Below are 144,179 nucleotides of genomic sequence, written 5' to 3'. Positions count from 1 at the left end.
TTTGTTAGCTTGCACTCCAATGACCCAAATATTACAATATTTTATAACAAACACTAATTTTACAGTAATAACTTGCATGTGATGTCTATATCTATACTATCCATACTATTATATAAAATCACACAATTCATTTGGTATGAACTCATGTATTTTCATTACTAGATCGTCCCTATGCAACTGCCTGAGATTTTGATTTCAAATTTTAAAAGTTGATAACTTCTTCCAATTTCCCCACCCCCCCCCCCCCCCCCGCCCCACATCTACATTCACCTGTTCATAGCACACTCATCGAATATATACATTTTTTGTGTGTGTATATATATTCCATATTCTTATCAATAATCGTTTTCGATATTCATGTTTTGACAGAACAACTTTACTACCTTCCTCTAGGGTGCTTTGCTATATGAAGGCAGTGCATTAATCTTCCTTGATAAGGCCGTGTTTGGACTCTAAATTAACACTTTGGAATGTCTAAATAACTACTTGTGGTTTATCTACTCATCTACAGTTTAATGAACAATAATTTCAAGTCTGTGTTGTTAGTTTGTGAGCAGAACTCCTTTATGGAAATGTTTTAGCCCTAGTGGTTTGTAACCATGTAAACTAAAATTACTTGTTTTTGAATTTACAAACAATACAACTTTTGGAGGATGACCTCACAGAGTTAAAAAAATATGTGGCAAGTCGTGACACGGATTATTTCTTTCACTCTGTTTTATCATTTGTCACATGTCTTTCTTCTTTGTCTCTGTACCAAAATCAAACTTTAACAAACCATAGAATCGAAGATGGTTTACAAGAAAAGGGCCAGAAGATCTTCAACTGACTATGCAAATAGTGTATAGGATATGAATTTGTTTGATTTTTTTCCCCATCAAACCTAAAACTGGTTTCAAATTTCAAACAAAAATTGGGAAACCCAATTAATATTTCAAATATTATACCTTAGGTCTTCATTGTGTGAGAAGACCAACATACTTTCCTCGAGAGACAAGTATATGAAAATGATGTTTAATATACACGATGGTGCAATTAATATTTTAAGTGTGTTTATATCAAATTAGTGTAGAACAATAGTGCAAACATAAAGTTAAGTTGGGTTTGGTTCGGCTCGATATATCCAACCTAAAATGAACGGGAAAGTTTACAAATCACGGGTTCTGTTTCGATGATCCGAATTGTTGAATGTGTAGATTTCGTCGAGTAATTTACCCCTACAAAAAATCACATTGATCGGATATCGATAGTCTCTTGATTAAAACACATTTTTGTCAATGGTAAATATGATTTTAAAAATAAAAATTTGTTCCGATCAAGGGAATACCGATATCCAATCAATGTGATTTTTTGCAAGATAAAGTACTCGACGAGTTTTACATATTAAACGGTTTGAATCATCAAAACGGAACCTATGGTAAACTTCATGGGCCCAACAGTATGCTATAGTATAAAAAGTAGATTGGAGAGAAGTCCCAACCTAAAACAACCTAGGGCACCACAAACCGTTCATTTTGTGAACCTCTCTTATCATTCATTGAAAAAAAAATTTATTCATCCGATGATCATAACATTTTTATCGCATTTGATTCCAAAAAATATATGACACATACATGTTTGGTTCCAGAAAATTGAATCCACTTTTCAAAAAATTAAATTTTTTTCCGTATTTTTTTGTTTTAGTGATTTTTTCTAACACTTAAAAAGTATAATATTTGTGGGGAAAAAAAACTTAAAAAAATTCACCAAATATTAAAAAAATTAAAAATTCAATATATTTTCGTATTTTCTTGTATTCAATAAATTTTTTAAAGATTTTTGTGTCATTTTTTTTTACTTTTTAAGTATATTAATTGATCTAAAATTTTTTAAAAAATGGTTAAAATATTTTAAAAAATTATTAAAAATATAAAAATACGAATTGAAAACTTAGAAAAATATTTTTTTAAATTCAAAATCAAACAAAATATATTTTTTAAAATATACCATTTATTTTGTTAAAAACAAATATAATAAAATAAAAATATATAATTATTAAAATTACTTAAAAAATTTATAAATAATATATATTTTTAAAAAATTATAAAATAAATAATTCAAATTATTGAGAGGGCACCCATTTGGACCTCGAGTTTCGAATTCTTAAAACTTGCATAGGATTCGAATCCAACCCGACCCATTTCCTCGTCGTTATAAACCCTATGGCATAAGCTCTCTGCACACAGTCAATGAATCAATGGAGTCGCCGCCATGAGAAACGGAGAGAACTTGAATCTGTAGAAGTTGGTCCAGATCGTCCCGGCTCCTCCCATCTTCCTCGCTCGTTTTCGGCTGTAGCCAAGGATTTTTGCGTAATCATTTTCCTTTTCTTTCACTTTCTCGCCAACCAAACAGAATATCCGAGTTTTTCTTTTTTCCTTTTTTTTTTTTTTTTGGTTTGGCGGGGACGTTGTGTGTACTATGCGAGAGTCCTTGGCTAACAGAAGATCGAGAAATGAAGATGAGAAGTGTTTTAGGCGCGAACTGAATTGACTTCTTCAGCCACATGTTCTCTCACTTCTCTTGCATATATACCCTTTCGATTCTCTGAATATCGAACTGTCAGGTAAATTTTAGTATTTTTTTTTTTTTTTAAATCTTGCCATGAATTGAGTTTTTTTTGCAGCTGAAGATTTTGATTCTGATCTATGGTAATGGCACTTTATATTGTTTTGCTTTGATTTGATTTTAGAATTGGATGACAAAGAGTATGCAATTCAAGAGAAAATCATGCATGTTGCTAAATTGTTTGAAGCTTATTACTGAATTGTCGTAATAAGGGATGAAAAGGAATTACATCAAATTGTTTGCTTATCCCTGATTTTTTCTGAAAACTGAAAAAAAAAAATTCCCCCCGTGTTTTTTGGTTTTTAAGGAATTTTTAAATATTTTATGCAATTTTTTTTTTTTTTAATACACTTAAAAATATAATATTTGTACGGCGACGATACACACACCACAAATAACTTCAAAAAAAAATTATAACTAAATACAAAAAAGGGTTATAACCAAAGATCGTAAAATAATATCATAATTAAAAAAAAAAAATTGGTCATAACTTAAAAAAATAAAAAGATGTAACGAATGTTGCATATAGTATGTAAGGACATCTACAACAGTACATTTTGAGTAAAAATTTAAGTAAAAATTCTTTTTGATATCTAAGGTGTCGTTTGGTAACACTTACGTTTTCACTTTTCTGTTTATATTTACAAAAATTTTAAAAACTCAAATAAAAACTTGTTTGATAAAATTTTTGATTTATAAATCAGTGGTCTCAGTTTATAAATTTGACCAAAAAATGAAAACACAAAAAATGTGTTTCCATTTTGAGTTTTCAGTTTTTTTTTTATCACCCAACATTAGCCACCATTTTCCACCACCGTCTTCCGCTATCACCACCCACCCTCCACCACCACCTGCCACCACCACTCACCACCCACCTGCTACCACCAGCCACGACCAGCCACGACCAGCCTGCCACCCACTCGCCACCACCACCTGCCACCACCACTCACCACCCACCTGCTACCACCAGCCACGACCAGCCACCACCCACCTGCGACCCACTCGCCACCACCACCCACCCCTTGCCGCCGCCGCCACCACCACCACCACCACCACCACCCGCCTGTCATCCACCCACCACCTGCCAGTACCATTCACTACCCGCCACCACCACCACCTGCCACTTACTTGCCACCACCACTCACCACCCACCTGCCACCACCAGCCACCCACCTGCCACCACCACCCACCACTCACTACCACCACCACCACCACCCACTTGCTACCACTTACCACCGGCCACCGTCACCCACCCACCCACCACCACCACCCGCCACCCACCTGTCACTACCACCTACCACCCACCACCACCATCACCACCACCCACTCGCTACCACCCACCATCCGCCACCACCCGCCACCACCCGCCATCCGCCACCCACTTGCTACGACCACCTACCACCCGCCGCCGCCACCACCACCACCACCCGCCACCGTCACCCACCCACTCGCCATCACCCACTACCACCAGCCATCCGCCACCACCACCACCACTACCACCCACTCGCTACCACCCACCACCGTTACCCACCCACCCACCTACCACCACCACCCGCCACCTATCTGCCACCCGCCATCGGCCACTCACCACCTGCCACCCGCCACCTACCACCACCCGCCATCCGCCACCCACCTGCCACCACCACCCACCAACCGCCACCACCACCTCCCACTTATTACCACCAGCCACCACTACCAGCTACCCACCACCCACCGTCACCACTTTCTACCACCGTCTTCCGCCGCCACTTGCCACCACTTGCCATTTCTCACTCTTTTTTATATTTTAAATTTTTTTTAAATATTTTATCAATTACCAAACGCGTTTGTAGTTTATGTTTTTCTAAAAATAAACAAAAAATAAACAAAAACCAGTTTATAAAATTTTTGTAAATATAATCTGAAAACGTAAACGTTACCAAACACACCCTAAGTGTTCCGACGGAGAGTTTTGTAACTTCATTAAACCACTAGTCAACCGGTCAATATAATTTTTTCACATATTTTTGCCTTGCTTCATTAAACCACCAGTCAACCGGTCAATATAATTTTTTTACATATTTTTGCCTTGAGGTGATTATTCGGGGACATTCAGGCGACATCCGGCAGTGAAAATTTAACGGTAATGAATAATGATTTAATGAAAGGCACATTGATCGTCCGTTTGATAAAATAAAAGTAAAATCTTAAATTTGATAATGGATTTGATGAACCGTTGGAAGAGAAAAAAAGTAACTTTTTTCATCAAATTTAAATTTGATGAATCATTGAAGATGGTCTAAGTGTGCATAATAGAATTCTCCTTAAAAAATTCATCAAATAAAAAAAAATAATGAAAATTCTGTATATTTTTATATTTTATTGTATTCAATAAATTTTAGAAATATTTTGTATAAATTTTATATGTTTTTTTTATATCAAGATTAAGGGATCTAAAAAGTTTTTAAAAAAAACGATTAAATTATTTTAAAAATCACTAAAAATACAAAAATACAAAACAGTGTAAACTTTTATATCAAGGGGTAACTGAGCTTGACTTGCTCCATTATGGGAACTATGATTGAATGATTAGGTTGAGCCAATCTCAAATGCCCAACACTTCAAATCTTTTGAATTTCGTACGTTTAATGGATCAAGATAGTGCGTCATCTTGCAGGTTTTACTTCATTGTGCTTTGATTCTTTATGTGGATGTGTTATGATAACTGGGTTAAAATGACGACTTATATCACAAATATAATTTTTAGATTCAAAGGTGAAAAGCAGTTTTCTAGACAAAAAAAAAAGAAGGATCTAATAAAAGGAAAGCACAATATTTTCTTCTACAAGGCCAATGTTGAAACATAGAGCACTATGATTAATGCATGTTCTCTTGCATTTGCTTATGATTCAATGAGTACTTGGCCTATGAGGGGAGACTGACTATAGTCAGATTATCAGAAATCAGATCTTATCCCCTCCCCAAATGAGTGTGTTAAATGTGTTGTTAGTTGTGTCTGTAGTAAAAGGTTTGCTAACACACAAATTTGGAGAGTTCATCAGTGATGCTCTTAGATGATTCATAGTTGTGGGAATATTTGGTTTGCATCAAGACTTTGAGCTTATACCAAAATTTCTGGTGGGCTATTCCCCCCCAAAAATGCTGCGTTAAATGTGTTTTTAGTTGTGTCTGCAGTAAAAGGTTTGCTAACACACAAATTTGGAGAGCTCATCGGAGATGCTCTTAGATGATTCATAGTTGTGGGAATATTTGGTTTGCATCAAGACTTTGAGCTTATACCAAAATTTCTGGTGGGCTATTTAGCAGATCAGGAACATGGTATTTTTTTTAAGGTGAGTTTTTCTTGCCATCAAGAGTTATTGAAGAAGTCGAATGTCACCTAAATTGGTCTAGGCACATGGACTAAGCCCTTATTTGCGACAGTGAGTGCACTGAGTGGAACCTGAAAGAATGAATTGTGTATTGAATCCCCCCTACAAAGATGGATAGCAATCTAATCAATTTGGGTTTTGTTTTTATATGATTGAACTCATGATAATTTTACTATGCGATTCTTATTATGGATGGTGCATCTAAACCAACTGGGGCTAACTCAATACACTCGTTAGGAGGCTATATCTTCAAAGCTAGTTATTTCTTTGCCATTATGGGTCTCTTCTTATATTGATATGGTTGTTGGTGTTGGGTTTGCGGGTACTTCTTGTTGAACTTTGTTACATAATTGATTATCCAGTTTGCTGTAATTCTCATGATATTTGTTAAAGTGCTAAGACTGAATTCTTGCTTTGTGTTTATGTGATAACATTGGCAGTAATGGATTCCTAAAATTGCTGCACTCATTTATGTACTTACTCTATTATCTCTTTATTTTATCCTTACGAGCAAATAATTTCTCTCAGAGTATTAATAGCTTTCAAAAATTATGTACAATTGTTGTTGCATAGAATAAAGATCTTGAATTTGAGCTGCGGTGCTTATCAAATATAGTTGTGTTTACTTGATTTCACCAAGTTTTATTCGTAGAGAAATCATAGGCATAACGACAAGGACAGATCTCAGTGCATACAACTCTGAGACAAAGATGCATTATTTAAAGAATATTATGCACATATTAAGACATGCGAATGCTGAGTCAGAGACTCCCCCCATCATGATCACACACCCCGGTTGTTAGCTTTTTCATCCCACTCTATAAGGCCTCTTTATGGTATGTAATCACAATTATCATAGTTGTCACGACTCCATTCCGCCCCTAGTAGAATGGTGTCATGATGGCCAGTAATCCGAGATTACCAAAGGCCAACTTACAAAGTCACACACAATCAGAGTATACATATGGGGTTTACATGTGCGGAAGCAATAAATTTAAATCTAAATAGTCTATAAGAGTTGTGCATGGATCAAATGGAATGACATACATAATACGGTTTTACAACTTGAATACTAATGAATTAAAACTAAATATTACATCGTGACCAAAAGGCTTCTAAGCCAACACATACAAAAAACACATGATACGAAGCTAAGAAGCATAATCTTCAAGATGCTAGCAAAACATGAATCCAAAAATATCTTGCAAATAATCATCTAGGCGTCACCGCCTTCTTGCTCTTCACCTACATATATATAAGGAGAAAGTGAGCTTGGATATTCAGTGAATAATATTAGTAATAAAGGTTTAAATAAATGATATCCAAGATCTTTATCAAACAATACATATCATAGCTTGTACAAATCAAGAGATGAACCAAGTTCATCTATCTAGTCTTTCAAAACTTTAAGGGATACTTATTAGCATTAATATAATACAAGGGATGACATTCCGGACAAATCCACGCGGAAAATCGCCGGTGGCAAAACAAAGGAGATATCTCAAACAAACGCGCTAGTTGCATTATAGTCCCCTAGCACTAAGGACTTTCCAAGACAAACGCGCTAGTTGCATTATAGTCCCCTAGCACTAAGGACTTTTCAAGAATGTCATCAAAACAAGATAATACTTGATACAAAACTAGTGATAATCATTCATGCTTGATCAAATATTTTTTCAAAACAAAGCAAAGCTTTATCAAAATTTTATAACATAACTTTATTAAAAATACCACTCACATAGCTCTTCGGGTGTGGGGATTTTAAGAAAGAATCCAAGGCCTACAAGTACATAATAAATTTCATTGAATGCATTTCAAGACGACAAGAAGAGATGCTCAAAGATAGATATGAAATGCATTCCTAAAACAAGCTTTACATGAGTGCAAATGATTTCGGCATTCCCTCAAAGCTAAGTCAAGCGAGAGCAAAACATGCTAAGGGTTAAAACACTGTCTTTTCATCTCAGGAAAACATGCTGGGTACCAACCAGGTCTTGGCCGAGGTCCCACACCTCTTGGCCGAGGTATGGTCCCGATGACCACATTCAGGGAGATGGAGTCTGGAAATTCTGGGTTTCTTTTTGAAGAACATGAAGAACATGAACATAAAGGACATGAATGCTAAAATCTTAACTTGTTTATTCAAAATCTGAGATTTCATGAGATGAGTTCGAAAACATGGACCTGGGTACCCATACTTGAAGATCTTATGAAAACAAACACAAGAAACATAGATCTTGATACAAACTTTCAGATCAAAACATGGTTTTATTTCAAGAACACAAGAATATCATTTTCTCTTTCTAAAACAAACTTTAAATCAATGCATGGCTCATGAATAATGCTAGATCATGCAATGTGATTAGATGAACATGGAGAACAACAAGAGCATATCAAGATTCTAACCTCAAAACTCGGATCTAACAGCTCAAGGTGTGAAGATCAAGCTTGGAAATCTATTCTCACTCTAAGAACTCTTCTTCCTCTCTTCCTAGAGCTTCTCTTTCTTCCTAGAACAAAGATGTGACAAAAAATATGTTTTCTCTACTGCCGGCTGACTTAACCCTCTGCTGGGACACGTGACAACGGCTAGTTGGCTCTCCTCAAAAGGTGACTGACTGACAAGACAAGAGCATGACAAAGTGTATACAACAAGCAAGGTGACATGGGCACTCCGGCAGGTAATGATCTCGGATTATGACAAAGGCTTCGGCAAGTAAGGTCTCAATGATCTCGGCTAGGAAGGATAACACTTGGCCCAGTTGTGCCACACCTCGGCCTAGATATGCCACACCTCGGTCAAGGTCATTCCAGTCCCGAAACAAGATCACTGGGTGCAAGGTTCAAGGATGTCGGATGCCTAGATGATAACATCTCGGCTTAGATGATGACATCTCGGCCAAGACGCCAGGGTGAAGATGGAGGCTAACCAAAGTGGTTCCAAGATGGTCCTAGGTGTAAGAGGTTCAAAGGTGCGACCTAGGCTTAAGATAACCTCGGCCTAACACACGCAAGTAAGGAACAAAGCATGCAAACAACACTTAGATAAAACAAATCAAAGTCTGCAAAAAAATGCAAGCTTAATCAAGACAAAGATCATGCAAATGCATGCAAGCATGACTAAGACAAGGTGAGGGTTGTTACAATAGTGTTGTATTTTTAAGCTTTTGCTTAACTATATAACAAATGTAGCCAGATGTCATGATAGATGTAAAATGTGTTGGTTTGCTATAGTTATGTGAAATACAATTTATTTTGAACTAAGCTTGTGCCTCTACTGCTGTAACTAGGCAAGGTAACTTTTCAGACATGAGCTTTGTAATCATAATTTTTGTGTGGTGATTAATTTCAATTTGCGTCATAATATAGCTCTGTTGTGGTGGCCACAAAGGCTACAGAAAATTGACAAATTGAGCAAGTTGTTGAAGAAGTTTTGATTTATTTTGAATATGCGCTTGAAGTTTTGTACGATTCTGTATCATAACCGAGGAGTTTTTGGACCTTTGATGAGCTTTGTAATTTGTTGGAGATGTTGCTTTGTACAATAAATAAAGAGCTTCCCATTTTTATTTCATGAAACAAAATAAATAGACACTGCTGTTGGTGGTTTTTAGCTCCTAATAGTAAATGATGCTTCTGTGATAGCTGCATTTTTCTTAGCTATTTTACCTGAAGAATTACAAAATATTTGATTGCTTTAAAAATATCTGTAAAGCTATGAACTCTTCAAGGGGGTGGATTGCTTTAATATTTTGTAATTTCTTTCTGGTAATGCTAGGAATACCAAGGTTGCGTTTGATTGAGTTTTAGAAATATAATTTGAGAATAGAGTTGTATTTTGAGTTTGTAAGCTTTGAAATTATGATTTGAGTGTAGAAAATTTGTTTGGTTATGTGTTTTGAAAAGAGTGTTGAATTGAGTTTTAAGTTAAGTGTTGAATTGAGTTTTGAAAGTTTGATGTGACATGTGAAATAAGAAAAGAGTTTTCAAAACTTAATTCAAAAAATTATAATTCATAATCAAGTACACAACTCAATACTCTATTAAAATTTCTAATCAACAGTCATAACTAAACTTTTTTTAAAATTCAATTCAAAAAATTAATTATTAATAAAAAAATAACACTCTTAACCAAACTCTTTTTAAAATTCAATTGAAAAAATTAATTATTAACAAAAAATAAGAGTCATAACCAAATTCTTTTTCAAATTCAATTTAAAAAATTAATTATTAACAAAAAATTTCAATTAAAACTTTTTTTTATTGAAAATATTATAAACAAAATAATTTGAAGGTCACAATAAATATTTAATTACTGATCATATCGAACTTATAATTGTATATTTGATTCGAATTATGTTTTTTCAATATTTTTCAGTTAAAATATTTTTATATTTTTAATAATTACTGTCACAAATCATTTGCTAGTTATTATATTGCTATTTTCAAATAAATGGCCTCAAAATTTATCAGTATTATATATATTGGGACTCAAAAAAAAATTAGAATATCATTTCATTAGTAGCTACACAATTTACCACACGCAATTTAATATTGTTAGAATTTTTTCATTTGCTACATTTCATCAATTTCGTGGGAAATCATAAACCTATTTCCATTGTGGGAAACCCGTGAATCCTATGTACCTTCAGTAGGTATATTATTGTGCCTGATGACTGAACCAACCCCGTGAATACTCTTAACCAAATCCTATGTACCTATGTACCTACAAACCTGTCCTAGACAGTCATGGCCCCTCCTACAAGTCATCTTCAGCGCCTTAGTTCTGATAAAAGCAAAAAAAAAACAAAACATGATGCTATAGTAAAGCTTTTTGGAATGTTGTTTGGCTGAGGCTACAATAGCCTCATAACCTGACTTCAAAACACCTAACAACTTCATTACTTCAATACAACTAGCAATTTCTTCACCATCATCATTTATCTTCACCATTGAATAGTGTCAATACAACCACTACTAACCTGAAACGTACAATCAACTCCTCCACCAGGTACCTCAATGAATTTCACAAATTCAGTCCGCTACTTACCTCAATAAATTTTAGAAATCCAGTCTATATATTTACAAATCTTGATCGTGTAAAACAAGAAGAGATGAAGAGTTTTCATTTTGTTCAAAGGTTCACAACAGCACCCGAATCCAAATTCAGTCCACCACCTTCTACAATTAATTTCACAAATTCAATCAATATATTTACAACTCATATCCGTGTAAAAGAAGAAGAGAAGAAGAGCTTTGATCAAGTTCAGAGCTTCACAACTTTGGCAGAGCTTCACAACAACAGAATTCATCACAGAACCGGTCAGCCAAGCGGTCAACCGAGGGGTCTTCCGGCAAATCAACCGGCTCCACCATTTCACACCTTTCAGCAAGGCTCAACCTAAGGCTTCATTTTGGCTATCCTGTTGCTTACCTTCTGCACACCATTTCCTCACAACAACAGCCGAAACCTTCCATACATTTTGCTTACCTTTTGCTATCATTTTGCTTACCTTCAGAAGTCATGCCTAGAACAAAAAGAGCAAGACCAGAACATGGTGAAACATCTAACCCTCCACCACACCAACAACAGCAACAACAGGCTTATCCAATTATTGATTTTTTCACTTACAATCATAAAGAAGCTTTTAAACAATTTTGCAACCGACCAATTGTCATCGAGAGAAGGGTAAATCTCCCTCGTCAATATGATCCTCTTTTGGTGAACAAACTTGAGACGATAGGGTGGTTAAATTTAATCAATTTACCACAAAAGGTATATCCACGTCTTGTGTATTTATTTTATGTTCACTTGAGACCTACTAAGGGAGAAGTTAAAGAGAATAGCCTGACATCTTATGTCAAAGGTAAAATAATCACATTGAACAGCCACACTTTGGCACAAATTATTAGAGTTGAGCCAGGGGATTTCCAAACCCATTTTCAAAGTGAGTCTGACCTGGTTAGCATTGTTGGTGATGTAAGTGAAGTTTACACTACAATTTGTGAGAAGCGATTTACCGGTAGTAATTTTAAAGCAAGACATTTGAAACCCTACCTTCGTATTCTCCATCAATTCATAGTAAAAAATGGCAAGCGATTCCTCCACACTGATATGCATCTTTTCAATATTGACAAGGCCATTTTGAAGTAAGGCGTCTTTCAATGAAATGAAGGTTAGGGGCATCTACTCGCATGATGTCCATCATTGCTTCAGGGTGGCCACTTAATAAACTGAAGATGTAATCATCACCTTTAAATGAACAAGTTCGTTGCGGTCATCTTGTGGTTGACGCATTGATATGTTCATTCATAGAAGCAATCACCAAAAAGTCCATAAGATCTTCCATAACCTCATCCTCTTCTGATGAGCTTATCATTGCATTGTTTTGTGTATCAGATGACATTGTGTTTTGGCTACATAACAATAGAAGCACAATTATTCTGACTTATTACAAAGAGGATAAGTAATATCGTTATTGATGAATATGAAATTACCCTCTGTAATAAATTAGTTGGCCTTAGTCATATAAGTATTGATTTTAATTGATATATACATTCAATGTATACATGTTAACATTTGTTCGTCTTGTCTAACATGTTGATAAAGAAAACAGGATAGGTAGAAATTTGAATGGGAAATAAATGGGACAGAAGTTGAAAACATTGAAAAAACTGGATAGGTATAAATAGAAACTGGATAGAAATAAATGAGAGATAGTCATTATATGCAGTGTTTTTTTCCTGACAAGAGGATGACAGAAGTAGAAAACATAAACATACTAACAAGGACAAAAAAAAATCAGAAGACATGAATGAAATAGAAAAAATAAAAGACTAACTCATAAGAGCATGTATCAGAACCATTGAAAAAACCGCAAACCCCACCAAAGACACAGCTTCACAGTTGACTATAAAGCTATGATCATTGGCAGGCACATATACGCAGGAGTGCGCATAAAAAACCTCTGCCAATCCTTATCTTTGAATAGTGTCAATGCCTTAACATATTGCACTGGTGGTACATCTCCCAACTAAAGTAGGGCATATTGACATGTGTCAAGAAGATAGTCATCACTACATGCTCTAACAGCCTCCGTGTCTATTGATCGTGCACAGGACTGTTCCATCTTTGCCGATACATAGGCAGTGAAAGCCATGCAAATATCATCAAAGTCACTTGACCGTGACTTTTTGGAACAATCACTGTCACTCTAGCTATGGCCCCTCCTCTTCCTTTTGCCCTTACCTGTTTTTATGTACTCATCTCCACACAAATTAATAGGAATAGCATTAGCTGCATTGCTACCTCCAGCTCCAAGCAACCAAAATTTGTTAAGCATATCGTCCTCTTCATCGGAGTTAGGGGCCCCTATGTGGATGCACGAGCCAAGGCCCCTGTAACACAGCAGTGTTCAACAATGTCAGCCATTTCGTGAAAATACTCAAATCCTTTAGTCCTGAATTTCTTTACATTTTTTGACCAATAAATGTAAGTAATATGGAACAGGTTAACATGATACCTTATCCCAAAATTCATTAGGTGCAATAACCGTGCCTACAATCGGATCTCATCCAAGACCAGTTTGTGCCTGAAGTCGCTTGAAGTTAAGTAATCAGCTTTGAGTCATTGATATTTTTTTCTGACCTGTTTTGGTGTGTATCGGAACCCATACGTATTTTGCAACTAGGTCCAATGCCTCGGTATCCAAACGGTACTACGGTCTTTTAATTGGTTTTTTTGCACCTCGTCTCTCAACATGTTAATAAGTTGTAACTCAATTCTGAAGCTCTATATTTTTGTGTCTTAATTATCATCTGAATTGTTGGTATCCATCTAACACATAATTTATATTAAACTAAGCCTAGGCAAGAAATTGAAAAATAGAACACCTTCTGCAACTTCTCCATAACTCCTAACAAACTTGTTTCCATTGAACCTCATTCACCACAAAAAAAAAAAAAGGCAAGAGAATCACATGAAATATGATAAATGAAAATTAATCACAACAAAACTGTGCTGGGAAATAGAAATTTAAATATGATAAATGAAGATTAATCACAACAAAACTTCAAGAGTACTAAGAAATCAAAATTTAAACATTCTTATAAGGAAGCAGAAGAAGAGCAAAAGAAGAAACCAAATGTAGAACAAGCAGTTGAACCAAAAAAGGTGGCGGTCGACTGATCGAAAGTCCAAGTGGACGACCGGCCAGAAGTCCTGGTAAACGACCGGCTCAGCTAATTTTCGCCCAGATCAGAGGGAACCCATTACACTTCTCAATTATTCTACAACAGATCGACTGAATGACATACATACCACATTAGCAGTAATTGAATAATTGTCACCTTTGACAAAGTGGGTACAGCTGATTGATCTGCGTTGCTTCAGACGCCCTCTGATTCGAGAAAAGGCTTCACAACTTTGACCTAAAACAAACACATTTCAAAAGCAAGTATAGAATTAATTAGTTGCAGAACCCATATATATTTATATACATAAATTTATGAACATTATACCTCTTTTCTATCATTGTTTCGTTGCTTGGAGGGTGAATCGACCACAATGCACAAACTGACCGTCACTTGATTTATGGGAGCTCGTCGATGCCAATTTATGGGTTGAAAGGAATCGGTTCGCAGGCATTGTTTGGATTTGAAGGTCAGAGACTCGTTCAAAGAGAGAATGAAGTAATTTCAGAGCTGCAGTTCCTGTGAAGCATCACCTTTGCTCTTCTTTGGCACGTGAACTTTCAGAATAGAGAAGAAGAATCTGAGCATATGTACGAACGGATGAGAGTTTTGGCTTGCAAACTGTTGCCAAACGTGGAACAGAAGTGTATTTTGAAAATTGTGGTGGAATTAATTTTTGAATACTCTATCCAAACAGAGGGTGCAGGAGAAGGGGTGGAATCATATTTCAGAAGCTTGTCTAAACACACAACCAAATTTTTTACCAAATAAATGACCAAATACTTCACATAGGTGTGGGGTCCACACTTTTATAGACCCCACACCCATGTGAGATATTTGGTCATTCATTTGCTAAAAAATTTAACTCAATGTTTTAAAAATCATACTTATCTGCTAGTTCAATTGATTAACCTTTCGATAAGTCTAGATTTCTATCTTTGTAAATCACCAAATCCATAAGCAAGGTTGACAGAATTTGTCATATGAGTTATACATTATGTTTTCCTTGCCTAATTATTAACCTTGATTTTTTATTAAAATTTTACTTTAATCATTACACTATATCATTAAAATCTCAATTTGATTCTTCCAATTACAATTTTCATCAATAAATAGACGAAAATGTGATATTATAATTTGACTTAAAATATAAAAAATTGATTATTACAATTGAAATAGGAAGATCAAATCTTAAAAATAACGAAACTTATAAAAGTCATATATATTTTTTACATTTTATTTTATATTTTTATTTGTATTAAAATTTTACTTTATTATAATTATTTTTTTATCAATCGCATTATTAATAATAATTTGAACGAAATTGCGATATTATAATTTGACTTAAAAATGAAGGGCAGAGTTTAATTTTTTTTTTTTTCTAAAAAGGAAGAAAATCACAAATAAAATTCGAGAGTTTGACCCTCATAATAAAATTAATTTTAAAATTTAAATTTTTTGATTTATTTTTAAGCTATATCATTAATTAATTTCATTAAATAAAATCAACGGATAAAGAGTATTATAATTATTAAACAAAAAATTTACTTATAAATCTCATCTTGAGGAATGATGATCCATTTAGTCCTGAGAATTTTCTTATAAACCAATTAGTCTCAATGATTTTGGAAATGTAGATTTAATATATTATTTAAAAATTAAATTTACAGTTATACCCTTATTTATATCATGTTTCATTCTCTTTTTTTATTTTGTGTTAAAAAGGTAAGATATAGAATCTATGAGAATCAAATTTGGAATAAATTTTTATATGAAAATCTTTTTTATTTAGAAAACATTTAAAAAGAAGTACAAATATGACTTGAAATATGAGAGGATGTGGGATTTTTAAAACATTTCAAAAGGAGTACAAAAACTCCTTAGTAAGTTTTGGACAAATGTATAATGTCAAATTGTAACATTCCAATGTAACACTCAAACATAATACTTCAAAAAAAAAAATTAGTGTACTTCCAAACGTAACACTCCAATATAACATTCTAAAAAAACTCCTTAGTGCAAAACTTTAATGTAACACACAAAAAAAAAAAAAATCTTAGTGTATTTTTTCCAAACGTAACAATCCAATGTAACACTCCCAAAAAAAAAAAGATGTGAGATTCTTCAAACTATTCCAAAATGAGTATAAAAATTCTTTAATAACCTTTAGACAGATGTATAATTTCAAACTGTGAGTATTTCGTTTAGAAAAAATACGCTAAGAAGTTTTTTAGTGTTTTTGTGTGTGTTACATTGGAGTATGTTACATTGAAGTGTTACATCTGGAAATACATTGATTGGAGTGTTACGTTTAGAAAAAGTGCACTAAAGAGTTTTTTTGAAGTGTTATGTTGTTACGTTTAGGAAAAGTACAATAAAGAATTTTTTAATGTATTGCATTGAACGTGTTACGTTGTTGAATTATTATATTAGAGTGTTACATTTTTTTTCGTAATATGGGATTTGTTCCAAAAAGAGGGAAAATTCAAAACCTCTATAGTGCGGATTGCCTAAATGTGTAATTTTACATTTAAGAGAAACCCACTTTTATCCCTAAAAAATTAAACCCAAACATGAAAATGACTAACCTTTTGTGTGACTTTTACTTTAATAGGACCTTTAGATTCATTAAAAGAAAAAAGAAAAGAAAAAAAAGAGAATTAAAAAGTTTACAAGATCACATTTTGTAATTTATTGGTACTTCACATTTATTAAACTCAATTTAAGGTGTACACAAAATGTCTAAAATAATATTTTTTTCGTCAATTTTACTTAATTGAAATAGATTGAAAATTATAAATTTAACGTTTAGAATGGCAAAATAAAAAAATCATAATTTATTCTTTTGGTAACAAAATCATAATTTATTTTTTAAGAGCGTCTCCAATCCCTCGTCAGATCTTTCATCAAATTTAAATTTGATGAAAAACTAATGAAAACAATGCCCTAACATTTTTATCAGTTTGGTATCAAATTGAAGATGCCTTAACTTTTTATCAAATTGAGTATACTTGTAACCTTTCATTAAATTACTGTAGATAGCCATTAATGCAGAGTACTGGACGACCAGCCGATTGTGGGCAGTTGTCTCTCCAGACATCCACTTCTTTGCAATTTACATTGAGAAGCTTACACTGGCCGATTGACCGATCGAACTTCCTTCCAGTTGTTCTCCAGATCGATCGGTGATTTGATGAAAATTTAAAATTCTCTATTAGGGCATCTCCAACGGTTCACCATTTTTTTCATCAAATCTGAGTTTAAAAAAAAAAAGGACTAGTTTCTCAATCTGATATTAGCCGCTCCAATAGTGCACTGTAGCTTTCATCAAAAGACAGTGGACGTCCGAAGGGAGACGGTTAACTGGACAAGGAAAATGAATTTTTTCCTTCCCCCACTTTTGTTTCCTAATCTCATTTCTTTTTCCCTCTATTAAATATTTTTCATTTTTTTTGCCTCCAATAATGATTTTCTTTCAAAAACTGATATAAACACATTAACCCATGTATCATATAAACTAGAAAAGAGGTACGTTATATCTGGAACCAACCATAACTGAAAGTAGAGCATAATGAGTTCCTCAAATTCTTACGTGTTCACTTCATTTTCATCATCTTCTTCTTCCTCATCCTCTAATGATAAGTCTGATGATAATAAAATTGTTAAACTTTTGGGTGTTTATGAGATAAATAATGTTAGTATGATTCAGATTCTGCAATCAAATGATCGATTAAAGAAAAGAGGTGGTTTCGTTGTAGGACATAATTACATACGCCGTGATAGATGGAAGGGTCATGAACGATTGTTTGTAGATTATTTTGCAGCAAATCCAGGTTATTCACCTGCAACATTTCAAAGATGTTTTAGAATGCGTCGTCCTCTGTATCTACGAATTTTGAATGCCATTAAAGCACACGATCTATATTTTGTTCAAAAAAAAGATGCAGCTCATATCCTTAGATTGTCTCCACTGTAAAAGATGACTACAGCAATGAGAATACTGTCATATGGAGTGGCAGCAGATGCAGTTGATGATTATGTGCGTATTGGGAAAAGCACAACAATTGAAAGTTTGCAACACTTTTGTAATTCAATAATTGAAATCTTTGGACCCGAATACCTAAGATCTCCAACAACAACTGATATTGCTTGATTACTTGCTATTGGGTAGATTCATGGGTTTCCGAGTATGTTGGAAAGTTTAGATTGCATACATTAGGAGTGGAAAAATTGTCCAACAGCATAACAAGGTCAATACATAGGCCATCAGAAAAAGCCAACCATTATTCTTGAAACAGTAGCTTCTTATGACTTGTGGATTTGGCATGCATTTTTTGGAATTCCTGGATCACACAATGACTTGATGAATGTGTTGGATCGATCATCCTTATTTTCTGATATTGTCCAAGGTAAAGCTTCACCTATCCATTACACTAATAGACACACTTATAATATAGATTATTACCTTGCTGATAATATATACCCTCACTGGGCAACACTGGTTCAGACAATCTCTTCTCCCCAATGAGTAAAGAACCAACATTTGCAATGATACAAGAGTCAACAAGGAATGATGTAGAGCGGGCATTCAGAGTGTTCCAATCCTCGATTTGCAATTATAGGTGGTGCCGTACATTTTTGGGATCCCAAAATGCTTGGTAACATAATGAAGAATTGCGTTATATTGCACAATATAATTGTCGAAGGTGAGAGAGATGAGCATCTTGATTTCAATTATGAAATTTCATCAACCAACTAACAAGTAGTACTTTCGTGTAGGAATAACAATGACTTCCAATCATTTATGTCCTGTCAATTAAGTAGTAGAGATAAGAATGCATATCATGCCCTCTGCAACGATTTAATAGAACATATATGACATTTTCATGGTGAAAACTAACTTCACCACGTGGACAAGAACATGAACTTTTGGTTGGTTTTTTCGATTATGAGGTGATTACGCAAGGAAAGCTGTCAGTATTTGTTGTTGCTCTTAAACTTCATGTACAGACATTATTATTTTTGTTAGTCAAATACTGTTAGTGTTTGTTGTTAGTGCTCTTCACAATGTACACATCAGTTTTTGCTAGTATTTTTGATCCGTTAACTTTGTCATTATCGAAAATAGTGTGAATTTGTTACCAATGTACTGATGTCACAATTTATTGATGTTGTGTTCTGATATGACTTTGGACTACTAATATGGATGCCTATAACATATACATTACTTTAGTGCATAACTACTTTTCAAAATTCAGTATCTACATTTATTAAATTACAAATAACTCATGATTGTTATATATATCCACCATTTATTAAATTCCAAATGAATGCATAAGACTTCACAAATGAATTACAAAAATGAGTTTGACCTACTAAATATTATTGGCAATATAAGTGAAGTATATACTACTATAGCTCGACTTTTTCGCGCCCCCTTTCAGAAGTCGAAATAAGCCCTACAGTATCAAACTCCCGCGATTCTGAATCTGATTCCACAAGTGCAATGTGAAATAAATGAACACCAAAGAGTCCAAATTCGGCGAATCTTTTGGAAAATCGATTTTGAATCAAATTGCCAAAAAATGACTGCTTTGTCGAGACAGAGTCGCCACCTAAATGTTTTATTTTGGAAAAAATTAGGAAACCCATGACTCGTGCCAAAGGCCACATGTCCGTCATCACCAAGATTGTCTCGGCTTGCGAACTTAGGTACGAGAGAGGAAGGTCATGAATTGAGTACCCCCGCTCGCCCGATCAAAGATCGGCCTCTACTAATCATGATATGAATCTTATTTTGCATTATATGTTCTTGTTCCGGTTAGTAATCTAGCATTACTATGCGATGCGCACATACAAGTATAAACTAACTTGCAAAAGTTGGAACACTTGAGTCATGTTTGTTTTCTGAAAAGAGTTTGAATTTGCCACTTGAAAAGTGGGCTTAAATGTACATGGCTCAAATTATTCCAATTCAAGCAATTAGCCTTTATCCATAGGCATACAAACAAGTATATCAATTAAGCACTTAGCCTCATGGTAAGTGTACGGGGAAGAAATAATTCTCCTCGTATAATCCTGTTGACTAAGTCCATGCTCCTCCGCACGATGTCGCTTTGTCACCTGAAAACACAAACGTGAGCTAGCCGGCGGGTGTGTGCCGGAAACCTCTCCGATGCCTAAGTCAGAAAACTTGACAAATAGACAAAGCTCAATGTATTCAGGAAGCAAAATTGTATGTTGTGTTATGTTACCTCCTCCAAGGTGATGCTTGTGAGCTTTTATAGGTTTCGAGTGGCCCAATCGTAGTAGAACTTTTATTCCTCCATGCGGAGTCCTCCTAGGATTCATTCTTCTAAAGGATAATGCTTATCATTTTACACCCCCCCACTGCTTAAACCAAGTGGGATGGTTTTTACCGCGGCCGAACTACCATTTGACCGAAGTAAACTGGCTAAGCTGAGCCACAACTTTTACTCCTCATCTCGGCTCTCCCCTGTATGAACCATGATATATTGGGACCGAGCTACCGAGTAGCAAGGTCTTGACCGATCTATCCAGAATACGTCATGACCGGACTAACTCGGAGACCGGACTAACTCCAAGTCGTCCAAACTGAAGTAGCTTTACAATTCTTGAGCCGAAGTAACTTCATCTTTTTTGGCCGGAGTAACTTCTCGGCCCATTTTACCCAATCCGTCGTACTTTGGGTCATAAAATCTATCTCATAGCTCGGCCCAATTTTCTCCAAAAATTACCCTCTCAATTGCCCCTTAATTCCATCTGCACAGCATGATTGGGATTACCTAGTGACCAGCCGAGCTAACGTTTTTAAGCCTTTCCAGCCGAACTAAAAAACCTCCTTTAGCCTCTCTAGCCGAGCTTGCTTTACTCCGGGTTCCGCTTGTCCGGTCAAAACGTCTCTTCAATCACTAACTGTAACGCTTCACTTTCCAATGACACGTGGCAGGCTCTGATAGGCTGTGAGCAGCTGTCACGCCGCCCTCGTACCACGAAAATTTTGAACAGTTCCCGCTTTTTTTTCCCTCTCTCCCTTTTCACAAAACAGCCCTTTCATCTTTGGATCAATCACCTATTTTATTCATCTTCTCTCTTCGTGCCTCTGCTTTTCCAACTACCAAGCTTGTGTTCTTCATTTGCTGCCACTGTTTTCGTCTCCAGCTCTCCCTTCTTCAATCTGGTAAACAGATCCATCTTCCCTGTTCTGTTTGTTTTTTGCATTTGTTCTATGCGTTTTGTTTACTGTATTTTTGCAAAACATTTTCTTCCATTTCTGCTTCGCTTCTGTACTTCCTTGAAAAAACATTTAGTAGAACTTATGCGCGTAAGACCAATTCTGTAGAAAATTAGTCTTGAATCCAAAATCAAGTAGCAACCGAACTAGGATACTGTTTGTCCTATATAGGTAGATCACTTTAGATAATAACCGAACTAGAACTCCAGAAATCAGTAGTTTCAGTAGGTTATCAACTCCTGAATAACTCTAGCCGAGATAAGCCCACCGAATGAAGTTTGACTTTAATAAATAAGGAATCCTCGGTCTTCAACCGAGCTAAGCCTTTGGGGCTAAGCCAGCTTTCCTAGTTTCTAAACCAAGCTCAGAAAGCTGTCCCTAGAGGCTTAACCGAAGTAACAAAACTCATAGTTCAACCGATTTAGGCCTTTGGGGCTGAACCAGCTTTCTTAGTTTTTTAGACCGAACTCAGAAAGCTGCCCCTAGACGATGAACCGGTCTAACAAAATTGTTTCTAAAGCCAGTATGCCGAGATGCCTGCCAAGATTTAGCTAATAAGAACCTTGCTCAAAACCGAGCTACCAAGCACTTTGGTTGAACCGAGATAGAACCTGTCCATAAAGCCGAAGTAGGACTCTTTTACCTCGCTTTTAATTTGTAGCACGGTCCAATGATCTGTGCTTAACCCCTGTGTTTTCTACTTTGCAGACTTAGGTTGCCCAGGCACTCCTGCGTGCGCTCAACCGAGCTACTGAGCACAATTTTTGCACCGACATAACTTATTCTTAAATTATACGATAGATAGGGAAGTATAGATACTTAGTAAATACTCCGGGCGGCCTAGCCGAATTCAGGAAAGACTACCAAATACCTGATGACGTCCATCTGGTCTTGGCCGAAAAAGACGTCATTCCCTGGGACAATGAAGGCTTCGTCCCATTCACCCTTTTATCCATTATAGAAACCGGACTACAGTTTCCAGTCCAGCCATTGATTTGCGAGTTCCTTAGGCAAACCAGACTATGCCCAACCCAACTATCTACTAACTCTTACCGCATCATTATGGGAATAGCCGAACTGAATCGTCAAGCCAGACTAAACCTTGGCCTGGCCAAAATCTTCCATCAATATTCCATTGGCTCAAAAGAGGATGGATGGGTATATTACCTTAGAATACGTCGCCGCCGAGAGAAGATAATAAAATATACACCGGACAAAGACTTAAACGACGACGATTTTTTCTGGGTCTCTGGGAACTTTGAGGATTTTCAAGCCCAAATTCCTGGCTGACCTATAAATTGGAAAAAATGAGAGCTCGGTAATTTAACTTCGGTCTTCTTCCTTGCATTTTTTTACTTCGGCTTTTTAATGTTTCAGCCGGACTAACAGTTGTCTTTTCTCGCAGATTTTGCCCACCTTCACTCTTAATACAGTTATCCAAACCTTGTAACTTTGCGAGCCGCACTACGATATCCTGAACGTAGTTGGGCCAAATTGCTGCAATTCGAGCCGACCTACCGATTCAGCGGTCGCCGGAAAGCCAGAGTAACTAACTTTCTTCTTGAAGACGACCCAGAACCGGACCCATCCTTGCCCGAGATTAGGCTGATCCCACTGACAACTGAAGAAGACATGGCAAAAAAGAACAGAGTCAGGGCTCTTTTAACCGAGACAATCAGGCCCGAAGTAACGCCACCCAGCCAATCGCAGCCTGCTGTTGTGGCCCTCCCTTCTCAACAGTCGTCCTCTTCCCGCCGAACCAAGCGCGCCCGGACTGCCGATGCCGAACAAATTTTGGTTGATGAAGAACCTGCTCTTCCACCGAGCTTGCCACTGAGCCCGCAACCGGAACCTTCTGACCGAACTACCGATAACTAGGCCCCAAAACTTACCTTCAATGACCGAGACATCCAAGATACAAACTCGGTTGTTGCTGAGAAAGACCCCCAGTTGGCCTTCAATCTGGCCAAGAGTGTGCGTCTCCCCAAAGACATGGAGCACCACCAAAAACAGTTAAACACCGAACTGAAGGCCATCCAGTCTTCGACTAAATCCATGATTCTGGTAAGCAACTTCGGCCGTTTTTCTGTCTACTTTCTTTTTTCAACTTCTACTTCGGCTAAAGGGAAATCTTTTGCTTTGTTAGGCCATTCAGAAAAACCAAATCACTCATCGAAAAGTGCTGGAGCTTAGGAAAGTAACAAGGCAAGCCGTGGCAGAAGCTGAAGCAAAAGCAACCGAGCTAGAGGAGGCCAGAAAACAAATGGCCGAGCTACAAGGTGAGATCGGCAGACTGACCGGACTGGTTAGTTCGGCCGAAGCCGAAAAGCAGAAGGCTGCCATTGCTCTGAAGGACAAGTACTTGCGCGAGCTGGTAAAGCTTGAAAAGAAGAAAGACGCCGAGATAAACCAGCTGAAAGAGAGCGCCAAAGGAGCCGAAAAGAAAGGCTTTAAGAAGGCAGAGGATATATATGTCAAACAGTGTGAGGCCGCCAAGGATCTGTTCTTTAAGTGCGGCTGGAGGGGAGCCGTTGAGAAGCTCGGTCATGATCCACAGACCGAGGTTTTCGACCCTCCAGCCTACTTTATACCGAACTCTCTCGTGGAATATGTAAATGCCATGCAACAGTAGTTTCTTAAAGGCTCAGATACTGATGAAGACTCTGCCTCTGATGGCATTCCGGTTGTCAACATAGACCAATCAGTTCAGCTGGAACCCACGGTGGAAGACTTGACTGTTAAACAACCAGCTGAGACCGTGGTTCTGACCGAAACTGCCCATGCGACCGAGAATGAGCTCCCGCCTGATGCCGGTCTTCATGCTAATGCTGATGCTGCTTTTGACGTCGAAATTGAAGATCTTTTTTCTTGATTTTGCACTTTTTCTCTTTTTTGTTCTTTCATCTTTGTAACCGGGCTATGCCCCTCTGTACTTGCTTTTTAATGAATGGAAATTTTGTTTCAACTCTTATTCCGGTTTTGATGTGTGCTTGCACTTGTAATGTCTTCTATTGTTCCAACAGTTATTCCGGTTTTAAATGGATAAACTATGCTTATCAGCCAACCACTCCTTAGCCGACATAATTACTTCGGCTGAGGAGTATGATGAGTTGGTTTTGTAGCCAACCACTCTTCAGCCATAAACATACTTCGGCTGAAGAGTTTCAAGAGTTGGTTTATTCCAGCCAACCACTCTTCAGCCGTACTCACACTTCGGCTGAGGAGTACAAAGAGTTGGTTTAATCCAGCCAACCATTCTTCAGCCATCCCCGTACTTCGGCTGAGGAGTACTAAGAGTTGGTTTATTCCAGCCAACCACTCTTCAGCCATATTCATACTTCGGCTGAGGAGTACAAAGAGTTGGTTTAATCCAGCCAACCATTCTTCAGCCATACTCATACTTCGGCTGAGGAGTACAAAGAGTTTGGTTTATTCCAGCCAACCTCTAAGTTAGTTTTTTCCAGCTAACTTAGAACATTGTTTGGTTATTCCGACCAAATGTCCTGCAACCTGGATCCTTATCCTGGGCTTAGGAAGGATGTTGGTTTATTCCAGCCAATCATTCTTCAGCCATCCCCATACTTCGGCTGAAGAGTACTAAGAGTTGGTTTATTCTAGCCAACCTCTAAGTTAGTTTTTTCCAGCTAACTTAGAACATTATTTGGTTATTCCGACCAAACGTCCTGCAGCCTGGATCCTTATCCTGGGCTTAGGAAGGGTGTTGGTTTATTCCAGCCAACCTTTAAGTTAGTTTTTTCCAGCTAACTTAGAACATTGTTTGGTTATTCCGACCAAACGTCCTGCAGCCTGGATCCTTATCCTGGGCTTAGGAAGGGTGTTGGTTTATTCTAGCCAACCTCTAAGTTAGTTTTTTCCAGCTAACTTAGAATATTGTTTGGTTATTCCGACCAAACGTCCTGCAGCCTGGATCCTTATCCTGGGCTTAGGAAGGGTGTTGGTTTATTCCAGCCAACCTCTAATTTAGTTTTTTCCATCTAACTTAGAACATTGTTTGGTTATTCCGACCAAACGTCCTGCAGCCTGGATCCTTATTCTGGGCTTAGGAAAGGTGTTGGTTTATTCCAGCCAACCTCTAAGTTAGTTTTTTCCAGCTAACTTAGAACATTGTTTGGTTATTCCGACCAAACGTCCTGCAGCCTGGATCCTTATCCTGGGCTTAGGAAGGGTGTTGGTTTATTCCAACCAACCTCTAAGTTAGTTTTTTTCAGCTAACTTAGAATATTGTTTGGTTATTTCGACCAAACGTCCTGCAGCCTGGATCCTTATCCTGGGCTTAGGAAGGGTGTTGGTTTATTCCAGCCAACCTCTAAGTTAGTTTTTTCCAGCTAACTTAGAATAAAAGGTTTGCAATATTCATATCTTCACTAAAACTAACTTTTACAAAGAACAACTCATGCCGACAAAGAATTGATTGTTTTATTGAGGAAAGAGAAAATTACATATATTTGAAAGAGAAAAAGCTAAAAATAAAACAACTTGAGATTGGTCGTGTTCCATGGCCTAGGGATTGCTTTGACGTCCTTGTCTTCTAGGTGGTATGCCCCTTTGCCTGCTAACCCGACCACTTTGTAAGGACCTTCCCAGTTTGGCCCTAACTTGCTATCTCCTGGTACCAAGGTGTTTCTCATTACTTTGCGCAGTATCCAATCGCCGATCTTGAATTGTCTTGGATGCACCTTTTTGTTGTATTTTCTAATCAACTCTCGTTGGTATGAAGCAATGTGAACCAGTGCTTTTTCTCTTCTTTCTTCTGCAAGGTCGAGTTCCAATGTTATGGCTTCTCTATTTAAGTCTGGATCAAAATTTTCGCTTCGAATTGTGGGGAGGCCAACTTCCAGTGGGATTACTGCTTCTATTCCATAGGCTAAGGAGAATGGTGTCTCTCCTGTTGATCGTCGAGGTGTGGTGCGGTAAGCCCATAAAACATGAGGAAGTTCGTCCGCCCACTTGCCTTTTGCCTTCTCTAGTCTTTTCTTAAGTCCATCCAAGACGACTTTATTTGATGCTTCTGCTTGGCCATTCGCTTGAGGATATGCCGGTGTAGAATTGTAGAACTCTATCTTGTATTCTTCACAAAAGCTTCTGAAGATTCTGCCGTCGAACTGAGTGCCATTGTCTGAGATTAGGGCTTTTGGTATGCCAAACCGAGTGATGATATTCTGCCAAACGAACTTCTTCACATCTTTTTCTTTGATTGATGCCAATGCTTCTGCTTCCACCCACTTTGTGAAGTAGTCTGTTGCTGCGATAAAGAACTTCCTGTTACCGGGTGCTGTTGGAAGCGGTCCTACTATGTCCAAGCCCCACATTGCGAAAGGCCATGGGCTGGTCAATGGTAGGAGTTCTCTTGCTGGTTGATGAATTTGGTGTGCGAATTTTTGGCATTTCTCACACTTCTTTACATATTTCTCTAAGTCTGCTTGCATGTATGGCCACCAGTAACCTTGTGAAATGGCCCTGTAAACTAGCGATTTTCTGCCTTGATGGCTTCCACATACCCCTTCATGTATCTCGTACAAGAAAGCTTCTGCTTTGCTAGGATGTACGCACTTTAGGTAGGGTCCTGAGAATGACTTCTTGTATAATGCTAAGGATGGGAAGAGCCAAAATCGCTGCGATTTCGCTCTTATTCTGTTGGCTTCTTTTTTCTCTTCTGGTAGGATGCCGTCTCTTAAGAACAGGATGATGGGATCCATCCAAGAGGGGCCTAGTTCTGTGCAACATACCTCTTCTGCTTCAGGGTCTTCTATACTTGGTCTAGGTAGGTAGTCGATTAGTAGTGGATGAGGTATGGAGGAATCTGCCATTGAGGCGAAGCCTGCTAGTTCGTCTGCTCTGCCGTTTTCCTCCCTGCCGATTTGCTCTATCCTCACTACTTCAAATTTCTTGATTTCTGTTCTGACCAACTCTTGATACTTGGCCATCCTATCATCCTTTGCTTCATAGTCACCAGAAATTTGATTTACCACCAGCTGTGAGTCGCTGTAAACCATTAGTTCGGTGGCCTTCATGTAGTATGCTGATTTGAGTCCTGCGAGAAGCGTTTCATACTCCGCTTCGTTGTTTGATGCTGGGAAACCAAGGTTGATTGCTTGCTCAACAACCAGGCCGTCTGGGGAGATGAGGACTATGCCAAGCCCTGCACCATGCCGGTTGGATGCTCCATCCACAAAGAGCTTCCACATCTCTCCAACGAACAACTTCCAGCACGTGGAGGGGTCAGATGATGTCGTGGGGTCAAGAATGGTGTTTTCTTCAAGGTCCATGCTTGCTGTTTGCCCCTCGCCATCTGATTGTACTGTTGGTGAGCCTTGGTTTGTTTCTTCCTTGTTGTCCTTAGTCTGGTCTGCCTTGGAGTTTGACTGAGTACCTTCTACTAGGGGTTACGCTATTCCGGCGTCAACTTCCGTCCCTAGTTCGGTTGTGTCAGTTAGGTCGACTGGGCAGATATGATGACTTCCAGGAGTAAACTCTGCGACGAAGTCTGCCAAAGATTGGGCTTTTATTGCGGTCCTAGGTTGGAACTTGATGTCGAATTGTCCCAACTCTACTGCCCACTTCAAAATTCGCCCAGAAAAGTTCGCCCTCTCAAACAAAGCTTTTAGTGGAAAAGCCGTGCGCTAACTGCGTGCTGAGAGACTGCCAGATACAAGAAGAGTTCTTCACCAGGTACTGGGGTAACGAGCAGTGGTGGGGAAGACATATACTCCTTCAAGCTTTCCAGAGCTTGGTCGCATTCTTCATCCCACTCAAACTTGGTTTTTAAGGCATGAAAAAATGGTCGTAGTCTGTCTGACGACCTGCTTATGAACCGGTTGAGTGCAGCTGCCATGTCGGTGAGATGCTGCACTTCTTTTACTGAGTTTGGTCTCTCCAAATCTTGGATTGCCTTGATTTGAGAGGGGTCTGCCTCTATACCTCGGTTGGTCACGAGGAAGCCCAGGAATTTTCCAGATCCTACTCCGAATACACATTTGGACGCATTGAGGCACAACTTGTGCTTCTTCAGGATCTGGAACATCTCGCCTAGGTCCTTAAGATGGTCATTCTCATCCTTGCTTTTGACCACCATGTCGTCGATGTAAGCTTCCATTGTTCTGCCTAACAATGGTTCAAACATCTTGGTGACCATCCGTTGGAATGTTGCCCCTGCGTTCTTCAGGCCAAAGGGCATGACCTTGTAACAGTATAATCCTCTTGGAGTTGTAAAAGATGTGACCTCCTGGTCTGGTTCATGCATGGCGATTTGGTGATAGCCTCTATATGCATCCAGAAAGCTAAGTCGGTTGTGCCCCGCCGTTAGGTCCACTAGTTGATCTATCCGCGGTAGAGGAAAGCTGTCTTTTGGGCATGCCTTGTTGACTGTTTTGTAGTCGACACAGACTCGCCATTTGCCATTTTTCTTTGGCACTACGACTGTGTTAGAGATCCATCTTGGGTAGTACATTTCTCTAATTGCTCCTGCCTCCAGCAGGTTGCCTACTTCTTCTGCCACTATTTCGGCGTGGTGGAGTGCCGATCTGCGTGTGCGCTGAATGACTGGTCTGGCGGATGGGTGGACATTGAGTTGGTGACTGATGAAGTTTGGATCAATGCCTGGCATGTCGTAGGGCGTCCAAGCAAACACTTCGATGTTGGAGGTCAAGAATTCCAAGACCTCTAGTCTCTCAGTGCTGGACAACGATGAGCCAAGCAATAAGAACTTATCTGGGTTCTTCTCATCTATTTTTACCTCCACCAAGTCCTCCACCGCTTTTTGATCAGCCTCTTTGCCGACGTCCGCGAATAATTCATTGCTTTCAAGTTCCTCCACCGAATGAACGTATCCTTTGGCAGCGCGGCTGCCGTTTACCGTGACGAAACATTGCTTTGACATGATCTGATCTCCATAAACTTCTTCAATTATTCCGGTGTCATTGGGGAACCGCATTACCTGGTGGTAGGATGACGCCACCGAACGCATGGTGTGCAGCCATGTTCTGCCCAAGATGATGTTGTAAGTGGAGGGGACCTTCAATACCCAGAACTCCACTTGTTTTATTACGCTTCCTGCTCTGACTGGAAGAATTATTTTGCCGACGGGCCACTCTGGCATGGAGTTGAATCCAATTAGGGGAGAGACTGCAGGCGCCAAGTCTTTGTCTTGTAGCTTCAGTTGTTTAAATGTGTCGTAGTACATGATCTCACATGAACTACCCTGGTCAATCAGAATCCGCTTGACGTCAAAATCCTTGACTCGGAGAGTGACGACCAGAGCATCATTGTGAGGACAGTATATTCGATCCAAGTCCTTATCCGAAAAGGACATGACGTTTGTTGCCTCTGTCTTTCCCTTCTTAATGGCAGGTTGGGCACTTGACACCTCTCTAAAGTGCTCAGCCTTCTTGATTGATCCCCTGAGCTCGCATACACGCTCAGGTTCAAAGACTCCATGTATTACATTGATAATGCCTTGAGGTGGGGCGTTGATTGGCATTCCGTTGGGGTTATTGTGATCTTAGAGGGCTGGCTGCGTCCCTCCTTCAATGTATTTGTCCAAGTGGCCCGCTGCCACTAACTCTTCCAGGTGTTGTCTCAATGGTGTGCAATTCTCCGTGCGGTGTCCCTTTTCATTGTGGAAGGTGCACCGCGATCTTTCGTCATAGTCCTTCTAGGCTTCTCCTAGCTTGGCTGGCCACTTGACGAAAGGCTCATCTCTTATTTCGCTAAGAATCCGATATATCGGTTTCTTGAACACCGTGGTTATGGTAGTGCGGATTCTCAACCATCTTTTATCCGGGTCTTCTCCGTTATCTCGTCTGCCACGCCCGTTTTTTCTTTGACGATCTACTGTATTGACCTTCGCTGAGGTCTTCTTTTCTGGTACTGCGGTCGCACTAGATTTTGCTTTTGCTCGTGCGCCATCCTCTTCTACCCTGATGTGCTGATACACTCTTTCCATCAGGGCTTCCATAGTGAGGGGTGGCGCCATGGTGATCGAGTCCCTCAGTCTGTTCCCAACTGGAAGGCCTCTTTTATACTGTGCAATGGCGAGATTGGTAGGGCAGTCCCCAATCTGATTGAATGTCTCCCAGTAGCGACTGTTGTAGGATCTTAGGGTCTCTTTATCGCCCATGTCGATGGAGAGTAGTTGGTCGATCTCCACCGGGGTTTTAGTGTTCGTTCGGAACCTTGTTACGAACGCTTCTGCCAATTGCGCCCAAGAGGCTATGTTGCCCTCAGGAAGTCTCTCGAACCAAGTCAAGCCTAGGTCGCCAAGACTTGATGGGAAGAGTATGCACATCAAGGCCTCGTTTCGCCTGTATACAGCCATGACTTGGCGAAAGTGGCTCAAGTGTGAGTACGGGTCCGTCTTCCCTTCATATGTGGTGAATTTCGGCTGAAGGAAGCCTGATGGTAGCGGCGCGTTTTCGATCGCTGGAACAAACGACGAAGTTTGTAATCTTGCCAATGCTTTGTCCGTTGGTTCGTAGGCTGGGCGCAGTATTGGCATCCCAACCTCGACGCTTCCGTGCGTTCGAGGAGCCAACCGTTGTAAGGCAGAAACTCTGTGCGGGTCCCGCGCCCTGGCGTCCTCCTTGCATCGTGCTTTCTCTTTGAGCACGGTTCGTAAGTCGGATGATCTGGGTAATTCCGTCTGTCTAGATCTAGTTTGATGCGAATAAGAGGGCCAGTATGTGCTTCCTTCAGTGTATGATCTTTCAGACTTCGTCCTCTCAGACCTGGAGTGACGATTTCTGGAAGACCATGATTGAGTATCGCCTATCCTGAGGCTTCTAGTCTCTCCTTGTGAGGGTGTAGTATTCCTACTACGATTTTCTGAGTGGCGAGGAGGCGTCTTGTTTTTGCGCCCCTCTCCTGTCGCCATTTTTTTTTTCTTCATCTGGCGTTTCAAGGCCTCCATGTCCGCTGCCATCTTTCTTATCAATTCATTTTGTTCTTTCACGCGGTCTTCCAGAGCTTGAGGGTCAATCCTCCGTCTTTGCCTGTCTGGACTTTGTGAATGAGAGCGATGGGGGCTGTTATTCCGCCTTCCCCTAGCATCCCTCCTGGAGGTATGTCGTTGGGGCTCCAAGTCCACCATGGGAGGGACAGAAGGTAATCCTTCACGCCTTGCGCCCCTATCTGGAGTTAGTCCGTCGACGGCGGACTGCGGCAATTCTTCAATGTGTGCCATTGATTGTAAAGGGAAAAAGCTTTAATCAAGAGGTTTTGTTCTGTCTGTATTTCCCACAGATGGCGCCAATTGTACGGGAAAGAAATAATTCTCCTCGTATAATCCTGTTGACTAAGTCCACGCTCCTCCGTACGATGTCGCTTTGTCACCTGAAAACACAAACGTGAGCTAGCCGGCGGGTGTGTGCCGGAAACCTCTCTGATGCCTAAGTCAGAAAACTTGACAAATAGACAAAGCTCAATGTATTCAGGAAGCAAAATTGTATGTTGTGTTATGTTACCTCCTCCAAGGTGATGCTTGTGAGCTTTTATAGGTTTCGAGTGGCCCAATCCTGGTAGAACTTTTATTCCTCCATGCAGAGTCCTCCTAGGATTCATTCTTCTAAAGGATAATGCTCATCCTTTTACACCCCCCCTCACTGCTTAAACCAAGTGGGATGGTTTTTACCGCGGCCGAACTACCATTTGACCGAAGTAAACTGGCTAAGCTGAGCCACAAGGTAGGCCGAACTATCCTTAGTTCGGCCCTTCCTTTTACTCCTCATCTCGGCTCTCCCCTGTATGAACCATGATATATTGGGACCGAGCTACCGAGTAGCAAGGTCTTGACCGATCTATCCAGAATACGTCATGACCGGACTAACTCGGAGACCGAACTAACTCCAAGTCGTCCAAACCGAAGTAGCTTTATAATTCTTGAGCCGAAGTAACTTCATCTTTTTTGGCCGGAGTAACTTTATTTCTCTTGGGCCGGAGTACCTTCTCGGCCCATTTTACCCAGTCTGTCGTACTTTGGGTCATAAAATCCATCTCATAGCTCGGCCCAATTTTCTCCAAAAATTACCCTCTCAGTAAGCATGCAGACATGGCAACAATCACACTCATGCAATATGCTAAAACAAGTAAAGGCTCACCTCGTACTCTAAGCCAAAAAGACATAAGAGAGTTAGAAAAAATACACGATTCCTAACTATGCCAGATGACTAATGCAACATATGCAATATGCAATCTAAAATAGGCTCGGCTACTTAACATGGCATATGAATCAATTGATAGCATGTGGTTTAAGCACGTATTCAAATAAGTATTAAACTAACAATGCAGTTGGAATGATGAACCAAGCCTCAGTGCATGCAATACAAGTGGATGCAAACATGAAAAATGTTAATTTAAACGTGATGTCCCTATACTAACCATCATAAGCAGTTAAATAAAAGGGAGAAAGACGTGGGGTTGGAAGACATACACATTATTACAGCATTATGCTCTCACAAAGGAGAATCTGAATGAATAAATAAACTAGCTAACTATTTAAGCTAAGCTAATTAAGTAACTATTACAAACTAAATGAAATAAATTAACTCACAACTAATTAACTACTTTAGCTAATTAAATAATTACAATACAAGTATAATTAAAAGAAGTAAGTAAGCTAAACAACTAATTACTCCACCTCAGGAAGCAAGGAATGTTCATGCGCATGCTCAATTTCCATCCGAAAAACCACTATTTTGCTTCTAGAGAGCCTTTGTTGCACAATAGAACACATACATTGTTGCCCACTTCCATAATGGCTCTACTCCGCCAAAGGAACACACTGCTGAATTTTGCATTAGTGGCCGGCCGGCCGGCCACTGGTGAGGGATGCCGGCCATCAAAGGTGGTCTACCGGCCACTGCTGCCCAGTTCACCTTGTTGCAATAGAGGACAAACAGATCATGCACAGGGTATTCTCTAGGGTTGTCTGCACAACTCACCCCTCATTTTCAAGAACGAATCAAAGGAGAAGTAAACTTAAGCCACAAACCACTAACTTAAGCAATTTCATTGCATGATGGCTTGTGAATCAAAGTATGCAAGATCAATAAATGCAACAAAATATGACTCTAACCTCTTCCCTTTCATGAATTGGTCAAGGGAAGTGGTGACCTTGGAAACTTGAATCATTTCATCACTAATGAGTATAAACTGCCTCAAGTTTCCATGTGTTCAATTAACGTCCAATTGAATACAACCAAATTATTATCTTGCACTATTTTAGCCTCAATTTTAGTTACTCAATTTTAAATTACCATATGTTCTTTAATTCATTAAGTCTGATGGTGAGTTTAAGTCCTCTAAATAGAAAGAAGCGTCAAACAAGGAGTTATTCTTGGCATGAAAGAGATTTAATGCCCTGGTAATGAACCTTCGAAGAAATTAAACCATTTAGCATGGAAGGTATCTTTCTCATGCTAAAAACAACATATATGGGACATCAATTCACCACTTTCAATTAGATTATAACAATATACAATATAACAATAAATTAAAGCAAAAAAGCAAAATAAGTAAAAAATGCAAGAAAATGAAAGGTTTGCGAAATTCGCCTTCCAAGGAAATGATGAACTCCTTAGTTCAAAAACTCCCTCTTGATCACCCTCAAGTGTAGGAAGTGTGTTCTCAAATCCTTAATTTGAAATTATGGAGTTTATGGTATGGACAGTGGCTAACTCTCTAGTTTCTCTCACTTTCAATCACTAACACTCTTCCTTATGATCAAGGTAATTGATCTTTGGCTATATCAGAATTTTTGGAGTGTTTTTGGTGTATGAAAATGAGGAATTTCAGTAGCTATGGAAGCTTGGAAGTGTTGGCTCAAAATTGAAAATGTAGACAATATTTTACTCTCTTTTCTCTCTAACTCTCTGAAAGCATTCTTATGTTCTTTCTTTTTTTTTTTTTTTCCTCTGAGCCTCTTCATCTTTGGCTTTATATAGGCAACAAAGTATAATATAATAATATAAAAAGCTATAGGCATATAATATAATAATATAGATATTATATAAAGATTATATTTAATATACTATATATATGTTATGCTGAGATTTGGATGTCGGCAGCCGAGGGCTGACCGATATCAAAATAATTTTTTATTATTTTTCTTTTATAATATATATATATATATATATATAAAATAATATATAAAATGTCTAAAACATATAATTTATACCAAAATACTAAACATATAATATAATAATATAACTATATAAAAAATACTAAACATATAATATAATAATATAACTTTTTATTATTTTATTTTATATATATAAAATATATAATTTATACCAATTTATATAAAAACACCAAAAATATCAACAAACACATAAAATTATGCAAAATTACAAAAATACTAAACTAATGAAATATTTAGTGTTTTAAAACAATTTGGCCATAATGGTGAAGGTTGGAATTAAAGTTCAAATTTCATCTTTCTTACTAAGGATTCTGTGAGAAACACATTCTACTTGTCATGATCGGGTAATCAAAAGAAAGTGATCAAGTCTTAGGGCTGATCAAAATAAGGTGTCTACAACTACTATTTGTGAGAGTAGATTTATTAGGAGTAATTTACAAGTAAGACATTTGAAACCCCACCTTCGTATTCTCTATCACTTTATAATAGAAAATATCACTCCAAAAAGAGGACATTTTGATGTTGTTCTAAATTTTAATGCTTATTTGCTATATTATTTTGAAGTTAGCCACAAGTTGGATTTATGCTACATACTAATAAAAGAAATATTGGTTGCAAATCTTGGTCATATCACTGGCCGGTCACTAGTTTTTAGGGCTTTGCTGACTAAAATTTTCAAAACTTTTAAGATCCGACTTGTAGGTGACGCAGAGACTAAAATCTCTTCAGCGATTTCGGAGTACGCACTGACCCGAACTGGTGGCATTTAAAATTTATTGGAAAGTCTTAATGCAAATGCCCCACCAGATAATGCTCCCAAAGACCCCCATGACAATACTATGCCAGTAACAGAACAACCTCAATACTAGACTGATTTTTTGGCCATGGAACAAGAATGACACAATTAGCGCGTTCGATGGGAACAACAAGTGGCTAATCAGTTCACTACATTAGGTACTCAGTTCAAAGGGGTATAAATCTGGCCCAGCTCGAGCCTGGCCCGACCCAAGTCGGGCATCGCGGGCTCCCTTCAAAATTTTGGTCAAGCCGGGTCCACGGGCCAAAAATTAGGCCCAGGCCCAGCCTAGGCCCAAGGGTATTCGGACTGGTAGGCCTGAGCCTGGCCTCGAGCTTGAGAGGGACTGTAGGACACCCGAACTTCCTCCGTGCGCCCCCCCTTTTCAGAGAGGGCATGGATTTGGGTTCATAGCTACTACAATTCGAACTCCTGTCACGGTTCTATATCTAGTCTCACAAAGTGCAATGTAAGACTGGTAAATCACCAAAGAGTCTAAATCTGACAAATCGTTTTGGAAAATTGATTTTAATCAAGAAGTGTCAAACATGGACTGTTTTGCCAGATTACAGAGTCGCCACCTAAATGTTTTATTTTTTGGGAAATTTAAGAAACCCTGACTCGTGCCTAAGGCCACGTGTCTGTCATCACCAAAGTTGTCTCGGCTCGAAAACTTGGGTACGAGAGGGAAAGGTCCTGAAATGAGCACCCCCGCTCACCCGATCAAAGGATCAGCCTCTACTAACATGATATGTTGTTTTGAAAGCACATGTGTTCTTATTCTGATTATTAGCTAACTTATTACGTGATGCGCACAGCATACAAGTATAGACTAGATCGCCTAAATTGGAACAAAACAATTCAATGTTTGTTTTCGAAAATGGTTTGAATTTGCCACCCTCGAGTGGGCTTAAAACAACATGATTTGCCACTTCGCAAAGTGGGCTTAAAACTCACATTCAATAAATTGTCCCAATTCAAGCAATAAAGTCTTCATCCACAGGCATTCATGCAGTTTAGCATTTAAGCAAATAGCATCATGACAAGCATGCCATCATGGCAACACTCACACACATACAAGAATGCTAAAGCGTAAACACTTACAGTGTACTCCAAGCCAAAATAGGAAATTAGTTAGAAATCATGCATGATCCTAACTATGTTAGAAATGCCTAATGCAACACATGGAATAATGCAACTAATAGGCTCGGCTATCTAAGATGGCATATGAATGCAACTTGATAACATGCTTTGAAACACGTATTCAAATAGGTATTGAAAAACAATGCGGTTTGAAAGATGTGCCGAGCCCGATGCATGTAAGATAAATAAATGATGCACGCATGCAAGCATAAGGATGCTAATCAAAACATGCCCTAAAACTAACCATCAAAAGTTTATAAGTAAAATGAAGAAAGACGTGGGGTTGGAAGACATTCACACACACACGCACACTTATTACAACATTTACCCTCTCGACGGAGGGTCCGAATAAATAAGCTAAGCTACGCTAATTATTACAAATCAACTAATTAACTAACTTAGCTAATTAATTACAAACCAAATGAGATCAAATAATTAGCTAATCTAAGCTAATTAGACTATTACAAAGATGAATTGAATTAGCTAAACACATTAACTAATTAATTACAAAACCGGTAAATTAATTAGCTAAGTAAAGCAGCTAAAATGGCCTCGGGGGAGGGAGACATGCATGCTCGGTTGCTTCGCCCGGAAATGCATTGCCTTGCCATAAGTTGTCTCTGTATGCACTCGCGGTGACCTCAGAGCATCAAACACACTTTTAGGTTGCATCTGCCCCAAAACAGGAACATTTGGGAAAATTTTGCCACAAGTGGCCGGCTGGCCACTTTAACTGGTCCGCAGGCTACCTCAACTGGCCGGCCGGCCAGTACAAGTGGTCGGCAGGCTAGTGTAAGTGGCCGGCTGGCCACTTTTCTTTCCAGAATCCCAACTTTGCTACAACAAAGATCAACAAAGGCATAGCAATGCATTTGCATGAAAATGTGTGTGCAACTACTCCCCTTATCATTTCTCAAGCTCAAAGGAGCGTAGTGCTCGGCTCTCAAGCCACCAATCACACATCTCAATGCATAATGGCCAAAGAGTCAAGCTTGCACAATGTTAGTGAGTGCACAAATAGACTCGATGAGTCTCCACCCTATCATACACGATCAAGGGTGTCGGTGACTAAAAAATGAGGCACGTTTCATCACTTTGAGTATGAAACGCCCCTCGTTTCTCGTGTTTGGATTAATGTCCGATCCAAACACAATGCAATGCAAACAACATGCTTATCTTTCCATGCTAAAATGGCATGCACAAGACCATATCATGTAAGCAATGCATGTAAGACATATTAAGGGGCCAAGAGCACTAAAGCAAGTAAAGAACATTACACATGAGGCATGCACTATCAATCTCAAATGGTCAAACCGGCTATGGACAGACCTTACACATGCCAAAACATTGGCCAAAATGATCTGAAATGATAGCATGAAAGGCAAGATAATGATGTGCATGCATTGGCTCATCAACAAGGCATGAAGCACAACTCTTAAACACAATTAAATAGTGATATATGTGAGAGCATGACAGAGGTATAAGCACTGAAATTACATGTCAAATGATGACATATCATGCGAACATCACAAGTATAGCATGCTAGAGGGCTTAAAGCATTAAAGCTAGCGAAGTACCCAATACTAGGGCTATGCAATACAATGCTCAATGGACTAAACCAGCCCTAAACAGACCTCATGCACGCCAAGACAAAGGCTAAAACATGCTGAAACGATAGCCCAAAAGCTTAGACAGGCAGGCATACGTATTGGCTCATAAGCAAGGCATAAGGCGCGACTCTCAAAAGCTATGAAAAAGTCGAACATGTGAGAATATGACTACACCATATACATTGAAATCATGTGAGAAATGAGTTTAAAGCATGCAAGCAACCCAAGTAAAGCATGCTAGAGACTTGACACATAAAGCTAATCCAAGCCACTTATACTACAACCATACAAGGCAAGCCTCACATGGCCAAGACCACCCAAAACAGAGCTAAGGCATGCTAAAACAATAGCCTAAAACATGTTGGAGTGGAGCATACACACGCTAGAATGAGAGGCATGAAGCATAAAGCATGTTAGGCCAACAAGTAGGGTTACACTACAAGTATAGAAACCAAGCAAGAGGTGACCCCACCAACCAAAATCAGAGCTAAGGCATACTAAAATAACACCAAAAACATGCTTGAACTAAGCCATAAAAGAGTAGAAAAGCATGCTCAAGTATGAGGCCAACAAAGCATGCAAGCAAGACAAAAGGAGAAAAGACCACCCTCTCTCATTTTGGGCCACAAAACTAACTTTTTATCACTTAAATTCCTCTAAGTTTCAGTGGTTAAAAGACCAAACAAGGAGTGATTCAAAAACTTAGAGAGTTGGCTCAAGAGACTTAACAAGCCAAAGAGTAAAAGAGGGGAACCACCCCCCTAACCACACAAGGCTTAAACCAACATTCTCAAGCCTTAAAATCAGAGTTTTTGAGAGGCTAAAACATCCCTGAAGTAGCATGCAAAGATGGTCAAGCTATTAATCAAAACAAAGCCTTAAAAGGGACAAGTGCCTTACCCTTGAAGCACAGCAACAAGGAGGCAACTTCAGCAACAATTTTGAACCAAAAGCAATCCAAAGACCTCAAATGAAGCTCCAATGGACCTCAGCTCCAAAGTGAAGGTGTTTAACTAGGTGTCTTAGTGCAAATGTGTGAAGGAAACACAATTTAAGGCTCAAAATATCACAATATAGAGAGAGAGTGAGAATTCTAGAGAGAGAGGAAAATTTTTGCTCTGGAAAATCTGAACCCTCAATTAGGAGGAGGAAGCTCCCCTTATATAGAGCAAACAAGCCAAAAGACTTGCTCCATCCCTCCATACACGTGTATGGAGGATGAGTTCAGTGAGCCACAGATGGCTCAAAAGATCTGAAAATATCTAAAAAGAAGAAAAAGTGGTTGTCGGCCAGTTAAGGTGGCCGGCCGGCCACCTCCCGTAGCCGGCCAACCACTTTAAGTGGCCTACAAGGGAGAAAAGTGGCCTACAAGTGCCATAAGTGGCCGGCAAAGTCCTTTCCCCCCTCCCTAGGCAAGAGGCATCAAGGTTTAGCCCAAAAACCACGGCCAAAACACAAAGGGTTAAGAGGTTCAAAGACAAGGCACTCAATCAAGATCTTCGGGCGCTCGAAACAAGCACAAACATGCGCAATCATTGCGTGCACAAACGATGACGTCTGAGTCTTAAGGTCGATCAAAAATGGAGTGTCTACAGGGCTTGACCTTTTCTTTTTTTTTTAATTTTTTCTACCAAAATTTTATTATTTTCCATTAAAAAAGACATTGGGCCTCGGGCGGGCCCGGATGGGCGGGGCCTTGAGCTAGACCTTGAGTGGGCCTTAAGCGGCCGATGGGCTGGGCTGGGCCACGGGTCGGACCCATTGGCCTGGCCGGGCCGGGCTTGGCTTCAAAATGATAACCCAGGCCCGGGCCTACCCTAGCGAGCCACCCACGGGCCATCCACAAGCCATTTTTACACTCCTAAGTTCAATGCATTTGCCACCACTCAGAACTTATTAATTCAACAATTTGATGAGTTCCATCTGGACACTAAAAGACGTCATGAAGTGACAAGCAATCGCATAAATCAAATTGAGTATCGCGTCAATGACATCTACCAGCACTACTTCCCTTCACCACCACCTGACAATGACTTTTGATGTGTTTGGATGATTTGGTGGAAAAAAAAAATTATGCGGTTTTTGTTTGTTTTGACGATGTAGTATTACATTTTGTATTTTCATTTTTTTGTTTGTTGTACAATTTTTTAAATTTTATTATTTATTTTTCTTTAGGAATGTAATAGTATGCCTTTTGTTTATATTGGACTATTTTGTTTCCTGGTGCTCATGTAACATGAGTAATTTGAACACTTTGTTACCAAACACAGAACAAATGGAAAATAAGCATGTTTTTTTATAAAAAAAAAAGTTAGAAACAATTTGTTACCAAACACGTAAAATTTTTCAAAATTTAAGATACAACAGAAATAAATGAATCCTACATAATTATAAATAATAAAAAAAAGATTTGTTAGCATGTTTAAAAAAAAAGTATACAAACAAAAATGATAGATAATTGAACTATGACTGAAATTTTTAAAAACTACCTCTGTACAAAAATAAAATAAAATAAAAACTACCTCTACAAAAAATTTATTTTGTGACCATGATTTGTGTGTTTCTATCGTTTTTCTTTTGAAAAATGATTTAAAGTGTGTTTCTATTACTTTTTTGTTTTTAAATAATAAAATCAATACAAATAATTTGACAGATACAAATAAAAGATGTTGAGCTCTTCATACTAATTTGACAGGTACAAATAATAAAACCAATACACTTGGTACTCATAACAGACCACCCACATGTTATTTTTCAAATTTTGAACCCACCATCAACATATATATAATTCTAATAGATTTAACTATAGAAAACAGATTAAAATGCAATACAGAAATACACTGCAAGAAATTGAATAGAAATCATGGTCTTTATGAAACAGTCAAGGAAATCTATTTGTTGATCGAAATAAAATTTCCCGTTGAAGCTCTTCATAGTAGGCCCTTTGCATAGGATTTAAATTTGTCATTTCCATTAACATTATTTATGATCCTCATTTCATTGTCCTCTTTCATTCATTATAAATAATATTTTTAGTTGTTCCTCCTTATCCTCGGCCCTTCTTCGACGCTCTGCAGCCTTCTGTTCACAGTCTATCACCTTTTGTTCATCTCGCTCAACAGTTCTAGCATAGATAGTTGACAATACTTTAACAATTTTAGATTGGTTAGCAGTCATTTCATCAAATCTAACATCATGAGTTGTTCGATTCTTCAACTTCTCTTTCGTAATCTTAGTACCAATTGGTCGTGTTGATGTATTAGTCAGTTGTTGATCCTCTGCAATATTGTTGTTGGGTTGAAAAGTCTCACCTTTAGTTACTGGATTTGAAAATGGATATGCTTGTTATGTGGCTTTTTTTGGTTGTGTTCTAAATTCTTCCCGCTTACAACTTTGGCGCAAAATATCTCAACTTGTATCAAATATGAAGTGTTTTTTTCTATAATGCATGATACATGCGCTTAGCTTCAGCATCCTAAAACATGAAAATTATAAACATTTCGATAACAAGTAGACTGAGCACTAAGAAAATTGATATTTCATAATGTGGGGATATATTTTCTGAGTACCAACACGTGGCATGGTGACGTCGACGTGCCACGTATCGTGGTAGTTATGCCGAGGTTATCTTGGATAGGCCGAGGTTGACTCCAAAGATATCGGAATCCGAGATAAGCGGATAAGGGACAAGAGTCCTAGAATGAAGAGGGAACTCAACTTGGATATGGACAAGAGACCTAGAGAAAATAGAAGACTTTTGCTAAGATAAGGATAAAGCTCTTAGGGAGTTTATCTTTATCTCTTGAGGAATCCAAAGTAAGTACTAAATTGGAGTCCATAGAAGTCAGGCTTCTAGTAGGACTTGGATTGAGTAAACTATAAAAGAGAGGCACCCCCATGGGTCTAAGGTACACAGTTTTATATCCAAGCTTGTGAGTTTAGCACTTGATTATCTTTGAGAGATATACTGACTTGATCGTCGGAGTGCCCCCAGGTGGAAGAGCCACCGCCGGAGCCTTTTCTTTTTGTTACAGGTCTGTTGAAGCCATCTATTCTGCCGGTACTCTCCAGCTGATTACTAGGCGGGCAGTGTGGTCAGAAAATTACCCACACACATAACATAAATGAAAATTACCATGTATGCATCAGTTGTTCCACTTTGTTGCCTCAATTGGATTTGCTCAAGAAAGTCACAGAATTTATTAATTGCCTTTTGCATGATAAACCAACAATGAGACAAAGAAATACGGTTTCGATTTGATTCACCACTCAATTATGAATTAAAATAAACGAGTACTCATTCTCAGAATATTGTCATAGTCAGACTATTATCAGTAATGGGATCTTGAGAGACGGCCAACCAAGATCTACATAAATTTTCATCTTCTATAATGAAGAACGTTTTGCCACGAGAAAGACGAGAAGTTTCCGAAATAAAATTAATATTAGTATTTTGCTCTGAAGTTTGTGATTCCTCAAACATTTCAAAATCTTCCATAGTTGTAAGAAAATTCAATAGGATACAACATCTAACACAGACAGTGAAATATATTGTAAAAGAAACAACAAAAGAGGTGGAGATTGAAGTTAAAGAAATAATATACATTGAAGCTCACATAATGAGAAGACAAATGAAACAAAAAGTGAAGATTGAAGTTAACCAGAGCATAAAGAAAATGGAAATTGTAATGATATTGTGAAATTAAAAACAAAAAGTGAAGATTGAAGTTAACCAGAACACAAAGAAAATATAAATTATAATGATATTGCGAAATTAAAAGACTGGTAGACTCTTTTTTTATAGACTACAGTAACGGTAACTTTATCAAATCCTCTGCCACACTAACGGTAACCTTATTGGAGTTGCACTTGCTGAACGGCTAATTTTGATACAAATTTAAATCTACATGCAATGCATTTCCCTCTACTATCCATGGATCAATGTTGAATTTATTTTTGGTGCCACAAAAGCAACCAACTTTTCAAGCCAGTTCGCAGTCCAAACCATGGCTACTGCTCTGTATTTTCTGTGCAACCCAGACGACCGGGGAGACAATCTGTCGGTCGTCCGGTGGGACCCACTTCCAACGTACATTCAAAATAAAATGGTGAAATCGACCCCAACTTCTTAGTTTGATGAAAATTTTGGACCGTTTTCAATTTGATATCATTTTGATGAAACTATTGGAGACAAAAAAAAATTGTCATTTTTCATCAAATTCAAATTTGGTAATGAATCTGGCAAACCGTTGGAGATGGCCTTAGAATGCCCGATATCAAATCAAAATTTTTACTCAAATTTAATTAAAAAAAAAAAGAGTAAATGTTGGAGATGTCGTATGAGTCAACCTATGAAATTTTATTTGTAATTTAAAACCTATGAAATTTTATTTGTAATTTAAAATTAAAAAAAAAAAACAAAGTTACAGTTGGAAGAGAGAGTTAAATGGGCTTTTTCTCCACAAACAAGGGCAAATTACCAAGAAACTATTTGTTTACATTCAAAAGTCCTATAACGTTTTTCTGCTTCTTAGCCTTTGTTCTTCTCTGTCTCTTCCTCTTTCTGGTTTTTAGCAATCATCGACGGGCAACCACATCTTGTTTTTACTCTTTTTCTTTCTGATATATAGTCACCAGCGACCGACGACTACCATCGATTGGGGTTCACCGACAACCACCAACCGTCAACTCCTTACTTCACCCTCACTAATGGTGAAAAAGATATGTTTCCAACGAAGAAGATGAGTAGATCTACTTAGATCTTATGTAGATCTACATCAGATCCGACTAGATCTAAAAAAAAAATAGTTGTCGGAGTACAATCCTCTATCTATATTTGCCTCTCTCTTTTGTTCTCTTTATTTTTTTATATTTTCTCTACTATACACTTTTATTTTCCTGTTTTAATGGATAAAATTTTTGAAGTTCTGAAAAAGTTATTTTCGAGTTTTAGTTATAGGTTGTGAAAACTGTAAAATTTTTCAGTTTCAATTTTTTTGGGTGGTGGAATGAATCATGGTTTAAAACTGTAAGATTTTGCAGTTTCATAACATTCTTTAGAACTGTAAAATTTTGTAGTTTCATAACATGTTTTTCAGTTTGATTAATAAGGATAAATGCTTAATAGATTTTTGCTTTGAAACTGTAATACTTTACAGTTTCAAAACTTGCTTTTCAATTTGATCAATATTGGAGATTATTTGCTTAAACCTTACAAAAATTAAAAATTAACATATTTTTTTTCCCATTGCTTCTATTTTTTGTCGTTACATCTTTTTCCCCTTTTACTTTATTAATATTTAGCAAATTTTACTATATTTTTTCGCTCTAATTTCTCTATTTATTATTTTTTTTGGAGCAATATTCTGGACATTCCGGTGAGTCTCCAACGATATTCTTAACGTCCAGTGAACATTCTGGACATTCCGGCGACATCCATTGACGTGCAAAACACTCCGGTGAACTTCCGACGATATTTCGATGACTTCTTGGTGATATTTCTGCGATTTTCCGATGATGTTAAATATTCCAATGAGTTTCAGGTGACCGTCTGACGGAAGTCAAACAGTAATGAGATGTAACAGTATTTGTAAATTAAATAAAAAAAGATTTTTTAGTGATAATTAAAAATATATATGATTAATTGATATAAATATTTTATTTTAAGATTAGATGAATTTTAACTTTGTAGATGGGACTTAGGCCCCGTTTGCTTGGAGAGTTAGAGAGGGGATTGGAATTGGTAATAAAGTGGGACCCACTAATATTATGTTTGTTTTCAGAGATGAGAAGGGAATTAATAGTGAGCTCCGGATTAGGATGGGCCTCCCCAAAGGGATTTGGATGGGCTTCCAAGACTTGGTATTAGAAAAATAGTCCGGTGGACTAGAAATTTTTTATTTTTATTTATTTTTTATTTTATTTTTAACATTTGGGCATTTTTTTTTAACATTAATATTTAATTTTTTAATTTTTTTATTAAGTAAAATTATTATTTTATTTATTTTATTTTTTTTCTGAAAATTTTTTATTTTATTTTTATTTTTTTAAAATTTTTTACATGTTAGGCATTTTTTAAAAATATTAATATTTAATGTTTTTGTATTTTTTTATTTATTTTATTATTTTATATAAAAATAATTTAATAATCACTACACTAACAACTATTATCAAAACAAATATAATTTTACTTAATCCCCTCACTGTAAACCCCTCCACTAACGATGCATTCACTATCAATCCCCACGAAACGGGGCATTATTGATAAGTTAACCCGAGGCCCTTCTCTTAGCGATCAAGCTCTCTCTCTCTCTCTCTCTCTCTCTCTCTCTCTCTCTCTCTGGATTGAGGACTTGCTGTTCCTATACCCTTGTCTCTGCAACCAACACCAATCGAATCATAGAAAGAGAACAAAAAGAAAAGAAAGAAAAAACTGTTCGATGTCAGCTTCTTCGACGATGGTGGTTGCTTCGAGCTCCTCCTGGGCTCGCGCCATGCTTCAGATCTCACCTTACACCTTCTCCGCTCTCGGCATCGCCATCGCCATCGGCGTCTCCGTTCTCGGCGCTGCTTGGTACATACATATATATATATATATATATTTGTATGAATTTGTATATATGTATCTTCGGAATTTGGTTTTGATTTCTGAGCCCTTGATGTGTTTTTTTGATGTTGTGTTCAGGGGGATTTACATAACAGGCAGTAGTTTGATCGGTGCAGCAATCAAAGCTCCGCGAATCACTTCGAAGAATCTCATTAGGTAAAAACCCTAGCTCTTACTGACTCCTTTTTCCAGATTTCAATTAGTATCTGTTTTATTATTATATCAATGCCTGTGTGTGTATTATTGACTTGCTTTGATTTGATTGATCTTCGCTAGTACTAACCATTGGATTGAATGTGATTTAAGTTAATTCCGAAAAGGATTTTGATGATAAAATTTGAAATATGCAATGTTGTGATGCATAAAGATAAATCCACTGAATCAGTTTTGACTTTTGTTCTGAATGAAGTAAAACTAAAATTTGATGATGAACCCTAGATTTGTCTTCATGTGGCTGTTTTTTACTCTATTGTTTTGGAATCGTGGCTGTGGCTGTTGATCTGTGTTTATTCACGTCATGAACGATTCGTGCAAGTCATGCTACCACTTGTTACAATGAAAGCACCTCTTTTTTTAGCCTGATTGTCTGCTTTCACTATTTACTTTTAAGTACCCGATATAACTTATTATAAAAATAGTGGCCAATTGTAAATATTTAGTTTCTAGGCTCACTGAAGTCTATGATTTTCGGCTAGAATACACCCAAGGAAGTTGGAGTTAAATAAATAGAAACTAACCCAAATCATGGCATTGAGGAGGAGGGAGTTGTTTAACGTTCTTATTAATTGGTTATTTGAAATGGTCTTAGGGAGTAATCAAGTCAATTAATGGATCAGTCATCACCAGCAAATTGATTCCCTGTATGTCAATCCAGGGTTAAGCTTAGTTATAAAGTGCCTAGGTATGTATAGGCTGCTTAACTTTTACTCTCACAACCCATATGCACATTACAATTGGTGGTTGTGCTGAGTTAGAGTGAGGACCATGTACAAGAACCTGACTGGACAATCCGGGTTTAAACTTTCCAACTAAACAGTTCAATCTCATAGGTAGGCACTTGGTTCCTGCTCAAAAAAGTCAGGCCTAGGCAATGCTTCAGCATAAATTCTGCATAAATAGAAAATTTCCATGAAAGGGTATCTAGAGCTATGTTACTAAAAAACGCTAATACCCTAATGAATTACGTATTGGTACGCACCTTCCGAAATATGGTATACTTTCATTCCAAAACGGTAAATTTAGTAATTCAAAACGATCCCAAAAGCTTTTTTCAATATATTTCTTTAAATGTTACCTTAGGAGAAAAAAAAATCAAATATATGAACTAAAATCTACGATGAGTTAAGTTTTGATAAGACAAAAATATAAAAAAACGAGTCATAATTTTCACAGAAATGATTTGCTACATGATAATATATATTGGATACCTAATGGTTAAAAGAAAATTATTTTAGAAATACCTTAAATTCTTAAGTGTTATATATATGTATATATATATAGGTCTACTCCTATCGTATCACATTTTAGAGTTTATGGCGTACCACGTTCCCTTTCCCATTCCATGTACTAGAATGATCCACGTTCTAGGTAACATAGATCTAGAGTACACTTAAATGGCTGAAATTCATTTTCTCCAAGTTGATTTGAGGTGTACAGTGTATTCCCCTGCCATGCCAACATTTCATTGCTATCTAGGGGGAGGAAGAGGAACTATTGGTTAGGCAGAACAAATGATAACAGTGCAACGATTGCTATGCCAAAAAGGTGGCTTAAGGTTAGTTTTAGTCCAACTCACTGCTTAACATTTTGAGCCTTTTGGGGCAAGATTGAGATGGATGGGGAATTCAAAGGGTTCAACTTATAGAGGAGGACATGCTTAAAAAGGTGATGCCTTCAGTTCAGATGGGCATAATTAAATACTCTTTTTGGATCTGTCATATTTAGCTTTTCTCAACTTACATTAACTAGACTCTTGTCAGTTTCTACTCCCCGTTTAAGGGGATTCCACCTTTCTTTTTCTTTTTTTCTTTTTTCTTTTTTTTCAAATTTCTAGGGATTGGAGGGTGGTGTGTCATGAGTAGGTGGCATTTTTTTAAATTGTGTACTTGTCTATTTCTCTTGTTCTTTCCTTGCCAGACTCCTTGCCCCCCTTTTCCTTGTACTTTTTCCTTTCTTTAATAAAATTTCTTCTGTTGCGATCCAAAAAAAAAAAAAATATGTAGATCTCCAGTTGAAGTTATTCTATACTAAAGGTGGAACATAATTGTTGTTTTTTGTAAAACGTACAAATTTTTACTGCTTTTGCGAATGTGTAGTTGTCTGAGGAAAACAATATGTTTGAGAGAGAAAGAGTCCTACAGTGTTTTTAATAATCTTCATATCAATAAATATATGAACATTTAAAATATGAAATCAGGAACTCAAAGTTTGTGGTAATTGTGAATCATTTTGTTTAAGGAAACTGGATAGACTTTCTTGCTTTTTATTATTATTTGTTATTTATTATTTTTTGAGTGATAGACCAAACTCCTTTGCCTTTCGAGAAGAGCTGTTTTTAAATCCTTTTTTTGTTGACCTCACTGGACTTCCCTTGTGTTGTAATGATGTGTTTTCTAATATTTAATAGGCAATGTATGTACACAAACAAGAATGATATGGGAAAATTTTTATGTTCTCTTGTTCATGGGTTGCTTGAGGTGGATACTCAAAGCCCCGACAGTGTTGTAGGGATTAACTGCCTAGTTGGAGTCTTCCATATTTTTAATATAATCTAAATTGTCTACAAAAGTGGAACTATTTGAATTTTCTGTTCAAACAGTCTTCCTTTGTAACCTTGGATTTCTTTTTATATTATAAAATTGTAGTCATCAACTAGTGACAGAGCCGAAAATGTTTTTTAAGATTTTCTTCATTTTGTTTTCTGCATCTTCTGGAAAAGTGGGCAGATGTTGTGTTAACAATACCAGTATGCATTAAGCGACTTTCAAGTGGATCCTGCAATTTCTATACCCATTGTAGCAACTTTGTGCAAAAGGGTAGTAGTCAACTGAAGCACCTAAAACCTTGCCTTTGCCCTGTGGTGAGTGTGCTGGAATGAAGGGAAGTGAGAAGTGAAAGAGAGCTAGGGAGAGAACCTGAACTGAATGGGGAATCTAGATATACTTATATTAAGAAATAGTTCTTGTTGTTTGGGTCCATACTTGACTTGCAAAACACTTATTCATCAATTTTTTAAAATATTCCTTTCTTTTCTTTTCTTTTCTCTTGCACTAAGAAGCATGGACACGTGACACGGCACGGACACATCGACATGGCAATTTTTTAAAAATGTAGGATATGGCACATGAGGGACATACACAAAATATTTAGTTTATCTATTTATTACATGTCATTTATATGAATATATCATTCAAAGATAACAAAAAATGCAATATCATACTAATTTTTATAAATTTACATTGTTTTCCTTTTATCATTATATCTTGTTAAAACCTATCACCTACTTCACCCACTAAACCTAACCCACTACACCACTACCACCTCACCTACTCCACTAAACCTAACCCACTACACCACTACCACCTCACCTACTCCACTAAACCTAACCCACTACACCACTACCACCTCCACTTCACCTACTCCACCTACCACCTCCACTTTACCTACTCCATCTACCACCTACTACCACCTACTCTTCTATATATAGGAATCATTGTAACATTCAATAAAACAACAATCAATAATACAATCAATATCTATACAATTCTCTATTTCTCTATACATCAATTTTAATATGGTATCAGAGCTAGGTTAAGAACCTAGTCATTCTGCTTCACCGGCGGGCGGCAGCCTCGCCTTGGCCGCCCGCCGGACCTCTACACATACCTTGACTCCGCTGCCACTAAACCCAATTTAACATTCACCTTCAAGATCAGAGCATCATCACCATCATCCATCTTGGTCACCTACACCAAACACACTCTTTCTCTCTCTCTCAAGGACACCCACCATTTTGTCAACTTTCCACCCTATCTTCCTTCACCTTTTACACCCCACTCCCGCCGACGAAGATCATCGGACTAGTCGCCGTCGTCCATGGCTTCACCGGCGAGTCGAGCTGGCTCATTCAGCTCACCTCCGTCCTCTTCGCCAAGTCCGGCTTCGCTGCAAATCCTGGAAAATTAGTTCATCTGGGATGTGGGGAAGGACCTCCTGTACTGTTTCAGCCATGGAAAGTATGTTTGCTATGTCATCATTTGCAGACTGTGAAGCAGTCCTCAAATGTAAACCACCAGCACCTCCAGGGTATCTTGCAGAACCAGGAGGAGGAATTGGTGAAGTGGACGTACCAGCCTGAGATGGATTCATAGGCCAAAGGCTCCAAGTAGCATCTTCAAGGGCAGTCTGCGCATAGGTTTCTCCTACAGCTGCAAGATGCCTCATCATCATCTGAACTCTCCCTAGTCCAACCGACCCAGTACCAGTAGATGGACCAGCTCCATCCAGACCTTGGTCAGACCAAGTATGCAACCAACTCGAATCCAATCCTGCCCCCCTCCAAGTACCACTTTCTAAAGGGTTCTGTATCTGATTGGGGAACACTCCTGTGGGCAGGGTATGACCAGGAGGATTATGCCGATCAAGTCCGGAACTTATTTGATGGGCAAGTTGCTCATCAGTTGAAACATCTACTACACGAGGGCTTGTTTTCCACATGGCTGCTCCATCAACAATCATGAGCTTCACCAATTTATTCTACTCTCTCTATCTCTCACAAAGCTTCATACACACACACCCATTCTTCTTTTATTTATTTAATCACACCCACCAAGTTTGTTTCATTCTCATTATCACATCCATATACACCCTTATCATCATGTTCCCTACTTTCTTTATTATATATATATATATATATATATCTCTTTTTATTATATTATTACTCCAACCCTCTCCACTTTCACACCACGCCGTCTGATCCCACTATACCCTTTTTTATTTTATTTTATTTTATCTTCCTTCTTTCAAAAAAAAAAAAAAACATTCTCACCCCTTTTTTCTGCATGTTCTTCCTACCATCCGGGTTTGCACAACACATTTGTTTTATTCATATCAGGGGATCAACCCCGATCACAATTTTACACCAAAAAAAAAAAAAAAAAAAACAACAACAACAAAAAACAAACCCACAAACAACACCAAAACAACCACATCCACAGGCGGGATTTTTCTTCTCTACTCTGCCGCCGGTCTCTTCTTTTTGCCTCCGTCCTGGGCGGTCCTTGACGGTGCTGCCTCCGTGTTTCCCACGCCACCGAGCACGTTCACTCCTCCCTGCTCCTCCACTACAGCATATGGCGGACCTCCAAATCGGAACATAACAGTTGCCTTCCGCTTCAGCTCCTTATTTTCCGCCTTTAGCACACTTATCTCTGCTCGCGCATCCTTATACATGCGCTGGAGCAGAGCCAGTTGGGCGTTTAACTGCTGCACCTCATTTGTCCTACTCTGCAGCCGGTGCGACAAGTTTGTGACCGCAGTCATGGTTTCCACACATGACTTCAATGTATACTGATTCGCCTCAATATCTGATTGCGCTGCCATTCTTTGCTCCACAAACCGCATAGGAAAGGTCAACGGAGCAGACTCAGGGGCGTTTGGTTGAGGTTCAAGGGCAACCGCACCGGTTATCTCTCTTGTGGACTCGTTGAGGTCGGGAAAGAGAGTAAGCAGACCACGGGAAGAAGATGCCATGTTCTGGGTAGCTGGACAGGAAGAAGAGGCCATGTTATGGGTTGCTGAGTGTTTCAGAGACCGGTTGGTTACAGAGTGTTTACAGAGTGTTTCAGAATGCCAATGTTCAGCGGTTTCAGACTGGTTTGCACAGCCTCCGCCTCAACCTTGGTTTAAATAGCCAGGGCCGATCCGCGCATCGCGCGCCACTTGACGCCAGACGACAAAACGGACGCGCAAGCCAAGGTAATCGCGCGCCTCGCCATCATGTCCGGCACGCCTTTTTATGGATTGGGTACGCCTTTTGATGGCACGCCTTTTGACAGATTGGGCACACCTTTTGAGGGTGCGACTTTTTATGGGTCCGACAAGACTCTATAAACTGTCCCGACATTGATTCCGGTTAGCTCCTTCATGGGTCCGACAAGACTCTGTAAACTGTCCCGACATTGATTCCAGTTAGCTTCTTCATGGGTCCGACAAGACTCTGTAAACTGTCCCGACATTGATTCCGGTTAGTTTCTACAAGGGTCCAGCAAGACTCCGTAAACTGTCACAACAACTGTCACAACATTGTCTGCTCCAACGGTCCGACATGACCCCATAAACTGTCTTCTACATCGGTCCGACACGAGCCAGTGTCTTCTACATCGGTCTGCCATAACCATACAGTCTCCTACAACGGTCTGACACGACCATACAGTGTCTCCTATCCATTTTTTATTTTTCAGTGTATTTTCTTGTTTTGTTACTCTCTCCAAACTCAAGTTGGTTAGTTCCTATCCCCCTTGAGTTTGCGGGGGCTGTTAAAACCTATCACCTACTTCACCCACTAAACCTCACCCACTACACCACTATCACCTCACCTACTCCACTAAACCTAACCCACTACACCACTACCACCTCCACTTCACCTACTCCACCTACCACCTCCACTTTACCTACTCCATCTACCACCTACTACCACCTACTCTTCTATATATAGGAATCATTGTAACATTCAATAAAACAACAATCAATAATACAATTAATATCTATACAATTCTCTATTTCTCTATACATCAATTTTAATATATCTTAAGTTATTTTGTTCAAACATATAATTAATTTCATGTGTGTCTTATCGATGTACATGTCTGTTTAAATGATAGTCTAAATTTTTTAAAAAAATAGGACATGTTTTGACGAGTGTCGGACACGTGTCAGGAAGTGTCCAATGAGTGTCAGTGTCGGTGTCCGACATGGGCACACCACCTTTTAAGAAGTGTTCGTGCTTCTTAGCTCTTAAAATGTCATTGAATGATTCCCATGTTCCATCTGTGTGCACTGGCATGTTTACTCAAATCTTATTGAAACTTTCAATGATAAACCATCTTTTATTCACAATTTGGCAACAGAAAGTTTAATTTGTTTGGACCAGACATATGTTCTAGTACTTTGACATCTGCTGTGAACCAATTTTCGATAAAGAGTGGTTAGTGCACTAGCATTAGGTGCCAATGTGTTCCTGTAGGTGATAAATGGATGTTATGCATACCATAAAATCAAAACTAGTTGGTTTAGAAGTTCTTCTTGAGGGGTTGATTATTCATTTTGTCTTTGTAGTTCATCTCCTCAAAGTGCTCCCTTTTTTTATGATAGGATGCTTTCAATTTCCCTTTTACTTTGTTAATTGTTCATCATTAGTACTTTCAAGCAATGAGGAAAGTTGTGACAGTCGGGTCTTGCCATCTTGGAGGATGTTTTTCTTGTTCATAAGACTGTTATACCAAAAACTGGGCCCATGTCTTACTTTCTATTCCAGAAGAAAGTTATGTCTTTGAGAAGGGAGGGCATTAATCTCCATTTTCATCAAATATAATACTCCATCCCTATGTTATCAGAAAACGCTAATACCCTAGCAAATTACGCATTGGTACGCACGTTCCAAAACATGGTACACTTTCGTTTCAAAACGATAAATTTAGTGGTCTGAAGTGATTTCAAAAGTTTCTTTTAATATATTTCCTTAAATATTCTCTTGGGAGGAAAAAAATAAAATATAATGAACTAAAATCTAAGTTGAATTAAGTTTTGACAAGATAAAACATCAAAAATGGTCAAAATACTCGTAGAAATGTGTTGCTACATGAAAATAAATAAATAAATAAATTACATTTTATTATATGTCTAATAATTAAAAGAAAATTACCCAAGAAGTATGTTAAATTCTTGAGTGTAATATATGCAAGTCTACCCCATCGTACCACATTTTAGAGCATGTGGTGAACCACGTTTCTGTTTCCGTTTCCGTTTCCGTTCCCGTTCCCGTTCCCGTTCCCGTTCCACGTACCAAAACGATCAACGTTCCAGGTAACATAGTTCCATCCTTCCCATATCATGAGACTTTTACTCTATGAAGCATAGGTACGGGTACGAGTACTGGTACTGGTACGATACGGGTACGTTGATATGGTAAAATTCAAAAAAAATAGGGTACGGGTACGGCTTGGTACGTTAATAAAAAAATATTTATTTTTAATTTAGAGTAATGCAAAAATTAATTAAATGATTTAATTTGTTAAGGTCCAACCTATAATTAACATTTAATGCCAAAAGGAAAAGTATAAATCAAAATTAAATGTCAATATATTAAATAACTTACAAACCATAGTTTAATTTTAAAATCATGTTAAGTATAAAACAAAAATTAAAAAAAAAATCTAGTGAAGTGAGTTTTATCTCTGTAGTAGAAGGAAAATATTGTTTCAACTGAGGTACGGTACGGCTTAGATATATACTAAGTACGTCTGGGTACGTCAAAAATTAAGAAGAAAAAACTTAGGTACATGTTTCGTGTATCCGGTACGTATGCAGAAGTACCATACGAGGTACGGTACGCCGATACGTACCCGGTACGGGTACAGCATGTTTTTCAAAGTACCCATGCTTCATAGCTTTTACTTTTTTCGAAGTCTATTTTCATAGTTTTGAAATTCAAATGTTTTAATAATGACTTTCCCGTATTATCTTCTCTATATTTAATGGAAAATCAACCTGTGTAAGGTTTAGCATGGAGGCTCATTTTCTTGTAATTTCCGGAGAATCAGCTGAAACAAGAGATGAACACATGCATACACGTGTACAGAGCAAACAGCATCACCTATTGAGATCTCCTCCTGACCCAACCAAAAAATAAAAAAAACTGGTTGTCTTCTCATATGCAACTCCTTTGCAAAGAAACCAAAATTCCCACGGCACTTATTGATTATAACTGGGATGAATTATTAAGGTTTCTATTATGTCTCCCTTCACAAAGTTTAGCCGAAGCACGTTTCATGCTTGCATATGGTGTGAGTTACAATTTCCAAGCAAGTATTCAGAACCATGTGGCTACAAAGAGTTAGTACATCTCCCAAGAAATATGCTCTTTTTTTCGGATGTGCTTTGGCCACCATGACAATGCCTTGCATTTCCTTTTTCCTTCATTTGAATTTCTTTCTGCATTCTTGTGACCAATTTTATGCTTTCTAGGAGAGTAATGTTTCTCAATTTTTTATGTGCTACCAGTGTGATATTCTGTGAAGCGGTTACTACTAATGCGTAATTGTGATTTGACTCAGTTTCTTAAATTATATGTTCTTAGTGTGATCTTCTGTGAAGCTGTTGCAATATATGGTGTTATCGTGGCAATTATTCTACAAACAAAGTTGGAGAGTGTTCCACCGTCACAAATATATGCACCGGAATCTCTTAGAGCCGGTTATGCTATCTTCGCTTCTGGGATTATTGTGGGCTTTGCCAACCTTGTCTGCGGGTTTGTCCGACCAAAATTTCCTCACAAACATATAATGGTCTTTTTTCTTCTTCTTTTTTCCCCCTCCATGACTTGCACAATCTAATTTTATCAACTTTTGTTTTGGTTCAGGCTATGTGTAGGAATTATTGGAAGCAGCTGTGCGTTATCTGATGCACAGAACTCATCACTGTTTGTGAAGATTCTGGTGATCGAAATCTTTGGCAGTGCACTCGGTTTGTTTGGAGTGATAGTCGGAATAATCATGTCGGCACAAGCAACATGGCCTTCTAAACCAGTTTAGTCTGCTATTTTTGTCGGTGTCTGGCAATTCTTTTGTCGGTGGTACGTACAAATGAATGTACCCCAAACTATGTATCTTTGTTTTTTTCTCTCAATTATTTCAGTAGTAGGTGAGTAAGCTCTCGTTGTTGCCTCTTTCTAATATTAAGCTGCTTTTGTTGTGATTTGGAGGATGAGATTATGATATATTTTTTGATTTGTATTTAACTTTCTTTTGTTTTTAATCTGACCTGTTTGTAGGTTGAACCATATGATGCATGATGAATAAGGGCAGTTAGTCATAAATGGCCCGCAGTATTTTGTGTTATATAGGCACAACGAAGTTTTTTAGTGGTTTTATTCTCTCATTTCTGGCTGATGCTTTTCATCTTAAATAAGACTTTTCAATTGTGTATTTTTTATTTTTTATTTTTGTGTGGCTTTTTAGGTTGGGTTAGACCAGACAAATTTAAATTTAAAAAAAAAAAATCAGAAAAAATCCACTAAATATGATAAAGAGTTGATTTCATAATTGTTTTTATTTATTTTCGGAGTCATCTAGTGTGTTAAGACTGCAAAAGTAAGGTTAAGTTTGGCATCTTTAAAAAAAATTAAAAAGTCAAAAAGTCACTATCCTATTTAAGTTACATCATTTTATTTAAGTCACATCTTTACTATGTCACTTCAAACTCAACTCATATTTTATAAAAAATTAAAAAGTGCACTTATTTAGAGTATCTCAAACAACTTCTAAATTTATTTAGCGCAATATTGAATTTTTTTTACCAAATTTAGAAAATGAAGGAAAAAAAAAAAAGAAAAATTAATGAAACATTCCTCTCTAACTATGTAGTAGGAGAGATTTAAGATGTTTTTTTTATTAGCTAAGGTTTTTTAATATTTTTACAGAAAAAATTTGATTCAGAAAAATTTCGATTCCGACTTAAAGAAATTTCAATTTTTATAAAGAAATTTTAAAATTTTTCTGTGAATTGAAATTTTTCTGAGTTGAACTTTCTTTATAAAAATGTTGAGAAATTTTAACTATTATAAAAATATGGTATGTCATTTATTTTATAAAATCTTAATATTATAGATTTTTTTAAAAAAATTCCCAAAAAAAAAAATAAAGACAGGTTAAAGTCATCAGCCAACCTAGATTGCTGTGAAATTTAACCCATTTTTTGCGCACTCAACTAGATTGTTGAAAAAATGAATATGATTGATTATTAATTTGTAATAAGTCCTATCAAATTATCTCAATTTGCACCGAAGTCTAATCAAGTGTTATCTGCCCAACGATGAGTGTTATTTTCTTCTTCTGACGTGGGTTTGAGTTATGAGAATTAATCTCTCTAACCCCCTTCAAACTTTGGTGTTCAAACTTTGGTGTGAAATGAGTTTTGTGCATACAACTTTTAATAGAAGTGTGGAAAACTTTATTTATATATTTTTACCTTATTTTTTTGGACTCTTATTTCTTTTATTTATTTTTGTAATTTTGATTTTATCCAAACATAAAATTACATATTTACCATCATTCCTAACTATAGCGATCCTGGTTTAAACATGATCCATTCATTATTTTGGATTCCGAATTTCTCGTCTTGAGGGTTGTTCATGTCTTCTTTAATATTATTCCTTATTGAGTTTGGTTATTAGAGTGTTTTGATTGTGTTTGAAACTGGTTGGGAATTAGTTTTTCAAAACTGTTGTTGCCTAGATTTTGGCTTGCCTAGATTTTGGCTCGTTCTCTCGAGCGAACTTTCTTGAGCTCGAGCGAATTTTGAGAACTTTCAGTACTTTTGTAGGTCTGCAAAACTACTGAAAGTATGACATTCTTAGCTCGAGCAGTGTTTTTTGCGCTCAAGTGGTCTTTTGGAACTCTTTTATAGGCCTGCAAAAGTAATAGGAGGGTAGTGTTCTTCACCTGAGCAGTCTCTCTTTTTTGTGTCTGGCCATCCGAGCGATGTTTTGGTCACTTGAGCGATTTGCACGTATATCAATTTCAAAAAGTCACTTTTTGAGTCACTTTTTCATATATATCTCTCTCTTTAAACATTTCAAAACCCTAAATCTAGACCTTCTCTCTCTAAAACTCACATTCAACCTCCAAATACTCTTAATCTATAGATCTCTATAACCTAGTTCCTCTATTAAAAAGGTAGAGCTCACCTAGAATTTCATTATAATCACAAAGTTCGTTTTCGGCTTTGTCAAGTTTTAACTCTTGTTCATCTTGGCCATTGTCTTTGAGGTAAAGATTTCTCTACACTTTAGTATGGTTTTCAACTTAGTTATTTGTCTTTTCAAAGAAATCATAGGATTTGGGGATTTTGATTAAAAAAAAAAAAGCTAGAGTTTTGGTTTGAAATCAAAAGAGTGGCTTTCAAAATGCGTTCTTAAATATGAACATGGGTTTGTATATGTTGTTGAGTTGTGATGAAATTGTGGATTTTTATCCTTAGAGTTGATTTTTGAAGAAAGGGGATTTTGCCCTAAATTGTAAATATTTGATTTTGTAAAGAGAAATGAAATTGATGTTGGTTTTATGAAATTAGATCGATGGTGATAATGATAGTGGAGTTGGATATGAATTATCACTCCTGTTTTTGAAATGTTGGAAAGTATATTTTTATTGGAAATTAATTATCTGTTTAGAGATATATGTTTGGACTATCGATGGAGGATAATTATGATTGTTGTAGAAATTGCATAAAAATTAGGTGAATTAAAACTAATTTCTCATTCATTTGCATTGAGTATTGTAACATATTTAACACATTAAAAATAGTTGTTGTTTTGAGAAAAAAATGGCAAATACCTTAGTGAATCTGGGTAGGAAGTATAGTTGTGGTATTATGTTAGCCTGTATATCTTTGGTGAAAGTCCAAAAACTCACGTGGATAGATGCCGAGCCTTTCGATTAGTACCGGTAAAAATGGCAATTGGTAGTGCTTGTAGCCTACTTGCAAACACATCTTAGAGATTCCTAGTGTTGTGTCCACTGCTCTATTTTCTATTGCAAAGCTAATGATTTCTTGAATTGTGATGTAAATTTGGAATGCATGGTTTTGGAAAGAGATGTAAAATGTTTTGGCATGAGCATTGCATATGCATTTACCTTATAACTTTGTTAAGATTCATACACTGTGTTAGAGTTTCTCTACTGGGTTTCGGTTCACCCTATGTGGAAAATCATTTTCAAGTACTGATGAAATGCCTCCGCCAAGATAGTAGCTTGGAAGGACTAAGAGCCAAGAGCTTCGTTTTTGTTATTGTTGTATCTATTTTTGTACAAACCTAGAGCTTTATATGTATTGAGTTTAAACTTACTTTTGTTGTAACCAAGCACCATCTTGGAAAGTTGTAGCCATTAAGGCATTAATTTATCTGTTTTAACTTTTATTTCATATATCTTGCTTATGATATAAGTTATAGATTCAGGGTTAGGACTTGTGAATGTATAGTTGCATTTGTAATCTTTTGTAACTATTAATTCATATGAATGTAAAGATATCATATTCTGAAACGTATTGTTAATTGACAAAGATTGTGAGACAGCCTTATTGTTATATTTTTTGGGAATTACACTAACATTCTAGCCTTAATTTTTCAAACCCTAACCCACCAACCTTTTCAAAGAGAAAAGTTAGGGATCATGAAATTTTTTTCATGAAAATGATCATGAAAGAATTATGATCATTGGATTACCTTGATTAGTGTGTGGTGCTTTATTCTAAGTGTAATCCAAAGGTCACAAACCTTTCATGATTATTTTCATGAAAGGTTTCTCATGATACCTAGCATGGTTTCTCATGATACCTAGCATGACTGCTTTTCAAAACCATCTTCACCAGCGACCACCACTACCAGTGCACTGCCACTGCCGTTGGCGACCTCTCTTTCCATCTCCGGTGATTTCGCCACCACTGCGTCTCTTTCTCTCTCTCTCTATTCTTTTTCTCTTCATTTCTTTGTTTTTATTGCTCTGTATCTTCTCGACATCGCATCACTCTCCTCTAATGGTGAGGAACCTTGAAACGAAGATCACCTATTAAACTAGACCCAATACAGAGTTGGTTGTATCTACTTGGTTCTCATTTAGGGTTCTTTTCTCTATCAGTCGTGGCGAAAAAGGCGGAGAATACCAAAATGAAAGAAGGAGAGAGAGACATACCAAAGAGCTGTCTTTTGAGATTCTCTTACATGGTATTGTTTTTGCAAACGAAGATATATCCACCAACAATTTCATTTATGGGCAAAGACTCAAATGGTGGAAGAGTCTGGAACCTCTTATCCACACTATTCTTATTCCTCTTCAAGTATCTTCGAAGAAGCATATGAATTGCTCCAAATCGAATTGAAATCTGATTCGTTGATCTGCTTCGAATTGCTCGATGGGTTTATCGAATTGAGTTCGCCACCAACTTTGATATTGAAGTTCCGTTTCTCTTCAGGCCTTTTGGAGGCATGGGTGTTGCTCCAAATTGAGTCATTAAGAGAGAGATTGGCCAAGGTATTGGTCTGAATCCTAACACTAACAACAATAACAATGTTAATGCTGCTGTGAATTCGAAGAGGAATGGTAATACAAAGGGTGTAGATGATCATCATCAGCATTTTTGTTGAAGTCTTCAGTAAAATAGTCAATGGTTTTGGTGTAAGAAGAAAAAGAAAAGAGAGAGAGAGAGAAATTAGTTCTTAACAAAAAAAAAAAAAAAAAAAAAAAGGAAGGGGGTTGCGGTGGTCGGAGGTTGTGGAAGAGTGGTCGCTAGTAGGGGAGGTGTTGGGAGGTCGCCGGAGGGGTGAGACTGCCAATGGTAGGAAAATTGCAAAAAAAAAAAAAAAAGTTGGGGTCAAAAAAATGAGGGGTATAGTTTATTAAGGTGAGGATTCAAAAAGAAAGGGGATGTGATTCATTTTGCTAGGCGGGGATTCAAATAAATGGGGAGCCAAAGTAAAGAGGTAGGTGTTAATAGCAATCTTCTTTTTAAAATATATTTTGAAAATAATTAACTTTCTCAAGAAAAATGTATTAGCATTAAGGAATATTTGAGGATAAAATCTGAACTTTAGACACTAATACAAAATATTTAATCGTTTTAGCAGCACAATGCACTTTCTAATTAAAATAACCACTTAAAGGTATGCCTTATTGTTTAATTTATAATTAAATAAAAAGTTATCAAAAGTTAAAACAAGATAACTCCATTATTATAATTATGAACTACATTATTATATTTTCCCCATAATTATTAACTACATTATTATATAATTAGTCATTCACAATTAAGTAATTAGATGTTTTGGATACAAAAACAAGATGACTCCCAACATAAAAAATAATTAAATTAAATTAATCTTGGAAATTTTAAATATTATCATTTTTTTTTCAAAAACAAAATTACCTAATTTAAAAATTAAGTTTGTTCAATACTATAGAAATTTGAATGAACTTATTTCAAATATACATATTTCAAATTTCCTATTCATTGACAATTTGCATAACTTAATAGGCACTAATTGTTTTAATTTTATTTTTTCGTTGTGAATATGAATTCGAAAGATTTTAAATATGGTAAAAATCTTAACAATATTCCAAAAAGAAACAAAATAAAAATTGTTGTAAAATATATGAATGGCCATCATTATCAAAATGAAAGTGAGAATTATTACTTCATCTCTGATTTACCAAAATTGTGAATGGCACTGTAAATCACAAAGTGATGAAAACCTCAAAAGCAATTTAAGCTATGTTTGGAACGATTTCCAAATAAGTTTTCTATTCACACATTTGAATATGATGTTTGGATAGATATGTGGAATTAATTTTCTACAACTCTACAGAAAACTCTGTTTGAGAGCGTGATTTTCAAAAAAAAAAATTGAAATTCGTCCTGACCGGACGTCCCACTGGTCGTCCGGTCGGTTGATCGGAACAGTGCACACTTTTTTTTTTTTTTTTGCAATTGATATGTTAATTTTTATATATTCGAAAAAAAAATTTTCCGATTTTTTTAAAAAATTTTATGTGCTTTAATAGAATTTTGAGTTGTATGTTTGGTTATGAGTTGTAAATTTTTGTATCAAATATCAAATATCACATCAAAAATTTTCCACTTATTTCAAAATTATTTTCAAAACTCTTTCACCAAACAAATTTTCCACACTCAAATAATAATTCCAAAACTCACAACTCAAAATACAACTCATACTTTCAAATCATAGTTAGAAAGCTCTACCAAACGCAACCTTAAGCTTTCGGCGTCGCACTCAAATCTGATTGTTTATCTCATTGAAGGAGAAATTATACACGGTTCTCAGAATATTATATATTCATACTCCTTAATTAATTATTATTTATTTTGTTTTTTTATATTTCTCAATCACTCAACACAATATCTCACATATTCACATTTTTCACCAATCATAATATTATAAAATATTACGAGTTTATACTCCAAAATTACTTACGGAATAATTAAGATCTCATGGTAGGTTTGCCAATAAATACAAACCCACCCAATGTAAGAAGGATTACAACGAATAGAAGAACATATTCTTTTAAATCATATTGTACAAAATTATTATATCTTGTTAATTCATCACTCTTAAATTATTTCTAATGATGTAGCATTGAAATTAGACCTCATACAATGAAATATCTAACAAATCAAAATTTGACATTTATCAAACACATTATTAAAAATAATTTTTAAGAGTGAGAAATTGTTCTCTCAAGCATTTTTTTATGTTTTATACCCAAAAGTTATTTCATGTAGTTTTCAATTAAAAAAGACAAAGAAAAAGAAAGACATATAAACAAACAAACAAATTCCGTTTCAATTCAAAAAAAAAAAAAAGAATTCGTTCCAAAAAAAAAAAAACAAACAAACAAACAACTTAGTGGTGATGGTGGGCCGGGTCAACTCCAATGGGCCCAACCCGAAACAACTTGGTCCTTGGCCGCCTCCATATATATAACAGCTCAAGCTCTCTCCGTGTTCACAATCCAGAGCTCTCAGCTTTCTCTGTAAGAACACCTCTCTCTCTCTCTCTCTCTCTCTCTCTCTCTCTCTATATATATATATATATGTATATAGAAATTTGCTATTGAGTTTGATTGATATATTTTGTGTGTGTGTAGAGAGGGAGAGAGAGAGAGAGAGAGAGATTGATGAAATGGGGTTTGGTCGAGAAGTCCCAATCTCATTGGACGGAGTGAGAGACAAGAACTTGATGCAGCTAAAGAAGCTCAACACTGCCCTCTTCCCTGTTCGCTACAACGATAAATACTACGCTGATGCTCTCGCCTCCGGCGAATTCACAAAGCTAGGTCTCTATCTATACCCTGGGTTTTGCTTATTCTCCTTTAATCTTTGATGGGTCTTCTTGTTTTTGACTTGTATCGATCGCTATTCTCTGTGTGTGGCTTTTTTTATGAATTCTGGAGTTATTGGTTTATTGAGCAAGGGTAATTAATTGATTATTGGCTTGGCTTGAAGTAATGTTTTTTTTTTTTGGCTTTGGATTTGTTTAGTGGTTTTAGGGTTAATATGATGCAATGTTGAATTCATTAGCTGGGTTTTGGGTTTTGTTTATTGTTGCGTTTTGTTCACTGGGTTTTTCTTTCTATTGGTTTGGAAATGTTGGTTTCTTTGCTAGAATAGCAATTCAGACTTCAATAGTCACATGGTTCATTGAATTCATATCAGTAGGTTTGATTTATCCTTTGTGTTTCACTTATTGTTGATGTTGGATGCTCTGTTTCTGTTTATTTTTTTAAAATGATTTTAAGCTGTCATTGTTAGGTTATGGAGGTTTCTAGTTCTAAATTTGTTTTTTTGCTTGCCACTACAACTGACTATTAGGTTTTGGTTTTTGTGCTTAAGAAAATAGCAGTTTTAGTGTTTCTGTAGTTTGCTTGCATGTACTGGTTTGTTGCTGAGGCATAAATAGTGGATGTTGGCGGTTTTAGTAATTTGCACCTTAGTTGCACGAAGGGGGTGACGGTACGAGGGCATATAGAAGTTTTGAAGTTGGAAATGTCTATGGGAGCGTGTATATATTTTATATATTAGATGCATGCAGTGGCGGAGGCACCTTAGGCCCAGGGGGTCACGTGCCCCCTCCCCCCCAGGTTTTGGGACTTCTTTTTTTTTTTAAAAAAGCATACAAAAATATTTGAAGAGGTTGTTTGGGATGTTCTAAATAAGTGTACTTTTTGATTTTTTATGAAATATGAGTTGAGTTTGAAGTGATGTGGTAGAGAGTTGATGTGACTTAAATAGGATGGTGTGACTTAAATAGGATAGTGACTTTTTAACTTTTTGGTTTTTTTGAAGATGCCAAACCAAGCCTAAATAAAAAAAAATTATAAAAATATCATTTAAAGTGAAATGTCAATGACATTTTAAAATTATGAGAATAATAATAATTATTTTGATTGAAAATAAAAAGATTATGATAAGTCATATTATTATTTATAAAAATTTCAATATAATGGTGATGCCTATCATTATTGACATACAAACATAATTAATTTCAATGAAGATATAGAATTTATTAGATTGTTCGTTGTTAGTTACATTTGACATGTGCAGTTTATCCTCCATGTGTTTCTTTCTATTCATAACTAAAATGACCACTATATAAATTATAATCAAGCGACATATCTTCAATTATAAAAAATAAAAAAATTACAATAGGTCATAATTAATATCAAAATGAGTACTATTACTTGATATATAGTCATAACCAAAATAACAACTATAAGAATTTTTTTTTTTTTTTTAACGAAGAAAGAGAGGAGGACAAGAAGTCCTCATACAATGAACAAGAATCCAATCAAAATAAAAACATCTATCAAAAAAAGAAAGAGAGAGAAAACAAGAAAATCCAAACAGTATGGGTTGCAAATAGCAAACCAATCTCTAGAAATCAAGAAAAGTGGAACTCCTTTGAACGGAGGAGACACAAAAGCCCAAAATGAAGCCAAAAAACCAGCCCTATCCCACAAAGAATCTACAGCAGCCTCCTTTCCATCAAAGATCCTTGAATTCCTTTCCAGCCAAATAATCCAGAAAATAGCACAAACAATACAAGACTATAAGGTTTTGGCTTTCTCAAAGCCGCCGAACCCATCAAACTTACCGAGAAGCATATGTGTGCAATCCCATGGAGCAGCCCATTTAACATCACACAAACCAAATAGACGCTGCCATAACTGCATAGTCACCAAACAATGAAGACATAGATGATCCGCCGACTCCGAACTCCTCTTGCACATCACGCACCATTGAGAACAAAGACAGTGATTAGGCCTTCTCCGTTGAAAAAGGTCATTGGTCATGACACCTCTATGAGCTAAGGACCACATGAAAAACTTCACTTTATGAGGAACACCCGCTTTCCAGATTTTCATATGAAGAGGAAACAAAGGAACGGAACTATAAGAAGTTATAACTAAATTATACCTAACACTATAATGTGTTATAACTAAAGACCACGAAGATCATAATTGCGACATATGATAGATACTTTGGGTCCGTTTGTTTTGAGAGGTAGAATGAAAGAGATTCATAGTGAGGGGATTGTTAGTGAGATGATTAAATAAAATTGTGTTTGTTTTGATGATAGTTGTTAGTGTAAGAATTGTTAAATTATTTTTATATAAAATAATAAAACAAATAAAAAAATATAAAAAATTAAACATTAATGTTAAAAAAAATGCCCATCATGTAAAAAATAAAAAAATAAAAAAAAAAATTCTAGTCCCCTCACTATTTTTCTAATACCACCTCCACCTCCACCTCTACCTCCACCTCCACTTTCTCTATCCCAATTCCCCTTCCAACCTCTATCTAAATCTTCTTCTCCATTCCAATCCCCCTTCCAACCTCCATCTTAATCTCCTTCTCCATTCCAATCCCCCTTCCAACCTTTATCTTAATCTCCTCCTCCATCCTAATCTCTTTCCAAACTCTACAAACAAACACAATACTAAATGGGTCCTACCTCCATCCTAATCACATCCCACCCTCTACACCCCAAAACAAACGGGGCCTTTTTTTGCTGTATGTTTTATAGAATTTCTTTACTAAAATATATCATTTCTATCTCAACTTATGTTATTTTTTAAATTTCCAATCCACCTATAAAATAGTTACTCCCCAATATTTGTATAAAATTTAATTTCAAATCCTTTAATTTAAAATTTACATTTATTCAAATGAACTCTGAATATTTAAGTTTAGTAATGTCTCATTGTTGTTTATTATGAAAAAATAAATAAATTAATGTTGTCATTAATTTGTGTCCCCTCTCCACTGAATTCTTGCCTACGCCACTGGATGCATGGATATCTTCTAACAATTTTTTTTTCTCCTAGTTGTAATATTTGTGTTAAACTATGAATAAATATTATAAATTGATGTTAACTACAAATTGTTTTTGTTAAGTATAAATAAATCTTACATAAATAGAAATATTAAAATAAGCTTGAGCTTTTTTTCTTTTGTTTCTTTGAGATTTGTATGTATGAGAGGTTGTATCTCAATTGGGAGCAGGTTTCTTTCAAGTTTCCAAGGGAGGAGCGTTCTTGAGTAAGAAACGTCACCCAAATAGGAGTTTCTTGATTTCAGATTGTTGCATTTTCCTGATGTTGCTGCGAATAACATATTGAAAGTTATAATAATAGATAAATTTATTTGAAATCATTAAAAAATCCAAAAATTTCTTGAATATTTCTGAAATTTCTTTATTTTCCCGTCAAGTTATAAAGTAATTATCATAAAAATGCACAAGTCTATGCTCATTGGAGACTAAGATTCAAGAGATTGACATATTATGTAAGTTGTCTTTGTCAAATGCTTTCAGGGCATTATTTTTTAGATCCTACGAAGTCTATGCACATTAGAGACTAAGGGTCTGTTTGGGAAGTTGCTTTTTGATTTTTTGACTAAAATATGAGGTGAAAAAAATCAATATGTTTGGGAAGGATTTTTTGGCATTTTATGGGAAAACCTGAAAAAAGGAGTGTGAATGGGAAGAAATCTTTGACTTGTAGAGTGAATGGGAAGGAGTATTTGACTTTTTTGTTTGAGTTGAAAATTTTGGTTTTTTGGCTAAAATAGCCACTTGCCAAACAGAGCCTAAGTTTTCAAGTAAATTCAGTAAAGCAATTCTCTCCACAAAAGGAACCGTTGGTACAAAAAAAGTCTTTTTGGAGAATTCAGCAGCCTTCACCCAAAGGGTTTTGTCAAACCCAAAGACCCACAAGGCTACAAGTCTATATCTTTACATCTAAAGCGACAAATGAAACTTGTCAGAATGTTGGATGTAGTCATTGTGTCATTCTGTAAGGTTATGGCAATCCAAAATCCAGAATAGTTGAATCCACAAACCACCCCCTCTCCAAAAAAATATAAAATAAAGATGGAAGAGTAAACCATTGATAAATTTGAAGAGTAAATTTTAATATAGAATGCAAAATTGCTAGTTCTTAATATAATCTTCAACAAAAATGGTAATTTGCAACAAGCAATTTGGATAACATATAAAAATGGTTTTAAAGTTCAAAAAAAAAAATTTTGCAATTATAAATGAATATATAACACAACACTGACAGTGCACAATACAGTAGATGTAGAGGAGAAGAACAACATAGATAGAGAGGGGATGGAAGGAAGAGGGAGAGACATAATCTTTAACCAAGGGGGTGTAATCGTTTGTAAGATTTGATGTAAAGAATAGAAAAATATAAAATAATTTCTAATATAGGTGGGTGCAGCAGTTTTGTTGTCGTTGGTGATAGATGTAATACAGTAGCAATTTATTCACTGTTGGAGATAGATGAAAATAAGGCTTCCACTGACAATTGTATAAGGTTGGGTTGTTGGCTCATCAGGCTGAGATGAAGGAGATAGATGTAGCAGCAGAGTAGCAATTTAGTCACTGCTAGAGAAGGAAAGAATGTTTCCATTGACAATTGTTTGATGTTAGGTTGTTGCCTCGTCAGACTGAGATGATGGAGAGCGAGACACAAAGCTGAGGAATAAGGCATTGAATAAATTGGATTTGATTGTCCCTAACGATAACAAAATATACACAACTCGTAAATCTTTTAGTTAATGTGAATTGTGAACAGTTCAAATGAGTGATCAGTTGAATTGTGAGTTTAGATAATTTTGCAAAAAGAGAACAGTTTTCACGTTGGAACAATTTAGGGTTTCATCTGAATCATTTCTTGGAGCAGTTCTCGGTTTTTCAATTGAACCAAGTGGTTCCAACTAGTTTTTAAAACTTTGTTTTAAAGAAATAAAGGTGTGGTGCATTTAGCCAATGAGATGCATCTAACTGATGCAGAGCATTCGAATATAAGGGCAAACATATGATTTTGCACAACTATGTTTAAGATCTCGTTCAATTAAGTTGTTTATTTTTTGGTGTAATTTTATTCTATTTATACGTCAGCATGCCACAGTCTTTGCCAGCATACTGCAGCACAGGCCGCAGCCTTGGCCAGCATGCCGCAGCCTTGGCCAGCAGCACGCAGCCTTGGCCAGCATGCTGTAGCTCAGGCCGCAGCCTTGGCCAGCATGCCACAGCCTTGGCCAGCAGCACGCAGGGATTAATTGAAGTGTGATTGTCGTCTAATTGACTTAGCTGAACATATATATATAGGCTAATAAAATTCCATAAGCAAACAAATACTAAGAAATAAAATCTTAATTAAAAATGCCTTTACATTCCCCATCACCAACTTTTCCTCATCTTCTCCTCTACTAGTTCTACTCTTTACTTCTCACTAATATATATATTTTATTTTCTCGTATTCTTGTCAATTCTCATCCTTCTTGAGACCCTCCTTTAGTTATGCTTATTGCTTATTTTTTGACTTCCTAGCATTCATACAAATGGAAGAAAGAACTTTTCTTTTTTCTTTTTTTTTAAATTTTAGGGCAGCTTGACCCAATGTAAGGCTTGCTGTTAGCCTCCATAGTGCAAGTTCGAGTCACATAAACCACCTCTCCAGAAATGGAAGTTAGGTTGGGTACATCTTGCCCTCGCTATTTTTTACTCAAACATTTAGCAGATATTCGTTTTAGATTCAGTGTATCAATTGGTGATTTGTCCTTGGTCTTACTATAGCTGAGGGTTGGGAAAAGTAATTTAAATAATTGACTATATTTACCTAACTATACTAGTTGTAGGTAGCAGGTTATGGGTTCTTGCTAAGATGGTAGTCCATATATGATGGGCTTCAAGTTGGAGGAGTTGGGCTCCAGTGAGGCAGAGAGTGAGAATTTGGCACTAGTGGGTGTAGAGTGTGATTTCAATCCAAGAGTCACACCAAGGAGCAGCTTCGGAAGTCGAGGCCGACTTTATGCCCAAAGTGCTGATTGGCAAGCTTTTCAATACACGAGGCACCAAGACAGCTTTGGAGGCACTCATAGTCAAGCTGACTTTTTGCCCAAAGAGGCAGATTGTCCTGCAAAAATAGGAATCACATCTACAGTGACCAGTAACAGTGGGCCAAGTAGGCAAAATTGACCAGGATATGTAGTCTAGGTGTGCAGTGACAAATAGTAAACCAGGCACACATGACAGATGTAACTAGCCACCTCTGGTGCCAAAGGCAACTATGTCAGGTGTTCTACAGATTCAGTCATTGTGGATGACGAGCGCAAGACACTAAAGATCTCTCTTCTCCCTCTCTAGGATTGCCAAGTCGCAACCTGCAGCCCTGCATCACTATGGGCCCATTTGGTGCAACTTCTTGCAAGCTGAAATCTAATAATAAAAAAGGAGAAGTTAAAAGCACTCATTTCCTACTTTTCTAATGATCAGTTTTTTTCAACTTATACATAAGTTATTTCAACCCCATAAGTTGTAAGCCGAAGCTGCACCAAACGCTGACACATTTTTCTGAAATAAAAAAGTTATAAGCAGTAGCACCATAAGCTGCACGAAACAGGGCCTATCTACTTAACCATGGAACCCGAGGATTCCAAGGTCTGCCAAACAATCACCCAGATCATGCAGATGCGTGCTGTACTTGAACTCTCTGCCCCTTGCTTTTCACCCAAATTGGCATTAATGCATCATGTCTTGTGTGTTCAGGGACAACTTTGATTGAGGGGTTGGTTGAGGTGATACAGGTCTGTCCGCAAGACCACCTCTGTTATGGCCTTGGTGTCTAATTCTGAGAACAAGGTACATACTGCATTTGTTGGCCTTGCATAGGGGGCAGTTTCCTGTCTCCAGGGTGTGAATGGCAATTTTATAAAAATCAGTTGATACTCAGTTATGTGGCAGCATAATGGTATCATAGAGACCCTGTTTCTCTGTCTGAGGTAGAGTGGCTGCTATGGTCTTGTATTTTCTGTACGGTTCATTCCAGTACGTCAGTCACCTCAAAGGTACTTTTAGACCAAGTTTTCCTTATCTTTTAACATTCACAAATTTTGTAATTGATCATTACTCATTGACAGATACTCCTTATAATCTCATACAGTGATCTTGACCACTCATTGCACTTTCATGGTTTATTGGGCAGAAAAATGTGTTAGGAGTTTTCTAAACCACTTGCTTAATGGAGATAATGCCATGTAGTGTTTTCTAGAAGAATCTTATGTAGACCTCTTATTAGAGACAAGTGATTAATTTTTCAGATTTTCTGAAATGAATACCCTGATATTAACGGATCAAGAATCTCATATTATTATTTGGTGACTTTGATTATTGTCACTATTCTCGTGAAGAATATCTGAATCTGAGCAAAATCTGTTCCAAAACCATAATTTTCTTCGTGATTCATGATACATTCTACAGTCCAAGTGTTCTCTTTGATTAGAATAAAACACTTTGAGACCTGGTACTTGCTATATATAGGGTGTAGTATTATGTTGTCTTTTTCATAGTAATGTGGTAATATCTGTTTACAATGACAAACTTGTAATGCTTGTTTACATCTTGGAGTGGGGATTTTCCATGTCCAATGCCCAGGATGTGTTGGAGTTTCATAGCCCTGAACATTCAGATATCTCTTCTCAAGTTTTAATTCTTTTCCTCCCTATGCTCAGCGTACTACAGTGACATTTGTGTCGGTGCAATTGCATGTCGGCTTGAAAAGAAGGAAAGTGGGGCTGTCCGTGTATACATCATGACATTGGGTGTTTTGGCACCATATCGTGGGCTAGGTATTGGTAAGTGAATATGTTTCTTTCCCTCCTCTGCTTCGTCTCTTCTATGGGAATTGCTTAGAAAACCTTAAAAGAACTGCTGTTTGAATATCATTGTTCCAAGAGAAGTTATTGGGCGCTCTTGGAGCTACCTAGACCAATCACAACCCCCATGCTAGTGGGCCCCATCGTTCTGTGTTGGTTGGTAGTGACCCCAACTAAGAGGGGAGAGATTATTGGGTGTTTGGGTGTTCCTTGAGCAAAGACACATTGTGCTCCAGGACCCGCATTCAATCATATACAGCCACCCTTCTTGGTGGTGATGCCACTGTCACTTTGTTTGTTTCAGCAGCAATATTTTTTAGAAAGTGTTCTCATTTTTTGGTGTTTAGTACAATGGAAAACAGAAGTCCAGAAAACAAGCTTATTTAGGTAGAAAATAATTTTTACTTTTATAAAGTGGAAAACGTTTTTCATATCAAAATCTTACTAATATCACCACACTACCACCATCGCTACCGCTGCTGCCGCCTCCACCAATCCCGTCATGATGTCTACCACCCACCATCACCACAAACACTGCTGCCTCACCACCACCACCAATACGATGACTAGCACATAAGCCTCATAGTTGCATCCAAACATAGGAAAGTGTTTAGAAAACATTTTATGGAAAAAGTTTTTGTAAAAAGGTTTTGCCAAAACAAACGAAGCATGTGTTGTGTCAAGCCCACCAGCAGGGGTGGGGCATTTATGATTGGTTGTGAGGGCTCTAGGAGCACCACGTAATCCTGCTCCAAGAGCAAAATTTTCATAGCAAGGGGCTGTGTGATTGGTCTAGGAGGGGCTCCTAGAGAGCACCTATTATTTTTCCCATTCCAAATGGATAAACCATGTTTCTTTTTCTCTTTTTTTGCACACATAAAGAGTGCTATGTGAGATTATTTTTGCCTACAAGTCTTCTAGATTTTGCGACTTATCTAGCGGTACGGTCTAAATTTACTTTTTTGAAATTCCATCAAACATTGGTTTTCAATTGTGAGACCAGAACCAAAGAACTATTCTTAGATTAGTATTTTGGAATTGGTTGCAGGTACAAAACTGTTGAATCATGTCCTTGATCTTTGCTCGAAGCAAAACATTGGTGAGATATACTTGCATGTGCAGACGAACAATGAAGATGCCATCAGTTTTTATAAGAAATTTGGGTTTGAAATCACAGACACCATCCAAAACTATTACACAAACATTACCCCACCAGATTGCTATGTCGTTACCAAGTTGATCGATCAAGCAAAGAAATAACACATTTAAAGCTCGGTTCCCTACTACATGCTCAATAGGATCATTATTTTTCTTTGTTTTGAGCTTCGTTCGCCTTGCGTCGATTAAACTTGGGGAGTCTAGCATCATATGCCAGAAGCGAGCATGAGATATTGACCATTTTCATTTCTCATGCTTTTCTGTTCAATTGATGAATGCCTTTGCTATTGAATCTCTTTTGTTCAAGAAACAGTTTTGTAATTTGTTTTATAGAACTATTTAAAGGAGTTCCCTGGTGTAACCCAATTTTCACATTTGTCAACTGTCTGTAAGTGGTTTTGTCGAAGTAGTTGCATATTAACTGATATTTTTTTCTTGCTGTGGATGTGCCGAGGTTTGTTTAGGAAGTGATTTTTTTAGTGGTTGTTTTGCTAAAATATAAGGTGGTTTTTTAGTTTTTGACTATTTTAATCACTTGCAAAATAGAGCCTGAATTTGATTAGATTTTGTTTCTCCCACACAGGCTTATGACCACTACTGCTATGCTAATTGAACTCTGCCTCGTTGATGCAGAAATGGCCTGGAAAGCTGTAAGTTTTGTCTAGTCCTTGGATTGACATTTCCAGGGAGTCTAGAGATGATTTTCTCATACGAAAGCTATGCCAATTCAGTGTGGATTCATTGAAAGATGTGATGTGATTTGTTAAAAAAAAATCCTTCCTACATACAACTGTAAATCCCTTTCAAAATCAACCATCGAAATGCAAATTGAAGCTGCACAATTGTCAAAAATCCGCGCAAGAATTTGCTAAAAATGAGTTCAATTTGTTATACGGATTCCATTCAGTTGTAAGTACACTAACATTGACATCAAAGGAGAGAACCTATCTGACGGGCTCGTTTGGCAATAGTCGAAGTCACTAAAAAAATTGAAATCACCAAAAATCCATTAAAAATGTCAAAAAGCTAAAATCATACAAAAAAATCTAAGTCAAATATTCCTTCCAATTCTATTTATTTTTTGCATGTTTTTCTAAAAAAAATATTCCCAAACACTTCAGTTTTTTGTTCTTTTTTTTTTTTTTTTTGCCTAATTTTTTTTTTTTTAAAAAAAGAAAAAGGAAAACAAAAGTCACTTCCCAAACAAACCCAAGCCATTTTGTACAAACTAAAACACCAGTAAGAACACACAATAAAGAAAGGCATAATTCCATGCAGATGAACATTAATATTGTACAGTTAAAAGAGGACCTTAGAATAGTGCAATACTACAATGGGAAGAGGAATTTGAGATAGGCGGGGTCAGCCATTGGATGCACCCACAGAGAGCCAAGAATGAATGGAAGGAAAACATTTACAAAGATGTGCATACTGTTCAAAAGCATAGGAGTTCAATATGACAAGTTAGTATGTACATGTATATATATATACTAGCCTCGTCTATGAACATTACAACAATTTGCATTTTATTACATATATGTACAGAATCTGAAGGTAAGGAGAAGCAATGTCAATGCTTCAACAAAAAGCCATTAGTAATTCATTGCCCACCATCTGAAGACCAGATTGACTGGTTCAGTAAGCCACACCACCAGAAAAACTATCACCATCGTGAAGTAGAGACTCTGTCAGCCAATAACCATCCCATGAACCCCCAACCCTCTGCCAATTTGAATCCAGAGTTAATTAAAGTAATGCGTAACAAGGGAATAGTACATTAATACTGTGCATGTGAACAATTTGAATCCACAATCAATTGAAGAACTAACAAACTAATGCATAAGAACAATGAATTTCTAAACGAGTTCCAACTTCTTCACCACTAAACTTTTAGCTTTAGTAATACCTCCTATCCCTTAAAGAGCGAGGGGTGCACATTTTAAGTCCAATTGAGATATGGGTGTGAGCATGGCACTCTTATATATGAAGGCTTTCCTTTTCACTTTTCTATTTATATTTTAGCCTTTTCAAAATTGCCCCCAAAACATGATAACTACTGCTTCAATTCTCTCCAACTGCTTCAAATAATTGCCATAATTATCAGATCCAATTACAAATTGCACACAAGTAGCGTGTGCCCACCTCTAATATTCAAAAAATCAAAGCATGGCTCACTTGCAAAAAGCTCACATATATCTAGCACGTCACGTGTTCATCATGACATCATCTCCAATGGGCTTAGATCCAAGTGTGAGCATCGTGAGGTGACACGTGGACCAATAATACATCTCCACATGCTCCCTTCAGGGGTTGAACCATGTCAGCCAAGGATAGCATACGTTGTTGTGCCCTAGCCTTGAGCCTAGGCATTGATGGACACCAGCTAGCCATCTTCTAATCCACTCAAATGGGTATGATCGAGGCACCCCCCAGCTAGGCCGAACAAACCTCTATGCAAGCACTTCGCTCTCTCCACTTGAAATGAGACACTTGACACTCCTGGCTCAGTTAGTAATTCTCCACACGTGCGTGTCACTTTCTATGCTCGTCCCTCCAAGGTCTACTGTTTTCAGGCATGCTCACTCATGGACCGAGCATGCACGCACTCGATTCCCCTTTGCTTGGCGCACTTGATTCCCCTCAGCTTGGCCAAGCAATCCCCCGATAGAGCACGTATCTCCTATAATCTACACTTGTTCTCCAAAATACACCTTGATGCTATCATGCTAGCCTAGGTTGTGAATAGGGGCTAGCAACCCCCTCGGAGTTAGTGATCATGGATACCCAAGCGACTCCATAACCCCACATAAAATTACTAGGGTTCTTGTAATTGGTGGCTAGAGGTGAGCTTTCATCAAGGTGGCTCATCACATTCTCCCTTGATGAATTCATCTCAAAGAGAGATCTACACAAGAAGACAATTCCAAACTTTAATTGGAACCCAAAAGGTGTGATGTGCTACGGACTCCTCTGTACTTTGGGCACACCTAACCATCGTTGCAGGCATTGAAAATTATTTTGACGTTGCTGTTAGTTGTAACTTCCAAATTGTTGTGAAAAAGAGGATAAGCCATGGCCCTGAGCATGTGACAATATACACAGGTCAGCTAGCCTCCAAGTCTTTATAAGGAGGAGGACGCCACCTCCATGCATGCAACGAATCAGTAATGTTCTCCAACAAGCTTAGAAGCTCCACTGCCACTCAATCTCTCTCTCTATCTAAGATCATCTCAACTTTCATCCCCTCCCACCTCTGGTGGTCTCGTGGTAGTTCATTAGCCAGCTCATTGCCAACCATAACTTCCCACAGAGCTCCATAACCAGCCCACTCACCGTGTACTATCCACATCAGGAATTTTTCATGTATATTTATTCACATCCAAACCATGCAATTGCTGTCCTAAATCTAATTAGATTGATGAGTAGGCTAGACCTATAGAATACACAACCAACTTTCCCAGATCATAGAATTCGAGCTGGAGCTGCAAACCACTTTAATCCATTGTTAGGTATTCAAATAAAGGGGAGGTTCAAATAGCATTGCAATCTCATGACTAAAAAGTGAAAACATTGGTCAAATACACAAAAACTCAATAGCTTAAACCCACCAAGATTACAATTTTCAACCAATGCCATCATTTCCAGTAACGATAATTTCAACTCTGTTCGTTACAGATCCTACAGTATCCAAGTGGGTGACTCTTTGATTCAATCTCGTTATACATTGATCCGAAAAAAAATTGTTTTCTAAGTTATGTAAGTGCATATCCTTACATTCACATATATGCATTTATTTGTGTGTGCGCACACGTGTACAATTAATTTATTCATGTATGGACTTTTTTTTTGGGGGGGGGGGGGGGGGGAGGAATGGTCTAGCTTACAGGTTCCTCTTAGATATATGAGTGAATCGAGAAGCCCAAAAGGTTATGTGCCTCACAAGCAAACATAAATGGAATTGTTATTCATTACACAAACAACGATTAGACATAAAAAGGAGCAATGGGCAAACCTGAACCATGGTAAATTGAAATATTTCTTCTTCCTCAGGGCGAGCTCCTCTTATCCAAACCCGCTGCTTATATTGATTCTGTGCCACATTTCATAAAAATATAGTTCCTGTTAGAAATGAATCATGAGTTTTTCTTCTAATGACAGTAATTAAACATCAACCAGATCTCCCTACAAATCACAAGTATTTTACCTCCTCCACCAGCAAACTGCTCAAGATCTTCCTTTCCCTGTGTCCAAGCAACACTCGATAGGTCGAATGGTGGAAAATCCGCCTGAATCTTTCAAACTTCATGAACAGTAGAGATGCCAACAATAGAAAACACAACAGTTTATGTCAAGAAAAAAAAATTGGATTGCAACATCTTGTCCACCATGGTCCATATTCAAAATTTACTGACCTGCCCCAAGTCAAAGAATGGCCCAAAATAGGTTGACCTTTCAAAAGGATCAAATCCAGCAAACTGCATAACCAGAAACAAAACCACGCCTCCTCTTCACATGCTATAAAACCAGTTAAAAAAAGCACCATAGATTTTGAGGTTATAAATTACCCTGTACATGACTTCGATCCCATAATCTGGACGGGGTTGGTCATTGAACATCAATGCATCAAGTTGGCATTGGACAGCTTCTTCTGCACTAAACTACAACACGAGAGTATAGTAGATTGACATAAAAGAATGAAGAAATTCCAATACTGTGGATCAATCTTTCAGTTAGAAAATTACATTTAATCTTGGTCCAAAAGGTCTCTTCCTACGAGATTCAAGCCTACAAAAAAAAATATATATATATATATCACTAATTAGTACAAAAGACAGTGATTTGCAATCCATTTTAAGCAGAGATATAGATAGAGGTTGGATTGGGTAAAGTTTGGAATAAAGCTGAATGTTTCAGAAGAGAGAGAACCTTTAATCTGAAACTGACCTGTAAGAACTATCAAGTCATACTCAACACAAAGGTAAACCCAAGGCACAGCCAGTTGCCTAGCCCACTTATATGTCCCTGTACGTCCTTTCTATAATTCAAGGATAGATTGAATTATCCAATTCCTTTCATACAGCTAGTATGATACCCAACTAACGAGGAGTGTTTTTGGGAAACTGTTACTCACACCTCACGAATGCAGTGGTGAGAAGCTTAAGGTAGCAGTAGTTAAGAAAAAGATAAAGGAACATAATCTGGAAAAGCTTAATCACACACAAAGTAGACAATTAATTGAATAGGCTATGAGCCTAGGACAGGTGATCCAATCAAACTTTAAGATGTATTAACGCAATAAGCAGAGCAAAACTGTGAATAGATGTGGTTAGAAAACTATAGAATATGCTTTAGCAAAGATTAAAAACTTGACAGAGATGAATGCCTTAGAATTCGTCCATTTGTTTGACTGATTATTTGTAGGTTCTGAGTGGGGCCCTAATTGTCACTCCAAAAAGTGAGCTTGACTGAAAGGAATGAGCAACCATGATTTCTCATGTGTAAGTTGCATAAGTTACTCCAATTACCTGGTGATCAACATTGTTCGTTACCAACCCATTTAATGTTATACTATTGAAGATTATGGGTATGTTTGGTTTGGTTTTGGAAGAGTAGTTTTTAAAAATTGTTTTGGGGAGAGAGTTTATAAATTTTTTTGAGTTGTTTAGTTATGTATTTTGAAAATAGTTTTGGAATTTGGGAGTTTGGAATGATTTGATATTTTGTTATAATTGAGTAGATGCGTATTAGATGCGTGTGAGAGAAAAAGTGATTGAGAAAGAGAGATGAAAGAAAAAAAGTGATTGATTGATTGATAGGTAAGAGAGAGAAAGTGATTTTGAAAATTGTTTTAAAAAATTTACAAACCAAACAAATTTTTTTAAAAAAATTTCCCAAAATCACTCTAGAAATCCAAACCAAACATACCCTGTGAGTTTGAATCGAAGCTTACCCCTGAGGGGGTAGCCTAATTGGTCAGTGGGTATGCTCCCCACATACCCAACTCAGGTTCGACTCTTGTCGGCCCCTCCAGTTGCCTAGATCATGCAATTAGAGGGTGTCGGTTGATCCTCGGATTTTCACTCCTGGGATGAGCCCAAAGGACCCTGCCTCTAACACAGTTTCCTTATATAATCCCATATATGTTCCAACCCAAATAATATAAAAAATAAGGCAACAAAAAGATAAATGCTTGAAAATATAAACAAATCCTAAAAATTCAAAGCTGTCAATTGGCGCCTCAAAAAATGTCCTAACCCTTTTCCTTTCTTGATCCCCATCATTGAGTCTCTTATTTTATTCAATCAATCCGAGCCTAACCCAAATTCATTAGGTTAAGCTTAAGGCCTCGTTTGGGAGTAGATTTTTTTAGTAATTTTTTAATTTTTTGACTAAAATATTATGTAAAAAAATTAATATGTTTGGGATGATTTTTTGATTTTTTATAAAAAGATATGTAAAAAATAAAGAGAAAATTGAATCTTGACTTTTTAGTATAAGTTTAAGTTGTTAGCTTTTTGATTTTTTAAATGATTTTTTTAACTTTTAAGCTAAAAAGTAGTGATGTTAAGGCCATAATTCGAGCTTCAGCAGATTTTCCCAGCCTTATGGGTACCTCCAAACCAACTGAACTTGCCCAAATTGTACCCCTTACCATATGCAACACTCCCTACCCATGTACCCACAAATATATATATATATATATATATGTGCATGAATTCCAAGCCACAAAACATGCTGTTAGTGAAATTATTATCAAACCCTCAAAAGCAGTACAAGCACATATGAAACTAAATCAAATAACATATAACATGATTAAGTAAAAAAATATTAATGACAATAACAATAATCAAAATTGATGAATGAAAGTCATCTGTTCGGAATGCTATATAAAAACAAATATGGAGAGAGAGAGAGAGAGAGAGAGAGAGAAGGGGCTAACCAATCGGCAGAGAGAAAGTCAGGAACGTCAGCAGAAGCTCTGAAGCGAGAGGTCAGAGGAGGAGGAGGTCTGTGGGCATGAAAGGGTTTGGAGAAGAGAGGCATAGACTGCGGAGTTGATAGGCCACAAAACGACATCGTATTCTCGCCGGTGTCCTCCTCTTTGCTTCTCTCTCTCTCCTCCTCGGGAAGTATGGCGATGGAAAACAGGCGATTTGGGTGCTTTTAAGGAAATTAAAATAAATATAGAGTGCTATTATTTTGAATCTTTTATTTTTTCGATCCTCATTTTTAAATTTTTAAATTCTTAAATTTTTTTTCTCCTCCTAAATAATATTAAAATTACCCTTATAAAAACATTTCATCTATTCAAATTCACACTTCCACACCTCAAAAAGTCTCTCTTCTAAAACCTTTACAAAACCCACGGCAATGAAACCTCCCAAAACCAATAAAAAAATTTGTGGTGATTAAGGAGTTTTTTCTCTACTTCATTACTAAGGGTTGGTTTGGGGTGTCCTAAAAAAGTGTACTTTTTGTCTTTTTATGAAAAGATATACAGAAAAATAGAGAAGTGATGTGATGAAAAAAAGATAAAAATATGGATTATATAGGTTATGCCAAACCTAGCCTAAATTTGTCAATCTGTTTGATTTTTTTTTTCTATTACCTCTTTTCGCACACACAACACAATCCACTTTCATGCTTTTCTAGTTGGTTTTCTATGATTTATCCATGCCCTCACTGTACTTGTATACTCTCTCTGAGCTAAACTAGTCAGGATTTCACCTCCCGATCAACCGACCGGTTCACCATCCAACAGTGGTTCGACCTCTTTTGTTTGTCTGCTTTTGTTGCTGCTTTGATTATCTGTTCCCAAACAAATAAGAAATGTTCGGTTACCTATTCCTGAACAAATAAACAATGTTCAGACTTATGTTCCTGAATTTCAGTCATATATTTGGGAGTTCAGTCCCGAAAAAAATAACGAACAGTTTTTATTATTTTGTTATTTTTTTTAAGAAACTTATCTTTACAAAGTCAATCTCATCTGAGCTAAGAATACCATCAAAGTTATGAATTTCTTTTGAGCTTTTGTTGTTATACTCCTCGTCTTATGGAGTTGTAATTGCCGAAAAAACTTTCACTCATTATCATTGCCAGAGAAGTGTATGCAATCAAATAGTTGCCACCGGAATATTGCCGCCAAAGGGTTTTCAAGGTTTTTAGGGTAGGTAGGTTTTGAATGTGAGAATTGGAGAAGATAGATGAGTGATGATAGAGGTGGGTGATCTCATAAACCCTAACTCATGATGTAGTGGGTGTGAATTTAATTGTGAGATGTGATATTCTAAAATTTTTGATGTCCTTTTTAGTAATTTCATTTGAGGTTATTATTGTAATAAAAAAATTAAAAAATTAGAAGTTCAAAATAATTGATAGGGTGCTAATAACAGCACTCTAAATATAATATGGGAAATTCTACTATATATCCTACCATATATATATGGGATTTTTTGTGAAAAGTCCCTTCTAGGGGTGGTTTTGTGTGAAGGACACGAAATAAAATAATTGTCTTAAAAGTCCCTCAAATTAAAAAAAAAATATTATGAAAAGATTAAAATACCCTTCCATATAATCCGAAACCCTCGTTGAACCATTTCTCTTCTTTTTTATCTCCACATTACTGACATCCTCTCTCTTTCTTTTATTTTCTCTCTTCTAAACCCTTTCAATCTCTATCTTCGATCCATCTCACAAAATCGATACCTTGAAATCGTCCCTTGAAATCCATCTTACAAATGTGATTCAAATCGTGATTCTGATGAAGATGGATTTCAAATCATGATTCAAATTCATCTCATAACCCCTTGAAGAAGACCAAGCAGAGGAAAATAATCAAGCAACTTCAAATCGCTTCCAGATATTTATTTTTTTGAATTGTCTTCTTGAAATTAGTTGAGATTCTTTTTTTGCTTTGTTTTAGATTGTTTGAAATTTGTGAGAAATTGCTTGATTATTGATGTTTCTTCAATTTTCAAAAAAATCCAAAAACCAATCCAAAAAAAAAAAAAAGAAATGTCAATCTATGTGTGTCCTTTTTCTGATCATCTCTATGTATGTATATATATGTTGCAATCACCATTTAAATAGTTTTTTTTTTTTTTAAAGGGGGGATTTTTTTTTGTTTAATTTTTTTAAGAGTTGATTCCTTCACTCATCTCTTATTTTTTGTTTGTGGGTTTTGTTTTATCAAGGCATTATAAGTGTTTGTTGAGAGTCCAAAAAGAAATAGAAAGCCAATTTGTAGTTAAAAAAATGGGCAAAGTAACCATGTCAACATTTCATACTTGCAATTTCAGAGGGTCTTTGATTCTAGTTAATAATTAAGTATTGATTATTTTTTCCATCCTCTGATTTCACATTGTGTTTGTGAACAATCTGTTTCAATTTTTTTATTAGAGAAGAGAAAATGAAAAGGGAAGCTATGAAGTGTGTTTGGTGTTTTCTCTTTTCCAAGAAGTTATTGGTTGATCTGGGGTACTGTCACATGGTGTCTAAATAGTGTTATGATTAATGGTGTTGTGATTGATAGAGGGGATGGGGTTTACGAATTTGTATTGAGTTTGAGTGATTGGAAAATTTATTGTTTTATTACAATGTTTGTGAGAAATGAAGAGAGTTACAAGAAAGTTTGCAAACTTGGTTTCGGTGAAAGATAGTTCATGATAGCGCCCAACATCGTAAGTATTTCATGCTACTGTATGCTTGAATTGGTAGTTTTCAAATTTGAGTAAATCTAACAAGAGTTTGATTTCTATCAATAGTGTTGATTACGGAATTATTGTATATTATATCATGCGTCAAATCATGAGAAATGAGCATGTTGCAAAGTCTATGAAAGATGATGAAATTAACAATTTTCAAGCATCAATAGTGCATTAATTTTTGAATGATTCTCCAAAAGCATAGAGTGAGAAACAGTTCAACCTCAAAAGAAAAATAGCTAAGTAATAAGTTCTCAAGGATGACAATGTAAATGACTTTTGGGAACTATTTTTTTGTATCTGATGTGAATGATGAATGTCATTTGATTTTTTGTAAATGAAAGAATGCTGAAAGAATAATTATAGGTTAAAGAATGCTAAAAGAGTAACAATGATACATGTTATAATTATTATGGATTAGGATGAAATATTGTTATAAAACGTTATTATGGATAAAATACAATTACACAGTATATATTTTGTGTCTCTTGATAATATATTTAATTGTGGTGTTATATTATTTTTGCACAAATATTGCGTTATAAGCAGTAAGGACTTTGTGTATTATTGTAAATTTTGGTACAGGTTAAAAATATTTTCCTATAACACTCACATACTTTAAAGTACAATTTTACTTTGCAATGGAGTACAATTTTACTTTCAATTCAAAAAACAAATCAAAAACTTGCATAGACAAACATTCAGCAACACATCAAAATTTTACTTTTGATTCAGAGTAAATTTTACTCTGAAATAAAGTCAAATTTTACTCTAAATGGGAGTAAAATTTTACTTTCGTATTAAGAAAAGTAATGCTTACTATCTTTTAAACTATAATTTTACTTACTCTCAGTTCAGAAAACAAAGGCAAACATTCAATAACACCGTAAAATTTTACTTTCAATTTAGAGTAAATTTTACTCTGAAATAAAGTAAAATTTTACTTTTATGTTAGGAAAACAAATGTTTTACTATCTTTTATACTAGAATTTCACTTCTATTAAACAAACTCCAACATAGTAAGATTTTACTTTCAATTCAAAGTAAATTTTACTCTGAAATATAATAAAATTTTACTCTGAATGGGAGTAAAAATTTCACTTTCATGTTAAGAAAAGTAATGTTTACTATCTTTTAGACTATAATTCTACTCAAAACCTTCATGTTAACAAACTCCATTATAAGTTCCTTTAGATGAAACTAATCCAACCACATGAAAAAACAAATATATTAAAATGTCAAATTCAACCACTGTAACAACCCCGATCCGCAATTAGCCACTAATCCGTAGTTAAGGATATTAATTAAGTGGATAAAATAAATTATGGGTTTATTATGTATTTTGCATGATCTTTGGCTTTCTATCTGTTATTTGTAGAAATATCTGTTTGGAATTCCGCTTTAATATGAAAATTGAAAGCCTTATCGGCATCCGAAATCAAAATTAGTTACATGAATATGTTATTCGGAATTTTTAGAACCATATGGCAAATTTTATTAAAAATTGATTCAGTCTGATTAATTAAGTTGTGTTTGGTTGGCCAAATGTTCTAATTAATGTATTATGGCATCATAACTATATAAGTGGCCCTTAAGCTCATTCTTGAGCTCAATTCTCTCATTTCTTAGTGCCAAAATATGAGTTCATACATCCTAGAGAGAGAGCGAGAGAGAGTGTGTGTAATTCTAGAGAGAGAAATTAAGAGATTGAAGAGGAATTGAAGGTTTTATGTTGAGTTCACCAAGTTTGTGTAAGGACAAGAGAATTTGAAGACTCTAGGTAAGAATGAAATCTCTAAATTATGAATCTAAGTCATCTAACATGAGATTTCATCAAGATTATGAGTTTAAATGTGTATATTGAGTTTAGAATAAAGATTTGAGTTACAATTCACGCATGCATGCATATATGAGTAGTAAATCATCATTTTGATCATAAACTTTGTCATTCATGGTGAGTTTAGGCCATGGAATTAACATGCATGCATATTAGATCAAGTTTTGTAAGTAAATTCCATGTTTGATGAGTTTTGGAAAAAAGTTTACATTCATGCTGGGTTTTGCCATATCAAGTTTAATTTTGATCCTTCATGTAGAAATTATGAATAATTGGCTCATGCATGTCTGAATCATCACTTATTACCTTTTAAATCATGTTTTGAGAAAGAGTTTTGTATACATGTTGAAGTCCTGAAGCTCAATTTTACTATGAATAGGGACTTTGAGGAAAAGAGTTTATGAAACATACATGCATGGGAGTTTTGAACTCAATTTTAGTTAAATCCATGAGTTTTGAGCTAAGGGTTTGTAAATGATCATATATTTGTGTTTTAGAAAAGTTTCCCAAGTGTTTTGAACAAGCCATACACAAATTTACCATTGAATTTGCATTTGGAAGCTCAAAACCCTGTTTTGGAAACCCATAATTTTTGAAGGTCGCTCGAGCGAGGGATTTGCTGCTCGAGTGGACATTTTCGTGCATCCAGTAGTTTTGCAGGCTATTACAGCCCGCTCGAGCAACCACTCGGACGCTCGAGCGAACCCTTTTGTATATTGTTGATCCGCTCGAGCATGGGAGTTGTGGCTCAAGCGTAGATTGAGACCAACCAGTACTTTTCCCAAGTTTGCAGACTGCTCGAGCAAAGGAAGTCTCGCTCGAGTGACCCCTCGCATGTTTACATGTCCGCTCGAGTGAGGAAAGCTACGCTCGAGCGGGGACCCTGTTTTCAAAAATTTGACTAAGTGTTTTCCAATGCATTCTGGTATCCTCATTGCATCTTAGGCATTCCTAAGACTTAATTAAGCCATAGTAATGAGGTTATGGATTAGAAACACACTAAGAAAAAAAATGTACTAAAGTGTTTGAATTAGAAAATATGAGACTAATCCTAGACTGAAGAATGTGATTCACGTGTTTATGAGTTGAGAGTTTGACCAAATAAGAAAAAACAAGAATCAATGTATCGAAAGCTAAGCCGTGATGGCCACATGAATGCGTAATGACAAGATATGTCTGTGTTATGTACTTTTGTGTTTGTAGGTCAACGTCCGAAGATTGATTGACCGTTTACGAGAACCACTGTGAGTAACGTTATTGTAAAGATATGTTCATATGAATTATGTTCCAAATGTGATATGTTAAGTCATGATTTCTGAAATGATTATTTACGTGAATGAATGTCCTATGTTTGAAATCTATTATGACATCTATAGATAGTCCAAAGTAATGGGGGACGACATGTAAATGTGGGTCCATGACATATATGTGAGTACAAGATCTCGTTAGTCACTTCATTGTGGTGATATGTGTTTAATCGGTGTCTGGAACCGATTACTCTAGTCGGAAGACGATATGTGATGTGTTCTATGGGATGTACCATTATTATGTTCAGATATGGGAATAATTATGCTATGATCTGTTTTACGCTAATGACATGTTCGGATTTCGTTCACTAATCTCTTTACCTTAATATTATTCATTGGGCTTTAGCTCACTGTGTGTATATCTATGTATCAGTGGACATTCTGGAGATCGAACCTGAAGGCTTTTATCTAGATCTGTGTTCTCTTGTCAGCCAACCATTGTGCCTCGCGAGGAGGTTCCTAAAGTATATCATGTGTTAAAGTTCTGTTGTTTCTGTAAATAAGACTTGAATTGTTTTGTTGGCTGTATTTAAGATGCTACTATGTGTGTGGGTATAATGTATGAATGACTATTGAATACATATATAAAGTTTTAAATATTATGTTTCATATAAGTCCGCACAGCTCAATGGACAACTATATTTATGTATTTGCTTCCGCTAGCCCCTTAATTTTGTTAATCAACTCAGAGGCCTTCGGTAATCCAAGGATTACTGGCCGGTTACGATGCTAAACCTATAGGGGTGGGTTTGGGTCGTGATAACCACAAAGCAAATCATAAGCTTGGATAGACAACCATTCAACAACATATTAAAAATGTCTTTTATTGATCACAAAACATTAACCCTACACTTGTCATTATTTACATACACAAACTCAAATCCTATCATATGGCATATTTATATAACGCAATCTGGAAATCGTTTGCACCTCCAACAAATCTTTGACCTACATGAGTAATTTTATTTACCCATCCAAAAGACAATAAAAGTTCTTTCTTCATGGTGACAAAATATAGGAAATAAATCCATTTCATCATAAGTAATGTTAGATCTACTTCCATAATAATATAAGAGCTGGAACCATTTTTCAAATCTGCAATTAGTTGACAATAAAAATTTACAGTCAATCAAAGTAGAATTTTATTGTCATTACAAGTCCAAAAACAAATACCAAAAGCACAGAATACCAGAGTAAACTTTTACTATCATTCTATCAAACAAAAATAAAGCACATAATACCATAATAAAAGTTTACTTTCATTTGTCAAACAAAACATAGCACATAGTACCAGAGTAAAATTTTACTCCCAAACAAAAAATAGAACACATAGAACCAAAGCAAAATTTTACTCCCAAACAAAAATAGAGCACATAATACCAGAGTAAAATTTTATTATCTTTCTATCAAACAAAAAGAACTAATCAAAATTATAATAATAATAATAATCAACAAATTAACATACCTTATGTAACAACCCCGACCCATGATTAACGTTAATCCATGCTTAATTATGCCTAATAAGTAATTAAAGCGAAATTTTGCATCATATGTTGCCTTATTTGTATTTATATCTGTTTAATGTAGAAAGATTTGTTCATGTTTCCGTTTTGGTTTGCGAATTGAATGCCTTGTCGGCATCCGATTCAGAAATTGACTTGGTTTATGTGTTATTTGAGATTTTTAGAATTTTACGGTAGGTTTAATTAAAATTTGGCTCGGAACGAAATAATTAGAACAAAATAGTACAATTTTGTTTAATTAAGTCAAACTTAATTAAGTTTTTTGTTTGAGCCTATATAAGGCCCATGTGAACTCTTTAGTTCACTTTTACACTCTTCTACCACCTTATTTCAAGAGAAAAACGTGGGAGAAAGAAAGATAGAAAGAAAATTGAACTCAAAGTTAGGAATTGTTGGAGATTTGCAAGAAATTGGGAGTTGAAGTTCTACACTTGTGCAATTGAGACTCTAGGTAAGAATTTTGACCTCAAACTTTGTAATCAAGACTTCAATACAATAATTCTTGAGGATTAAGCTAAATAATGCAAGAGATGGGCTAATGAATTAGAAAAGACGATAATTTCATGCATGCATATCTATATATATATCATAGCATTTTGAGTATGTTTCTAATGATTTTCACAAGCATGTGTAATTCATGAAGTTTGGAGGTTAATCTCAAAGGATTTAAACTTACATGTAGTCATCTCACATATGTTTTGAGAATTCATCTTATGTTGCATCAATTTATATCACTTTATCATGTTTTTGAAGCTTTGGAGTCAAACCATTGCATACATGATATGTTTTGTATATTTCGAGTTGGGTTTTGGTCAATTGACATGCTTTTGGACCTTGATTTCACGAGATGATCTTCAATTCTCTATGTTTTCCAAGTTTAGACTTGTTTTTCTCAAGTTTTGGGCTCAAAGGTTGAGTTTAATGGCTTTGAATTCAAGTTTGGAGCTTGGGAGTGCAATCTGGAAATTCCAGATTCTGCATTCCCGCTCGAGCGGCAGAATCTACGCTCGAGTGGCCACTCTGTGATCTTACACTTCCACTAGAGTGACATAAAGTCCGCTCAAGCGTGAAATGCATGCTCCCAGAAGTTTACGTGTTTTGCAGACCGCTCGAGCGGCAAGAGTTGCGCTCTAGCAAGGGCATGAGTCTCACGCTCGAGTGAGAGTCAAGCGGCCATCGAGCGGAGATTTCACATAACCAGGACTTTTTCAAAGTTTACAGACCGCTTGAGTGAGGGAAGTTGTACTTGAGCGTCCCCTTACATGCTTGCATGTTCGCTCAAGCGAGGGAAGTTACGCTCGAGCGGGACCCCTATTTTTTGCAAGTTTTGTTAAATGTGTTCAAGTGCATTTTAGCATGCTCGTTGCATCTTAGGCACTCATAGGCCATGATTAAGACTCAATAAGAGATTAAGACTTATAAACACACTAAGAATGAAACGAAAAAAGTTAAGTACCAACTGAGTGTGTGTTTCATTATGTGTTCTACTATGTGTGTGTAGGTCACACGCCACAAGTTATTTGATTTGCCCATTCTACAAGTGGAGCTATCTGTAAGTAATAACTTAGTAAAGCTATGTTTAATTTAATTACTTTCTGAATGATATGAATTAAGATTTGTTTTATGAAATGTTATATTCTGTGCAATAAATGATTGTCCAAGTTTCTGAAATGTATTCGTGGCATCCTTAGCACAAGGCCCTTGTCTGGGGGTAACAATACCGTACTTTGAAAAGCAAGGCCCTTGCTCGGGGGTAATAATATCGTGGTCTCATGGCCCTTACCCGGGGGTAACAATACCGTGATTCAAACAAGTTACAAGTTTTCCGGTATCAGAGGTTCCCAATAGAACTACCAAGCAAGTTAATGCTAATAGATGTACCATGTATAACGATGCATGAACTCTGATTTCTGTATGTAGCTGAACAAGAACATAAATATATCTGTTTCTAATATGAACTTTGATCTCGGTACCTGTTATGGACATCATTTATTTAAATCCTTTACTCCGTTATTATTTACTGGACTCCAGCTCACTATTTATATTATGTATGTAGGTGAGCAGGTACGTGACCAGACCCAGAGTTGATGGCCTAAGATTCTGTTTCATCAGCCAACTATCGTGCCTCTCGAGGTGGTTCATTTTGAGAGGACCATGTCAAGGCTTTAGTTGATTTTGTTCTCTATATCTGTACTAGGCTAAGCCCTCTGTTGGTTTTCATGTTTATGAATGGGCGACGTATGAATAATGTAATTATGACATTATATATATACCAGTTTGTTTTGAAGATTTCTGTCTCATATATGTTAACAGAGCTCTATGGACATTGTATATTCTTTATTTTTGCTTCTGCAGCTCCTTATAGGGGTGAGCAGCGGATATACCAATCCGCCAAAACCGACCGAACCGAACCGATCCGCCGCATTTTGGACGGATGCGTGATGACGAGCGGACGGTTGCGGATTGATTTTCTTCAATCCGCCAATTTGGCGGACGGATGGCGGATTTGAGATTTCTTTGGCCGCAACCGAACCGCCAAGCCGCCAAATCGTGAGCACCCCTAATAATTTATAGGACTTTGTATTTTCAATTTATATAAATATTATGTTTGTGTTTTCAATTGAAAAAGAGTTTAAATATTCTGTTGAAAAAAAGTTTTCAACTTGAATATATTTTTTGAATTGAAAAAAATAAATGTATTATTTATCTATATTTTTTTGTTTTTAAATCTAGCTCTAAAAATAATAAATAGAAAATATGATATATACTGGTTGGTTTTTTGTTTTCAAAAACATATATATAGATATAACAATACAGAGACATACAATCTTTACTACTGCTCTGTTCATGGTTTTGGTGATATGAATTGTTATTATATTTTAAGAATCACAAATTGTAATACTTTATGTGGATGAATCATGCTGTGATTGTAACATGTGGATAAGGCATGCAGTGATAGTGATATTCTAAAGTTTTAAACTTGCTTTCTTTGGATAAGGTATACAGTGATTGTAATACTTTTTTTAAGTCATTGATTGTAATACTTTCTTTTTTTTTTATTTTCTTTTTTTTTTTGAGGAAGTGCACAAGTTGAATTATGTTGAAAATTTATAAAATTTTAAACCGCCAAATCGATTCGCATCCATCCGCCAAACCGCCAATCCGCTCAATCCACATCCGCCGGATTAGCGGACGGATGCGGATTGATTTTCTTCAATCCGCCAATCTGGCGGACGGATGGCGGATTGGAGGTTCCGTGGCCGCAACCGACCCGCGCCCACCCCTAGCTCCTTATTATATGTTGTTTTGTTAAAAGGCTTTTGGTAATCCAACGATTACTGGCCGGTTACGACCCTAAACCTATAGGGGCGGGGTTGCGTTGTGATACCTTATCAATCTCGAACAATAATCAAATAAGTGATCGAAGCAAAACCTCTAAAACTCGATCAACACTCTCAATCTTGATGAAGCTCTCAAAATCTGATACAGATTTGTATAGTTTTGAAATATAAAGCTCTCGTTGATACAAATTTTGATATTGCCGGAGAACACGTGATCGAACCAAATTTGGTGAGATCGTCGGCGGCAAATTGTCTATTGTTGATCGATAACGAAATTTTTAGATTTTGAGATCGAGTTTTTGCGAGATCTTCACTGATTATATTTTCAAATATATGAGATCATGTATATATGGATCAAATTTTCAAATATATAATATATGGTATATATATAAATACATGAATGGGTAGTATTGTCCATAAAAAAAGAACACAATTATGATATGTCATTCTTGAACTACTCTCATCTTTCTCAGGAACTCTTTGAAACTAAAGGGTTGTTTGAAAATGTTATAAATAAGTGCACTTTTTGACTTTTTATAAAATATGAGTTGGGTTTGAAGTGATGTGGTAGAGAGGTGATGTGACTTAAATAAGATGATATAACTTAAATAGGATAGTGACTTTTTAACTTTTTTAAGAGATGCCAAATCTAACCTAAATTAGTTAAGTTGTCCATTATCCTAAAAAAATGCCCAAGAGAGATTTCACCCAGAATCCCTTTCAAGGGATTCATTAAAACCAAAACAAAAAAATTTACACTATCACATTATATGTGTTTAATTTACATCTAGTACAAGTTTGGGAAATTTATAGAAAAAAAAATAAAAAAAATCATTATAAATATCATATTATTCTCTTTATTTTTTTGGATATTTTTTCATAAAAAATAAAAAAATAAAACCCTAAACACCCTTTCAAGCTGTATAAAAATTTATATCGAAACTAACACGATCGTAATTATAACTATTTAAAAAAGAAGCAAGAATCACAAATTTTTTTATTTAATAAAAGTACTTAAATAATTTTCAGATCCAAGCTAAAATTTCACTCATCTTTAGGGGTGAGCAGCGGATACGTCGAACCGCCAAAATTGGCCAACCCGACCCGACCCGCCGCATTTTGGACGGATGCGTGATGATGAGCGAACGGTTACGGATTGATTTTCTCCAATCCGCTAATCTGGCGGACGGATGGTGGATTTGAGATTCTTTTGGCCGCAACCAAACCGCCAAAACGCGAGCACTCCTAATAATTTATAAGACTTTATATTTTCAGTTTGTTTAAATATTTTGTTTGTATTTTCAATTAAAAAATAGTTAAAATATTCTGTTGAAAAAAAGTTTTCAACTTGAATATATTTTTTGAATTGAAAAAAAAAAGTATTATTTATCTATATTTTTTTTTGTTTTTAAATCTATCTCTAAAAATAATAAATAGAAAATATAATATATGCTGGTTGGTTTTTGTTTTCAAAAACAAATATAGATGTAATAATCCAAAGACATACAATCTCTACTACTGCTATGTTCATAGTTTTGGTGGTTTGAATTATTTTTATATTTTAAGAACCACAGATTGTAATGCTTTATGTGGATGAGGCATGATGTGATTGTAGTATGTGGATGAGGCATGCAGTGATTGTGATATTCTAAAGTTTCAAACTTTCTTACTTTGGATGAGGCATGCAGTGATGGTAATATTTTTTTAAGTCATTGACTGTAATATTTTTATTTTTATTTTTTTTGAGAAAGTGCATAAGTTGAATTATGTTGAAAATTTATAAAATTTGAAACTGCCAAACCGATTCGCATACATGCGCCAAACCGCCAATCCGCTCAATCCACATCCGCCGAATTGGCGGACGGATGCAGATTGATTTTCTCCAATTCGCGAATCTGGCGAACGGATGGCGGATTGGAGGTTCCGTGGCCGCAACCGACCCGCGCCCACCCCTTCATCTCCAACATAATTGAGAGAAAAACAAAATAGGATAAATCACAAATACACTATTTGAAATTTGTTTAAAATACAGATTATTGTGATTTAAAAAATTATAAATACTTTTTTGTTAGAATTTTTATTTAATAAAATTAATTAAAAAAAAAACTCATAATTACTCTCTATATAATAATAAAATTACTTAAATTATTAATTAAAATATATTTTTAATATCACTAAAAATAATTAATTAACTTAATACTTTATTAATAAAAGAGATAATTTATTATGAAATTAAAAATTTCAGAGACAGTGAAATATAATTTTTAAAATCACAACACCCGATTCGTAGTTTAATTAAATCCTAAAGAACGATTTATAATTTATCAAAAAAAAATTATTATTCATAAAAAAAAAAAAAAAAAAGCTATTCGTTTACACAGCGTGGACAAAGCGCTTTGAGTCGCTAATGAGGCGATCTTCTTCTCCTTCCCTCCAATTCCTCGCCGCCGCAGCCTCCTCCTCTTCCTCCTCCTCCTCCTCCGCCGCTACCACCACCATGTCTTCTCGCCGCCCCGTAAGCTTCTTCTTCTTCTTCTTCACTCCTCACATACATATATAACTGTATCTATATGCATAAACACTCTCACTCATTCGTGTTCACTCGTTACAGTACAGACCTACTCGGAATCAATGGCGCAGAGACTTCTCCGACCGCCCCTCCGCCGGCGGCGGAGGCGGCAGAGGTCAGTTCGTCACCGGCGACTCTCACTTCCAGTCCGTCAGCGACGCCAATCGAGGGTTTCGGCCCGTGGAGGGACCAAATTTCGCTATGCGGCCTCAATCTCGGCCTCATTTCAATCCAAGACCGCATTTCAATCCTCCACCGCCTTTCAATCCTTCGCCGACTTTCAATCATCCACCACCGCCGCCGCCGCCTTTCAGTTATCCACCACCGCCGCCGCCGCCTTTCAATCACAATCAACCGTTTTGTCGGCCGCAGCAGTTTCGTCCGCAGTCTCCGAAGCCTTTGGATTACCGGAACTGGGAGTTTGCGAAGCCAATGCCGCCTCCTCACTGCGGTAATTTTGTTCCTGCTATATGCTGATGTGGTTTTATTATGTTTGAGCATGAAAAAACCTAAAAAAGATGCAAATGGGACAAATTTATAATAGCATTTTGAGTCACTTGTTTCGGTTTGTGAACAACATTTGGGTTTTGAATGCATGATAAGTAATCCCAAAATGCCAACCAAAATGTATATTCACTCGTGGAAAGGCACCAAAACATAGTCTTTTGATGGGAATTACGCGAACCAAATGCCGATTTGTTGAAGTAACATGGGACACCGGTTGGTGTTGTTGGCACTATCTATTGCCGAGAAACAAGAGACAGTAAAACTGATAAATGTAGGCATGTCAAAACATTTAATTATGTATGATTCCGTACCAAAAGGGTGAAAGATTACATTAGAATGAAGGATTGACTTGGTCTATGTTGTGCACACGATGAGTTGTGAAATATTGGAGTCCGATAAAATTGTGCCTGGAGGGGGGGTTGAATAGGCCAATTCCCCCAAATTATTAAAATTCAATTTAAATCTGATTGCCAATTTTTAACTTGTTATGATAAAATTAAAGCATGCAAAATTTTGAAAGTAATCACTCTGAGAAATCTGTCACATATTAACAACTAATGTTTGAATTTTTCTTGAGCTTTTAAAAATACAGTTGTGTAAAAACACTGATCGGGATCCCTAAGAACAAGTTAAGAAGTTTTTATATAGCCAATAGGGTAAACCAAACCTTTAAAGGATGTGATTATTCAAAATTCCGCTAGATTGATCGATCACAATTGTTCTATTGATCGCTATAATCTGAGTTGAAATTAGTTGAACCAAAGCACTAGAGAGATTATCGACCGCTGCTATCTGTTTATGAAATCATTCAAGGCCCCTTTCTGCTATAGCGATTGATCACCTCCAAAGAGAGATTGACTGCCACAATGATGAATGGCACGAAAACTTAGGTTTTTATAAAATATGATTCACTCGGTTTATTTCTAAAAAAAACTCTAATGCACCCTACCATGAATGTATAACATTACCTGAACAAACAACAGAAGATCTTCTTTGGTTTGTTGAGCAAGATGACTGAGGTCTTCATACCAAGCAACTAACCTTAGACTAATTTATCTGTACTCCATTACCTCATGCTTTGTATGACAGAAATAAGCAACTCAAAATGTTATTTTTTTGTAAGGTGAACTTGAGGAAAGAAGCTGCATTGAGTTTGGGAAGATACAATGATGTTGTTACATAGCATACATGCAATTTGACATGGACATGTTGACATGGTGATTTTAAAAAAATGCAGGACATGATACACCTGGGACAGTTTAAAAATTTATATTTTATAAATATGTTATATGTCAAACATGTGAATAGTGTGGGTGAGAGGTGTGGTTAGACGTAGTCTGGGAAGATGGCGGGCACTTCAATGGCTTGAGATCACTGGAGGTGGAGAGGAGTAGGTCAAGGCAAGCTTGGAGAGGGAGAGGTTGGCAGTGATGGACTTTGAACACTAATGTAGAGTGTGAGAGGGGGTGTTTAAGCGTAAGACTTAGTTGTATTGTTGTTTTGTCTCGCTGCATATACGATATGTTATATAGGCCACAGGAGTGTTGGAGCCCAAGCAAACTGTTGGACAGGTGGCTCGTTCTCCTCAACTCTGCCAGAAGTGATATAAACCCTTCTGCCGTCTGTAGCTTTACGGTAGGTGGAGAGCAATGTTTCATGGTAGGCGGAAAGTAGCGTTTCGTATATGCATCGGATGACATGAACGTAAGGTCACTGTTGCCTCTTCTCCAAGCCTGGTCGAGATGGAGTTGTCTTAGCAAGAAGACAACCATCTCGACGATTCCATGACCTTAACCGCCAGTCTAGTGTCCTTTGATGATCCCGAGCAGTAGTGCATAGGTCCTGCTCCCAACCCAGGCATCCAAGTAGGTGAATGGGCCAGGGCCCATTTTAGTGTTTAAGAGAGCCGGTGGCTCGCTTCCAAGCGACCAAGTAGGAGAATGGGCTTCGGGCTTACCTCAATGTTTAGGAGGGCTAGTGTTTATCAATCAAAGTTCAAGTGAACTGGGGGCTGGTTGTATTGTTGTTTGGTCTTGGAGTGAGGTATGAAGGACCATGGGCCCTGCGGGCCCATGGTGCTGCCTGTTGCAGAGCTCTTTATATTTAGATATATTTGGGCTTATATGTATGCTCCCACTTAGGTTAAGCATATAGTCTTGGTTTTGTGTAGTACCTTGGCCCATGGCGCCCTTGGCTTGCCATGTATCAAACATACGATATACCCACGTGGTGCCTTATTGGTCTGTCACGTGGGTGGGGTTTTGGTGATGTGGCACCTGTAGGGCTTGATACAAGTACCCACAAATAGTCTATTTAGCAGTAATGAAAAAAAGTAACATAACATTAATTATATTAAAAAATTACATATTTTATATCTTAAACATCCAGATAGCATTCACATATCAAGTGCATTATAAAGACTGTAAAACAATTGTAGAACGTTAAAATATTCCTGATGAATTCATCTTTTGAATGTTTCAAAATTTGTTTAGAGTGCACAAGTTTTTTTTTTTGGGTGAATAAGAGTGCACAAGTTACATTCCAAAGAATACAAAATATTGTTACTATGAAGAGATTCTTCACTTAGGTTGTGTTCGGTGGGTTTCGGTGGGTTCAAGAAGTGTCGTCGAAGTGTATGATATTATGAATTTAAAATTTAATTAAGATACATTGAATAAGTGTTGGGCACACTATTAAAAGTGTCTACAGAGTGTCATGTCTGACACAACACGCCTTTTCTATAGAAGTGTCCATGATTCGTAGTAGATTGATAGAACACAAGTTGGTAAAAGAGAAATGGTCACGCTGTCACGTAGATCTGTTAAAACCTACCATCACCTACTCCACCTACTACACCTACCACCACCTACTACACACCTACCACTACCACCTACTACCACCTACTCCACTACATCTCCTATATAAGGAGCCCCTCATCATTTGTAATATAAATCAAAACATCAATCAATAATACATCAATTTTAACATGGTATCAGAGCAAGGTTAAGAAACTAGTAATTCTGCTTCACCGGCGGGCGGCAACCTCGCCTTGGCCGCCCGCCGGACCTCTACACATGCTCTCACTCCCCTCTTTCCTCCTTCTTCTTCTTCATCCAACAAGAATCTCCCTCTGCCCCCAGGTAGACCACTTATTGCTTGTTGCTGTAATGAATTTAATTCTGCTCTCAATGTTGCTGCATCTTCCTCTGCACGGTATTGTTCTTCTTCTGCTTCTTTTACTCGTTTTTTAATCGTGCGAAGTTGGGCTGAGAGATCCTCCTACACTACCGTGCAACAACTGCAGCATCTTTTTCCATCGCAACATCTTTGAGAGCTTTTCTCAAGGATGATACAGTATTCTGTTCCAGATCATTTAAACGCTTTTGAATCACATCACACTCTGCATCCTTCGTCTGAAGCTTGGACACATGTTCCTTCAACACCTTCTTCAGTGAAACCAGCGTCGGAAAGCACGTCCCTCGCGCTGTGTTCGTAGATCTCGCACCAGCACCAATCTCGGACTAATGATCATCAGATCTAATGGAAACAGTTTTGATTCAAGTACATGTTTGCAGCAACCAATGACAGATCATGGGTAGTTCGGCATGTTTGTGTCATGGGATACTGCAATGCACCTCTGGTGTAGGATTCAACCAAGTCCCAGGCCAATGGGTTCCGTCAGCCATCCATGTAGCTTTCAAGATCTTCACACTCTCCACAGGTTCATCATCGGTCTTCTGTCTCTGTTGCTTCAAGGCCTTTATTTCCTCTCGAGCATGATAGGCCTCAGAACGACGGCGGATCGAGTCGGGCAGGCCATTGCTGCGAACCTTGAACTCATCATACTCACGTTTTACCCGTCTACGATCCTTGACAAAGTCAGTCTTCACCTTGTTTTTATAAGGATCCTTCTTCAAATTGAAATAAGATTCTGGATTCCTAGGCTCAATGTCATGTTTACGGCAAAATGGAATCCATCTATTAGCAAAACTTGCAGACAGTAAAGAAAGAGTGAGTGGTGGTCTCTGCAACGCACATGGGGGCACCCACTCAATCTCTCTCTCCCTCTCTCCTCACGGACATCCACTGGGTCACCCACTCAATTTCTTTATTTTTTTTCTTTTACTTCCTTCACCACCACTCACCCATGTGACCCACGATGCTCAGATTCTCTAACCTATACTTTTTCATTTTCATTACACTCCTGTTTCCCACTTCTCTTTCTTTTCTTTTTTTTTTTATATTTATTTTACTCTATCTTTCAAAAAAAAAAAAAAAAAAAAAAAAAACGAACACAATTTACCATTTTGCACAACAAACCATATTTTTTTCATCTCAGGGATTAACCCCGATCACAATTTTACACAAAAAAAAAAAAAAAAAAAATTACGAATTTGAACAACAAACCATATTTTATTCATCTCAGGTTTCCACCCTGCTCCCACTTTTACACAAAAAAAAAAAAAAAAACAAACAAACAAACACAACCACACCCACACCCACAGTGGGATTTTTCTTTTCCCTTCTCTACTCTACTGCAGGTCTCTTCTTCTTACTTTTATCTTGGGTGTCCCGTGCCAGGCCGGCCTCCGTGTTTCCCACGCCACCGAGCACATTCACTCCCACCTGCTCCTCCACTACAGCATATGGCGGCCCTCCAAATCGGAACATAACGGTGGCCTTCCGCTTCAGCTCCTTGTTTTCTGCCTTTAGCACACTTATCTCTGCTCGCGCATCCTTATACATGCGCTGGAGCAGAGCCAGTTGGGCGTTTAACTGCTGCACCTCATTTGTCCTACTCTGCAGCCGGTGCGACAGGTTTGTGACCGCCGTCATGGTCTCCACACATGACTTCAAAGTATACTGATTGGTCTCAATATCCGTTTGCACCGCCATTTTTTGCTCCACCGACCGCATCGGAAAGTTCAACGGAGCAAAACCAGAGGCGCTTGGTTGAGGTTCACTGGCCACCGCACCAGTTATCTCGCTTGTTGACTCGTTGAGGTCGGGAAAGAGAGTGAGCAGACCACGGGACGAAGAGGCCATATTCTGGGTAGCTGAACGGGAAGACGAGGCCATGTTATGGGTTGCTGAGTGTTTCAGAGAAGGGTTGGTTACAGAGTGTTTACAGAGTGTTTCAAGATTTGCAACTCTTAGCGACAAGCTCTCAGAGAACGAAGAGATTTCAACTGGTTTGTTATGCCTTAGCCTCAGCCTCAGCCTCAGCCTCCATCTTGGTTAAATAGCCAAGGCAGACACGCGTATCGTGTGCCGCTCGGCGCTAGACGACAACATGGGCGCGCAAGCCAAGGTCGTCACGTGTATCGCCATCATGTCCGGCACACCTTTTTATGGATTGGACACGCCTTTTGATGGCACGCCTTTTTATGGATTGGGCACGCCTTTTGATGGCACGCCTTTTGATAGATTGTGCACGCCTTTTGAGGGTGCGACTTTTTAAGGGTCCGACAAGACTCTGTAAACTGTCCCGACATTGATTCCGGTTAGCTCCTTCATGGGTCCGACAAGACTCTATAAACTGTCCTGACATTACTTCCGGTTAGCTCCTTTATGGGTCCGACAAGACTCTGTAAACTGTCCCGACATTAATTTCGGTTAGTTCCTTTATGGGTCCGACAAGACTCTGTAAACTGTCCCGACATTGATTCCGGTTAGTTTCTACAAGGGTCCAGCAAGACTCTGTAAACTGTCACAACATTGTCTGCTACAACGGTCCGACATGACCCCATAAACTGTCTTCTACATCGGTCCAACACGAGCCAGTGTCTTCTACATCGGTCTGCCATAACCATACAGTCTTCTACAACGGTCTGACACGACCATACAGTGTCTCCTATCCATTTTTTATTTTTCAGATTATTTTCTTGTTTTGTTACTCTCTCCAAACTCAAGTTGGTTAGTTCCTATCCCCCTTGAGTTTGCGGGGGGCTGTTAAAACCTACCATCACCTACTCCACCTACTACACCTACCACCACCTATTACACACCTACCACTACCACCTACTACCACCTACTCCACTACATCTCCTATATAAGGAGCCCCTCATCATTTGTAATATAAATCAAAACATCAATCAATAATACATCAATTTTAACAAGATCTGTAAGTGGCAAACCAATATCTAAATAGCAAGTTAGCAACCACATGTAATTGTGATGGTGGGCAAGGGAGCTTCTTGTTTTATGTCAGTTTGACAGTGACATTGGCAATACATTACAAAATGGGATTGCTTGTGCTATAGAATGAGTTTGGGTTATATTATTATTTTAAAAATATATGGGTAGTTTTGTGATGAAAAGCTGTTTCTTGTTTTGACAAGTATAGTTGGATGCTGTTAACCCAAGAAATGAAAAAAAAGTCAACAAATTAACCTAATCTAAGTTTGCTGGTATGGTTTGCAGAGCGGTTTACAGTCCTCTCGTACAACATACTTGCTGACTACTTGGCTATTAATCATCGAAGCAAACTTTACTTTCACATACCTCGTCATATGTTGGAGTGGGAATGGCGGAAGAGAAATATCATTTTTGAGCTTGGGTTATGGTCAGCTGATATATTGTGCTTTCAGGTTATCATTTTGATATGTTTAGAGTATCTTTCTTTTTCTTTTCCTTTTTGGGTCTTTTTTTTCCCCTTTCTTTCTACTGTTTATTTTTATTCTTTTTGTATTAGCAATGAGTGAAAGGTAGCCAAAAAGCAGGCGCATAGTCGACAAATATGCAGGGTATACGATAAAAAGCCTACTATTTATCCATAGATCAGTGTATATGAGCCATAAACTCCACCAAAGAATGGGGCAATGCTCGAGGTTTGCACAGCACACTCTCAGAGGTATGCCTGTTTTGGTCTTTCCAAGTACATCACATCAGACACAATGGAGGAGCTTCCCATACCTTCCTCACCCTCCACCAAGCTCAATTTCTGTTTTAATGCCCCAGCATGTTACTGAGACATTTGCATGACCCAAGCCATTCTAAACAAAGAATACGAGAGGCACCTGAACTACCTGTCTACTTCACAATGCAATGCAAGGTTGCCAACACTGTCCTTTGCTGTTCTGCATGTAATGCTCATTTGTAAGAAATTTGTTGCCCTTTGCTGTCCATTGAAGTGGCTCCTAACGCAGCCATCCAAACAAAATATGGCACCATTGCTATAAATGAGGAAATGAATGTTCACCGTAAAGCTCCTTATAAAGTATCCAATTTTAGAACCTTATACCAAAGCCGATTCTTCATAACGTCATACAGCATCTCTACGAGGAATCTGCAGATTCCAACATGTGCAATGCTCTAAACGTATGGAAGTAATGGGCACACATTAGATATCTACAAGGGCTTTCTTATCCATAGCTATCCTGAAAATCTCTGGCTATGCAACATTCAAACTTGATTCCCAAATCAAGTGTACTACCATAATTTAATCCTCATATTTTGAGGAGCCTCACCATCCTTTGGTTATTATGCCTTTTTGTAAGCTGATTCTATACGACATCTTCACCTCATTGGAGGCTGACTACGCAATGTGCTCCCATTCTTTCCTTTCACCAACCTTCTCCACAAACTACCCTTTTGATTGTAAACTTTCACTCCTAAATGAAGCTCTATTGAACTTACAAGCTTCTTGATACTTGAGCCCTTTTCTTCTCACTTTAAGGTGGATCTCATCCCACTCAAATCAAATAATAAATTTCATCTATTAGCCTGCCCCTGGGAAATCCCCTCTGAAGCTTTTCAGGTATCTTTCTACTCAACCAAATGATATGTGTATGGCATCATGTTCAATCCTAATGTTCAATCCTAATATATTTCAGGTATAAGGTTTTGTTACATTTGCAAGTTACTACAATCACGTAGACACCATGTACTTTGAGAAGTAACTAAATCATTTTAAGTTATGGGCAAAATTTATTTGTTTCTCTACATGTGTGATCCCTGAATGGAATTGTTCCTGACGACAGATGTTTTTCAGTATCTCAGCAAAATTCTTTAGTAACACAAATTTAGTTTTTCTTTGGTGGTATCTAAGCTCTCAGTTTCTGCAACTTTATATGGCTTAAGGTAATTATTGAGGTTGATTCACAAGTTCTACCAATGTAAAAATATACTGGACGTGGATATGCCGATATTACATATTTTTGATAACCATTGGCTGGAAATAATTTCATCAAATTTGGAGATCAAATGAGCTCCCTCTCTATCTTACTGGCCATTAGTAATTGGTGTTTTTGATATGCTGTCGTTTTGTGTCTTTTACGCTATTTTCAATGCATTTTCTTCATTTCTTTTCTGTACAAGTACACAAAAATCTTATACTCTTCCTCTCACTGAAGCTGTTTCTGTTTTGCACTTTTAGTTGTATGTGATTTGTGATATAATTTTCATACTATCCTATAATTATTGGTATCTCATTATCCTGCTTATTGTCAGTTGAAAATAGCGACATTTGTGCTTCTTTTTATCCTACTTCAGGAGGTTGATAGATTTCAGGAGTTAGAAGAGGAGTTAAAGTGTCGGGGATACAGTGGCATTTGGAAGGTTTGTTTTGAAGGATGCTATAGTATTTTCCATGTGTTGTGTTGACCCTTAGTTGCAATTCTTTTTCCCGAACTGTGCTTGATGCATGAACATGTATATCACAGCATCTATCATTGTTGCATAACAGTATATATATATATATATATATATATATATAAGATCCAGTTTGCTAGTACTAGGTACGGTTTCGACACCATGACATCAAAGGTTGAAACAATGTTTGAGGACCTGGATTTTGGGACTCTGATAAGAGCCTTAAGTCAGCTATAGGTTGGAAAACACAGACGTTGCACTTTTTTTTTTTCTTTTGTAAAGTTTCATTAATTGAAAAAACTTACTAATGAAAATCAAAGTTTCATCATCTACTCGGTATGCCATCCAACCAACCAATCATTTGTAGAGAGGTCATTATCACGACTCAATAGTTAAAAAAATGCGACATGATTTAATTTTTTGACAAGGAAAGTACGAGGAGAAAAGTGCGCATGCGACATGGAGAATTCTACCCCACAAAAATGTAAAAAGGAGCAGAGAACAAACACGAAGGGGGGAAAAGGAGTGGAGATGTACTAAACTCATCGCTGATGTAGTTCTGTTGCACCACTTTGAATAACAGATGCACCTTTTACCTATTTTATTTAAACAGCTTAAGTTTATGTGTCATTCTTGACCAACTAGGCAATTGAAGGAAATATATTCATGCCTGAGCTAGCTAGGCAATTGAAGACTGAATTAGTCGAAGTTGGCAATTCATAGTTTGTTACTTTGTCTTCGTATAATAAATTGCTGGGTATTGTGAATCCCGAAGTCTCTGAGAATATGAAAGTGATAATCTGGTTTAGTCACTAGAGAGCAATTGTGTAACAGTATTTAGTGTTTGTAAATTTTGAACTCACTTCATTGTAGATGAGATTTTCTCTTTTAAACTGATAGGCAAGGTCTAATTATGTTTTTGTGAATTTGTAGATGCGAACTGGTGATCCAGTTGATGGTTGTGCAATCTTTTGGCGCATCTCAAGGTAAACGAGTTATGTTTCTTAATGGCCATCCCTTGTTAATTTATATTGGTTAGAAGAAGTAATGTGTCAATTATGACTTGATATTACATCTTCTCCCTGTAAGTTTTCTGAATGTTTTTTAGTATATTAAATTGATCAAAAAAACAAAGGATACATCTGATTATATAGTATTCCTAACCCTAAGACTAAAAAGGAAACGAATCACAATACTAAAAAGGAAACGAATCACAATCTCATTACACTACTATATATACATATAAACACAATATTCTCATACTTTCGCTCAAACTCAAGGTGCTTTAGCAAAAAACACCAAGAGTTTGCCAAGAAGAAATCGAAACCGGACAGTGGTGTGAGTCTTGGTAAAGAAGTCAGCAAGTTGCAGAGTCGAAGAGACGAAAGGAAGAGAGATAGAGCCAGACTGCAGATGCTAAAGTGACAATCAATCTCAATGTGCTTGGTCCACTCATGGAAGACAGTGTTATGGGCAATTTGAATAGCACTGCGGTTGTCACAATAGAGGGAGGTTGGAGAAGACTGAGGGACGCCTAAGTCAGAGAGAAGACAACAAAGTCAGACAACTTCAGCAGTAGTATGAGCCATAGTATGATACTCAGCTTCGGCAGTAGAGCGAGCAACAACAGTTTGTTTCTTGATTTTCCAAGAGATCAAGGAATCGCCAAGAAACATACAGAAACCAGACGTGGACTTGCGATCAGTAATATCACCGGCCCAATCAGAATCAACATAGGCCACCAAATCCAAAGAGGAAGTAGAGGACAATAGTAAACCTTGAAATATAGTATCTCGAAGATAGCGAAGAATCCAAACCAATGCAACCTAATGTGTGGAGCGAGGAGCAGAGACAAACTGGCTAACCACATGAACAACATAGGTAAGATTATGACGAGTAATCGTCAGATAGACTAAGCAACCTACGAGCTCTCGATATAAAATAGGATCATCTAGAAGAACAACATCAGTAGTGTTGAGCTTTACATTAAGCTCAATGGAGGTATCAGAAATCTTAGTGTCAGTGACACCGGCACGATGAATAACCCATTGGCATACTTGGCCTGAGATAGAAAGTAGCCTTTGGGAGAAGAAGCTACCTCAATACTAAGAAAATATTGCAATGGGCCTAGATCCTTCATTTCAAAGGTGTGAAAAAGATGCTGCTTGGCCTCAGATATAGTAGAAGAGTCAAAACCAGTAATGATCATATCATCCACATATAATAATAATGCAACAAACCCAGCAGAGGTGTGGAGAAGAAACTAAGCAGAGTCCTAGGCACAAGGATAAAACCTAAGTTCAGTAATAGCAGTCTGAAAGCGATTATACCAAGCATGAGGAGACTGCTTCAGACCATACAGACTCTACAGAGCACGCCGAAGGCGACAAACCTGTCTAGAGGAATGTTGAAGGCCAGGGGGAGGATGCATGTAAACCTCTTCAGTGAGATGGCCATTAAGAAAAGCATTTTTAACATCCATTTGATAAAGAGGCCAAGAACGAACAACAGCGACAGAGATCAAAGTACGGACAATAGTCATCTTGGCAACGAGAGTAAAAGTCTCCTCATAATCAATACTATACTCCTAGGAGAAACCTTTGGTAGCCAGACGAGCTTTGTAGTGCTTAAGAGAACCATCAGAATGAGTCTTGACTTTGTAGATTCATTTGCAACCAACCAGATTCTTACTAGTAGGCAAAGGAACCAACTCCCAAGTATTAGTTTTCTGTAAAGCAGACTACTCATCCTCCATAGCTTGAACCCAATGAGGATCCTGACAGGCTTCCTTGTAAGACTGAGGTTCTGAAAAAGAGTGAATAGTAGACAAAAAAGTACGATAGGAAATAGAAAAACATGTATTAGACTAACCCAACCTGTTTGGAGGATGATGCGCTCAAGTAGGATATCGGTGTGCAGCAGGATCAGAGTCGTCAGAAGCAGGAGGATTAGCAGTAGGGGTAGAGACAACTGGTGGAAGAGAAGCCTTACGACGAGAATAAACTAACAACGGAGATGGAGAAGAAACCGAAGGAGAAGTAGCCAGAGGTGAAGTAGGAGGAGAAGATGGAACAAGCTTAGGGGGAACTGTGGAGATGTACTCATCAGACGAGACCTCAGAAGGAAATGAATCAATATGAACCAAATCCTCTTTAGAAATTAGGGCTGCGAGAGAAGGAAGCTAAAAGTAAGGCAGACGTTCGAGAAAGGCAACATGGCGGGAGACATAAAGGCGATGGGAAATAGGGTCATAACAGCGATAACCTTTCTGAGTGAGACTATAACCCAAAAAGACACATAAGATAGACCGGACACTAAGTTTGGTCCGATCTTTACGGGGTAAAAGGACAAAACAAGCAGACCCAAACACACGAAGGATGGAGTAGTTGGAAAGTTGAGAAAACAGAGTCTCATAAGGAGACCGAGCAGAAAGAAGGGGGTAGGTATACGGTTGAGAAGAAAAAAAGTAGTAAGAATTGCCTCTTCCTAAAATGGAGCCGGAACAGAGGCAGAGAGAATGAGAGATCTAGTTGTCTCAAGGAGATGACGGTGTTTACGCTCAGCTCAACCATTTTGGGCAGGTGTATCAGTACAAGAAGTTTGGTGCATGGTACCTAATTTGGCCAAATATTCACAGAATTTAGTTTTAAAGTATTTCCTGCTCAAGTCAGACCTCAACAATTTAATAGTAGACCCAAACTATGTAGTGACCATAGATTGGAAAGTACGGTATGTTTGGTAGAAGTCAAACTTATGAGTCATAAGATAAACTTAAGTGTAACGAGTGCAGTCATCAACAAATGACACATAATAGGCAGAACCCCCTTTGGTGAGAACAGGAGAAGGGCCCCAAATATCAGTATGAATTAAAGAAAATGGTGTATCAGATATAGAAGTACTCTTATGAAAATGTAAGGCTGTCATTTTGGCAAGTTTACACCCCCGACGTTCAGTAAGTTCACTAGGAGAAACTTTACCCAATATACCAGACTGAGCTAAAGACCGTAAGCAATCAGCAGACAAATGTTCTAATCTAGAATGCCACAAGTAGAAAGGACTAGACAGAGAATCTAACTGAAAAGAAGAAATGGCAGTTAGAGAGGTTGCCATAGGCAGATGCAAGCTCTCCACCACATAGAGGTCTCCAACTCTACGACCGGTCTCAATCTGCTGCTTAGACATCCGATCTTGCATAGAACAGATAGAAGAAGAAAAGATAACAGACATAGCAGATGGTAGGACAGACCTAATAGATATAACAGACATACCAGACCCATTAACAACATTGACAGTAATAGGAAAGGGGGGAGGAGTACAATTTTGAAGTAAAGAGAGATGGGGAGTCATATGATGAGAGGCACGAGAGTCAAAAATCCAGACAGACGAAGAAATACTTGAAGAAGACCCAAGCAAACCTGAATGAAGAGATGAAACAATGGAGGCAGACGGGGATGGCTGGGAGGTAGACAATATATGTTGAAGCTGACTAATCTGAGCAGTCAAGGAAACCAAGTCAGGATTAGGAGCTGGAGCAGATGCATTATACGCAGCAGAAGGAGCCTGTAATAGGTTCTGAGATTGCTGAAAAGAGGAGGCAGGCAAACGTCCCTTCTTGGGACAATATTACTTCCAATGGCCTTTTTGATGACAGAAAGCACACTCATCAAAAACTAAAGGCCCCTTCTTGGGCGTTGCGGTGGCCTGAATTTTGTTATTTAACATCTTGAGTGTACTTGGTAAACAAAAACTCAAAAGAAGCGGGGCCCAAGTAGAAGCAGAAATACCAACCGTGGTCAAAGTGTAAAAACCATAAACTTGTTCTAAGAGATCAGAGAAATAAAACCCACTGAGATTAGAAGAAAGAGAGATTCATGAACAATAGAACCAAAGAGAACTCAATCGCGATGCTCCTAGAGAACTATAGAGAAATTGCGATTGAGATATCGAAGCCTAGAAGTTAACCCAAAGAGAGAGAGATCACGAACAGACAGAGAGAGAGAGAGAAACAGGGGTCATGATCTTCGAATCAGAGCGAGAGACCGAGAGAGCTAGAACTCGCACGATCACGATTAGAAGCGAGAGAGAAACCCAGAACAGAGAGGCCAGAGAGAGTTGCTATTGTAGAACTAGAGAGAGAGAGCTCCCTCGAGCATGGAACAACGATTGAAACTGACGAGATGGGTTGCGATCCCGACACTGGGTAGATCACGATTCAGACAAGACCAAGGTTTTGCACGAAGCAAAGAGTACTTTGAATGATCAGATGCAGAGCTAAGGTTTCCCAAGACTTTTTTTTTTCAATCAGAGCTCTGATACCATGTAAGTTTTCTGAAAGTCTTTCAATATATTCAATTGATCAAAAAAACAAAGGATACATCTGATTATATAGTATTCCTAACCCTAAGACTAAAAAGGAAATGAATCACAATACTAAAAAGGAAACAAATCACAATCTTACTACACTACCATATATACATATATACACAATATTCTCACACTTCTATGAATTTCTTCATGTAGTTGACTGCCTGCTTCATTATATAATCATTATCACTCTTTAAGCCTTATAAAAAACAAGGGAAAATTACATAAAACCCCCTAAAGTTTGATCATAGTAAAAATTGTTACCTAAATTTTTAATTTTGTCAATTTAAACCCTATACATTTTACTTGATTTCAATGCCTATCTTCCATCGATCTCTGTTAATTGGCTCTAGAAAAATTGCCAAAACATCTTTTCATTAAAGCTCTCTCTCTCTCTCTCTCTCTCTCTCTCTCTCTCACATCACACCACCACACGACAAAACCGATCCCAACCTCCATACTGAAAAACCCACACACCCATACTAGGAACCCACCCCCAACCGCCATTGCACACCACCCAACAAAATCCATTCCAACCTCCATCAAATACCACCCCCCAACCTCCACCATACATCTCCACTGTCACAACCCCAATGAAACCTATCCTATCTTCACTACTGCATTTCCCACTCATTTTTGTTGCTCTCACATTCAGTGTTTGTTTGTAAAGCACAGGTAGCATAGGCATGCCATAAAAAAAATCCATTTTTCATTTGCAGCATGCCGCTACCATGGGCGGAAATGTATAAACCCCAGCTTTCTACAAATATGTATTATGAAAAATAATTTTTGAGTTTCTTGTTGTAAAGATTTATAGAGCTTCAGATGTACAACATTGATAAGGGTGGATATGAAATATGGATTAATTGGAGTGTTCATGCTCTACTTGGATTGGATGAGTCCTCTACATTTCATATCTGTTTTGTGCCCAAGGTTCATATTTTTGTGTTTTTTCATGAAAAATCGATTGCAGCATAATCCTACATGTTCTATTCTGTCTAATAGAACACTCTGTGTAAAGTTTAAGTGGCTAATTCACTTGCGATAAACACCTTCCACAACTCCACGTGCAACCCCATTATAACCCACAAAGTTTTGAATACCCAAAACTCTAAACTTATGAAATCCCAAATTCAATTACAAAAGCAATAACAGCGAAAACCAGGGAGCAGCAGTATGTATATATATTTACCACCTCTTCTCTCCCTCATGGATCTTTGCGTCATCACTCTTGTCCAGCCCTCTTTCCTCTTCTTATTTTCTTCTTTTCCCCGTCCCCTTTATTTCTCTACAGTTTCATTTTTAAGTTAAAAAGAAAAAAAATAAAAATAAAGGAGAGGTTTTATGGGTAAATTTACCAAATCATTTAGAAAGAGGTGGGTAAATTGACATATTTATCATTCGTCTGTTAGTGGCTATAAATGGTGATGGACGGATGGCTTAGATTAAAACAAATTTAAAAACTCAGGGTTCAAGTTGACAAAATTAAAAACAGAAAATTTAATTTGTTATAAGGTTCAAACTCTAGGTTTTTAAATGTAATTTTCCCCAAAAACAATTTATCTCCTATACAGATGTTATCCACCAGTCTGCTTCATTTGGAATAGAAATTCCATTGGTTATATTGTGGAACTTTTCCTACTACTTCCATCTGTGGTTTTTTTTGTTTTTTTAATATATACTTTCATCCATGTTCTTCTCTGAACTAGGTACACTACGTTAGGTTATTATTCCTCCCAGATCTTTATGATCATTTCTTTCTTCTTTTTTTCCATGTAGAGTAGTCACTGATGATTGCCTTGTTTCGAAACGGTCGTTTCATGGTAAGGCCACTTGACTTTTAGTTGTGTTCAGTCTTTGTTCTCCAAAATTTTTGTCCATAGATGATGGATGACCTGGTAGCCTAGATGCCTTATAACTTATTCATTTTGACATAACTCGTATATGCCGATCATCTGTGACTTTTAATTGTCTGGATTTCAGAAAATATTGTGTCACTTTGGTTTTGTATCTCCAATTCTATGGACATCACCTGCATACTCTTCCCTGCTATCTCAAGACAGTGCAAGGGAATTGCTCCCTTTTAGGTATTTTCTAGTAATCATTCTAGGCTGGCATGGTATTTATGTATTTTCTTCATATTGGGTTTAAATTTTGTTGGATTCTTTTCCACAAAATGTTTTTTACCACTAACTTAACTACCATTTGTGGTTTTGATAATCAGCATCACTTGATTTTGAGCAATACACACCATGCATTATATATGTAGTATTGTTTGGATTAATATTTGAGTGGTCCCGTTTAAGTATTTAGGTCTCCCTTTGGGGGGTAACCCTAGAAGTGAAGCTTTTTGGAATCCAGTGGTGGAGAAGATTGGTAAAAGGTTGGAAGGGTGGAGTAAGGCTTTATTGTCACGCGGGGGTAGATACACTTTGGTTAAGTCGGTTTTGAGTGGTATTCCTATTTATTTCTTATCTTTGTTCAAGATACCGGTTAAGGTGGCAAAGGCATTAGAAAAGTTGATGAGGGATTTTCTTTAGAAGGGCAAGGATGAGGGGAAGAAGGATCACCTAGTGAGTTGGGATTTAGTTTCGTTACCTAAGGAAAAGGGGGGTTTGGCTATTGGTAACATTTTGGCTAGGAACATGACCCTTCTTGGCAAATGGTTGTGGAGGTTTCCACTTGAGAGTGATTCACTATGGCATTTGGTTATTAGAAGCAAGTATGGGACTCAAGACAATGGTAGGGATTCTCGTGTAGTCCTGAGAGGTACTTGTCGTGCTCCTTGGAAATCAATTTCACATATATACACATGTTAGTCTTGTCATCTTTCTATAAGGGTGGGCAATTGGGAACTTGTTTGTTTTTGGGAGGATGTGTGGATGGGCCAATCTTCTCTTGCTTCTGATTTCCCACATTTCTATAGAGTGGCTCGATCTCATAACTCTTCTATTGCTTCTATGGCTTGTTCACTTTTGGCTCCAATTTCTTGGAACTTTGATTTTTCTAGAAATCTTAATGATAGAGAAGCTTCACAGTTGGCGTCTGAGAATTTTTCTTTGACTCCTCTTCTGAAGGATAAAAGGGTTTGGGTTCTCCATTCATCTGAGATATTTTCGTGTAAGTTTTTTTTTGATAAACTCATCGATTCTCCTCATGTTTCTCAATTTCCTTTTTCCAAGAGAATTTGGAAGGCTTGTGCTCCTCTTAAGATGAAGATGTTTATGTGGGCCTTGGTTCATGGAGGCATTTTGACAAATGATACATTGCAGAAACGGAGACCTAATCGATCTTTAAATCCTCAGTGGTGCATTATGTGTTGTAAGAATGGGGAATCCGTGGATCATTTATTTTTGCATTGCCCAATAGCTTTGTTTCTATGGCACAAGTTATTTTTGTTGGGGAATGTTATGTGGGTAGCTCCACAAAGGAGTGCACATATGCTCGAAGTTGACTTTCGCGTTCTTGGAGGATCGAAGAGAGCCAAATTGCTTTGGTCTTGTGCGGTCTTTGCAACCTTTTGGGTTCTATGGTTGGAAAGAAACGTGAGGGCGTTTGAAGATAAGTCTCGAGGGATAGATTGTTTGTGAGATTGTGTTTGCCATTTAACTTCTTTTCGGGTTTTGGGGAATACTCTTTTTAAGGGAGTTCCTCTTTTTTGTTAGCTAGAGATTGGTTGGCAGTGTGTGATATGTAGGCTTTTGCATTTGCGTTTTCTTGTTTAGGCCTTTGTTTTGTGTTTTCCCTTTTCTTTGTAAGAGGATGCCTCATCCTCGTTTACTTTCCTTTTTGATTTATCAATAAAGTTCTTTGTTGTTGATCAAAAAAAAAAAAAAAAAATATTTGAGTGGTCCCAGTCTGTTGTGTGGGCATGAAAAGTTGGGCCTAATCGTTATGCTTGTCTTGAGCTTAAGACAGACATGGATGCTGGAAGTTCAACCCCTTGCCTCCACTCGAGTGGATTTGGTTCCATTCTTGCTTCCGCTTGAGCGGATGTGGAAAGCTCACTTTTTTGCTGACTTTCTGCAACTTTCTATTTAATTCAGATTTCACTTGGGACTTGACCTGTGTTCCTCCAAAGGTTCAATTAGGTTTCAAAGAGTACCAAATTAAATCAATTCATCCACAAAGGCTTGTTCAATCCACAAGTACACAATAAAATATTAATTAGTCAAGTAACATAGGAAAATGGACTAAAAGCATTTCGGCACCTGTCAATGATCCTCCATTCTGAAATATCTTCATAGAATACTAGAGTTCTAAGTTGGAACCAGAGCATTTCTCACTGTTGCTTGTTTGAAATATGGAACATGCTTTTGTTGTGTCATGCTGACTTCCTTTCTGTACACATGTGTCTCGACATGTGTATTCTGTAATGGGGTTTGGAACAATTGTGATGCATGCAGCGGGTCCAATAAGCTGCATGATTTTCATGCTGTTTTGAATTTTCCGATGTAGTAGGTGCTGGCCCTCATTTCTTTTGCTTGGGGAGGGGTATTATCAACTCAATTTCTAAAGAAGCAAATTACTATTGACACCATTGAGCTGTCTAGTTGTCCTTCATTGCTAGCATCTTCAGATTTGAAAACACTGTACATGCTGATTCTATTATATATTACCTTAAGCAAATCTGGTATTGTAAATTTTTTTCTAGCTGGAATTGATTCAGTAATATTTATATTAGATTCAAGTTGCTGCATGAGGAATGCATTGAATTTAATAAGCTTGGACTTCGGGATAATGTTGCCCAGATATGTGTGTTGGAGGTACACCAGATCTTCAAATCCTTTCTTGAATGCTACATAGATCTGCCAGTATAAATATATTTAATTTATTGTTTTCATTATTGTTATTTCACCTTTATTTTTATTCGTTTTAACTATTATGCTTTTTGTTGAACAGTCGTTGAATAAGAACGATAATAAAGATATGCCATTGAGGTAAGTTCTCAAATTTTAATGAAGTCTCTTTTCCATTGTAGAGATTCTATGGTGTAATAATAAATTTTAAAATTTAATTTTAATTTGTAACCAATTTCTCAACTTTTATGTAGAATTATGTTCTCTTGATGAATGTTATCCTTTTACTTAACTACGAAATGAATGCAATTGACACATATGTTAACCATATATGCAACAGAAGGCATTTTTTTATCAGTAACTTGCAACAAAAGACAATGTTTTTTTACCGTTGTTCTATTTTGTCTTTACTATCCATCAACTTTAAGAAAAACATTGCAATACTCAACCCAAGTCACCAAACTTTTGTCCCTACATGGTCCTTTTCCTTCAATTGATTCTATCTGAAGTCAAACCCTCAGTAAAATTTAAAGTCCTTTCTAATTGCCTCTGTTCATGTGGATCAAAGCACTCTTCCTCACAGCCACAATAATTGATTCCCTATTCTATGATGTACAGGACTATACCATTGCAAAGTCATTTCATTTTCATATGGTGCCTTTTCTAACTTTTTCCTAATAATTCCATTTTCTGTTTTTCCTTTTCTTGTAACACCACTCATCCATACCAACTTTTGCCGATCCAAAAAAAAAAAAAAACTCATTTCAACTACACATTTTTTCAATATGTTTTTTTCCCCTTAATTGCCTAGTATTTAGTATCATACATCATAACAGGTCTTATAGTAGTCCTATAAAAATTTCCTTATAGGAATCCCACGAGTATGCAACACTCTTAATGTTTTCCATTTTATTCATTTCTCTCTATGGGTTGCATCCTTAACAATCTCTCCATCTTTATGAATAATTGACTAAAGATGTCAAAACTTTTATCCATTTCACCCAATGGGTTGCATCCTTCACAATCTTTCCATCTTTTTGAATAATTGACTCAAGATGTCAAAAATGGCTGCTTTAGAGGATTGCAGTGGGACTAAGTCCAGATGGTTTTCCTGTGGTTTTCTTGCTAGATTCAAGGAACTTCATCAGAAAGGATATTATGGATATATTCAATCATTTTCATGAGAGGCTCCTTTGAAAGAAGTTTGAATTTCACTTTCATAGCATTAATCCCGAAGAAAAGAGGTATTATAGAATTGAAGGACTCCAGGGCTATTAGTTTGGTCGGTTGTGCTTGTAAGTTTTTGTAAAAGTGCTAGCATTACAATTGAAACAGGTTGTGGGTAAGGCTGTTTTTGAGACCTATAATGCTTTTGTGAGAGGGAGACATATCCTTAATGTGATTTTGGTAGCCAATGAGGTGGTGGATTTTATATTGAAATGTTATATTTAAGATGGACATCTAAAAAACCTAAGATTCATGTTTTTGGGGTCTAGTGCTTTACCACTACACCAGGCCATGTGCTTAGCAAGGTGGTGCAAGGAGGGTTGATTACTGGATTTGGAGTGAGGCAGGAAGGACAAATGTAGATAGGAGTCCCATACTTTTAGTTCCTCGTTTTGGTATAGGTCATGACACACAGGTATTTTTTGATTGGATACACAATTTGGAAAGTTTCATTAATTGGTATCAATTGACCAGTGAAAGGAAATTACTTTTTTGCCAAATCTAAATTGAAGGGCACAACTAGAATTTGGTGGACTAAATATCAGCAGGAAGGATCATCATGCCACTATCCCGAACATGGGAAGATGTGAAGATTGCCATGAATCATAACTTCGTTCCATTGAGCCACAAATAGTGTGCCCACTTGCAGTTTACTCAATTGACTTGGGGAAGCAAGTCCGTGGAAGAGTACATGAGGTTGTTTTACTATTTCACTACTGTTAAAATTCAATGTATAAAGAGAATTGTATTATTGATTGATGTGTTATGTTTACAATGAGTCCTATATATAGAAGATTAGAGGAGGTAGGTATGTAGTAGGTGGAGTAGTAGGTAGAGTAGGTGAAGTGGGTGGAGTAGGTGTAGTGGTAGGTTTTAACAGCCCCCCGCAAACTCAAGGGGGATAGGAACTAACCAACTTGAGTTTGGAGAGAGTAACAAAACAAGAAAAGAGACTAATACATAAAATAAAAGAGGATAGGAGACACTGTATGGTCGTGTCAGACCGTTGGTGAAGACACTGGATGGTTGTGGCATAACGTTGTAGAGGACACTGAATGGTTATGTCATAACGTTGTAGAGGACACTGGATGGGTGTGTCATAACGTTGTAGAGGACACTAGATGGTTGTGTCATAACGTTGTAGAGGACACTGGATGGTTGTGGCAGACCGTTGTAGCAGATAAAGTCTGGACAGTTGACGAGGTCACACCGGACCGATGGAGAAGCTAACCGGAATCAATGTCGGGACAGTTTATGTGGTTATGTTGGACCGTTGGAAAAGTCGCACCCTTAAAAGGTGTGCCCAATCTGTCAAAAGGCGTGCCCAATCCATAAAAAGGCGTGCCATCAAAAGGCGCGCCATCAAAAGGCGCGCCCATGTTGTCGTCGAGCGCCGAGCGACGCATGATGCGCGTGTCTGCCTTGGCTATTTAACCAAGACGGAGGCTGAGGCTGAGGCGAAGACAAAAAACTTGCGAAAAAAACCTCTGAAAAACTCTGCGTTTTCTGAGAGAGAAACTTTGTAACACTCTGTTGCCCAGAAAATGGCCTCGTCTTCCCGTGGTCTGCTCACTCTCTTTCCCGACCTCAACGAGTCAACAAGAGAGATAACTGGTGCGGTGGCCCGTGAACCTCAACCAAGCGCCCCTGAGTTTGCTCCGTTGACCTTTCCTATGCGGTCTGTGGAGCAAAGAATGGCAGCACAATCAGATATTGAGGCCAATCAGTATACTTTGAAGTCATGTGTGGAGACGATGACGGCAGTCACAAACTTGTCGCACCGGCTTCAGAGTAGGACAAATGAGGTGCAGCAGTTAAACGCCCAACTGGCTCTGCTCCAGCGCATGTATAAGGATGCGCGAGCAGAGATATGTGTGCTAAAAGCAGAAAACAAGGATCTGAAGCGGAAGGCCACCGTGATGTTCCGATTTGGAGGTCCGCCATATGCTGCAATGGAGGAGTATGGGGGAGTGAACGTGCTCGGTGGAGGAGGAAGCATAGAGGCAGCACCGTCAAGGGCCGCTCAGGATGGAGGCAAGAAGAAGAGACTGGCAGCAGAGTAGAGAAGAAAAATCCCGCTGTGGGTGTGGTTGTTTTTTTTTTTTTTTTTTTTTTTTTTGTGTGTTTTGTGGAAAATGGTAATCGCCCCTGACATGAATAAAATGAGTTTGGTGTGCAGTTCTGCGTTTGCTTTTTTTTATTTTTTGTTTTATTTTTATTTTTATTTTTAATTTTATTTTATTTATTTATTTATTTATTTATTTTTTGTTTTTAGGGAAAGGAAATAAAAGAAAGAGTTGAAATATCAGAAGGCGTGTGAATCGGTGAGCTAATAAATGGTAGGGGGATATAATATAGTATAAAAAAATAAAAAAAATATGTGAGGGTGGAAAGTTGGAACAAGCGATGATGGAAAGGAAAAATAGAAAATAAAATAAAAATTAAAGGTAGGTGTTTGATAAAAATAAAGATGTGAAAAGTGGACTGTTGGTGTGGAGTTGTTTTGTTTTGTATAATAATAATAATAATAAGAATAGAAAGTTGGCAAAATGGTGGGTGTGCTTGAGTGGAGAGAGAGTTTAAAGTGCATTGGTTAGTGGGATCACGTGGGTAGCTGATGAGAAAAAGCAAAGCAAGTGGGTTTTGCAGATACAGTGATCATGAAACCTTTGAGAGCGAGTATGGTGGCAGCGTGCCTTCAACAGGTGTTAGGAACGGGGAAGAAGACACAAGGGAAAGACACAGTTAATGGATCTGTGTTCCTTAAAAGCTTGCTTTGTGGCAAGAAAATTTTGGTTGTTGACGACAATAAGGTAAACCGTAGAGTTGCTGCTGGTGCACTCAAGAAGTTTGGAGCTGATGTCGAGTGTGCCGAGAGCGGCAAAGCTGCTCTTGCGTTGCTTGAGTTACCGCATAATTTCGATGCTTGCTTCATGGATATTCAGATGCTTGAAATGGATGGTTTTCAGGCGACGCGTCATATTCGGAAGATGGAGAAGGAGGCAAATGAGCCGCAGTAGATGAATGGAGGATCCCGCACCAGTTACTAGTGCATGTCCGTGTGTGATCAGGGAGAGGATTGAGTTGCGGCTATGTGCAGAGGATTGAAACCAGACGCAAGGAAGGCCGGTGTCGCGACGGAGCTTCGGCAAAGGGACATCGACGTGCAAGCGGCGGTGGTCTCCGGCGACTGAACAGTAGTGCACTTAGCAGGTTGAAGAAGGGAAATTTCAAGGTATGTGTAGAAAATTCGAGCGGACTAGGTTGAGGTCCGGCGGGCGGCCAAGGCGAAGTTGCCGCCCGCCGGTGAAGCAAAAATATTAGGTTCTAAACTTGCTCTGATACCATGTTAAAATTCAATGTATAAAGAGAATTGTATTATTGATTGATGTGTTATGTTTACAATGAGTCCTATATATAGAAGATTAGATGAGGTAGGTATGTAGTAGGTGGAGTAGTAGGTGGAGTGGGTGGAGTAGGTGTAGTGGTAGGTTTTAACAACTACCAAGTCTGAATTTCTATGAAATGAAGATGTAATGATCTTTGTGCATCGGCACGGGTTAAATCCACAGATTTTTTTGTGGATTAGCTACTAGCAGACTCTACCTTATGGTAGATGCGGTACAAGTGGCTCGTCTGATGGACGAAGAAATAAGAAAGAAGACTCTTGTGCGCACTCCAGTGGACACCCTTACAAGTAGTGAAAGGACTTTTGTATATCCCAACTATGGCAAATCCATTGACAGGTCACCCTGTTCTATTCCTACTTTTCTCATTCTTCGTACGAAGGTAATACTAGGTCCAAGAGTTTCAATTGTTAAGGTTTTAGCCATCATGCTCGGAACTGCCCTTCTCCTAAAATTAATGTGCTTATGAAGTCAGTTGTTGTGGTGGACAATGAAGGAACTATCGCAAACACCGAATTCGAGGATTTGAAATTTGATGTGCAAGTTGTTGACCCTGTTGATCTCGGATCGGAAGATAAGCCCTTTGATGATGTGATTGGCATTATTTGACCGTTGCTGGCTTCTGTTAAGCAAAACATAAAGGACCTTTAGAAGTTACAAACATAAAAGATTTTTCATACTAGAGTAAACTTCGGTGTTCAAGTGTGCTCTTTGTGATTGATACGGGGAGTTGCACTAATGCTATATCTGAAAACATTATGAAGAGATTGCGCTTGAGAGTGGAGTCGCATCCTAAGCCTTATCACGTGGCATGGATCACCAATGCCAAACTTAAAGTCGACAAACAATGCCTTCTGACATTCAAGATTGACAAGCTTAAAGAGACGGTAATGTGCGATGTCGCCTCCTAAGCTTTGTCATACTCTTAGGCTGCACATGAATTTGGGCCATGATGTAACACACTTAGGGCGTGCCAATACTTGTTCTTTCATTGATGACTCTACGAAATACACTCTTACTTGTGCCATTGATTCCAAAAATGTTACATTGAAATTTTTTTTGTTGATTAGACGTGTTCTTCATTCAGAAGGGATTCTTGAACATGCTCCTAACTTGTCAGAGTCAAGTTCTTTTCAATGGAGGAGAATTAATGGCCCGACCCTTGATTGGATGGAAGCCCACTATCCACTTTGAAAACCTAGGGTGAAGCCCGCGAGTCCATTGCATGGACCGAAGACTTTTGGTCCAATAACTGTAATTGTTAGTTTATTAGTAGTATTTTTGTTAGATTTAAATAAGTAATTATTAGTAGGATATTTTGATTAGGTTTCCAAATAATATTAGGATTTAATTTCCTATTTTAATTAGGGTTAGTGGCCTACAAATATTAGGTTTTGCTTCATATTATTTAGATTTCGCTTAATGAAATTGTGATTTCATTTAGGATGTGGCCTCAATGTGTTCTACATCACCTTCCCTTTTGTTTTGCACAATACTCAAGCAACTTGATCGTGTAGAATTGAATTATTGGATTGTCAAGCAATAGCTTGGTTTTGGTGCCATACTTCCACCAGGGAAATTTGGTGTGGCTTCTTTCTGACAACTTTTCAACAAGTGAATAAGGGAGCTCTAGCAACGCATGGTATGTATGGATTACTACATTTGAACCCTCCCTTCTAGAAGGAAAATGGAATGTTAAATTACGAAGGAAAGATATCATCCCCATGGACACCTAATGTATCTTTATAATACAAGTAAATCTTCACTTGTTAATACGCGCACCAAGCGAATTCCACAAAATACAGGACTGTTGGTAGTAATAGCTGAAGAGCACATCCATTCTGATATGTGTTTCAATGTTTTCCTTTCATGACATGGTTACATTATATGGAGTGTTGTTGATAATTTCTCTTATGTATTCTTTGGTTGTTAGTGAAGTGCATGATAAATCATTTTGGCTTTATATGTTTATTCTTGAATGGAGATTTGAGTATTCTGTATTTGCAGGTTGACAGGTTCTAATAAAGTTGTCATTTGTAACATTCATGTGCTTTTCAATCCAAAAAGGGGAGAGATTAAACTTGGTCAGGTATTTACTACTTGGCAAATGGGTTATAGGGATTGTCATTGAGCATTCTATGCTCCTTTGGTTATATGTTCAAGAATAAATTTACGTCTATTGATTTTTATTGTGATCTTCTTGTCTAGAAGATAATATGGTGACATTGTTAGATCGTGTCTCACTTATGGGGTGAGCAAGAAATTAGAGTCAGCATCACAAATCTGCTGTTTTGTATTTCTATAGTATGTCTGATTTCACTGAACCCATTTCTATCTGCAGAATCAGTCACATATCAAAACTTTTGATTTGCTTCCTAGTGGTCAACATTTTTTAGACTTTTCATTCAAAAGAACACCTAGAGCCCAGGCTTTTCTCTTTCCCTTAGTCTCCTATAGGGAATCAGTACAAATTGTACAATCAAATTTTAAGCAGGCTATTATTGCAATTGGAGTGTATGCGCAAGTGATCTGTACCTGGATGCAAGTAATTTGCTGCAAGAAAAAAATGTTTGAAGGGACATGAGAAAGCAACATTGGCATTTGTATCTTGCTCAACATTAAAGTTTGGGTTACCCCTATTGGTAGTGCATACCTGTCTTCCAAACGAAGTAGTTCTTCAGTGACTTGCTTCAACTGTGATGGTCGCTCAATTGGAAACAAACACTTCTTTGTCTTTTCACACCCCACTCCATTTCTCTTTCCCCTTCATCGGCTTTGTCTTTAGTTTAGCACATCCATTAATGGAGTTGGTGCCTTTGCTTCCTGAATTTATTCTTTCAAGGAATGGAACTATCACTTATTCTTGAATGGTATTTTTCCATTCTGTTCTTGATATCTTTTTTTATTTTTTTGAGCGTCAACAAAATTTCATTAAAAAAGAAAAGTGAAAGAGGACAAGAAGTCCTCATACAAAGAAAGAGAGAGAAAAATAGCAAAACAAAAGCACAAAACTCCTAGCCCTAAGGCTGGCAAACAGCAGGCCAATCCCTAGAGATCAAGAAGAAAGAGACTCCTGTAAAAGGAGGGGATACAAATGCCCAAAACAAAGCCAAATATTCCGCCCTATACCACAAAGCCTCTACACTTGCTTCCTTGCCATCAAAGTTTCTAGCATTCTTCTCCAACCATATAGCCCAGAAAATAGCAAAAACAATGCTTGTCCGCATTGTTTTGGCTCTCTTGGTTCTCCCAAACCCTTTAAACCGAACAAGAAACATTTGAATGCAGTCCTGCGGAGTAACCCATTGCTCATCACATAAGCCGAAAACACGCTACCATAATACACAAGCCACCGGGCAATGAAGGAATAGATGATCCGCTACCTCCAAGTTTCTCTTGCACATCACACACCATTGAGGGCACAGAGAGTGATTAGGCCTTCTCTTTTGGAAAACATCATTAGTTGTGACACCCTTTTGAGCCAAAGACCACATGAAAAACTTCACTTTATGAGGGACAACCGCTTTTCAAATTTTCTTCTAAGAAGGAAACAAGGAAACAAAGGGATTATCAATGAGCTCATCAAAAAAGGATTTACATGAAAAGACCCCTGAGGAAACAAGATTCCACACCCTAATATTATAAGAGGAAGAAAGAGAGACCCCCTCCAGCACTACCAACAAAGATGCCAACTCCACCGCCTCCCTATCATTCAAGTTTTTAATGAGATCAAAATTCCAAGAGATGGGTGCCATAGAAGAGCATGCCACCGATGCAATTGAAACATTTCGAGAACGAACCAACCGGTAAAGAAGAGGAAAAGATCTACCAAATGAGATATCCCTTAACCAAACATCCTCCCAAAAACAGATGGTCACCCCATTCCCCACTTAATGAAAAGAAATTAGACACAAGTGGATACAAATGAGAAATGGATTTCCACGGTAAACAACAATTGCCTCTATTAATCACATTAGAATCTCTATCATTAGGTTGAACTCCATACTTGCTTTTAACAATTGAACACCATAGCGATTCACTTTCAATAGAAAATCTCCACAACCACTTGCCCAAGAGAGTAATATTCCTAGCAACAATGTTCCCAATAGCCAAGCCACCTTTTTCCCTAGGAAGAGAAATATCTCCCACCTAACCAAATGAGCCCCTTTGCCCTCTTCACACCCTTCCCAAAGAAAATCTCTTGTCAATTTCTCAATTTTCCTCGTAATGCTAATCGGAATTTTGAAAAGGGACAAGAAATAAATAGGAGCAGATTCTAATACGAATTGTACCAAAGTATATCTCCCCCTTCCCTAGACAACAAAGCTCGCTTCCATCCCTCTAATCTTTTCGCAATTTTGACAAGAACAGATTCCCAAAAGGACGCCAATCTAGGATCTCCTCCTATTGGAAGTCCTAAGTATTTGAGAGGAAAGGAATCAATGGAACATCCTAATATATCTGCCACCCTATGCACATAGCTATCTTCCAAATTAATACCCACAACATTGCTCTTGCTAAGATTGACCTTGAGGCCCGACACAATTTCAAAAATTCTCGGAATCTTTAGCAAACTCCCCACCTTATTTTCCTCCTTTGATGAGAAGAATATAGTATCATCCGCAAATTTTAAATGAGTAACTCCAATCCTATCCCTTCCCAACACAAACCCTTCTATGACATCCTTATCCTTAGCTAAATTAATAATCCTACCCAACACATCAGCAACTAAAATAAACAAAAATGCTGATAAAGGATCATCCTGTCTTAAGACCTCTAGATGCCTGAAAAGAATCCCCAGCCTTGCCATTCACAATGATCGACATATTGCATGACAACAAGCACTCCCAAATCCATATTCTCTACCTAGCTCCAAACCCCCCCCCCCCCCCCCCCTTTCCAAAACAAAATCTACAAAGCCCCAATCGACGTGGTCATACGCCTTCGCAAAGTCTACCTTAAAGATAACACCTTTCTTACGTAGTCCCCTATACTCCACAACCTTGTTAGCCACTAAGACTACATCCAATATCTGCCGTCCTTGCATGAACCCACCTTGTGCTGAAGAAATGGTTTCCTTATGGACAATTCTAATTCTTCTAGAAAGCACCTTCGCTAAAATCTTATAGAGAGATATAACTAAGCTAATGGGTCTAAAATCTCCAATCTTGATCGACTTCTCCTTCTTAGGAATTAGACAAATGAAGGATGCATTGGTGCATAAATTAACCTTTCCACTCTCAAAGAACTCACCAAACACTCTCAAAAGATCCCCTTTTACAATATCCCAACAATCTTAAAATATAGGCATTGAAAAACCATCTGAGTTTGGAGCCTTATCTTTCTTACACTCAAATACAGCCTGTCTCACCTCATTTTCATCAAAGGGCCTTTCAAGCCAACTAGTTGTCGCTAACTCCACTAGAACCTAATTAACTCCTTCGATCCCTGGACGATCCACAACTCCATCAGAATATAGATTTGAATAAAAATTAAAAATCTCCTTGACAATAAGTTCCTCCTTACTCACAACCTCACCCTGACCCACTACCAAATTTTTGATGAAACTCTTCTTCCTCTTCCTCAACGCAACTCTATGAAATAATCTAGAATTTGTATTACCCTCTCTAGCCCATTTCAACTTAGCTCTTTGTCCCCAAAAAATTTGCTCCCTAAAAACGATCTCTTCCAACTTCATTCTGAGCATTGACCTCCTATCCCTTAACGCTCTAGATAAACCCTCCCCGTCCTCCTTCACATCTAACTCCTCAATATCCCGAACTAATCCCGCTTTCACCTAACTTACATTCCCAAAAACTTCACGTTTCCAAACTTTTAAATTATCCTAGACTCCTCTCAACTTTCGCATAAACTTAAAATCCTTCCACCCATGGACTCTACCATTTTTCCACCAATCCCTAAAGTACTCCTTAAAAGATCAATTTTCCAACCACATATTCTCGAATCTGAATGGGTTGGGACCCCATTTAAAAGGATAACTCTCAAGAATCACCAAACAATGATCTGACACAACTCTTGGCCCTGCCTCTTGCCTTACATCTGGAAATAACTCCTCTCACCCTAAAGTATGAAGGAACCTATCCAACCTACAACACACTTGATTTTTCTGGAGGTTAAACCATGTGAACCGCGCATTACTCTAGGAAAGATCAATAAATTCACTCCCTTATAAAAGAATCAAAGTCCCGCATACTCCTATTTGTGGAAACCCCATTGAGTTTTTTCGAAACAAGCCTTACCACATTGAAATCCCCTTCCATACATCAATGAGGGGAATAAAGCCCAAATAACCCCGCCAACTCATCCCACCATTTCTGACGATTTCCGGGTCTATTAGGACCATAAACCCCTGTCAGCCACCATTCCTTGTTATCCCTATTCCTAAACCTAATAGACAATGAAAACACCCCGTCAACTACCTCGCACTCCGATACAACTCTCTTATCCCACATAATCAAAATTCTCCCTAATCTCCCCCTAGTAGGCAATACAGCCCATCTCCTAAATCGAGTCCCCCAAACACTTCTAATAAAAACCCTATCACTCTTCACACTTTGTCTCTTGAAACATCACTATGTCTGGTTGCTGAATTTTCAAAACCTCTTTAACTACCTCCTTTTTCCTACGAGACCGTAGTCATCTATCATTCCAACTTAAAATCTTCATCAAGAACCATCATCACCCCTTGTCTCTTCCCCCCGACCCTCATAATTGATGCTACTTTCAAGGTTTCTTAATTCCCTTATCCCTTTCCTTAGCCCCGAACCTCTATGATTGCCACCCCCTCTAGATGCAAACCCCACACTCCTAGACTGAGATTTCTTCCCATTGTTCCTAACTAGTGCCAGCCCAAGAGTGTCAAGTAATTGTGCAAAGTGAGGTACATCCTCCTCCTCCAAAGGAAAAGACACATACTTACTCATTTTTCTCAACCACATTTTAGACTCATTACCATTATTTCCACTAACACTGTTCCTCTAGAGTCTATGATTAGGAGACTCCTCCATCGAAAGATCAGTCCTATGATTATCCATGTTACTCTCCTGTGGGTTCAAACTGCCCTTGGTAGAATTCCTACACGCATGTAACTGAGGCAAATTATCATTCTTGTTAGAAACAACTCTGCTAGATTGTAAGAAAAAAGGACCCAATAGTGACTCCCCCTCCTCCCCTCCCCTAACTGGCACTGAATGAATACCCTGAATATGAGAAGGAGGTGAAGAATTCATGTTATCCCCTGTCAAAAGAGTCACAAACCTTTTCACAAGAGTCAAAGACTGCCTCACCCTTAGACCCCACAGTGTGCTTAATACAAGAAGAAAATGGTACCTCCTCTTTATGGAATAGCCAATTTAGGTTCGGGTCAAAATCATCAACCCTCTCCTCCTCGATACAGGCATCAACTTCCTTGTTTGGACCCAGAGATTCATCAGAGCTTTCATGAGATCCTTATCCTTCCAACACTTGGAGCACCCCTTGTGGATCGCAAATTCCCACTTCCACTTTGTTAATCATTCGGTCAACACCAGGGAAAATTTCTATCACATCATTATCATCTTCACCCAAACCATCAACTCTAGTGATGCGCCCAATCCGTAAAAAATGCCCTGTCGATCGATCAAATGAATTTCACTTGGGTTTAACCCATCCGGTGGAGTTAGAACCTGTTTGTCGATCCCAGGCTCCATACTGATGTCGCACACCTCAAACTCCTCACCCTATTGTTGCCGACTATCGCTGCCGTTGGACCCATCTCCCCCCTGGTTCGTTGTCTGGATACTATTGTTCTCACCATCGGGATTACCCATCGTCTTCCTTACCCGATGAAGCCCTTGTTCTGAACCTGGGAAAGAAATACCCAAATGGTCTGGGTTAGGCCCATCATAAATTGGGTTATGATTTGGTCTTTTTATTTCCCGATGGGCCTTCTTCCACTTGGTTAAATCTTGGGCCAAATGATGAGTGCAAATTAGGCCCAGATTAATACCCTCATCACCACCATTCTGTTCTGTGAGTGACACATGAGAAAGGCCCAAAAATGGCCTAGGCCCAAGATCACCCATCAGCCCATCTCCACCTAAAATATCCTTTTCTGAGCTGTGTCCCTGAAAATCTGGCCCATGTTCAAGACAATCTCTGTCAACCCTTGACCTCCCATCATCATTGACATCCCTTGTGTCAAAAAGATGTGCCTCTTCGTTAACCCCAACTTTCTTGGGATCATAATGTTCCAACTGTAAGCATTCAACCAGGCATCCACGTATCCCGGCTGTCCCTCCTCAGCCTCGTCATCTCCCCTACCGCCGGCGCCAAGCTCCGTTGGAAACTCTTGCTAGAAACTCCATTGCCAATGACCCTCTCTTCGTTTGATAGGTTTCGACAGCGACTTCACACGCACTGTGAATGATCCTTCATCCGTCGTAATCTCTACGGTTGATTGTAAAAACCCAGAATTTGATCCTCTCAACTTCAATCTTGCCTCAAAATGATTTTCAGAAGTCTTGGTTCTGTTGTCCACTTCTAAAAGCCCTCCGCATGTCGCCCCGATTTTTTCAAAGATCATTCTATTCCATAAATTAAACTGCAAGTGTTAGAATTTCCCATCTTTACCTTCACCTACTCCACTACACACTCCACTTCACCTACCTCCACTTCACCACACACTCCACTTCACCTAACCCACTATCACCTCCACTACACCTACTACCACATTTTCTTCTATATATAGATTGTATAGGAATTGTAATTAATCTATCTTGTAATAACAACACAATACATCAATCAATAATACATTTCTCTATTTCTTTTTATACATTGCATTTACTACATGGTATCAGAGCATAAGATTTAAGCCTGTATTTCTTTGTCACCGGCGGGCAGCCGGCCGGCAACTTTGCCTTTGCTGCCCGCTGGAATTTTCTACACATACCTTCCACTCTCCGCAGCGTCTTCGGACCCCTCTCTCACCTGCCACACTTCCAAGGTCACTTTCGCAACTGGTTTTTTTTTTTTTTTCTTCGTTCCTCTGACCCAAGAGAAGAAGGGTCAGAACCTTGCTATAGCCAGCAGCTGTCTTCATAGACAATATATCCTCTCATATATCATCAAAAGTACTTTTGAGTGATTTAAGTGAAAAATGAAGGCTTCATACATTGCAGTGTGCTCAGTGCTGGTTCTGATCCTACTGGCCTATGAAGCACAAGTCTCCATGGCAGTGACATGCAACCCAACAGAGCTGAACTCTTGCGTGGGTGCAATCACATCAGGCACACCTCCATCAAAGCTGTGCTGCTCTAAGATCAAGGAGCAAAAGCCTTGCCTTTGCCAGTATGTCAAGAACCCCAACCTCAAGAAGTATATTACCTCTCCTAATGCCAGGAAAGTAGCTACCACTTGTGGGGTTCCCATCCCCAAGTGCTAAGACACTTTCTCTCTCTATATATATCATGCTTCTTGTACACCATATAACAAATATACTAAAATAAACAATACCCACACTACACTGCTACACTATTCTGCCACACACTCCCACTTTCTATATTTTAATAAGATGAATGCCTCACTTTTCCACCACACATACATGCACGACATCCACTATCTCACCTTTATTTTCATTATTATAAAACACTACCCCAATTTTATATAAACTTTTCTATTCTCACTTTTCTCCACCACCCAACACCATCATCACATTTTCCACCGCCCAACTTTCTTTATTTTATATATATATATATATATATCTCTTTTTATTATATTCTATTTAAAAAAAAAAAAAAAAACAAAAACAACAACAAAAAAAAAAAAAAAAAAAAAAAAAAAAAAAGGCCACCAAACAAACACAACCCCGTTTACCAATTTGCACAACCACCCATCTTTTATTCATCTCAGGGATCAACCCCGCTCACATTTTTACAACACAAACAAAAAAAAAAAAAAACAAAACACACAAAAAAAAAAAAAAAAAAAAAAAAAAACCAAAAATACAACCAAACACATCCACAGGCGGGATTTTTCTTCTCTACTCTGCTGCCGGTCTCTTCTTCTTGCCTCCGTCCTGGGCGGCCCTTGACGGTGTTGCCTCCATGTTTCCCACTCCACTGGGCACGATCACTACTCCCTGCTCCTCCACTGCAGCATACGGCGGACCTCCAAATCGGAACATCACAGTGGCCTTCCGCTTCAGCTCCTTATTTTCTGCTTTCAGCACACTTATCTCTGCTCGCGCATCCTTATACATGCGTTGGAGCAGAGCCAGTTGGGCATTTAAATGCTGCACCTCATTTGTCCTACTCTGCAGCCGGTTCGACAAATTTGTGACCGCTGTCATGCTTTCCACACATGCCTTCAAAGTATACTGATTGGCCTCCACATCCGACTGCACTGCCATTCTTTGCTCCACAGACCGCATCGGAAAGTTCAACGGAGTAAACTCCGTGGCGCTTGGTTGAGGTTCCAGTGCCACCGCACCAGTTGTCTCTCTTGTTGACTCATTGAGGTCGGGAAAGAGAGTGAGCAGACTCCGGGAAGATGAAGCCATTTTCTGGGCCACAGAGTATTACAGAGTATCTCTCTCAGAAATCTCTCTCAGACAACAGAGTGTTACGGACTATCTCTCTCAGCAAAACGAAGAAGAGTTTTTGTTTTTTCAGAGGTTTTTCGCAGCTTTTCTCTGCCTCAGCCTCAGCCTCTGTCTTATAGCCGAGGCAGCCACGCGCATCGCGCGCCTCTTATCACCAGCCGACAAACGGGCACGCAAGCCAAGGCGCCCACGTGCCTCGCCATCATGTTCGGCACACCTTTTGATGAATTGGGCACGCCTTTTGACAAAATTGGGCACACCTTTTGAGGATGCCACTTTTCCAAGGGTCCGACAAGACTTTATAAACTGTCCCGACATTTGATACCGGTTAGCTCCTTTATGGGTCCGACAAGACTCTGTAAACTGTCCCGACATTGATTCCGGTTAGTTTCTACAAGGGTCCAGCAAGACTCCGTAAACTGTCACAATATTGTCTTCTACAACAGTCCGACATGACCCCATAAACTGTCTTCTACAACGGTCCGACATGACCCCATAAACTGTCTTCTACAAACGGTCCGACATGACCCCATAAACTGTCTTCTACAACGGTCCGACATGACCCCATAAACTGTCTTCTACAACGGTCCGACATGACCCCATAAACTGTCTTCTACATCGGTCTGACACCACCATACAGTGTCCTCTACAACGTTATGACACCCCATACAGTGTCTTCACCAACGGTCTGACACGACCATACAGTGTCTCCTATCCTTTTTTATTTTTATGTATTTTCTTGTTTTGTTACTCTCTCCAAACTCAAGTTGGTTAGTTTCTCTCCTCCTTGAGTTTGCGGGGGGCTGTTAGAATTTCCCATCTTTACCTTCACCTACTCCACTACACACTCCACTTCACCTACCTCCACTTCACCACACACTCCACTTCACCTAACCCACTATCACCTCCACTACACCTACTACCACATTTTCTTCTATATATAGATTGTATAGGAATTGTAATTAATCTATCTTGTAATAACAACACAATACATCAATCAATAATACATTTCTCTATTTCTTTTTATACATTGCATTTACTACAGCAAGTCACAAATTGCAATCCATCCTCCATATGAAGCGATAACATTAGACCTCCTATGCTTCTCATCGGACCACCTCTCCAACGTTACTGCAATACCCTTACAAAAAAATTGCAAACCTTTATCCCCATAGAATGCATCCATTTCCTTGGTTTTGGTGAAAAACAGAGGTCGATTCAACTGGAAGGGACGAAGCTTGATAGATATCTTGAAAGACTTACATAATTCCTTCTCAATTTGCTCCCAACCTATGAAGAAATCTACTCTCTTACACACCACTGCATGATTGAGATCTAACGAAGAACCATTTGTTAATGAAAATGGTGATTGAAGCTTAAGTACCTCCGCATACGACCTACCTCTGTTTGCCCCTGTTCTCATTTGCTGACTCATTCCCTCTGTGTGTACCTCCTTATTTGCCCCATTCTGCTGAACATCATCTCTAGGATCATTTACCATGGCCAGACGTCTTGCATCCTTTCCTTCATCCTTACCTTCAGTACCTCTAACAGGGTTCTTCTGCCTTGTTCCAAATAGGATTGTATCAAGTAACACAGCCACATCTTTCCACCCTTGTCGATTGACCCCTGCTGGAATGATAATGCTTGATTTCCTTATCCCAGCCACCCACTTAGATAACTCCACAAACTCACCTCTGCTATTTGAATTACTCTGAAGACAGAAGACAGAACTGTTCGTATACTTTCTGAAGGACTGCCTCTCCTCGCTCTTGGTTCCAACATCTTTGAGAACCTGTGATGCCCAGAATACCCCTCCCAGATCAATTTTCAATATGAAACTTCTATGCCTGTTCCTTTCAATGATTTCCACTACCTCCCCGTGTGATTTCTCATTGACCTGAACAATGATTACCTTCTGCTCAATCTTCAGATCCAAAGCACGATCTCTGTACCTCCTTGTCATTCTCTCAGTTCTCTCCTTGCTTTTGTTCAACCTTCCTAGATGCAGCATCTTGCGCAGAAGGAATGTGATGAACTGTAAAGCCTGGAATAGGTCATTTGATGTTCCGTAAAGATTTTCGGTAGATAGTTGAATAATTATGGTGCATGTGCCTTATTGCTTTAGCATGTAAAATGGCCATGTAACTGATTACAGGTTTTTAGTTGTAAACAAACCCTGTACTTTGTCAGAGGTTTGATTTTTGACTTCGTCTACCATATCATGTTCTCTCATTCCATGTTGGATTGGTGCATGAGGATATGATTACCGTGTTGCAATATAGTGGGTTCATATTACATATGCTTCATCATGTTGGTACAACTCCAATTTTCTGCATGTTCCATCTAATTTTCCCACTCTATGTCCATTTGGGATCATTGCTTGTGAAGATTGTATAAACTGCTGTTGAGTCCATCTCAACATTCTCAACCTGCTACAATGCAGAATCATGTCTGCACTCGTAATTTTTTTTAATAGATATTATTTGTTTTAGAGGTATTTATGTACACTTGGGACCTTTTAATATAAATACATGTGTGATGGAAGTGAATCTTAGTTTTTTGGGTCTGTCTCTCTCTCACTCTCTCACTCTCTCTCCCTCTTTTTATTTATTTACTTATTTATCAATCAGCGACAAAGAATTATATTAAAAAGAAAAAATGTACAAATGAAAGGAGGACTGGGAATTCTCAATAGAAAGAATACATCTCAATGCAAAAGATATAAAAATCTAAGAGGGGGTGCCACCGGAGCCCAAAAAGATGTCAAATGACATATTTAACTGGCCACAAAAAGTCCAAGTCCCCAAATTTGTCTGCAAAATTCCTTGCATATTGGTAGCGTAGAACTTCATATTATTGCTTGGAAAACATTTACGAAACTGAAGCCATTTTTTTTTTATTGTTTTGGTTCTGCATGATGCCATGGGCTTGAAATTTTCTCTGGGTAGTTATACCATATTTGCCTTCTGGTAGAAGTATGTGCACTTTTGATTCCCATATCACTTATTTTGTTTAATATAAATAAAACCTTATTTTCCAATTGCATTTAACATCTTTAAGAAATTTATGTCTATGAACAGATTAGAGTGCTTCTGGATAGAGCTCATGCTGTTTCTAAGCTTTGGGATGATGCTCCTGTGGTTCTTTGCGGGGATTTTAACTGTACCCCAAAAGTAGGTCCATTTTACCAACTTCCTCACTTCTTGAGCTTGAGTTGTTACTTCTGTCACTGTGTTTTGGTCTCCAGTATCGTATTTGAGTTTGGTTGGGTTTTAATGTGTTATGTTAATAACATTCCTACGTGCCTTTGTATCAGAGTCCGTTATACAATTACATATCAGAGCAGAAGGTAAATGTTGTTCTGTGTTGCTTGCATGGTTGGTTCATTGTTATATTCTGGGAGTTGCAATGGTCAAATAAACAGTGCTCTTCTATTGCAGTTAAATATATCTGACCTGCCTAGAGATAAGTTATCAGGACAAGCTTCTGCTGAAATTCGTCCACCAAGTCAGTTTAACCCTAATTTCAGGTTTGATTTTTTCTCATTTAAATGGTTCTCTGATGAGCTTAGAGGTGCTTTTCTTGCTTGTGCATGGAAGATAGAATTCAAAAGTTTGGAAAATATTGTAGGCCTCAGTTTGCTGATAGTTCAGGTGGAGCTTCAGCAGTGGTTGATCACAGGGAACTCGGGCAGAAACAGAATAATACAGAAAGCAATTCTGTAAATCTAACTTCCATGAATATCATATCTCAACCTCAGTGTGTTAACACTGGGCTGAATGTGAACGGTGCATCTCCTTGTGAAATAACTAAAGAAACTGATAAGGAAGTAGATGGGTGTAAGGATGAAACTCATTTGACTGTGTCTGTTCCAAATGGTAGCTTAAAGGAAAGTCCAAGTTCTCAAAACAATGGCGGGTTTTGTATTGAACAAATGAAAGATGGACATGAACAGTCTGAAGCAAATTTACAAACGGAAAATGAAAGCATGAACTGTGATAAGAGCAAACTTCCCTTTATTGGTACCAATGATTCTACAGATGCCATAATTGATCCAACACCTTCAGGTGCTTCCAACTTGGATGATGTTTCTTCATCTGAGCTGTTCCATGAGACTTCCTTTCCCAGTACTCTGAAAGTCCCCACTGTTGGAGGTTCAGAAAATTTGTCATCTCTATCAGTTGCTGATGACAAGGATTTCCCTTCAACCTTGTCTAAAGTCAATGCTTCATTTGAATCGACAAGCCTATCACTTAAAGAGGATGAAACCAATGAAGAAGATGAAAGTTTTGGTGAAGATTCTACTGATTTTTTATCAGAGTTGCATGGCAAAAATTGTTCCTTTCCACCTGATTTTAGTCATGCTGTAAGATCTGACTTTGTGGAATCTGATAAATCCTTTGATGAATCTACTGCTGTTCCCCATAGCCGGCAATTGCATTATTCTAGAGATGAGGTTCTGGATGATGATTCTCCCGGAATGGATTCTGAGCCTGTTCATGCATCGAATTTTACATATGATCCATCAGCATGGACTCCAATGGAAATAGAAACTGCAACAGGTAAAGCAGACTGCGCACTTGTAGAACACCCTCTGAAGTTGAGAAGCACATATGCAGAAGTTGAGGTAGGTCATATACTCCTGAGCTTCAAGTTGTTTTCTGTGCTATCTGTCCTTCCCTTGTGATGTATCAAAAATATATACTAGTATTGCAGCTATTGATTAATTTGTGAGTGCCATTATTTTTGTTCTTTGTTACTTGCAGGACCGTTCAGGGACTAGAGATTCAAATGGAGAACCCCTGGTGACCAGTTACCACAGGTGTTTTTTAGGCACGGTTGATTATATATGGTGAGTATCCTTCATGGTTTCATACTTCATGGTGTAGTTTCCAACAATTGCTTCTTGATATCTGAATTGAATCTGTTTGTCTGACTAATCAAAAGAGGGTTACGTGCCTTTCGAACACTTGTTGAGGTGCAATGGAGACATCGATATAATGGATAGTTTCAAATCTTTCGCTCTTATATATTTGTTTGTCACCTTTTGTAGCTAAGTACAATCGAGACTAGATTGAAACATTGTTGCAATTAATATGCAGGCACACTGAAGGTCTCCAAACTGTCAGGGTGCTTGCTCCAATTCCAAAGAATGCCATGCAGTGGACTCCAGGATTCCCAACGAGGGTATGTTGATGTTTTAATTTTGAACATGTCCTGTGCATTTCTTACTTTGCCACGCAAATGACTTAAAGGTTGGTAATGTGACTTAAAAGAGAGAAAAAAGAGAAAAAGGTTAAGTAGATTAAAGCAATTACAGCCAATCACTGAGTCTGAGGTAATATGATTAGAGAACTGAGAGCTATGTTCCCTGGAACGTGGATCATTCCAGTACGTGGAACGGGAACATGATCATGAACGTGGTGTATGCCACATGCTCTAAAATGTGGTACGATAAGAGTAAACTAGTATGTATTACACTTGAGAATTTAAGATACTTCTAGAATAATTTTCTTTTGATTATTAGGCATCCTATAATTTTTTTTTTTTAATATTTATTTCTGTAGCAAAATATTTTTAAGAGCATTATGACCCATTTTTATGTGAGGAGTTGGGCCGCACCTCTTACAAACATGACATGGGTTGGCATCATTTTGATATTAATAGGTTTGGTGGTTGTTAACTCCTGTTTCATTGAAACTCCCCACTTTTAGGAAAATAATGCCTTGTTATATGCTAATATCAGATTTGTATGCAACATGTCAATTACCTTTTGTTAGTGGGGGAAAAAGTGTGGCTGTTTCAAAAAATTTAGCGGGAACTTTGAATTGGCTTTCATGAAACTTGTGGGGGTTATAATGTTAATTTTTGTTAACTGTTGTGGTCTTCAGAAATGGGGAAGCGATCACATTGCACTGGTTTCTGAATTGGCTTTCATGAAAGATCCGAGTATTCAACAGAATACAGAAGCTCCCTAACTGTCAAGTCGTTTTTGCAGTTGAGGCTTGCAACCGGAAGAACTGCTTTCTCCGCTCTAACTCTTGGCCTCCATTAACAATGTACGCATCGATGGAAAAAAGTTAATCAAGTTTTAATTCTGTCAACTTTTTTCCGGTCTTTAGTTTTTAGTGTTCTTTTGTACATATAACCTTTCTAATCCTCCAAGAGTTCGTTTATGATTCAAAACTTTTTTTTTCCCCCTTGTATCATTATCTGATTATAGGATTTTGACTAAAAAGAGATTATTGGTTTCGGTGTTGTTTGTCATAAGAAGTAAAAATCCTATTGTGATAATTTTATTCCTTTATGTTCAAAATAAAGTCCCTTTCATTTTTTCGTGTAGATATACATAACCCCCTTGTTCGGATGTTCAACTATATTTAATAAAATAGATTATATTGAAAGCTAGGCCAAAAGAGTTAATTTGAGATCTGCTTTTGTTAATCTATAGACGGGCTAGGGCTGCGTGTCACCTTAGTTGATGACACCATAGTGAGAATATTATTCGAAATTGGAAGTAATTATTTGGGAAAACATTGATTATTAGGTTATAAAATAATTAAGAATATTTTTTAAGAAAATATTAATTTAGAATATGTTTTAAAATCTTAAAAAATCAGGTCTTGATTTTTTGTAGATGTGCTGAGTAATTCATAATTACTGTGCGTGGGTTATATCAAGGATTAATCTTAAATCGTTATTTTTTTACTTTAGTTATGGATGAGTTGATGAGAAATATTTAAGATGATGTGTCATGGTGTATGTTTTTTGCAGATAATATCGTGTCGGTGGATGAGATTAGAGACGAAGTTAACACTGAGTTAGAGATTTGAGAAAAACACTTAAATGTAAAGGATTTAAGATACATAGAAGTAAGAGAGTACATAGAGTGTAATTTTAGTAACAGTAACAATGGAAGATGAGGGGAAGTGAAGATTGAGAACCAAGAACTACTTAAGAGTGAACATTTTCGTTATCTAGGATAAATTATCACAACAATTGAGAAGATTGAAGAAGATGTGGTCTATAGAATTAAGGCGGGGTGGCTTGGAGGAGTGCGTTTGGGGTTTTGTGAAATAAACGAGTATCCACTAGACTAAAAGGGAAGTTCTATAGAATGGCTATTAGACTAGTAATGTTGAATGAGACGAATGTTAGGCAAATAAGAAACAACATGTAGATAAGACAAGTATTGTTGAGATGAGGATGCTAAGGTGAATGTGTGGCAAGATTAGAAAAAACAAAGTTAAGAATGAATATGTTTGTGAATGGGTATGAGTAGTATCGATAGAAGATAAGTTGAAAGAGAATAGATTGAGATGGTTTGGTCATATATAATGGAAACAATAAAGACAATAGTAAAGATAGATGAAAGTGTTAGGAAATGGGAAAATCTAGATTAACGTGATCTAATATAATAAATAGAAATATAAATCTTCTTAATTTGACTAACCAAATAACCGTTGATAGAATCTAATAGAAAAGAAATATTCATATAATGTATCTCATTTGATAGGAATTAAAATTTGATTTGGTTTGATTTGGTGTTGAGTAATTAAAAAATGAGTTAATTCATAATATTTTAGACATTAAAAAAAAAAGAAAAGATTATTGAAATGTATAAATTTGAGTTTGGTATCAATTCAAATCCTAACCTCAACCTCCTCAGCCTCCCAACTACCTCTCCTATCTTCAGCAACCTCTCTCACCCCAACCACATCCACATCCCTTTTGGTTTCATCTACCTTATCCTTCAGTTGTGTATTTTTATATACATTACGTGTTATGTTAGAAATTTGGTTTAAAATTTTCTGAAATGAAACTTGTTTTCATTGTTATATTTTGGTTCACATATGGGGCCACCGCCTTGGAGCCCTCCAAAATTGATATTTTTTTAAGATTCCAAAGTTAGTAAAAAAAAAAAAAAAAAAAGTAAATTACATTGAGGTTTTCTTAAAATATATGCCTTATGTGATTTGAAAAATTACGAATACTTGCTTGTCATAATTTTTTATTTAATAGAATTAACTGAAAACATGAAATTCATAATTGCTCTTTTATACAATAATAAAATTATCTAAATTATTAATTGAAACATATTTATAACATCATTGAAAATTATTAATTGACTTGATAATTTGTTAATAAAAGTGGCGATTTGTTATGAAATTAGAAACATCAAGAGGTGGAATGTAATTTTCAAAACTAGAGGAGGCGATTCGTATTTTAATCAAAAGTCAGGATATATTTGTAATTTACCACTCCAAAAAAAAAAAAAGACGAGAGAAAAAAAAGGGCTAACAATTTGTTGTTTTCGTTGTTATGTTTTGGTTCACAGATGGGGCGGCCGCCTTGGAGCCCTCCAAAATTGATATTTTTTTAAAGATTCCAAAGTTAGTATAAAAAAATTATAAAAAAAAAGCTAACAAATTATATAAAAAAATAAAATTTTTTATTTTTACACTATATATTTTTTGTAAATAGTCAAAAAATCATTTTAAATATATTATTTTTTTTATCTCATATTTTAATTAAAAATTAAAAATTATTAAAATAGTTTGTTCTTAAATGAACACGGGCAAATTGTCTATTTTCAAATTTAAAGAGATGGAGTGTTTTGGAGTCAATTTGTTTTTTTATTATATTTGAGAATTTGAAGTCCAAATTCTACTATGAAGGCAATTGAGAATTTTCTTATGAGGTTTCTCTTTGACTTTGCCATTTCCTTTTGCTTCTATAAATTTCAATTTGGGTAAAAATCATAAAAACATATTAATTGAAAGTCATTTCAAACATATTATTTTTTTGTAAATAGTCAAAAAATCATTTTAAACATATTATTTTTTTTATCTCATATTTTAATTAAAAAGTTAAAAATTATTAAAATAGTTTGTTCCTAACGAAAACGGGGGCAAATGGTCTATTTTCAAATTTAAAGAGATGGAGTGTTTTGAGTCAATTTTGTTTTTTTATTATATTTGAGAATTTGAAGTCCAAATTCTACTATGAAGGCAATTGAGAATTTTCTTATGAGTTTTCTCCTTGACTAGTACGTTTCCTTCTTAGAGATGCTAGAAATGACATTGACCTCTCAGTTTTTGTTGAAAATTGTATCATATTTTATTTTATTTTTCCATTTCCTTTTACTTCTATAAATTTCAATTTGGGTAAAAATCACAAAAACACCTTCCATTCTTTGACCCAAATTTATACTAGATTGAGTTTTACTAGATTTTTACCTCATTAAGCAGACTGTGTCTACTTAAAATTTTTAAATTTATTTTGTGACTCTCAAATTTATCATTTTTTTATTAGAGAAGTTTTTACTTAAACTTATGTTTAAATCTGAGTTTTTCAATTGAAATGATTTGTGTGAAATGATTTATCTACCGCAGTTGTTGTCGCTCGAATCGCTCGAATTTGTGCCAGTCAGACGACCGATTTCACCTTCGTCTACTGCGGTTGTCACCTTATTATTCGGACGACCTACAAGACGATCGATATCAACAAATTCAGTAAATGTAGCATTACTCATGGTTTATATCAAATAGAACTTTAATTCAATTTTTTACTTAAATTTGAATTTTTTTTTGACTAAGCTAGAGATGGCCTGGCCATACTTCTAAATGTTTTTTTTTTCTCCTCCACACCTACTTAAAAGATATTAAAAACTTACTAAAGGTGGCATGGATCAATTGCTAGAGATAGTTAGGAACATAATCTTTATAATGGATACACAATGATTTTGTTATATAAGATGCCACCACGGCTACTTAACATAAACCAAACTTTTAGAAGCCCTTTAATTTCAAAGAAATTTCAGGAATTAACATAAACTAAACTTTTTGAAGCCTATCAATTTCAAAGAAACTTCAGGAATTAACATAAACCAAACTTTTTGAAGCCCATCAATTTCAAGGAAATTTCACGAATTGGACAAAGGCCATGTGAACCACATGTAGATCAAGCTGACATTTCTCCATAAAAATGGTATGAAAGTACACCATAGGGTGACCAATTCAAAGAGCCTACAAAATTGTAGATTAATTATATTAAGGCACACTCAATTATTAATGAATATCATTTTATATTATTTATCTATGAATTCGTATATATTAACCCTTTTAATTAAGAAAATCATACAAATACACCCGATTTAAAGGGAGTATGTAAGGAGTAAAAGTTTTATAGTTTTGTTCGGAATGTGGATTGGCTTTTTGACTATTTTAGTCTGGGATTAAAAAGTATCGTTTATGATAGATTTTTTGACTTTTTTGATTTTTATAAGAAAAAAAATGAAATGATTATGGTTTAGATGTGATATTTTGTTTTATTAATTTTTTAGCCTATTTTGTTTTTTTTGTAACTATTTTAACCAAAAAATCTCAAAAAGCCACATGCCAAACGAAAGTTATATTGTACAAATAGAGTAAAAGTAATATATTTTTATAATAAAAGGTCAAAATGTATAATTTTATAAATGAAAAATAAAATAATATACACTAATAATTGAACACATCTTAATATAAATAAGCTAAATGGTACTCAAGCTCAAATTTTCTCAGCGTTATGTGTGAGACAACACCAAGGTTTATTATACCAACACTAGTCAAAGTCAAAACTACTTTATTTTATTTATTTATTTTTTTTTTTCAACAGTGCTACGGACCCTCAAAAAATACAATCCTCACTTACCTGTGATTAGTTCAAGAAGAAAAGAAAAAAAAAATAAAAATAAAAATACATGATTGATCCATATCATTTTGAGAGTCATGAGAATCCCCAACTTTAGAAGTCAAAGCATTTTTGTTGTTTTGGTTTGTTATCATGTAAAGATGTATATTTTTTTAACTATAGCACTCTATTAGTGACAGTCATTGGAGTAAAATCAAATTTCAAATTACTATTATATAACTAATTTCTACAATACTCCACTCTAAGTCAGTTGAATCATTTTAGAATATGAAAGGAATTATTTGTTAGTACATTATTTTTATTTTTTTATCTTTCTTTTGGTCATATATTTTTTCTATTTTTTTTTATATCTTTTTACAAAAGGTCAAAAAATATACTTATTTAGATAATTCTAAACACACTCTTAAATATCTAAAATTTGGAGTAATGTATGAGTTGGCCTCTCTTTTGATTTGTATTTTTTTGTTGCTGGGGGTGCAATTCGGAAAATGATACATTCTTACAAATTTTTCCTATAAAAGCATTATGTTTGGCGTGATATTGTACTTACTCTGGCCAAGTTTGGCATCTTTTAAAAAATTCAAAAAGTCAAAAAGTCACTATCCTATTTAAGTCACATCATCTTATTTAAGTCATATCACCTCTCTAACACATCACTTCAAACCCAACCCAAATCCAACCTATATTTCATAAAAAGTCAAAAAGTGTACTTATTTAGTCTTCCCAAACTTGGCCTCTATAATGGTGAATTCTTATCGGTAAAAAATTGTTGACGAAATGCTTTTGTGAAAGAAATTTGTGAGAATGTAGCACTGTCCGTGCAATTCAAGCTTTTTGAACTCATTACGGTCTATCGTTTGATGATCTAATCTATTTATGTTATAGACTTTTATGTATAAATTATTCATATAAAAAATTAAATTAATCTAAACTACCTTTCATTTATTTTTATTTTTTTTAAATTTTAAAATGTATAAGCAGTCAAAGAATTTGAAATTGAATTGAAATTTGCCTAAGCTACCTTTTTTTTGGGACAAGTATGCCTAAACTACCTAACTTCAACCAAACACATCATAACAAATTGTTTCACTATTTGAAAAGATATCACTATATTTTCAAATAATTGATTTATATTTTCTTTGGTGTTGATAAAAGAGTTTAGAATTAAGACAACAAGGCATGTTTGGTCTAGATTTTATTTTCGATATTTTTGCTTTCATTTTTTGTGTTTTTTAAAACAAAACAATGAAAAGTTCTAAAATAATTATCATTCTAATATTATTTAAAATTTGGTAAATAGCTTAAAAGTGCTAGATATAAAAAAAAAATTCAAAAACAATTTACCAAGCAAGTTTATCGCGTCAATTTTTTTTTTTTAAATTTTTTCGAGTTTGTATCAAATTGTTTAATATAATTTCTACTTATAACATATTAGGTTGAAATAGATTAAATAAGCTAAAAAAAATTGATTATCCAAAAACTGAATGAGAGGTACTATTGACTTTTGCTTTTGAATTATCAGTTTTTAGCTTATAATAAACGGTTCTAAACCGTACCTTAACAAATTCCAAAATATATTAAAGTTTAGTTTATTTACATTTTTGAATAGATCTCACGTAATCTATTTTTTAAAAAATATACTATAATCAAATTGAGTTATTTAAATTTGACTTAAAAATTAAGGTAAATTACAAATATACCCCCTAAGGTTTGCTTAAAGTACATATTATCCCCTGCAATTTGAAAAATTACAAACACCCCCTTGTTAAAAAATTTTATTTAACAGAATTAACTAAAAAAAAGAAATTCATAATTGCTCTCCTATACAACAATAAAATTACTTAAATTATTAAATGAAACATATTTATAACATTATTAAAAATTATTAATTGACTTGATAATTTATTAATAAAAAGGGCGATTTATTATGAAATTAAAAATCTCATGGGTGGAATGTAATTTCTAGAACTACAGGGGGTGATTTATATTTTAATCAAATCTTAGGGGTGTATTTGTAATTTACTCAAAAAATTAATAAGGTTTAAAATACCTATAAAATTTTAATGACTGATAAGATCAAATTTTTTTGATCATTTTACATTTTTAGAAAATAGAATAACAAGAAAAGAAAAATACTACTTTGCCTTAAAAATTAATCAATTTGAATACAGAATGTCTAGAAAATAGTCAAAATAGAAAAACGAAAAGGAAATTATAAATAAGCCTAGAAGAACAAAAATAATTATAGATACATAGATTTTTATTTTTATTTGCGCAACAAAATATAGCAAAAGTTCCACCTTTTACCTTTTGGTAAATATTTTTTCAACTTCCCATTATCTTGTAACTTGCTAAGACAAAAATCATCAACATTGAGGAGATTATTGATAGAGGGGGTGTTTTGAGAAGTTGGTAAAAAATTAATTTTTTTGATTTTTTTGACAAAAAAAATTAGTTTTTTTGGTGACTTTTTTGGAAGAACTTGGTAAAAGTCAAAAAATAAAATCAAAAAATTGACTTTTTTTTTTTTTTTTTTTAATTTTTATTTTTATAATCATTTTTCCAAATTGCTCCAGAGTCTTGCTAGAGCATGGCTAGGTAGTGTTCTAGGGAGAGGTGAAGATGCTAAAAGTTGAGGGAGTTTAAGAGCTCATTTGGGAATTATCTATTTTAATGATACTTTGTTTTTTTTTTTATTAAAAAAGGATACAAAAATGTAAAAAAATAGTGTGATAACTTATAATAATTTTTTAATTTTTAGATAAATTATAAATACACCTTCTGAGTTTTTCTTAAAACACAAATTGTTCCATGTGATTTGTAAAATTATAAATATTTCTTTGTCAAATATTTTTATTTAACAAAATTAAATAAAAAGATAAAATTTTTAAAAATTACCTAAAATATTAATTAAAATAAATTTCTAACATCACTAAAATTATTAATTGATTTAATAATTTATTAATAAAATAAATTATTTATTATGAAATTAGAAACTTAACAAGCGAGAAGTAGTTTTCAAAATTATTAAACATAATTCGTATTTAAACAAATCTCAAAAAAATGTATTTGTAATTTATTCTTAACTTTATTATTAATATAATCCATTGACAAACAAGTGGTAAGTGTAATTAACCCTAATATTTGTCATTAGTGAGTGTGCAGAGGTGGCCGTGCACATTTCAAACCGTTTGATTTGAATTTTCAACGGTCCTCATTTCCTGTGTTCTTGAGTAAGTGGGTCCACACCTTGTCCAATATATATTCCATCTCTCTCTCTCTCTCTCTCTATATATATATATAGCCTTTATAGTAGGTTGGTTTCTGGGCGAGGACGAAGCGATCTAGTGCGGGAGGTTTCACGCTCAAGGTCAGTGTTTTCCATATTCCATTTGGGTCTTTTTGCATTGGATTGTTCTTGTCAAAACTGGGTTTTGATTATTTTGTTTATATTTTTTGAGCCACATTAATCAGATCTCATCTAAGATACATTGTAATCATGTTTGTGTTTGCTATATAAATGATAAAGTTAGTTTTTTTTTGGTTCTTTTTTCTTGGTGATTTTGCAGGGATTTTTTTGTTCCTTGAGCTGCTCTTCTGATTCTCCGTGCTCTTAAATTTGATTGAACTAGAAATAAATAAAAAAAATCTCAATTTTCTGAGAAAACCCTTTTTCTGTTCAGGATTTCAATGCCCTTGTGCCCATTTTGATCTTAGATTCCCATATCCCTTTTCCTTCCATATTCAATTTTCCAGGAAAGTAGAAGAAAATTTGTGTTCTTTTGATTGATAATACTGCCCATCTTGTTCTGAGGGAATCAGATTACTTGAACCAACTGAACTGTTCAATTCTATCAATTTTGATCTAATTCGATTCATTGAATTCCTTCCAAAATGAGTGAATTAAAGGTAGAAAAGCCCTTGGCACCATCATCTTCGTCGAGAAAGCTTCCTGATTTCAAACAATCAATCAAATTGAAATATGTAAAACTTGGGTACCATTATCTCATTACGCATGGAATGTACCTATTTCTAACTCCTCTAATTGTTGTAATTGCGGCTCATCTTTCAACATTCTCGCCCCATGATCTTTATCTTCTTTGGGACCATCTTCGATTCAATCTCATTTCGGTGATCCTATGCTCAACTCTTCTGGTGTTTCTGTGTACCCTTTACTTCCTTACTCGTCCTCATCCAGTTTATCTCGTGAATTTCTCGTGCTATAAGCCAGAAGCTGCTCGTCGATGCACGAGGCAGATTTTCATGGAATGTTCGCGTTCAATAGGGACATTCACTGAGGAAAATCTCCAATTCCAACAGAAAGTTCTTGAGAAGTCTGGTCTTGGTGAGTCAACCTGTCTCCCCGAATCTGTTATTAGTGTACCTCCTAATCCGTGTATGAAAGAAGCAAGAAAAGAAGCTGAAGCTGTAATGTATGGTGCTATCGATGAACTTTTGGCAAAAACCTCTGTGAAACCGAAAGATATTGGAATTTTGGTTGTGAATTGTAGTTTGTTCAATCCAACACCCTCTCTTTCTGCAATGATTGTGAACCATTATAAGCTTCGAGGGAACATTGTTAGCTATAATCTTGGTGGGATGGGTTGCAGTGCCGGTTTGATCTCAATTGATCTTGCTAAAGATCTTCTTCAAGTTCATCCCAATTCGTATGCTCTGGTAGTTAGCACGGAAAACACTACTTTGAATTGGTACTCTGGAAATGAGAGATCAATGCTTGTTTCGAATTGCTTGTTCCGAATGGGGGGGGCTGCGATTTTGCTTTCGAACAAAAGATCTGATCGACACCGATCCAAGTATCAATTGGTTCACACTGTTCGGACCCACAAAGGCTCTGATGATAAATGTTTTTCATGTGTTTTCCAAATGGAGGATCCAAATGGCAAGGTTGGAGTTTCGCTATCAAAGGATTTGATGGCAGTTGCCGGAGATGCTCTGAAGACTAACATCACTACTTTAGGCCCTCTTGTGCTTCCAATGTCTGAACAATTGCTCTTCTTTTTCACATTGATCTGCAAAAAACTTTTCAGGATGAAGATAAAGCCTTACATCCCTGATTTTAAATTGGCTTTTGAGCATTTCTGCATTCATGCTGGAGGAAGAGCTGTGCTTGATGAAATAGAGAAAAACTTGAATCTTTCTGATTGGAATATGGAGCCTTCGAGGATGACACTTTACAGATTTGGAAACACTTCGAGCAGTTCTCTTTGGTATGAATTGGGGTATACAGAAGCCAAAGGGAGGGTGAAGAGGGGAGACAGAATGTGGCAGATAGCGTTTGGATCTGGGTTTAAGTGCAACAGTGCTGTGTGGAAGGCATTGAGGACTATTGATCCAGCAAAGGAGAAGAACCCATGGATGGATGAGATTCACCAGTTCCCAGTGGATGTTCCAAAGGTTGCAACCATCTGAAATTCTACTAAGAGTTTCCCATTCATTGGTAGTGACATTTTGGAATCTAAGTTTGTAGGTGGTGTATTTTTCTTTTCTCTCGTGCCATCAGATCTTTCTATTTTCCTTTTGGTTTCCAATGTTGATGGTGGATTGTGCTACTGTGTTTGGAAAGTTAGGAAACTCTAGGGTGTTAAGCTGTTAATTTATGGTTTGATGGTGTAATATGGGGCTAGCCCAGAATTAATTTTATTCTTATAAGAAGCTGAGATTTTAATTAGTACTAGGGTTTATTTTGAGCTTGGGCTAGACTAGAAGATGTTGTGCTTGTCATGTTTACTTTTTGATGACTTCGAATAGAAGAGCATTGTGCTTGTGAATTATATCTATTGATCTTGAGTTTTTTTTTTTTTTAATCAGCAAAAGAAAGGAAACTTTATTGATAAAACCGGAAAATAGCACACCCAAAAATACGAAGGATTTTTGAAACTTTTTTTCACTGCTAAAAGACAGCTATATTTTATATTATATTAAAACAGAGGCACACCAGACACATGAACTGTCCTCATCTTTCCTCTTTTTTTTTTCTTTTTTTTTTTTTTTTTTTTTTTTTGAATATCTTAACGCACATCAAATGAAATCTGTTTTCAAAACACGACTTCAATGACTATGCCTAACAAACACAGTTTGATAAATAAATTAAAAAGCATGTTTGTTTGGAAAATAAGATTCCAAAATGCTAGGGTTTGGTTAAAAAACAAAAATCCATGAGGTCTTAGCTGGCAGATATGGGCAGCCTGGTGAATGTAAACCTCTGAGATTTGGGCATGGTGATGGAAGATCCTTCAATTATTGGTCCAAACTTTGATAAGTATTAACGAAACCTTTGGGTCAGATGTCAGTTTTGGCAGCCTGAAGTAACTTCAAAATTTTCAGAACATAACATGTAAGAATTAAGAACTTCTATGTATTTATAAAAACATTGCATAAGCAAAAAGGATGGATGAATTTGGGGGATAAAAATACAAAGTTCTTTAACCAGATGGCAACTTTTAGATCTTGTAAGAAAATGATTGGATTTCTGAAACCGGACAATGGAGATTGTGTTATGGATCAAGGTGGCATTGAGCTTGAATGTCTTCAACATTTTAAGAAGCTGTTTCACTGTCAACAGGATGGATCTACATCCATCCATGCACTTCGACTATCCTATTAATTTTCAATTTTTTAATGCTTTGCAAAAGCATATTTTGGATGATCATCAGAGTGTGCTTGATGCCCCTTTTATGGATCAAGAAATAAAAGATGCCATTTTTACCATGGATGGGCTCAAAGATCCTAGACCCGATGGTATGATCGCAACTTTTTATCACAAGAACT

The 144,179-nt window shown here is 37.0% G+C and overlaps 5 protein-coding genes and 1 pseudogene across 11 annotated transcripts; 4 read left to right on the top strand and 2 right to left on the bottom strand.

Moving 5' to 3' along the window:
• Positions 1 to 45,379: 45,379 nt before the first annotated feature.
• LOC114317833 (V-type proton ATPase subunit c''2) lies at positions 45,380 to 55,881 on the top strand. Its single transcript, XM_028264625.2, has 5 exons — positions 45,380 to 45,701; positions 45,813 to 45,890; positions 55,090 to 55,260; positions 55,372 to 55,584; positions 55,783 to 55,881. Exons 1-4 carry the CDS (start codon positions 45,568 to 45,570, stop codon positions 55,541 to 55,543), a joined length of 555 nt encoding a protein of 184 aa, XP_028120426.1. The 5' UTR covers positions 45,380 to 45,567; the 3' UTR covers positions 55,544 to 55,584; positions 55,783 to 55,881.
• LOC145802122 (E3 ubiquitin protein ligase RIN2 pseudogene) lies at positions 47,382 to 53,362 on the bottom strand (annotated as a pseudogene). The gene has a single exon (XR_014344485.1). The product of XR_014344485.1 is annotated as an E3 ubiquitin protein ligase RIN2 pseudogene (transcript).
• A 4,467-nt stretch (positions 55,882 to 60,348) lies between the features above and the next one.
• On the top strand, positions 60,349 to 72,337 carry LOC114308342 (Acyl-CoA N-acyltransferases (NAT) superfamily protein). Of its 3 annotated transcripts, none has more exons than XM_082894678.1 (4): positions 60,349 to 62,557; positions 62,672 to 62,860; positions 70,611 to 70,733; positions 71,803 to 72,337. In XM_082894678.1, the coding sequence occupies exons 2-4, from the start codon at positions 62,707 to 62,709 to the stop codon at positions 72,012 to 72,014; spliced, it is 489 nt and encodes a 162-aa protein (XP_082750804.1). In that variant the 5' UTR covers positions 60,349 to 62,557; positions 62,672 to 62,706; the 3' UTR covers positions 72,015 to 72,337. The 3 variants fall into 3 exon arrangements, with proteins under 3 accessions (XP_082750804.1, XP_082750805.1, XP_082750806.1); XM_082894679.1 differs by having other exon boundaries at positions 62,459 to 62,557; positions 62,676 to 62,860; XM_082894680.1 differs by having other exon boundaries at positions 62,521 to 62,557; positions 62,682 to 62,860.
• Positions 72,338 to 73,165: 828 nt separating this feature from the next.
• LOC114308341 (DNA-directed RNA polymerase subunit beta) lies at positions 73,166 to 79,295 on the bottom strand. Of its 3 annotated transcripts, none has more exons than XR_003645441.2 (7): positions 78,853 to 79,109; positions 76,655 to 76,697; positions 76,478 to 76,570; positions 76,325 to 76,387; positions 76,117 to 76,212; positions 75,925 to 76,031; positions 73,166 to 73,634 (listed from the first exon to the last, which is right to left on the bottom strand). XR_003645441.2 is itself a non-coding variant. In XM_028253906.2 (7 exons), exons 1-7 carry the CDS (start codon positions 78,987 to 78,989, stop codon positions 73,548 to 73,550), a joined length of 597 nt encoding a protein of 198 aa, XP_028109707.1. In that variant the 5' UTR covers positions 78,990 to 79,295; the 3' UTR covers positions 73,166 to 73,547. The 3 variants fall into 3 exon arrangements, 2 of the variants coding, with proteins under 2 accessions (XP_028109707.1, XP_028109708.1); XM_028253906.2 differs by having other exon boundaries at positions 75,925 to 76,002; positions 78,853 to 79,295; XM_028253907.2 differs by lacking the exon at positions 76,655 to 76,697 and having other exon boundaries at positions 75,925 to 76,002; positions 76,478 to 76,565; positions 78,853 to 79,106.
• Positions 79,296 to 91,955: 12,660 nt separating this feature from the next.
• LOC114308343 (DNAse I-like superfamily protein) lies at positions 91,956 to 133,037 on the top strand. Of its 2 annotated transcripts, none has more exons than XM_082894676.1 (15): positions 91,956 to 92,142; positions 92,244 to 92,647; positions 99,127 to 99,293; positions 101,197 to 101,262; positions 102,229 to 102,281; positions 111,344 to 111,425; positions 111,562 to 111,599; positions 118,100 to 118,181; positions 129,776 to 129,868; positions 130,012 to 130,044; positions 130,136 to 130,224; positions 130,326 to 131,322; positions 131,462 to 131,547; positions 131,798 to 131,882; positions 132,587 to 133,037. In XM_082894676.1, exons 2-15 carry the CDS (start codon positions 92,398 to 92,400, stop codon positions 132,671 to 132,673), a joined length of 2,208 nt encoding a protein of 735 aa, XP_082750802.1. In that variant the 5' UTR covers positions 91,956 to 92,142; positions 92,244 to 92,397; the 3' UTR covers positions 132,674 to 133,037. The 2 variants fall into 2 exon arrangements, with proteins under 2 accessions (XP_082750802.1, XP_028109710.2); XM_028253909.2 differs by having other exon boundaries at positions 91,978 to 92,142; positions 92,239 to 92,647.
• Positions 133,038 to 140,004: 6,967 nt separating this feature from the next.
• LOC114308344 (3-ketoacyl-CoA synthase 11) lies at positions 140,005 to 143,079 on the top strand. The gene is made up of 2 exons (XM_028253911.2): positions 140,005 to 140,760; positions 140,960 to 143,079. Exon 2 carries the CDS (start codon positions 141,285 to 141,287, stop codon positions 142,818 to 142,820), a length of 1,536 nt encoding a protein of 511 aa, XP_028109712.1. The 5' UTR covers positions 140,005 to 140,760; positions 140,960 to 141,284; the 3' UTR covers positions 142,821 to 143,079.
• The last annotated feature ends 1,100 nt before the right edge of the window (positions 143,080 to 144,179 follow it).

This window comes from Camellia sinensis, chromosome 11, assembly GCF_055761805.1.
Source record: "Camellia sinensis isolate YWXY chromosome 11, ASM5576180v1, whole genome shotgun sequence".
Taxonomy (NCBI): domain Eukaryota; kingdom Viridiplantae; phylum Streptophyta; class Magnoliopsida; order Ericales; family Theaceae; genus Camellia; species Camellia sinensis.
Note: the sequence above shows the minus strand (reverse complement) of the source record. Positions and strands in the feature narration are given on the sequence as shown.

Excerpts from the sequence above, each read along its gene's own strand:
- LOC114308343 (XM_028253909.2), top strand. The coding sequence starts at position 92,035 with ATGAGGCGATCTTCTTCTCCTTCCCTCCAATTCCTCGCCGCCGCAGCC. Across the intron at positions 101,263-102,228 it reads GATACAGTGGCATTTGGAAG|ATGCGAACTGGTGATCCAGT; the intron begins GTTTGTTTTGAA and ends GTGAATTTGTAG. Across the intron at positions 111,600-118,099 it reads AATAAAGATATGCCATTGAG|GTTGACAGGTTCTAATAAAG; the intron begins GTAAGTTCTCAA and ends CTGTATTTGCAG.
- LOC114308344 (XM_028253911.2), top strand. The coding sequence starts at position 141,285 with ATGAGTGAATTAAAGGTAGAAAAGCCCTTGGCACCATCATCTTCGTCG.
- LOC114308342 (XM_082894678.1), top strand. The coding sequence starts at position 62,707 with ATGGGGTTTGGTCGAGAAGTCCCAATCTCATTGGACGGAGTGAGAGAC. Across the intron at positions 62,861-70,610 it reads CGGCGAATTCACAAAGCTAG|CGTACTACAGTGACATTTGT; the intron begins GTCTCTATCTAT and ends CCCTATGCTCAG. Across the intron at positions 70,734-71,802 it reads ATATCGTGGGCTAGGTATTG|GTACAAAACTGTTGAATCAT; the intron begins GTAAGTGAATAT and ends AATTGGTTGCAG.
- LOC114308341 (XM_028253906.2), bottom strand. The coding sequence starts at position 78,989 with ATGTCGTTTTGTGGCCTATCAACTCCGCAGTCTATGCCTCTCTTCTCC. Across the intron at positions 76,388-76,477 it reads GGATCGAAGTCATGTACAGG|TTTGCTGGATTTGATCCTTT; the intron begins GTAATTTATAAC and ends CTGGTTATGCAG. Across the intron at positions 76,003-76,116 it reads GCAGTTTGCTGGTGGAGGAG|AATCAATATAAGCAGCGGGT; the intron begins GTAAAATACTTG and ends AATGTGGCACAG.
- LOC114317833 (XM_028264625.2), top strand. The coding sequence starts at position 45,568 with ATGTCAGCTTCTTCGACGATGGTGGTTGCTTCGAGCTCCTCCTGGGCT. Across the intron at positions 45,702-45,812 it reads TCCGTTCTCGGCGCTGCTTG|GGGGATTTACATAACAGGCA; the intron begins GTACATACATAT and ends TGTTGTGTTCAG. Across the intron at positions 55,261-55,371 it reads TTTGCCAACCTTGTCTGCGG|GCTATGTGTAGGAATTATTG; the intron begins GTTTGTCCGACC and ends GTTTTGGTTCAG.